Source organism: Pseudopodoces humilis, chromosome 15, assembly GCF_049639895.1.
Source record: "Pseudopodoces humilis isolate 2021_Gansu_Grassland_sample_001 chromosome 15, ASM4963989v1, whole genome shotgun sequence".
Lineage (NCBI taxonomy): Eukaryota > Metazoa > Chordata > Aves > Passeriformes > Paridae > Pseudopodoces > Pseudopodoces humilis.
Window position 1 is genome coordinate 7658611 of NC_142214.1, and position 142173 is coordinate 7800783.

Here is a 142173-nt window from a genome sequence, read left to right on the forward strand (position 1 = left end):
AACCAGCTCTGCTGGGGCAACACTGGTTTGCAGATCTTGCAATAATGCAGGAGGAGAAAGAAGCGGGGAGGAAAGACATGAGATGGCACCCAGCACGGGGTGGGTCAGCTTGTGAAGGCTGCCTGCACTGCTGGGGCCGCCTGCCTCCTGCTCCCCACCTTGAACACCTCTGGCAGTGTGAGGGGAACAGGCTGTGCAGGGAATAGGGGAGGGAAAAGCATCTGGGGAACTGTTAGGTGAGCCTAGTTTAGTTAGTCAGCTGAGCTTAGTTTAGTAACTTGTAATCATAACATGTCGTGAGTGACACAGGGCATCGCCTCATGAACAGCTTGGCTTATGCTCCCACCCCAGACTGGACAGGGTTTGGTCTCCTAAATATGTGTATTTGATAAGGAAGAAAAGCTCACTTCCTGCTATCCCTTCACAGAGGCCTGAAAATGAGGATCCTATTTGCTTTTGGGGTATGAAAGGTTTTCCAGAGCGAGTCCCATGTGATGACTCCATCCCTAAGCATGGCTCCACATCCTGAGCATGCATCCTTGGTCGGAGTGGTGTTATCACATGCTTCCTATCACACCACGTGGACATTTCCAGGCAAACTCTACCTGACTTGAAAAGTTCCTGCCTGCCTGGAGGTTATTATCACATCCAGAGAGCTGGATGTGAAAGGCAATGCCCCAGGGATCATCCTTCCTCCAGACAGCTTTCTGCTCTGGCCTACCGACAGCATCACTGCATCTACACTCTGAGGGAACAACCTATGGAGATGTCTGGTGATCCCTGCATAGAAATGCCCTGTTCCTCCTGCTTTTAGGTGCCTGAATGCAGCAGCCAGAGCTGCTTTGGGGCTCACACAGACACACAGCTCACATAGTGACAGCATTCTGGGGCAGTTCTGATTCCCTTCCATATATGCCTGCATCACTCTGCTCCCAGTTTAGCAGGTCATCTACAGCCTGCTGCCTGGAGAACAGTCTGCCTCTCAGCTTATCCCTCGTTTGTCCAGCAAAGAACAAGAAAAATTTTGGTTTTTTGCAGTTTAAACAGACAAAATTCCTGAGAATTGCAGGATTAGGGAAATATTTTGATGTCTGGGAAAATGAGAATGGCTGTGTTCAAGCAAATCTGAAGATTTAGAGAAAATAGACTGACATTTTTAACATCCTTTGCAATTTCACTTCTGATTTCGAAAAATGCTGACCATTTTAATCAAATTTTAAAAAGAAAGAATAATTATGTATGAAAGAATAACTTTCCTGGAATATTTCAAGACGCTGTGGAAGATGACGTTTTAGTTTCAAGGGCTTTGAAAGAGACAAATTCCTTTGCCCTTCACAGCAGCAAGGGAGTCTGACTCATGGCTGGGGAGCTGTAGCCAGAGCAGGAAGCAGGATTTATCCTTTAGGACAGGGAGCAGCACAGCTCAACTCCACAGCCAGGGGTGCATGGAGCTTCTTGGCTCAATAGCAGATCCATAACCAATGAATAATTATTTCTGCATTATATGTATATGTATATGATGGCTATTAAAATATTTTCATTGTACATGTCTCTTTTACAGTCAGCAAGGCTGACATTAAATGAAAACTTCTCTTCTGTTGGAGAAAGGATGGTGGTGTCCAGTGTCTGTGCAGGTTTATCTGCCCTTGCCCCTTCCCCAGCTTCTTTCATGTCGTTATTTCTGTGAGTTATCTTCTTGGGCCATTTGTCAGCAGGGAAGGTCACAGGGTTTCCCTGCTGGGTGGGACCAAGTGTGGGCTCCTGCAAACCCCTTCCCCGGTGTCCTTGTGGCACATATCTTATGAAGTAGTACAAAAATAGTCAGCAGACAACTCTTAAAACACACTGGTCTCTTTTCTGAAAAACTCAAGACACGTCTGACAGGAAAAGATCTTCCTGTGAACCTCCTCCCTTCACAAAAACTGCTCCTTTGAATGACTTCTTGAAACATCCACGTGGCTCCAGGGAAAGGTCCATAATTCTGATTTAGAGAGGCTTTGCTCTGCAATCAGGACGTCAAACATTGTCATTTAGCAGCCTTCTGAAACAGAGAATTTCAGTGTCTTTTGCTCTTCTCACAATAGCAGTAATGTGAGGAAATCTCACCAGCACAGCCGGTCTAAATAGTGACGTGTATGAAATAAAACAGACTTCTTGGGCCTGGTACATACATCCTGCTGCTCTAGATGATTTCTAAACACAGGACACAATGAGCATGAATTGACAACTCATAAACTATTGAAAAGGGATGCTGGGATATTTCTGTATCCTGGAAGTGTGCACTGTCTGAAGAAAATGAGAAGGAGTAGTTTTAGTTTTGAGCTTAAATCTAGCAGAAGGATTTAGACTGTTAAATACATTTAAAAATACTTTCAAGGTATTTTCTTTTCTCTTTTCTGGAATACCTGCTAAGTAACATCTTGACCCTGTGTTAATGTAAACATATAAACAGCCCAAGCACAGAAAGGCTCAGTGAATTCTCTAAGTGGGAGAAAAAGGAGACAATCTATGGCTTCATAGATTGTCAAACTCATAGAGAGTTCACTCTCTGCTCTTTTTTCGCCCTTCATGGACCCCCTTTCCTGTGCAATGGCTGTAGGTGGCTGCAGAGTCTGCAGAGACAGACTGTGTGCTCCAGGCCCTGGACTTCTGCATGACCCATATGCATAACCCCTAGAAATTAGAACATTATACCCAGGGGATCAGCCCTGAGCCATTTTTGACAGGAGTTAATAAATGGCACAAGATCTGTTAAGGGACAGAGGGTAACAGGCTCATTTGTCAGCCTGTCCGAAGCAGTTGTCTTCTTTGTCTTCAGGATATATTTCAGCATCTCAAATATTTTGCAAGCTGCTAACCCAGGCAACTGTATTAAATTCTTGCAGACACCACTGTGGTGGCTTCACTCTGGGTCAAGAAGCCCCATTATGCTGCCACACTGTAAACCTGGCACTGGGGAACACGCTGAAGGGTGCTGTCCACATAAGCAAGAACAACATTAGATATTCATTGATCTACTGAAATCAACAGATCTGCTGATACATTGGACACTATAGGTGGGAAATCAGCTATTTTTTTTGAAACATAGAATCTATCAAGAAATAGAAGACTCTGTGGAAGCCTCTGATAAGGGAGAAACCCTTGTTACAGTGGCAAAGTCCTGGCTAGAAGATCATCTGCATCCAGATACCAGGATCAGCAAAACCAAAGAGAATATTGGAACAGCATTTAATGATACTTTTCTGTGTAAGGATTCAAAAAGACAGCACAGTGGAAAAATATGCATTTCCTTGAGATGTGCCAAGAAAACACTGTGCATATTCCTGATGTGTCTGTGCACTGTGCCAAGCATGTGGTGTGGGTACCTGCCTCAGGCACAGAGAGTCTTGAGGCACAAGCCAGGGCACTTTCAATGATCAAACTGTCAGGAAGAGATTTCGCCATTCAGAGGGAGAGTTCACTGACTTTTTTCAACATTTTGTCTCTCACCAGAATATTCCTGGCAGCAAACTTGTTTATTTGGATATTTGTGTAAGGTGAATCATAACAAAGGAATCACAGACACAGCTGAAAGGGGCTGCTGCTGCTCAGTCCTTGTTCTGCAGTTAATTTTCAGAGAATGCCACTGATTTACTGTGATTGACATCCAAAATCCTACTGATTAATCAGGCCTTTGCTTCTAGGGTACATGAGTTTATTTTTCTGGCTATGCTGAGTAACAGGAAGGTTATTATTTAAATGGAAACAGTAAGTACGAAGTAAAGAAAGAAAAAAGGGAGAGAGCATCATGACTGCTGTGAGACCTTCAGCATTGGCAGCACAAAAGTTGAGTGGCCTTTCTGCAAAGTATGAGGCCAAGCAGTGCTGCTGGACCTCCAGCTTTCCCTGTAGTGCTGTGAGAGACCTTTGCAGGGCTAGAGGGGAAAAGGCAGCACTCACCAGCTCTCACCCCCAGCCCATGGTGGTCCCTGTTGTGCTGCAGGACTGATGCTGGCTGCTGGTGATACTCTGAGTAGGGACTGTGCAGGTTCTAGGTACTGTGGCCCACATCCAAAGAACACAACAGCATCTGGCTAAAATTTCCTTGAACATGGCATCAACAGCCACTGTCTGGCAGCATCAGGAGCGTGACATGGCAAAGACTGCAAAGAGCTCACCTGTTTTGGTGCTGGTGCTATGAAGGGTGATGCTCTCCTGTATTTCTAGTCTGAAACCCAACGTGCATTATCAGGAAGATCCACCTTAAACAGCACAGGGTGCACCCTTATTTAAGTGCAGATGCATATTATCTGGGGATCAGATGCTTTGTTTACAATAAAAGCCATGGTCATCACAGGGTGCCTTCCACAGAGTGAAGGAGGGACATGGCAGGAAAAGCTTCTGAGACTGCACTGGGGGAAACTGGGTGGCAGTGCTTGGGTTGTGCCACAGGTTTGTGCATGTATTGGATTTTGGGGGCCAGCTGTCCAGCAGCAGTACAGGGGTGTGGGAGCTCTCCTCTGCACTGGAGATGGCCCGTGGGCTGTGCTCCCAGGATTGCTGTGTCAGATGGAGGAGAGACAGAAGTGATTTCTCCTCTCTGTCACCTCACTACCATGTGCAGGAGTTTGCCCTCCCATGGAATGGTATTGTTGAAACTGAAAGATAATGGTTCAAGGAACTTCTGGCATTTAGCCTATGGTAACTTATAATCTTATCAGGATCAAAACGCCTCTGATACAAAAAACCATTACAAAGTTGTTTTTAAAGTTTGACTTCCTTTGCCCTGCAGTGGATACAGTCCAAGGTAAAGTCCAAATTGGGACTAGCTGAGGGACACTTTTTCCTAATGCTGACACTGTTTTTCTAACACATCTGAAGCTTTGCTGTGGGGGTAGATGCTATCTCTGAAAGCTGACAGTTCAGGGTGGGACACCTTTCCTCCCCACCAGGCACCATGATCCTTAGGATGCATGGTTATCAGGGTGATGCCCCTGGGAAGGGAAAGAGAAAAAGCCTGTTTGTACCAGGATCTGCTGTGTTTGAGCCCTGTACACACTCATGCTTGCTCTTCTCATCCACACCCTACCTAATCAACTCATGAATCTAAAACTGCTCTCCAAAACTCTTAATAACCAAAGATCCCTCTTAATTCAGTTGTTTGTTTCATGCTTTAGCTCTTGAGAAAGCTTTATCTTTTTTTCAGAACGGGGGGCAAAGTACTATACAATGAGTTCCAAATGCCCCCACAAAAGGGACCTGAAAAACAGTGTTACAAAATCTACAGGCTGGGACAAGTCCTGGCAGGGAGGAGGGAAGGAAAGGTGCCACATGTCACACCCTTTGTCCCTCGATGCACCACTGCCCTGGGGCTGAGCTGCCCCTCACCTTGCAAGTGCTAAAGGACAAGACCCACATAAACAAAGGGAGATTAGGCCCTGGCACCATCCTACCCTAAAAACATAGAAGCCAAAAACCCCCCTGGCTCCCTTGCTTGGCACATCCTTGGCTCCTCCTGGTACCAACAGCCTCTGAGCTGCTGAGTCTGTCTTGCTCCATGGCAAAGAGGTTCTGCTTTCTCAGTGCTGGAGACAGCACTGGAGAGTCCAAAAACTAATCCAGAGGGCTTTATTGGGTATGAGCCCTTGCCAGATGCAAAGGTTAATGAACTCTGGCACCACTGCTATTTGCAGGTGAGTGATTATATGTTCATAACAAATATGCCATCAGTTCAGGGCGGTCAGGAACCTGTTCCATCACGTGTACACTAGGGCATGGGTACAGGCTTGAGCTGCCTCCTTCTTAAAATCTTTAATGATTTTTCTCCTGGATAGTCTTGGAGTTGCTGCTCATGAATAGTTTTCACATTTCCCCTTCACAAAATCAGTACACAGAGGCATTTGGGAAGAACAAAAAGTACTCAAGATTTTGACATCTACAGCTGAAAAATGTATTTGATTCAACACCTTCTGTTTTTCCCTTTGTTTCACCTGAGAACCTCTGTAACTATTTGAATTTCCAATGAAAGATTTTTAAATGCATTTTTTCCATTACAAGTAACCTTAAGTATAAAGGGAGTTAAATATAGAGTTAGGAAACACGAGAATGTTCAGGTTCAACGAAATACTTCTGATTGCTCAAGACTAAATATTTTTCTCCTCCCTGTCTTGCTAACCCAGACATGTTCTCTTTCTGGTTTGTTTTGACCTCTGAGCTGACAAATGCTCCCTCCTCTGTGCCCGCTCGAGGGTACAGTAGGCGCACCTTTACTAAGATTCTTGTTTTTCCCCCGGCATTCTCATTTGCCTTGAGCTCTTTGAATTTTAAACCTTTATCTTTGCTTTCCAGCACATTTTCTCCCCTGCCAGCTGAGAAAAGGCATGTTCAGCACTGTGATGGTGGAGACAGCCATGCTGAGCCCTGTGGGCAAGCTGGGCTGTGGCAGAGCAGGCTGATGGAGCTGCAGTAACCTGCAGTCTCCCTGAATGCCAGCACTGAGGTTTCTTTTAGGAGAAAAGAAGGACACTTATACTTTCCTTCATGGATTTTTTTCTTCCTCTTAAAAGAGGCAATTTCACCTTAGCAGGTCTTCTTGCACATCTCATCTTGGGCAGAGCCAAGGCCACAGACCTGCATTACCCTTTATGACTTTCTTGAAAGTACTTGCATGGCAGATGGGGTCACAGTCCTCCCTTATCATGAGTTTTATGTCACATACTAATTTGCTAGGTCAGAGAATCTATTTTGTCAGCCTGACTGGGTGGGCAGCAGAGGAAGAAACCCCATCCCCATCCTCCCACATGGAGGGTGAGCATGGGAACAGCTCCAGCTCTCACCCTCAGTGAGTGGGTGGCTGTTTGCATGGGCATCCCTTGTCATACTGCAGATCAACTCCAACTCCTGAAAGCATCCTCACTTTGCAAAACATCAGGATTCAGTGGATTTTGAGCTCAGCAAAGCATTTTGGAGATACATTGTGACACAACAAGGTTCCTTGCTTCCTGGTTTGCTTTCTGCCCTTGGATAGATTCCTGCCACTGTTTACTTTAGGAGGAGTGGTTATCACACTCTTAAAGCCTCTCTCCAGATCATCAGGGACAGCCCAAAGTGGCAACATAAAGATACAAGCCAGCAGACTGGTGTGTGGAAGTTTCAACATCTACATTGGTGGCTTGTCTAAATCCTCTCATTCCCTCACCATGGAGTATTGCCATCTCCCATCCTCCTGCCAATGCCTCCTTATAGTGCAGAAACATCATGGAAGAGTCCTCATTGTCAGAACCATAAACACAGCAGTTTTACAGAGAAGCTGGTGTATTATACATACAGCAGATAATTGTGCTGCTGGGAGAGAGATAGCACAGGCAATAGAAAGTAATCAGAGAGTGTTTGCTCTGCAGCTCGTGGACTCAGCAGGCTGCAGGGAGCAGCTCAGATCAACTACTTCATGGCCAAGGCCAGAGAAGCAGAAAAGGAGATCCTGGGGAGGATCTGCTGACAACTGGGACCCTGTTGGGTAGATCTGTGTTTGTGCTCCTTTACAGACAGCAGCAGCCTCTGGTCTCAACCATCCTGCTAAAACAGGCCGTGGACTGACCACGTGGGACTTCTCCCACTCCCTGTTTTCTTCCACACTGAGACTGTGTGAGGAAAAGGGAAGACCAATGCAGGTACAAGCAGTAGTATGGACTGTCCCCAGCTGAATCATGACTTTCATACAGCAAATGAATTCACCCTTGCATGAATAGATTACGCTTTTAATAATAGCAATGAAAAATCAGTTTTGCACACATGTGGGTGTGCAAGAGGGCTGAGAGGAGCAACAGGTGATTCCATAAACCACCCTGGCTGGCCACACCACAGGCAGCTGCCTGTTCCAGAGCCTAGCCAGCTGTTCCAACAGTTGTGTCATCCTAATCCCCTACCACGTGTTAGCATTCCCTTGGCATGCCCAGAACTGCCAGCGATGGCTGCAGCTCCGCTTGGCCAGAGCAGCTGGGGAAGGGTGGCCTCCAAAATGTCTTTATTTTCATGCTAATAAAGACCAAAGATTTTCTCTCCAGGGTTTCACAGCAGTTCCCACTGTGGAGGAGGGGTCACTTGGGAACTGAGTGATCTGTCCTGGGGTGAAGGCAGTGGCCACACCGATAAAGCAGAGCTGCAGGTGATGCCAAGGGCAAATCACAAAGGGCAGTTTGGGACAGAGGCGCTGCCAGACCCTGGCAAATCCGTGGCCAGAAGGAAAAGCTGTCATTAAAGGCCACCCAGATCACAGCATACGTGTCTCCCAGGGGCTTGTCTGCAGAAAACACGGATTTGCATTGCCATGACCTTTCACCACCCATCACCCTCCTGTGCCCCTCGGTGATGTCTCCATGATCATGGTTCTGAGAATCCACATGTGTGCATCAGCACCCACTGTGTTAGATGGCACATGGCCAGGGGACATGATCATCATTATCCCAAATTATCTAAATACTCTGAATAAAGAGTGAAAAGTGGTGGGTAGACACACAGTGGTGGATTCAAGGAGGTGGCACTGTTCAAGAGAAGTCAATGTTTAAAAATCATGCAAAATATTGCAAGTAAACAAAAAATGTTGGGCCCTGCCAAGAAGAATATCCGATCCAGAGGTTGTGAGGATGAAGAAGCTGGGTGGGACTTGTTAAGGGAAGAATTAATAATTCTGTTTTGCTCACTTGGAGATTACTATCATGATGAGAAGAGGCCGGGGTTTCAAGCTGACATTTAAACCTGAGGAGCTGTGTATGCAGCAGAAAGCTGCATGGATGAGGAAAAACCTTCCTCCCAGGTGGGGATGTAAAACCAAATAGGCTTGTTTGAATTGCAGGGCAAAGGTTTTATTTAGTGTGTGCTGCACAGCACATCTTCCAGCTCCCAGGTCTGTGAGGCTGGTCCCCAGTGGGGAAGTTAGTTTCATTTTCCCAGTTACTGGATGGGGAAATCACAGTTTGGCTGGCAAAACAAAACCAGAAAAGGATGAGTTGTAGTTAGAGTGAAAATAAATAACTCGTTTTGCATCAGCTTGAAGATTTTCAACACCTTCAGCCTCCTTTAAGTGTTTAATCTCACATTCAAAAAGAAGTGTCAAGTGACTGTGCTTTGAAATATTGCACTTGAATCTGTGGTTAGAAATTGTATTCCCCAGGATTTGGGATGATTTGCTGAGTTTGACCTGACTCCACACTCTCCGTCATTCACCTGGATCAGCCTCTTCCTGAAGGACTGACCCCATGGAAGGAACCCAAAAATGCTGGAGCAGTTTTTGATGAACTGCAGTCCATCAGGACCTCTCATAATGTGTGATTTCCAACTCTTAGTAAAACTGCTCTTTCAAGATAATCCTTAAGCAGTTGAATTAATCAACTAATCTAAATTGAATTAAATCCACAGGGAACACAGACCTTTACAATCACTTGTAAACAAGGTCAGGTCTTACAAGCTGTCTTCATGGCTAGCTGGCCTGACAAACCCATCAGACAGTATTGATGTCATCACCAACAAAAATGGTGTGTTTCAAAGGATAAAGCAAATATGAGCCACTTAGTAGCTATGTGGCAGAGAAAGGTACCCTAGATTTTCTTCCCGTACCAATGTGATGGACCATAAGCATATAATGATTGGGAAAAAACTCCACAGATCAGGAGGGAATATTTAGTGGCTGAAAAATGTTTTTGTGTGTTAATGCCTTTGGCAGTGCTTCATTCTCAAATTTGTTATGAGATACATGTGTGAACACAAAACCAAAGTCAATTGTAAAAGTGTTTGGGACAAAATCAAAACTAAAGCCAAATGTTGCTTGCCCTACTTCTAGAAGAAAGCCTTTTATTCATAGCTGTCACAGCAGTTGACGTTGGTCTGGATGGAACATCAAAAATACGAAAAGTGAGGACAGATAATGCTAAAACAACAACAGCAACAAAAAGCAGGAAGAGATCAAAGCTCTTCCCTCTGCAAAGTCAAAAATGAGATGAGATCTCTGTGGGATATATGTTACAGATATAAGTTACTTTGTCCATCAGAGGAGTGCCCTGCTCTCTCAGGGTACTTGGTGCTGACAGCTCTTAACCCTGTTTTGTCTCCATGTGGAGCACAGGAGGTGCTGAGGTTGGGAGAGCTGAAACTGCAGACACCACCCTCCAAAGCAGCTCCTGGGGACTGGAGCTGGGCTGCACATGGCCACCTCCCCTGCAAGCATGGCCCTTGGAGGAGTCTTGGACCATACAGCCCTTGTCAAAAAGCTGCATTTCTAAAGAAATAGAGCTTTGGGCTCTTCTGCTGGAGTGGCTGCTGAAGCAGGGACCCAAAAGAAATCCCCTCAAACATGGAGGTGATAAAGTGTCTGGGGCAGATGGTTTGGGAAATATACTTGGCTTGGCATGCTGAGAGCAGGGGCCACAGTGCCCTTCCAAGAACCAATTTGTCCTTTCTCTACAGGTCAGTATGGCCAGGGCCTGGTCATTTCAGGTATCCACACACAGGAGTCGAGGGCCTCACTGCTCTCATCTGCCACTCTTAAAAAGACTGTCAGTGCCTGCTGCAGAAGCAGGAGGACATGGAATGCCCTTGCTTGAGGACAACACAGCCTGTTTTCTAATTCTGCCTGTGCCCAGCCCACTAGAGAACCCTTTTTTTTCCCACAAGAGTATTATTTTCTTCTGTTTTTAAGCTGTGTCACAGCTATGAATTCCCTTTGATGCAGCACGTCCCTATCAGCTCCGACAAAGGGAACAAGAGGGGCTCCTGGGAGGAATTCCTGTCTGCAGCTGATGCTGAGAGACACTTTTTATGAGCTGCTTACTGTCCTTTTCAAGTAAATTACTTTTTTTATAGAGCACGTTGGTCAGAACCTGCAGACTGTTGTAGAGCTGGAATGTGAAATGCCAGGACGGTGTCCAGTTAAAAGTCCTGTGATGCAAACCATGTGAATGCAGAAGATGAAGGTTGTGCTCACCCATCTTATTTGGCACAAATGTCCTTCAATGCTGTGAAAGCAAATATCCATGCAAAACACGTTTTGTTATGAATTAAAAAAAAAATTATGTCCAAATGAATTTTTAACTTTTTATGCATCTTCTTCATTGCTGAGCCCTCTCCCCTCAGCCAGGATGAGGTACAATGCTGCTCTGGCCAAAGAGGATTTTTTGGGACACAGAGAAGCTTTCTGTGAGCTCCTTTTACAGACTGTTCCAAGGCTGCACACTCCTCAGAGGGGTTGAAGCACTCCTTGCAGGACTGGGCTTGCTTTCAGAGACAGGGACTGCTTTTGGAGAAAGGTTTTATGTTTTCTACAGTCGTTGTCATCACAGTAGAGCTGTTGGTTTGTCCTCATCTCCTCCTGCCTAGGAGACATCAAACACAAGCTACAGACTACTGGCTGAAGTGGAGGCATATGGAAAAGACTTTCTGCCCTACTGGAAATAAGTGTGGTAATGATTCCAGAATGCAGAGCAGAGGGAAATTGAGCTGAGCTCTTGACACATGAAGGCAAATAATTTTACAACATGGAAGTGCATTTTCTTGTTCTCTTTGAATAAAATACTCCTTGTTTTTAAAATGAAGCTTGCAGGAGTTTTGATGCTGGTTAGTCATCAAAAGTGGGTATTTCTACTTTTGTGGGTTACCAGCCCACAGCCCAATGCAAATGATTTCAGCAGCTGACAGTCACAGACTGCAGTGACCCAGCTATCTAATAACCTTGCCTAGAGTCAGGCACCAAGAGAAGAATTAATTTTAACATGTCTAGATCAGCAAAACTGGAACAGCAAGAGCTAAGCACAGGGAGTACAGTGGTGAGGTCAGGAAGGCGAAAGCATTGCTTCCAGCTGGATGCAACCCTCTGCATGCTGCTGCCTGGAGAACTGATCCATGCTCCTGTGCCAGGGGGATGGAGCTAAACAGCACTTACGGGGCTGGAAATGAGGTTAACTCCATTGCACACACAGCTGATCCATGCACTGTGGCTGCACCCTCTCTGCTGCTTGGGATCCTGCACAGATGGATGAGAAAGGAGAGAAATCCCATTGACCATCACTGAAATTTGCTTTCCTGCAACAAACAGGAATGACAATAGCAGGACATAAGGCTGGAAGTGACTTGGAGAGGGCAATTAGCCATATCCTATAGCAGTAGACATGAACCTGAACCACCTCGACTGATTTTTGTTTGCCCTGTCCCTGTAACTCCTGCCCCATCCCACACACAATTACCACAAAAGTCACATTACTTTCAAGCAGTTCTCTTTTTCCTGCTGTGTCCTTGGCAATAAAGTTTAGGAAATGCAAAGCCTGGATATGTAAATGTGGGCTAATGCACCATTCCATGCACCCACATATCCTGAGGAGGCTGGTACACCACCAGAGCCTCGTGGTTTGGACCAGCAGGATCAGCCCTGCCCCAGCAGCACTCAGCTACCTGGAGATGCAACTCAGGGCAAAGCAGCTTCCTTGGATCTGCTCAGATCAAGGCACCTGGCCTGATCTCTGCTCTGCAGAGCACAAGAGAAGCAAACAAATCCTTGCTGTTGCTGGATCTGTTAAAGAAACTTCTCCTCTGTGTTTGTCCCAGCCACTGCATTGGGTTTCATGTGTCCTGGGCCCAAGTGGAGCTACACAGCATGTTTGGTTTGGCAGGTGTGGTGCAGCCTGGCCTCAGAGCTGGGAACAGCCACATCCTGGGCTGTGAGACTGCAAAGCAACTGCTGTGCTAGGCAGGGTGCGAGGGAGCGAGTGTGCCACAGCTACAGCCCCACACAGGCTCCTGCTCCTGGCACACACGGCACAGCTCCTGCACAGACACACACACAGCTGGAGAGACAACATTGCTTTTAAGGATAACTTCTTTTTTTTTTTCCATGGGTAAATATCCTTATCCAAAATCAGCGTAAGAGAATTCTGTGAGTCTTATCTTGTTCTGCAATTTTCCTGCCTTACACAGTCACTAATAGCTCCCTATTTATTAGCACTGGCACACATCCACACCATCTCCCAAGCCCTGGGCTTGCAGGAATGTAGACAGCCCTGCTTCACTTCCACTCACCATAGATTTTGGAAGTTGTGGGATGACTGAGTTTTGTAGGAGCTGAAGGAACTTTGTGCCAGCATGAGTAAAAGGAAGGAGGAGGCAAAAGTTAGAGTGGCAAAACTGTAAGAAAAATCAAGGAGAAAGTCCAGAGAAAATGAGAAAATGAGAACAAAATATTCACAATTATGTTACAGACTAAAAGGGCTAAAAAGTCCAAATTAGTTAGAATCACATAATAATTTAGGTTGCAAAAGACTTTTAAGATCATCAGGTCCAACTGTTAACCCAATGCTGCCAAGCCCACAACTAAACCATGTCCCTCAGTGCCACATCTACAGACTTTTAAATCTCTCCAGAGATAGTGACTCAACCAATCTCCTGGGCAGCCTGTTCGAGTGCTTGACAACTCTTTTGGTGAGGACATAAACAAATCAGTAAGTATTAGGAACATAAGAAAAACTGTCCTTGAGCAGCAAGAACACTTCCTCAGTTATCAAGCACAGCCCACAGCTCTCAGCCTGCAGCAGGTGAATATAATTCATTAGCTGCCATGCAGTCTCTGTGTACCTCATTTTGACTTAAGCCAAAGAAAGGCAGAGTGGAGAGACAAATGAAAGCAAGGCCATTGCTGCAAGCCTGACCAGCACAAAGGTCAGCACTAAGACTCCTCCTTGGAGGTCCTGTACATGTCCCTGTTCATCCATCCCAAGCTCTCTATACCATACAGAATTGCCTGCATTAGCAGCTGCTGTTCTTCCTGCTTCCAGTCTTGCCCAAACGCAAAACCAATTGCAAAAAATATTGACCCATGCCTATCTTGCCAAACCACCAGGCATTTCTCCCTTCAAACTCCTCCTAAAAACTTCATTCCAGGGTAACGTTGTCCAGCTCTGAGCACACTGCCAGGATTTAATAATAAGAAGCTGCATGCAGAACACCAGGCCCTGTTAATAACCAGGTTACTGCACACCAGAGTGTCACTCCAGATAAAAAATGACCAGCTGTCAGCTACATGGCACAGACTGCATTTTCCACAATTTGCAGCTAACTCTGCTTGGTTCTTCTGCCCAAAAGTACCTATGTCTGACCTTATCTCATGTTCTCTGGAAACGTGATTTTCTTTGTAAGCAGTTGCTTGTACCTTAGCTAGGAGAAAGGAAACATGGATTCAGTAACTTTTTGGGATCTGGTCTTGATGGGATGAAAAATCAAGTAAAGAGAAGAGAAAAAACCGCTTTTTCATTGTCATGCTTTTTTTGGTGTTTGGTCCACAATGGTGAAGGAGGGGCGTTCACCCTGTTGATATGAACTCCAAATAAAAACTTAAGTCAGTCATTCTCCCGTGTGCTTCCAAGGTCAGTGAGTCCTCTATAAGCTCAACCCATAAAAAAAATGTAGTTGAGGGCTGTAGAAAGGCATCACATGTCTGACTCTGGCTTGCCACTGATGAGTTGGAACTGAAGAGCTCTTGTAATGCTGCATGAGCAATCCCTGAAAAACTCTCCTTGACAAGAAAGAACACAATTTTAAACAAATGAAACATACACTGCAGGACTGAGACAACATGAGACCCTGGGCAGCTCCTTTGCCAAGGCAAGAGCAGATTAAATAGGAGGCACTGGTGGTTTCACAACACAGTCTAGAATGCCATGAGGTGATGTGCTATCTGGCAGCCAGGACAGTGAGAGGGAAGGCAGCCTGCCCACAGCCTGGCCCACTGTTAACTTTGGTGTCTAATCTGCACTCACCTGGGGGGTCTCAGAGACTTCTTTAGACCTTGAATAGGGATTCCCTGCGCTGGAGAAACTTGATTGATAAACTTACTGATACTTATCTCCCAAAAGTTGTTTTTAAGTAAAGAAGTGCACAGAATTATTTGAGTAAATGTTTCTAGTGGGAGGTAAATTCAATTTTCTGTAGTTCAAAGTATTATTCAGATTCCCATCTGCTTTCTTGCAATGGGAAAAAATAGTTCCAGATTATTAATCTATTCACAGCACCACTCAGTTGTTCTCTTTGATTGATGACAAGTGTTTTTGACATTAATGTCCTAGTTCTTATATTCTGTTAATGTTGTGGGTAAGTGTTTGTAGAAAACAAAACAAAAGTCTAGTTGAGAACAGATGGCCTAATTCTAATGGAAGAATTTCACACCAACTCCTTAAAGGCCTCTTCTGAACCCCTATGAACTCCTAGAGTGTGTTTTGCAGTTTCTCCCTCTCCCTGGCATACTGTCCATCAGAGACACAAGTTTTTAATTGCCCTGTCAGGCTTCCTTTCCTTCTTCCTGATTGTCACCACTCTTCACTTAGGTCCGTGATGATCTTTATCTCAGGGCAAATATCTTAGCCATGGGATATCAGCATTGTTCAATAACCCAGCCAAAAGCAATGATTTAACTTTTACACAATGGAAAAGCAATACAGGAGAAGCATCGCTAAAGTGCCAGATAAGAAGCTTACATTTCAACAGAGATAGTAAAAATTTATTTCAGTTCTCTAGGCATGGAGTCACACTAACATTAACCTGGCAGTGGCAAAGTCTCTTAAGGGCCCATCCAGCTTCCACTGGAATCAGTAACAGTCATACTGGACTGGGGCAACCCTCCTGTCTGCCTGGTGATTATTATGACAATAAAATGCATTTATAGAACTCTATAGCCTTACAAATTAAAAAAATCCAACAGGCAGTCTCCTTCCATTGTGGCTCTGTAGTCAGTGCATTTTCTAACACCTGTTAAATTCACTGCACTGTGCTGAAGAAGCGAATTAAGAAGCACTGTTTAAACAAGTCTTCAAAAAGTATTTTCTAAATAGCAACCTTTTTGAAAGGGCTGTAAAAGTGTCCCAAATACAATTTCAGGAATTGGCCTGACCTGTTGGAGACGAACACCAATATTCCAGATCCACTTTGTGCTCCAGTCTCTGTTTGAAATCTCCATGGGACATTTCTTAAGGGGATCGGTTTCCCCCATGACCTTTGCCAAATTTCACCTTTCACCAGTTACATCACCCGTGGATGCAGTGAAATAAGAATCCAACTGCCTGCTGTCAGGTGATCTTGAAAAAGTCTGTCCACTCTTTCACAAACCCATGGGAAAGGGAAACCAATATCAGAGTGTTTTTAACCATAAATAATCACCCAAGAACATGCAGTTGTGTGTTTTTGCAAACAAGGTGTTCACTATATGTTATGTGTAAATGAAACTCCAGGTTTTGACATCTTACTCAGAATATGGTAATTACAATGAGTACAAAATAAAAATATTAAACTGAGCTTGATTACTGTATCAGGGTACTAAGCAGTGGTTGTAGCTGAATTAATGGATGTGTCTACTATAGCTCAGCTTTCTTTGTGCAAGAAGACACAGGGAAATCCTAATAAAGAGGCAACTGGTAAATGTTCAATATGTTTAATACTTTACTCCCTCATTTAGAGAACAAAGAGTTGCCTGTTTCACACTACTGGTTTAGACAAAAGCAGGGCATGGAAATGTGTAATCTGCATTTTCTGAATAGTCAAGATTCACAAAGATGATTTCATGTCTCCTGTTGTTTTATGTTGGCATGCTAGCACAAGGGGACAAGAAGAAATCCAACATACAGGTTTTTTTGCTAAAATCCAGAATCAAAATCAGAAATATTCCCAGCTCTGTTGTGTTTGTAATGCAGTGTGAAGTACTGGTCTAATCTAAACACAGGACTACCACCACAGAGCATAAAATTGACCTAATCTTTTAAATCAGGCTAAAATTACCACTCCTAACTCCAAGACCCAGCTTAATAAACTGATGAATATGTAAGAGTTTCTGATATCCAATGAGAAATCCAACTGTATAAAAAGAATAAAAGGATGATGAGAAGAGAGTCTGATTCTTCTCAGGAAGCTGCTCCTGCTAATGTGATGAGGAAACTCCCACTGTGAGCCATGTCGCTTCCATCATGTGGGACAACTTTATGAGACCGTGTCATTTTTTAGCTTTGGAAAAACACTGCAAAATGAATTTTCCTGGCAGTTTTGACAACAAAATGTGTTTTACCTTATGTTATAATGAACAGACTGACAGCCTTTCTGTAAATAATTAATATAAAAATTCATAACATACGACTATGCAATTCAGATCCAGAAATGTGCACCTGTAACATTGCCAACATAGAGAACTAAGTACTCATTGCAATCAATTTCACTGGGCAGTTCTAGTTAAATATGCCCTACATTTATTTAAGTTTGAAAGAGAAGAGAAAGAATGATCTAATGCTGGTGTGTGCCTTATCTATTAATAGTCTGTTAGGTAACTGTCACCTTTTGGCAAGTTTCTGACACTGATGGAAAATAGTTAAACAGCAAAATATGAAATGTGCTTTACATTATACAAGAGCTAGCACCTTCCATTAGTGTTCCTGGTTGTTATATGAATTTATTACCTTGTGCTGTTCTCACCTTCAGGCATGGGAATTTGTCATCCTTCTGGCCTGGAGTTTTTGGGCCTGAATGCCTATTTGCTTTTCTCCTAAAACCAGAAGAAGATATTAATATCTGAACCCATGTTTTCTCCTGGTCCTGGTGGATGTGCCATCGTCGGCCAAGAGTGTAAAGTTTCCCATGTGGGGAAACAACTTCTCCTTTTTCTGGCCCAGGTCTGAAGTACAGCTCTGGCCCCATCTCCTTCTCTCTGTTCACCTCCTTCTTCCCACAGCAGGTGTTTGCTTTTTCTTTCTCTGTTCAAGGCCTATTTGGATCAACTTCTGTTCTCCACCACTTTTACGCAAAAGCGTCCCTAAGGCCCTTGATTTCCTGAACCCTTCTAGCAATTTTCAGAGTGAACGTCTGTGTAGCAAATGTAGAAATTAGGACAGTTATGAGGTCACCTGTCCCAAATTGGACAGCTGGAAGCTGTGTGGGGAAAGGCCATGGCAACGCTCTCTGTCCAGAAGCACAGAATAACAGGGTGCAAGGGACAGGTACCTGCACTCCTCTTACTCCTTGTAGGAGCCAGGCCGAGTCTGCCCCAGCTCTGCTCTCCGGGGAGCTCCTCGCCCAATGCGCCCACCAGCACCAGCTTTCCCTGGACATCTCGGCATCAGCCCGCAGGGCTGCTCTTGAGGAGACAAGGGGAATTTGCAAGGCAAGCCCAGAGCTCCTCTGTCTGCGTGGCAGGGCTGAGGCACTCAGGGCTGCCCGTGCATGGGAGAAAGGACACAGTCTTGCAGGGGAGGAGGGACGCGAGCACAGACGGAAGGGATGCCCGTAGAGAAGAAAGGATGCCTGCTTTGGAGGAGAGTGGCACACAGCAGAAGAATGAGGGATGCTTGCCGGGCAGGAGCGAGGCACGCGCGGGACTGGGGATACACGCAGGGCATGAGGATGAACACATTCGGCACCAGAGCGATGAAGGCAGGGAAGAGCGGGGGGAAACCGCGGCAGAGCAGCCCGACGGCGGCAGGGACACGGACGGGGCGTGCCCTGGCTGGAGCTCAGCTCTGCCCTGCCCTGAGTGACTCGGCGGCCGCCCACTCGCAGCTCGGGGCACGGTGATGTGCGGGCGGGCGGCCCAATGGGGCCGGGGCGGCGGGGCCGGGGCGCGCCGAGCGCGGGCAGCGGGCGGGGCCGGAGCGGCGGGACGGCTCGGAGCGGCACGGACGGTGAGTGCTCCCGGGGCTCCTCCGGCGCGGCTCCAACTCGCCCAAAGTTGCGGGCGCACGCCCCGCCGCCGGACGGGCCCCAGCTCGCCCGGAGCATCCCGGCGGCGCTGCCAGCGGCGGGGATCCGAGCGGCCCCGGCGGCTCCTTCGGGCCCGGCCCGGCCCTCGCTGCCCCCGGCGCCGCCGCCGGCCGGGCGTGTCCCCGGGGGGTCCCGGGCAGGGGGGCGGCGCGGCGGGCGCGGAGCCGGGGCGGGCGCGGAGCCCGGAGCGCGTCGGTGCCGGCGGGACGCGGGGGACGTGTCCGCCGGGCGCGCTCCTGCTGCCGCTCCCAGCGGCGATGAAAAGGCACTTGTCTGATTCATCCTCCCGGAAAACTTCACCCCCGGGCCGAGCCGGGCCGGGCGCGGGATGGAGCCCCGGCAGACTCGGGGCTTTGTGCGAGTTGGTAGGAGCAGAGCCCGGCCGAGGGGCGGGGAGGTGCCGCTTCCCGCTGTGGGTTCCCGCGGAGCGGCTCTGAAAAGGGGTTCGGTTTGTATTTCGCTTTTATCTTTTGTGCAGGGTAGTATTCCCCAAGCAGAGAGCGTGAGGAAATGGGAACGACTTCTCATCTAATTGAAGCGGGGTGAAATAAAGTGAAGTCGTGGGACAGCTGTGTGGGTTTATTTTTATACATCTCTAATTTGGACTAGGAGAGGAAGTGTCACCCTACTCCCCCTAACAATGGCTTCTTGTTGGGAGCCTGGGAAGGGACAGAGAGGAACAGGGAATTTTTCAGGACTTAAAAGTTTCAAACTTTCCTTTGCTGGGGCACCCTGGTGCTGTCTCCAAGTATTGTAATGGATAACATCCAGTCCCAGTGCTCACAGAGGTAACAACTCTGCAGGCATGACTGTGCTCCAGTTGTAAGTTTTTCTAGGTAGAAATAGTGGTGAAACGTGTGGATGGGAACAGACCTCCAATTATTCTTCCTTGGGTCAGGCTGCACGTGCCTGCTCTGTAAGAGCACCCATGCCTTCAAGCAGGGCAGCGCTTGGACTCACTGATTTCTTTTCAGGAGAGCTGCTGGTATAGATCTGAGCAAATGCCATTGAATCAGCCTTTGAGGTTGTTATTGCTGTTACACAATTCCAGTGGAATGTGAGAGCTGGGCTTCCTGTTTTTGGTCAATCTGTAGAAGCGACTATAAAAGATAATAGATATCTCAAGTAAATTGCTTTTGCATGACAACTTGGAGCCATTGTCCAGCCAGTAACACTTGTGACTTCTCCAGTGAGCCTGGTAACCTGAGAAGCAAAACTCCTTAATACCGGGAGACTTGCTCAGAGTAACTTTAAAGACAACAGCTGGAACCTGGATATAAAGAGGGAATAGTTACCGAGATCAGCATGTGCTAGTGCTGTGCATAATGATGTATAGAAATTCAGTCTGTTTTGAAAAGAAATCTTGTGCTGCTGGTAGTTTGTGAGTGGAGAGCAGTGATTCAGGGGGATTAGTGGACACAAGGCAGGTCCCCTGGGTGCAATATTCTGCAGTTGATTCTGCCCCGGGGGTGTTTGATGGCCTTATGTGGGGTGTGTGCACACAGAGACTTAAAATTCCAGATCTGTTTCTTTGCATCTAAATAACTCTTGAAAAAAAAAAAGTAATAAAATAATTTGTTAAATGAAACATTTTCCAAACGGTGTTGTTGTCACAGCCTGTTAATCTTGCCAACGATTTAACAATTTGAGGATGTTGCTTGGTTGTCACCAAGCTCCTTTAAAGGAATTTTTTGCTTGTGAAAGATGAATTACTCATTCTTTGTCTGAGTTAAGAGATCATAATGTGATTATTAAACTCAGTTATTCACTGCTAGATATAAAGAATTGTGTTTATTCAGGGTCTTTGTTCTCTTATCAGAATTAATCTGACGAAGTTTCCTCTCCTGTAAAATACTCAAACATCTCCCCAGATTAAGAATGCCCCAAACTCCAGAAACCTATTTACCAGTTTTGGCTAGATGAGCTTCACAGTGGACTGATGACTTCATTAGGTATTTGGATAAATGCAGAGGAAGCTCTTCCCCTGGGGCTCCCTTACTGACTTCTCTGCTCCGGGTTTCAGTTGTCGAGAGATTAGGATTGTGAGTGAAGGAATTGCAGCCTCGTTAAATGAGTTTGCACTGAATCCACTCATGCGGGATCTTCTAGTAACTCTTTCCTGTGTTTACTTGGCTTTCTAGTGCAGTGACTTAAATGGCTTTGGAGAGGCGGAAATACAACAGTTCTGACTCTAGGGAAGCAAAGGAGAGAGCTGCTCAATGACTGGAAGGGATGTTAGGGACAGTTAATTCAGTAGTTGTGCTTAAGCAGCTGCTGGTGATGTAAGTGATCTGTGTGCCTTGTGAACCACTTTATCTTTGTGTAGTAAAACTGCAAGTGCTCCACTTGGAGCTTCAGATTGGGAGAAGATACATACTTTTACATGATTGGCAGTGGGCTTAGGGAGGGTGTGCCCATCATAGATACTGTTATGCACTTCCTTATCTAAGTAGATGATGTGATCAGTAGCTCATTTCACACCTGAGGTTGTCTTGGTGGTGATACTTTAAGTGGTGGTAATTTATTTGGTGACGTGTCCCAATACACAGATAATGTTCTTGGTAATCTGTTTTACACAGCATGAAATAATAGGTGGTGAGGCACAAAGGGGCTGTGTTTTCAGCAGAGCCAAAGACCAAGTAAGTTCTGCTTTATATCAGTATAAGGTATTGTTTGTGGTTGGGGTTGGTTTGTTTTTTTAAGTTACGATATTTTGCATCTATTTGTTTCATAAAATTGAGAGATGAGAGATGTGGATTGGAATTCTCTGGGGACATTTGTCCCTCTTTAGATACAGGCCTGTTAGCTTGATTTTCTTGCACATGAATTGCCTGTGGCAGAGGAGGCGGTGCAAAAGCAGCATCAAGCCTGCTTGTATTATTCCTGCACAGGTTTTGTACTGATCCATCAGTGCCCTGCAAAGCACAGTCCCGGCTCTCTAATGGTGCTCACAAGGGCAGCTCTTGACCTGCCACGTTGGGAGGCAGTTTAACCCCGTGCAGGGATGTGGTGGTGCTTCTGATCACAAAGAGAGTGCAAAGTAAAGGTGGGAAAGGAAGGAGGGAGGTGCCAGCTGCTCCAGTGTTCCTGTGCCGTTTGCAGAGGGTTGGACAGGTGAAATTTATGCAGCTGCTATTTGGTTTTTATCTGTGTACCACCAACCAAGAAGAAACATGGTTTAAGTTGATGTTTTATTTAGGCTTTGAATATTATTCTGCCTTCACATATATTAGAGCAGCAATTCAGCATAAAAAAAGCCAGATTCTCATCTCTCCAGGCCAGCTGTTTAAACATGTGACTGACAAGCTATCATTCTGCCTGCTGCAATAACAGATATTAATTTTTAACTTTCTTTTAAGTTTCCTGTGAAATTTGGAATAGCCACAACATGATATGTTAATATTTATCAACCAATGACTGGTCTTTGCATGGTCAGCACTTTTCGGACTAAGTACTAGTGTGCATTTAGTAATCTGTGTATCTTTTTGGACACTGAGCTCATGAAGTAATTAGAGTTGCTAATTACATCAAAAAAGCCAAACATGGATCCAGAAACCCCTACCAGCAGATGTGTAAAAGGTGGATACTGAATTTTAAAGGTTTACCAAACAGCAAAAGGAAAAAAAAAAAGAAAAAGTTTACCAAATGCAAAACATTTCTGAATATCTTTTTCTTTTCACCCATGTTGCAAAACTGAGATCAGCTCTTGTAATGAGGGTGATGCAAGGTTGAATTAAACCAGTATTTGTTGGGCTACTGTAACAAATGTCACAACATCACCTATCCCTGGCCTCCAAGCCCCTTGATAGGCATTTGTCAACATCTTTGCACATGGATTCCTGTTGACACTTTGGGAATTGGATTATTGCACAAGCAGCAGTGGTTGTGTTTGTGGTGGGTAATATCTTGGCAGAGCTCTGCCTGCAGCACTGCTGGTAGGGGAGGGCATGAAAGGACTACTTCCCCTGTGACCATCCCAGAGAGTTGCTCAGACTCTTGTGCAGAATCAGCTGTCCCTGCTTGCACCATTAAAGCTCTCTCCTAACCCAGAGGTGCCTGCTGCTCTTGCTGCTGGTGGGTAAGTAGGTGGGAAGTGTGATAGCTGAAGACAGTTGGGTGATGGTCCAACATCTGGGTCCTGGGTGCTGTGGCTGGGAGAGATGATGCTCAGGGGGCATCCTGGAGGTCCTCTGAGCAGCAGCAGCTCAGCTGACAGTGACTGGGCTGCTCTAATTGCATTCAGCTGTGTGACTGCTGGTCATGAATGAACTACTGTTGTGTCCCCTGCTCCATACACAGGGGTTTGGGTGTTCCTGTGGGTGTACTGTCTCTCTTGGATTTATAGAATTAAAATAGGTGTCTCTGGTGTGGTCTGCACAGGGAGTAAGTATGAGGTGGGTGGTGTTTAGACACAGCAGCATTAGTTCAGCGTCAGTCTTAGCTGCTGCCTGCTTTGTGCTCTTCAGTGCTGAAAGTTGTAGGTGATGGGTCAAGCCTGTCCTAGTGTTTCCTGCACTGGATATCCTTCCTGCTTCTAGGTCAAGTTTCTCTGAAGTGGAGACTTGGATAGCACCTTTCCATGTGTTGTGAGATCCACTAGGAGTGCTGCAGAATGATCTGTGAAAAGTCTTCTGGTTTGTGCAAATACTTCCCAAATGAAGAGGTGTAGATTTCCTCTGTTTTACATGGCTGGTGTTGCCACGCTGTGCCATCAAGCATGGGGACAGGGATCCTGGCTGTCAGAAATCCTCCTTCCTCGTCTCACTGTGCTGCAGCTGCCAGTCCACCCCATCTCCACTGGCAAATGGCACTGGCACACCTGGGGTGGGCGTGCTGTGACACTGGAGACAGTACCTGGGGAGTGTGATGGAGACCCACTCTTGTAACTGTTGCTGGAAGAGATGATTTGATTATAGCCAAAAGATGGGACTAATGTGCTTGTGGCTGCAGAGCCCAGTTAGGGCATCAGGTGCTGTGTTTGAGATTTCAGGTGTTCGGTGTGTTCCTGTGTCATCTTGCCAGCCACATAAAGAGCAACCTGTACCAGCTAAACAAGAAAATGTGGTTAATTGATGGAGCTGAAGACAGAGGTCTCCACCTAATAGGGCTGGAGAGTGGGGTGGGAGAAGGTGGCATACACATCTGTGCTCGTGCTGTTTGATCTGGAGGTGATAGAGCTCTTCCATGTGGTGGGCACATCTGACATCAGTGCTGACCACGACTGACATCAGTGCTGACCAGCAGCTGCCCTTCATCACCCTGTTTGCTTGTCTGCTCTGCCTTCTCCCAGCAGTTCTGTTCCCGTCAGGGGTGTGGACTTCCCTGGGCAGGGTGCTGAGCTGTGGTGGCCAGCCATTCCACTCAGTTACTGTGGCATCCACTGGTCTCCTGGGAATCTATAATCCATTGGCTTTTTTTGGTAATGGATTAAAAATGCCAAGGATGATAAGCAAGTCCTGTCTGGCCTGCTTGGAAGAATTATATCACATGTTCTCCTCTAACAGCTAGGGTTTCCTGTCTGGGTTTGTGGGTTCATGCCTGGGCTACTTAAGCTAGTTTTACACTGTGTTTGTGAGTGGCATGATGATGAAAAGGGGGCTTCCATGCTGCCAGGAGAGCTGCAATCAGCAGAGATGGAGCTATCCACAGTTGTTCTTTACCTTTTGTTTGTTTTGCCAGCTGATTCCTGTTAGTTTGTCTCTACCTTTCAGCAGGTGACCCATGAGGGTGACCACTGCCCATGAAATGCAGCATCCTTGGCAGGTGGGCTGCTTGCCTTAGGTCCCCTTCCTTGTGTCCCCCTGTGCTGGCTGGTCTGAACTCCAACACCTGTGCTGCTGGGCATTGTGCACATTCCTGGGGGCAAATCGACTCCTCCTGCGACATCCAGGCTGTCCTTATGGGCTGTGGTGGCCTGTGCACTACTGACATTTGGGAGTTAGTATGGAAGAAATAAAATAATGATTGGTTTGACGTGTGTCTGAGGATGTGGGGAGCAGGATAACTGTCTGAAATGGGAAGCTCTGGTTAGGACTGCTGCCGTTTGCTCATGCCAATCCGTATGGGCCATATGCTTCTAACCAGTCTCCTTGTCTCATTTCCTTCTCTGAAATGCTTACAGCTGTTTTTCCTGCCGCTTCAGTAGGTTTTTTGTTCCTGTAAAAAGAGTGACAGCTCACAGATGCTGCTGGGAGTCCCCACTGAATAGCTGGGAAGAGAGACTATTACTGTGATCTTCAAGAGAAGATAAAGTGTAGTGTCTCTGTGGGCGGCCTAATTACTGATGTTTTAAGTAAGCTTTTTTTCTTTTTAAAGCTGACAATAGACTTAACTGCCTCATTCACTGTTTCCTCATCATATACTGCCCTTAGTGATGTACATGAGAGAGGAGGTAGTTGATGAGGTCACTTAGGTGTAGAATGAGGAAGGATGGAGTGAAGTTGTCCATAATCATGTGTTGAGGTGTTCAACATTCAGTTTTTCTGCTCTGCTTATAATGTTTGGGTTAAACTTCACAATGTTGCTTAGATGTTGGTTTTTTTCCTAAAGAGGTCTGTGACCAAAGTGATAGCAGTGCTTGAGGTTCATCATTGTTGGTCCTCCACTTACTCCAGTGTACCATCTCTTTGTCCTGCCCTTTCTGCATTCGGCCAAGAGAGGTAATTGCAGACTTCGGTAGCTGGGTTAATGATCCAGCCCTGGCCATGTGAAGAAGGAGCTGTAGAGATGCTGATGCCTATGCAAGTGTTTCACAGTTTATGGCTGGGTGGTAAAAGGGCACCTGAAGACAGTGAGAGAGGCTATCTGTATCTGCTTTTAGACAAATGACCTGTGCAAGGAATGTGGGGCTAATGTGGCAAAGGAAGTGGCTGTGTTGAGTTGGCTTGAATGCCAAGGTAAGACAGGGTCTGTAACAAATAAAACCCAGTGTTATGTTATTTCTGAAGTCAGTGTGATCTTGGATTAGTTTAGGTGCTGAGAGTCCAAAAAATCTCTGCTTTTAGTGGGTTGATTGCCTGTTGGCCATAAGCCCTAAATAAGCAAAACTTGCCTTCTTTTCCAATCCTCTGCTTTGCCTTTTTTGCAGTCCCAACTGCACAAAACAGTGAGATGTCCCAACAGCTGTTGTACTGGTGTCTGAGATAGGAAACCTTGTATGGGACCCTGGTGGAGAGTCTATGGCTGGTGTCTGTTTTTCTGCCTCGTCCTCCCAAGGATCTCACTGCTGTGCAAGGAGATGTGGATTGGCTTTTCCTCCTGTAAAAAATATATTGGGGCTGTAGTCTCCTCACCCCATGTTATAAATTATAAACTGCCGTGGGAAATACAAAATAGAGTAATTCTGATTTGTGTTCTTTTAGAGCCCTGTTCTTTAGACCAAAATACACAGGATAAGTCTGGCCCTTCCCTCTATTCATTTTCATAGCCTCCTTTGTTTTTAATTTATGTATCTTTTTATTCTAAATTCCTCTCATCCCCAAAATAGAACAGACATCAGCCTGCAAACAAAGATTGCCAGGCATTGGTCTTGTGGATTATAGTGGCTTTTTTGGCCTGCTTGGAGACTGAGCCCCACCCTACGTAGGCTAGGATTAAAAATAGTCTTTCTTTCCATCAGGCTGAAAACTGTACACAACACATCTATGTCTTGGTTTCTGGGGCATTGGCAGCCACAGGAAGCCCTTCAGCTATAAAATACCTCAGAAAATCTGTTTGCTGCTAATTAATCCAAAAGTGCTAAGGTGGCCACTGTTGGAAAGGTGTAGAGCCAGATGTCTGACTGCCAACCACGTAGCTACCTTAGATGTTGATTAAAGTTTAGCTGTGCTTCTTGAAGGGCCTGAAGAAATGGAGAGCTCTACCCACAGCTATGCATTGGGCTGCCGCTTCAGGAATGTCTCAGCTCAGGTGCTGCAGGACGTCCAGTGGCCAGAGACTGCCCCACAGCCTCCAGCTCCGTCCTGTCTGTCCAGACCTGAGCTGCACTCCTCCCTCTTTGTATAAAACAGGAAAAGCACTGAGGGCAAGAGGCTGAGCGGTATCTGGTGTGGTGTTCTCATTCCCCCATTGCCTCTTGGAAAAGCCAGGCCTCAAACCCAAGCATCTTAGGCAAGTCTGAGTGGTTGGCTATGGGGCAGCAGAGGGAAGATCTGAGTGTCTCCTTGCTCTGGGCATCTGTTCTCTGCCTCATGAACCTCAAGTGTTGACATCTTGTGTTGTTTCATTTGTTTTCCACTGTCCTTGGCCGTGCTTGGTGGGGCAGGCAGTTCTTTTACAGGCTGGTAGGAAGTGCTGCTGGCTGGCCCCAGCCCTCTCTGTGGGCAAAGGCAGGATGCAGCTGACCCAGGATCTGGAAGCAGGCAGCGCTGCCTGGCAATTCCTCCAGCTTAGCCACAGCCTTTATGGCTGTTTATGGCAGGGGTGGGAGTAAATGAGCAGGGGAGTGTGATGGGAGGAGGGCAGGGAGACTCTGCCCAGTGCCTGTTCCATGGCTGGTAATGACTAGCATGCTCTGTGCGCCTTGTTTGTGTGACCTTGGTGATCAAAGGTCTCTCTGTAATCAGAGAAAATGCTGCCTTCTCTTCAGTTTCTGTAGACTCTGCCTCGGCCTGTTCTGTTTCTGTTAATTCTATTCTAGAGTAGACTGAAAAAAAACCTTAAAAATGTGAAATATTGTATTGTCTCATAAAACCTTTGTAAATAGTCATGAAACCATAGAAGGATGCTAGAAGGATTTTATTTCCCCCAAAGCCTAGGGATGAGCTTTCAGCCTTTTCTCACTCAGCTGCGTGTTTTTTACTTTGAGAGTCAAGGGGCTATTTATTCATATCTCAAATTCTTAAGGTGGAAAAACTGACTCCTACAGGTAGGTCTTTACTACAGACTTTTCTTGGTGCTAGAGGAAACCAAATTTTTTTTTTTTTTTTTTATATGCTAGCCAGGCTGCTTTAAAAATTTGTATAAATACTGGAACTTACACAAGGCAAAGTGAGTTGCTGCCCACTGCAGAGTCAGGTCAAGACAAGGAAAAACCTGCAAAACACCAACTTGGGTAAAAACATAAAAGAAGATCTGATAATCTGGTAGATGAGACAGGCTGAGTGACATCAGAAATGCTGCTGGCTTATATCAGTGTTTCCCAGCTCCAGAATTGGGCTGTGGCTCAGAGAGATGCTGTAGGTAATCCTGCCCCTGGCCTATGCAGCTTCTGCTGGAGTTTTGTGTGCTAGAACTGCTTCTCCTGCCTTGTGTCCAAATGATGGGGAGACTGTCTTGCTAGGGGGAGAATATAAAGAATTGATTGCAGAATTCTGAGGACGTCCTCTTCGATTGCTACTGAAATTGTTGTCTCTTTGAGGTGGTGGAAAAGGAAGTTTTAGAAAAATCCCCTTTGTTTTCCCTTGCTTTTTTTTTCCTGAAGGTCAACATATGAAAAGTATTTCTATACTAGAAAGCAAATATGAAGGCATGTGATTCTGCATTGTGTGGCTTATTTTTACTGCTATATTAATGACTAAATTAGGTGCTCTCCAGAGCTGAACACACAAGACGTTTGAAATTCAGTTTAATGACCCTGGATAGCAGAAGCTTGTATCCTGTCTGGATTAGATGGAAGGTGATGTGCAGTGGGTTGTTCCTGAAACAAGTTTGCACAGTCACCTGTGTGCCATTTCAATATTCTTCCTTGCCTGTTGTGTTAACTTTAGTTACAGTTTTCAGATCTTTTTTCCTATGTGCTCATTCTCTCAAAGTACCTTTTTTGATCAGATTTGGGTTTTTTTGATGTTTGTGTTGATCTTTGCCTCAGTGATGTTGCTGGTGCATGTGGTACAGTCCCAGCTCTGGTAGCAGAAGCCCACATACCAGGACTTCTGCTCCATGGATTCTGCTCAAAATAACAGGGAAGGAGGGGTTTCTGATCTGCCTCTTCCACTGTCTCCTGTGTACTATGAGGTAGAAGAGTGTCTTGCTCTACTTTCACAAACAGTAGGACTGAACATGTTGCCTTTGACCTGCTGGGAACGTCAGGAACTGGAGGAGGTCCCATGGATTTTCACAGTCTCTGATCCTCTTTTCATGGAAGATCTTGGTGCAGCCCCTCTCGGCAGATGAAACTGCTGGGCAAGCACCAGAGTTCTCAGTCTGTCCAGTGCAGCACTAACCAAGCGGAAATTTGAATTCAACCTATCCACCCCTGTAATTGGCGTTCATGCTTTGCGAAGCGGTGCTTCAGCTGGGTCTGAAAGATCATAAATTTTGGGTCCTTGTTTATGCTGCCATTGCAGTCTTGTGCTCCTTCCTGCTAATCAGCCAGGAAGGGTTCGTGGAGTGTTGTTTGGGTTTGGAACAGGGCTGTGGTTTTGAGATTCCAGGATGCTGAGTCTTGTCCCAGGGACCGGCTTGGATGCTCTCCTGCCTTGGAGCCTCTGCAGCAAGATGTTAGTGAGCAGGCTGATATTCCAGCCCATCCCTGTTTTCCTTGGGCTAATCCAGTGTTTGCCTGGTGCTATAACTGCTGAGCAGCTGTAGTACTGTGGTGATATATACACGTATATATTCTGCTATAAATCCTGTAGTTAAACATTTCCTTGACCCAGCATAAAACAAGGTGCTTGTCTCCAGCTGGTCACAGAAATAAAGGAAGTGTGTTCCAAAACAATATTGCAATTAAGCTGTTTTTTCCTGAATTTTGCACAAAAGGTTTTTTCCTCCAAGAATGGATTGTAAGGACTTTATTTCAGGGAATACATAGGGTGTTGTGGGTGTATATAAAGTTACCCTGTTGTGATTGGTATTGGGCAGGCATTCAGGGAGAAAGTTGACCCTTGTTTTTAAGAACTGTTTCTGAGATAGCAACATTCTGAAGGTCAGTAGAGAGCAAATGGAAATACGTTTACAAGAGCATTCATGTTTCTCAGTGTTCCTGGTAATAATAAGCAAGTATCTGAATCCTCACTTAGATAGAATTCACCTCTCCCTAAGGAGAGAGGGGAAACTGGGCCTTCTGAAGACTGAAAATATTTTGAATAAGCAGCCTTAATGTCTGACCTAAACTCTAGCCTGTTCCTTTCTGCACTGTTTGGATGAGGCTGGGACTAAGCTTTCCTTGGGGACATGGATGGGAGGTTCCTATGCAATCCTGCTCCTGCCCTTCTTTTGCCCACCCTTCTGTAATGTTCTGGTTGATCTGATTTCCAGCTGGGCTCTTGCCACTGGATTATATAAACCAAATGCTCAAGCAAAGGCAGCATAGTCAGACTTCTTGCTGAAAACTTGAAAAACTGATATTGCTTCTGCCCAGCTAAGAAACTCCTGGAAGTTACTGTAGCTGTGCTGGATGGATGGTAATGGCAGTGCCCTGCCTACATTAGTTAGATCCATCACTAATGACAACAACTTTTATTCCTCCTTCCCCTTCCCCCTCTTTCTGTAAGTAGTATATACACTTTTTCTGGGTTATATAGGGTTGGTTTAGTTGGTCCCTTTGCTCCCTGTGTTCTGAAGGTCTTTATAAAAAGAGTTTTGAAAGTCATGAAATGGAGTAAGGTTCTGTCCCATACAGTCCTTGAAATCTGCTGTTATGCAAGAGCCTTTACAGCCAGTAGTCAATGATTCACTTTAGCAATTAAAGCTCTGTGCATTAGTTTGATATCAACTTGGCATATAGCAAGGCATTGCAGTTTCTTCAGTGCATTGCCCTTTCACACAGCTGATATTCTTGCTCAGCTTTTGGACCTCTTTGGTGTAATCCATGTTGAACCTTCAGTGTCATTGCTCCCAGCAATGCCTCTTCTGCCTGAGATCCAAAGTTGCTTCATGCCTTCTATAAAATACTATGCCTTGTTTGGCTTTATGTAGGATCTGTAGATGTTTGGTTTTTTTGCTTTTGTTTTGTTAGCTTCTATGATGGTTTCTTTAATACTAATTAATCAACTAATTAATAAATATTAATTTCTTTAATACTAATTTCTTTAATAGTAATTCGTAAAGCATTAAACTCAACAGCAACAACAAACTAAAGAACATAAGAAATCTTCTGTCAAAGCAAAGGCTGGCTTCATAGCACAGAGATCAGTCTGCTACTAGTAGCTGTTTTTTATTGTCTGGAGAATGTGAGATGGCTTACTAATCAACAGTGCAATGAGCCATGTAGTGAAGCTTGCACTCAAGGGACCTGAAGGCTTTGGGTGACAACTTAGTGTGTGTGTGAGTGGTAATCCAACTCCAGCCCACCTTTCTACATATTTGAAAAGAATGCAGTAGTTGTGGGAGACCCTGGAGTTACCCTGTCCAACAGGACTGTCCTACAGGAGACTTTCTGTTGGAGTCTGAGAAAAAGAGCAGTTGGAGGGAAGCCAACAAGTGCATGAGCTAAATACCAGAAAAAGCTTCAGTGTCCCTTGAGATGGGATTTTGGACTAGTTCAATACAGATGAACTTATAGGCCCCCTTGCACAATATGATGAGCCACGTGCCTCTGGCATCATGAGATACCAGTCCCTTCCTGAAGATCCTCCCTGGATGGGCTGGGTATGTGTGCTGCTGCCCAGGCTGGTCAGTACCTGAAACCTTTCTGATAGTGGGAGCTCACCTGCAGATGTAGGTGGGTTCTGTGGGACTGAGGAGCCACCCAGTGGCACTCTCCCACAGCCTCCCACTGGCCAGGAGTGGGTGCAGCAAACTGGTTTGCACAGTGGTCAACATTTGGCCAAATGTCCATTTGGTGGCTGGAGCAGGCTGTGATTACAGAGGTGTAACCTCTTCTTGCATGTAGGTGGAAGGTATTAAGCAGTTTCCGACCTCTGGTTCTGCATAATTGCCAGTCTTGCTATAGTCCATGAATCTGTTTTTCAAACCACATCTTTTATACTGCTATAATTTTATTTTGAAGATTACACCTATTTTATTAGTAATCTAATAGGGTGCTCCTGTAGGCAAGTCCCTGGTGGTATTTGGCATTAGAGAGAGCTCTTGTTTTCAGTTGACTTTTTTTAAGTCAAAATGAGGTGCAGTGTTTGGCTTTGGTAGCAGTATTTATGTTTTAGTACTTAGGAAGCGAATCTTCTCAGGGGAGAAATCTGGCTCAAGTAGCTGAAAACTTTGTAAAAGTGTTGCTGCTGCTCAGGCTGCAGAGTATCACTGATAGAAAGTTAAAAGGCTTGTGACAGACTTGTATGAAAATATGGACCTCTTGTAAACAAATCTGTACTCTTGTCATTTGCATTGTGCAACCATTTGCATTATGATTGTTTTTTTGGTGCTTCTTAAAACTTTCTTTAGTGTATGTCAAAAGACCTTAGTTCAAAGAACTACATTCCTATTAAATGGCAGCTTTTCCATATTAATACATTCCGTGAGGATGCAGTCTACATGAATGCTGTATGCTTCTCAATTGTAGATATGTCTAAACTGCGTGCTGCCAAAAATGGATCAGAACAGTCTCCTTGTTCAGAAATATTGTGTGAACAGTCACTTGTGTTCTGCAATAGTGCAGTTCTAGTTTAAAATACTATTTCCTTGAGTAGAGACTGAAGGTGGATAGTCACCTGGAGCATGTTCTCCAAGAGGGCAGAAGATTGCCTGAGTCATGGCAAGGACAGACTTTGGTGATGGACAGAGCTGGCAGCTGAGATGAAAGATAAAAAAGTATGTTTGTGCTTCCAAGACCCTCCTACCAGACCTGGTGCCACTCTTTGTCCACTGGCCTGGTCTGTGGAGTGGCTGAGCTGGTTCTAACTGGGATGCTGTGCTAACAGTGGGCCCTCTGCCCACTGCCTCATCTTCCTCGTGCTGATGTCCATTTGACCCCTCAGCCAGCCAGGATGGGAGGACTGAAATGCTGAGGAGAAGGAAAGGGACAGGATGGCCTTTAGATGATGTCAGCCCTGCCTGGGTACAGTTCTACTGTGTCAGGGCAGTTCCTCTTCCCAAGCTCCAGTCATTAGGCTTCATCTGATGCTGTTGTAATCACCCAAAGTGTTTTCTTTGGGGTATGATTGTTGCAAGGGTTAGATGGAGCTGCAAGACTGGCTTAAAAATATTCCCTACTCCGAGTTCCTTCCACTGGCTTCTCCTTTGGCTCAAATATGTAGCAGAAAGGATGGGAGAGTGCCTCAGAGCTGGTGATGCCCTGCTCAGGCCTGCAAGACTGGCCGGACAGATCCCAAAGGCACTGCAGACTCCTGTGCTGTTTTCAGTGCTGGCTTCTCCCCTGGGAAATGCAGCTCATCGGGCAACTGCTTTTCCAGTGGATGTGCAGAAAGGGTTTCCAGGTAATCTCTTACTTTCTTTCACCCTTTACAAAAAACCCTCATCCAACCCTAGACTCCCTATGGCCCATGGTCTCCAGAGAATAACTTGTTCGCTTTTTTTTCCACTTATACCCTCTCCACACCCACCTTTTTTTAGTCTTTTGAATTTAATAAAGTGGTGACTCAGTACTAAATATAAAGCCTCCTGCTTCCAGCATCATCTGCCTGTGGCTCATTTCCTGGAGCTGACATGGTTGAAGCCTCCCGATTTCCTTATGAAAGAGCAAGACATGAAACATCCTTTGCGTGGTGATTTGGGCATACTTGTGGAGTTCTTTGGTGACTGCTTGGCTCCCTGATCTAAGCTGTGAATAATTAGCTGGTTAATTGCTAAGCTGAGCACTGGTGGAGCATAGGGTAAATCGGGAAAGTCCTCAGATCTGTTTTGCACTGCAAAATCATAGTCAAGTTTGCAGGCGTTTTTTAAATAAAGACCAACTTTCAGTCCCTCCTGCATATGGAAGGTTTTTATTAAATAAGCATGAGCCTGACTAATGTCTTGCTTTCTTCCAGATGACAGGCTCGCTGACAGAGCAGCTCAGGAAGCTTTTAAGGGGGAAATCTAGCTAAGATGGACCTGTTTTTTCTTTAAAAAGACTGATAAACTGAGGAGTTAAGGTCAAATGCTTGCTCCTCGCATGTCATATGTTCCCATAGCTGTTTACATTGATGGGATTTACTCTGCCATTGGTTGGCACTGAGGGAGAAAGCAAAAAGTGCATAAACCCTCAATTTATATCAAAAAGCACAGGTGAGAGTCTTCCTATCTGTTAATAATTTTGTTAAAATCCTTAGATTTAAAAGAGAATGTGGACAGAACTGAAGGGGGGGAATATCTTCCACATGGTAAATGGTCACAGTCCAAAATGGGGTGGTGGCTTTGCTTTCTAAAGCCCTGGCTCAAAGAGCATGGTGTTTTTTCTCTGTAGTGAAGTAGACTATTTAAGTTACCTGTTTTTCAGTTAGGTATTCTTCTGAACTTCTCCCTCTATTCTCTTTCCTTTTTTGATTTTTTTGGTTTGTAAGGAGAGGGGATGTTCCTGAAAACACTTGATTTGCAGCACCAGAGCAGGCAGAGGCAGGAGACTGAGCTGCTTTTGCTGCTCCTGAAGGCTCGCCAAGGTCTGCTAAGGCTCTCTTGGCTGTGGGATCTCCCCAGGCTGCTGTGGCCCTGCCCTCTGGCTGTGGAGGTTTCTCTAGTATGGGGATGCTGAAGTGGGCCAACATGTCCTATACCCCTGTATTGATTGACACTGGAGCTGGCTGTATCCCAGCAAACAGATATTTTAGGCAGGAGCTAGAAGTGCCAGCAGTTAAAACACATCCCAAAAATCACTGGGACAGATGTAGCATGGGACTTGTTCATCACCATGGATGTCATCAGTTATCTCAAACAGCTTCCAACATTAGCGTGGTATCTCTTGGCATTAGTGAGGATAAGACTACTTTTGGAGCGGGTAGGAAAACTTGGTGTCCAGAAGCAGATGGTTGTCTTCTTCTGGACTCACTGGGGAGAGCAGTGGGGCTGCACAGCCCACTGTAGCCAAAGGCCAGCAGCTCCTTTCCTCCCCCAGAACTTTGCCAGAGGGTCAGTTCTTGAGGGTCTGTGGTGAAAGGTGACGCCTGAATTTACCCTTTCTGCTCCCTTGTCACCTGGAAGGCAGCAGCTGCCGCTTTCACAGCCATCGTTGAGTACCTTCTGGAGGGCAAATATGTATTAGTGGCCTCCCAGTGAAACTTGGCAGCTGGAGCTGGGGAGGAGATGTGTCCCCTTGCGCAATGATGTGCTGGAGGAATCCTGCCAGTGCTGGAAGTTCTCTTTGTGCATAAACCTGCATCACAATGTTCCATTCAGGGGAGTGGTTGTGTCACCTGAGCACCTCAGGCACCTTCTTCCCTAAAAGGCTTTTTCTAAAGCGGGGAAGAAGAGGAAAATACTCTGGCATACTGGCTCTACAAAAAAAAAAAAAATTCCTATTTTGGAAGAGTGTCGGGAGTGGTGTGAGAGCAGGCGTGTCGAGGAAGTATGTTGGGAGTGCCCGGGGAGCTGTGGGTTTGCTGCCTGCCATCGCCACACCCCGGTGTGCTGAGTCTCAGGACATGACGTAGAGATGAGTGGTGCTGGCACCGCCGAGGTGCTATTTTAGCTTTGGCTGTAATTGCAGGTTGGACCGCCAGGACTGGATTTTGAGTGTTCACAGAGCAGAGTGCACTCAAAGCTCTGGAAAAAGTGGCTATCTCTGATCCTTTGCAAATGTAGAAGATGGGTATTTTACGTGCACTGTGCGTGAATTGAACTCCTTGTGGTGGAGCCACTGAGGACTTGTGCTGCCTGGTGACGGGGCAGGGATGTCCTTTCTCTCTCAGTCAGAGGGAATGATTATACCTGATAGCCCTGTAGGATGCTTTACACTTACCTGAAAGGAGAAAAGCGAGTAAGCAGCAGTGCCAGATGATGGAGACAAGGAGAGGAGGCTTTTCTTTCCCCCCAAAAAAGTAGGCATTGCTTGTGCAATGGCTCTGCCACTGATAGAAAGTCACAACCTGAATTAGGAGCTCTGGCATGCTCTCCCCAGGACCTGTCAAGCCCCAAAGCCTTGCTAACCCTTACAGGATGAAATTTATGCTGTGCAATAAGTGGAGGATGGAAAGTGGAGGATGTAGGATGAGAAACATGAGATGAATTTCTTCATTTTTGTTGCATGTTTGCCCCTAGACTTCACAGGCTGGATGCAGTCCCTGGTTTTGGTCAGAGCAGCCAGTTGGGCTCCCTGCACCCAGAGGCTGATGTGATGCTGAAGCCAGTTGCTGGTGCAAATCAGAGCAGAGTTGCTCTTCCCTAAACCCTGTCTGATGTGCACTCAGCCTGGGCTCCACGGGCTGCAGAAGTATTTTTTCAGTCTAACATCTTTCAAGTTGCAGCTGCAGTTCTGAGCATAAAACCCTCTATTTTGGTTTCCATGATGTTTACCATCCTGAGGAAGCTGGCAGGCTGTGGCTTCAGGGTTAGGTTTTTTGTTTTGTTTTTTTGGGGTGTGTTTTATACCTCTTTTTAAACTTTACAGGTGGAAGCTAAATTTTCAGGTGATACCCAAGAAATGGTACCAGGCAGTGACTCACTTTCCTGGCTGATGTAATTTCTAAAGAGAAATAAAAAAATCACCTAGTGACCATAACTTTTAGAACAGTCATGAGTTCTTCAAATTTTTTACTAATTCAAAAATTGTGTTTATTAGTAAATAACATAGCTTCCTTTTAGCTATAGGAATGCTCAAACATTATGGACTTAACAGGAACAGAAATCTCTGAAATATATGACTATAGTTTGGAAAGCCAAATTAACCTTTCTGGTGATTGATTCTGCTCCTGTGCATTGCATCAGCAACACACAGTACATGATGTTTCTGTTGCTTGTGTTTTCCTGGCTAGCAGCAGATGTCTGTTCCTGTTCTGTCTAGAGCAGACAAGGATTAATTGCTGAGGTAATGCAATATATTACAGTATGGGCCAACTTTGAACTCTGTATTTAATTTAATCTATTCAGAAATATTTTATTTTCATTTCTGAGAAAATAAGAGGTGAAATATCAGGCAGCATCCTCCTTCAGTGCAGACTAAGGCCAGATAGGTCTGGATCCTTAGTATTCTGTGAGCTTCTGGTTGTTTCAAAGACATCCATAAAATAAGTACATAAAACCAAATACAAGCTTGTGTTTGTGTTTGACTGGACACGCTAAGAACTAGCAAATCAAAATCTATTAATTTTAGAGAGTAAAGAGCAGTAGAGGGTTTTTTTTTTGTTTTGTGTTTTCTTTTTTAATAATTAAAAAACCACAGAATTTTAGGTAAGCAAACTATCTTACCGCTTGCTGGTCCCACGTGCCGAGCAGTCAAAGACCAAGAGCTGTTGGGGAGGATCCCCTCGGGATGCTCGCGGGATGCTCGCGGGATGCTCGCGGGATGCTCGCGGGATGCTCGCGGGATGCTCGCGCCCTGGAGCGCATCTCTTGGCAGCGTGACCGCATCCCTGGGAAGCGACCTCCCATCGCTGGGCGGGGAGGCAGGGAGGAAGGAAGGAATGCTGGCTGCCCAGCTCCGGGCTGGGGGTGTGGGAGACGCTTCAGTGCTCAGGCTGGGCAAGGGATTCGCTTTCCCTGGGAGGAGAGGTAAGGAGGGCTGAGGAAGGGTGTCCCGGGGCGGGCTGGTGTGCGGATGCCAGAGATTGTCCTGCAACTACTTGTTTTGCTTTTCTTTTCTCCAAAAAAGTCTTGTAATTCCTGCTGCTGTAGTAGATAGAGAACAGCTGGGGGCAGAGTGAATTTCATGTTTTGATGTGTGTAAGTTGGAATTTATCGGTGCACCTGATGCATGTGAACAACAGCGGCGAGGGCTGCCACAACTGCATTACTGAGGGTTTAATGTTTTGAGTGAGGGCTGAGGGTGTGTCTTCTCAGAACTCAGGGACACAGTCTTGTTCCATCTCAGTCTGCAGCAGGCTTTTACAAAGCAGAACTGCTTAAACTTGCATGCTAAAGTGTTAAATATTTAAACTTCTGCCTTGCAGAAAGTGCGAGGAGCTCTGAGTGCTTTCGGGAAATGGCTGTAGGCTGCTGGCTGTGGTGGCTGCTGAACTTTTTGGGGTGTTTCATGTGGAGAGGTTGGGCTCTGAATGCTGTGGAGGCATTACAGGCTGGTAGGATTTAGTTTCCTAACTGAGGAGTTTATCTTGCTTGCTATACCTGTTGCTGGAAGCCAATGTAGACACTCTCTAAACACTTGCAAAACAGTGCTTTTAAGTATTGAACTGAAATGCTGAAATTTTTGTGCTAAAAACTTCACTAATTTAAAAAACCTGTAAAACACTTCTAGTATAGCTTCTTCATGTCCAAATTTTGTTTGTAATGAATGTATTGCTCTGAGGTTTTTGCTAAGTTATGTTTTATTAAACTGATAATATACTTGCTCTTAGCCAGAAGGCTGAGAAGAGACATTTTACCCTGCATTTATTCTGCAAAGCATCTGTCTCTAAAGAATGATTTCCACAGCTGGAGGACTCTCACACCCTCCTGAAATTCAAAGTAATGATGAGGTTGCATGCTGTTTGCAGTGCATACGTCTCTTTAACCACAACATCTGTCCTAGGGGTATTGGGCATTGGCTGAGCTGCAAAACACAGGGAGGAGGAGGAAGAGGAGGCAGAGCAGCTTGAAGGAACCTAATGAGATGTTAGTGCTCAGCTCCAGGAGTGCCTGATGCATTTTCCTAACCTTGATGTTGGATCCATTGACCTAACCTTGAAACCTGCTAGTTAGAACATTTTGTGGAGGTTATTAATGCTTCTCCAAAATCCAAGAGTCACGAAGAAGAGCTTGCCTGATCCTGAACTGGCGACTGCTGTCTTTGGCTCCCTATCACTCCTCCCCACATTAAGTTCAATTATAGAGGAGTGTGGGGAACACCCTGCAGTCAGACTAAATGTGATTTCACTGTCATTGCAACCTCATGGGAGGCAAAGCTAGCAGCTTTCCTTCACTTCTGGCCATTTCACATTAATTTTTGGGATTCATGTTTTGGATTTTGAGTAGAGTAGATGGGATCTACACCATCTATTCTAAAGTAAATAAGTAGTGAATTTACAGAGATTTTTCCTACTTCATAAGCCACTAGGACAGCTATGCAGTGACACTGATTTATTGCAGTCTAATGTTGCTTTCTTGCTCTGAAAAAAAATTAATTTGACTTCTTTCCCTTTTTCCCAAGTGCTTTCTAAACAAGATTGCAGACAACAGGGGAAGGATGTTTTTTCTTTTATCAGAAGCTTTTTCTAGTTAGAGATCTGTTACTGAAAATCCTGGAGTTTAAGACACTTTTGAAACACAGTCACAACACTTAGGGCACGGTTTGTAGTTTCTAGTGTTTAGTTTCTTATTTAAGAAAACATTAATTGACACTTTTCTCTGAATATTTATCATCTGGGCAGCCAGAATTTCAGCCTTGGCTGTGCTCTTTCCAGACAGTTCTGTTTACCTTCAACTGATAAAGCAGTTTGCAAACTGCTTAACCACAGCTGTACCTTCTAAAAGGTTGCACAGAACCCACCCTCCCAAAATGAATACTGAAACTCCCTATTGTCCAGCTTGCCAGGGATCAGCACCGTCATGCCAGGTGTTTGGCTTGCAGGAGCTTGTTTGCTGGTGTTGAATAAGCAGTGACTTTACTGTGATTTAATTTAGGGATCTGGTTGATTCCCCCACCTGGGCGGGGGGAAGTTTAACAGACTGAGTAATGCTTCTTGCTTTATCGTGGCACACTGGATATCAGCCCCTTCACCTGCCAAAGGTGCTACCTGCGAGCAGAGCTGGAGGTCCTGGGGGGATGGAGTGTGTTCTGGGCTGCGTGGGCTTGGCAGGGCTTTATCCAGCTTCTCCTGAACCAGGATGCAGACTCAGCTCTGCAGCCCACCTTGTAAGGGACTGAGCTCTTTTGGAGATGAATATTGGGAAATCAGGAGACATGCTTAAAGCATATGAGGGTAACATGCAGGTCTCAGCAAGCAGATCCCAGTCACTTCTGGGGAAGAAAATTCGCACTGATTCAGCCTTGTGAACCTCATTCCTCCTTGCTTATGCTGGCAAGGAACCCACTGTCTTTCACATTATTGCTCTGAGAGTCCCCTCATAGAATGAGGGATGCTGAGTTTTTGCAATGGGTGGTAAGAGATGGGTCCTTGCTTGAAGACATTTATGGTTAAGGTACAAAATAAGCAGAAGGAAATGTTAATGCTGCTCTTTTTTTTTTAGGGAACTACTCAAGAATAAGAATTACTTTCAACATAAGAATTTCCTGAGAGGCTTGCATGACTTTTCTGTGCCTTAGCCAGGAATTTAAATGAAGCCTTCTGAGTTTCAGTCCATTAGCTGACACCTGACCTCAGTCCCCCTCTCTTTTACCTTCTTGCACTTAAGTTTAAATAACCTCTGAATGTTACTTTCTTTTGCAAGTTCCAGGTAGACGAGTGTTCAGCTCTTCCTTTCCCGAGACATCTTGAAAGGATCACCTGTTCCATGTTGTACTGGCTAGGTGATAAGACTATTGCTGTTCTGTTTCCACTGACATTAACAAACTATTTCAAAAGTTAGTTAAACCAATTCAGTGGGTTATGATTTCAAATGCTCTCTAACCCTGGAGTAGCTGCTCTACTGAAACTGGAGGTGTGTCAAAATGCAACACTTAGTAGGAGTATTTGCCAAAGAGGCTTTTAAGGATTGATTCATTGGTGCCTTGAGAAGTATTTTATCTGTTTTCTACTGTGCCCTGTGGTTTATGAGTATTCTTTAGATATGTGTAATAGATTTTGGGCAAGGTCTGTTGCTGTAGCTCTGAGCCTGCAGCATGATAGAGGTGTGTGAGTGCAGTTGGTCACTTCTATGGCCATCCATCCAATCCACTTGGCCCTGGTCTTTCATGACAGGAGCCTTCAAAGAGTATAAGGTCTGCAGAAAGCTTTTAGTGTTTCTTTGCATTTGAGTCCCAAAGCAGTTTTATGGTTCTGTTCAGCCTTCTTCTTGGTAGATGAGAATAACCAAGCATCCATCCACTCTGCTCCAGGATTGCATTTTACCCATTAATGTGCATGAGAGGCAGCTCTGGCTCAGAGGACAGGGATGTGTTGGGGGAAATTTCTTTGAGGGCTGAGGGCTTATTTTTTCCTTTCCATGGGCAATTAGAGTGGAAGTATTTGTGTCCTTCTGACTTGTGCTTCCCTCCAGCCTCTGGGCAATTTGGTGTCACAGTGGCCAAGCATCCTCAGCTGCTTGCTCCCTGTATTCTCTATTTGTAAGATAGAGGGGTTAGTGCACTTGAATCCCTGTGAATTTCTGTTCATAACCCCAGCTTTCAGTTTTCTGGATGCTGCCGTGGAGGACATGGCTCTCCTGAGCTTTTATCTAGGGGCTGATTCCTATTTGATGCTGTGAGCAAGTTGGATGCTGATTTTGGGTTTTCTCTGGTTGCTGGCTACAGTTTTGTGTAGGGTTCTGATAATGCTGATCATTATCCAGGCCTGACCACACCCCAAAGAGCTTCCTTGGCTGTGCAGGGCTGTCAAAGGCATGTAAATTGCCTGATGGCTCAGCAGTTGCTTTTACTAAGGATTTAAGGTGATTGAAGCTAGTGAATCTGGTTCTGTCATGAAGGGAGAGAAAACACTTTGACCAGCATGCAAAAGGTGAAGGATCAGGTTGTCCAGGCTGTCAGTGGATGTTGGGGTAGTGGTGAAAGTGTGAGCAGAAGACACAGGAATAGTGATTTTCTGCATTCCCGTGCTGTTGGAGTGGCTCTGCCTCTCTGCAGCCCAGATCTCTGCTGGGCATCTACCCAAGTGCTGCTCAGAAGATTACCTGACATCACTTTATGCAGGTTTAGCCAGGAGAAACTGAGCTTCTAACCTGGATTTATTTGAGGAATAGACTTGTCCAGAGGTGGATACCCCATCAAAACATGCCTCCAAATCCAGAGAGAACCTCTGGCAAGCTAAGAGCAGTGACTAACCCCAACATGTGTGTCTGCTCCTGATGGATTTGGCAGATTTTTCCCCTGCAGCAGTGTGAGTTGTGCAACAACTGGAGCAAAGTTTCACAGTCCACTCCCAGGTGAGCATAAGCATAGCAGGGAACTTGCCTCTCCCAGTATGACAGTTTCAGGAGTCTGAAAGAATGTAAAGCAAAACCTGCTGAAGGGACTTCTGGTTTAGAGGTGCTTCAGAAACAGCAGCTGGAGGTAATATCAATGGGGAATTGGGATGGAGTGACTTGAAGGGTGTCTGGGCAGTGGGAATCCCTATTTGCAGTCCTGTGTCCTTTCCCTGTGATGTGTCTGGTGGGCTACATAGCCAGCATGGGGCAGTCAAAAGGTGTACTGTGTGTAAAGGCAGTAGCCAGAGCTGGCAGTAGCCAGAGCTGGAGAACTGGGTAGTGTAAGGTGGTCAATTCAAATAGCCAGGCAAGCTTAAAGTAATTCAGAACTAAAACTGAATTTATGTGGTTGGTCTTGGCCTGTTGAGGTGAGTTTTTTGGTGCTTTGCGTGGCCAAGAAAAGATGAATTAAGAGTGAAATAAAGCTAGATTTGGGTAACAGCTTTCCAGGTGTTAGAGTACAGTGGTGGTTAAAGCACTGCAGACCTGACAGCAGAGCTGTAGATTCACTGCTGTTGAGCCTGATGTGTATGGGGCTGGGAAAACTTTACTGAAGGGGAGATCCATAGATGAGAGATGCAGCTACTCAGCCAAATCTAGCCCCAGAAGGCAACACCTGCTGAGAGCATTGTGTGGCCTTTTCTTCCCAAGGCAGGGGAAACAGCTCCCTGAGTGGATAGGAACACCACAGTGTTGTAAGCACAAGAACCACGATTGTGCAAAGAGCACCAAATTAATTTCAGAATCTGCAATCATCATGCTGACGGTAAGGGGTTAGACACCACCATGGTGGGGCCTCTCTGGATGGGGTAGCATCTCCTAATCACCACTCTTACCAGGATGACATCTATCACCAAAGAGTGGTGAAGGTCTGGTTTCAGCCAGTGCCTTTGACCAGTGGCTGTCTGGAAGGTAATTGCCAATTAAAAGTTTATGGGCTTCCATCAGCTTGGTGTTTGCTAATAATTACATGTGAAGTGTGGGTGCTGTCTTGTAGGAATTTGATGAACAAAACACTGGGGTGAGCATTTGTTGAGCACACAAACTGATTATGAACAGGAGAGGATTGATTTTATGATAGGTTTTCATTTACAGGCTGTCAATCCCTCAGCTTTCCTGTTTCCCTCCAGAGCATTGGAAACTATTTACCTCAGAGGACTCATCAGACCAAGTCTGTGCACCATAATGTCCTCCTCTCACTGTCAGGTTTGGGACTGTTGTCTGTAAAACCCCAAAGGCTTTGCTTGGATTGGACCTGTAAAAGCAGCCATCAAGGCTGATGATGGAGATGGGAGTGGGTGTATCTGTGATCTCTCCTGCCTGCAAACATTTCCAAAACCAGCATGAGCCCAGGCCTGTGCCTGTGCCTGTGGAGGAGGGTTCCTGCAGAGATCACTGCAGCATCCTCTGCAGCTTCCCATCACCTGGGAAGGGATGCAAAGAAAACTTGGGCTTGTATCCCTTGCCAGTGACTCTTCCCTCACTGTCCTGAGGGTGGCTGCTCTGGACTGTCTTGGCACTCTGGAGCTTGCAGAGCCCTTTTGGGATGATCACAATGCTGTTGGCTGCTTTCAGAAGGGGCTGGGGAGAGGGAAGAGGGGAGTGCTCACAGCCACCCCACTCTGCAGTGCAGCTCTTGGCAGGGACCAGCCCTACTTGCAGAACAGGGAGGAAAAGGAGAATTAGGTGAGCCACAGGAAGCCTGGGGGCTGGATCCTACGTCAGCTGAATCACTGGGGTTCCTCCAAATTGGCCAGGCAGCTTTGTCAGTGCCCCAGCCCGAGGGCTCTGACACTTGCTGTGGGTTGTGGGGGCACCAAGTGCCTGGCTGTCCCTTTGCTTGTTCCGAAGGATATGTGCTGAGTTAGTGGTCACAGGAATGTGGGGTTTGAGTATTTTTAATTAGCTAATGCCAGCTGACTTGCCTTCTGATGTCAGGAGCTTTTGTCATGAAAAGGGAGAAAAACCACAGGTTCCTCAGAGATGGGGGTGAGTCACTGCTCCAGACTAGGTCTAGCTCGCTTGTATTGGATTCTTGTTTTTTTTTAATTGGGTGGAAATACAACATACTAATACTTTTTTGTTGACACTTTAATGTGTCTCTACATTGGCCTGTTTAAGTAAACAAGTTGATATTGTTAATCAGTCATTGTAGAGATACTAAAGTAAGGCAGGCCTGGAAGAGATGAAGCACTCAATTTTCAGAGTAACATAGAGCTGCTAAGAAAGTAAATTCTTCCATTTGGATCAGCAGCAAATTCCAGCTCTGTTTCTGTTGGAAGTGTTCAAGTGGCTGTCAGGAAATATTTGGTTGTCATGTGCTTTCAAATTTGAATTAATCTGCCAACTTTCAAGATGTACAAATGTCTGAATATCCCCCCTTGATCGGTTTTCTACCAATCCTCTGTGTAGGATACAGCTTCCAGGGCTTGCCCTCTTGGGGAAGAGTCTTGAGAACATTTTTCTCTGCTCTTGAGTGTTTTTAAGTTGCTGTCTGAGCAGTTAATCCACCCAAATATCCTGGTTAGCTTCTGGCTCTTGTGCTGGAAGTGCTGAGTGCCTCGGCAGAGGCGTTCCTCCAGTGCCAGCCCCTGCAGTGGGCTGTCCCCAGGTGGCTCACAGCTGTCAAAACACACGCTGGGACAGCTTTCCTGACCTGCCCCTGTTGCAGTTCTGCAAATAAACCAACCTCAATTCAGTGACTGCGGTGTGTTTAGAACCTGTACTTGTTTGCACAGAACTTTATAGAGCCCATCTCAGGGAAGGAGTTGATATTCCAAAGCCTGACGTGTGCTTACAGCAGCTCTGATCTGTATCACAGGTTCCGAGGGCAGGAACAGGCTGCACTGTCTGCCAGCCACGCTCCTCTAGGTAGGTGCCTTTGTGCATCCATGTGTTACAGAGCTGGCCCTGCTTTTCTTCTGTGGGGTGAGGGATGAAGGCAGGATGAGGGATCTGGAGCAGTGATTGCTTCCTTGTACACTTTATCTGTGCATTGACTGATGGGCTGTCAGCCACCAGATTAAAACTCTCCTCTTGTTCTCTCTTCGTCCCTCTAAAATGGGTGTTTAAATGTGAGCTCGTCTCTGCCTGTCATACCCTGGTGGAGGCTTTCTTGCAGCAGGAGTGAGTGTGACATGTTCAGGCGTGAGCAGCATGGTGTGTCCCCACAGGGCTTCGAGTGAGGCAGCTGATGTGTGATCCCTGTGCTAGTGTGATAAAAGGGCCTTTTATGTCCCACAAGACAAAGCCTCTTGTTTAAAAATGCAACTGAATGAAAAACATGGTTCTGAATGCCCTAGACTCAGCTATTAAAAACAAACAAACATAAAAACCCCCACACAAAAAGAAAAGCTCCCCTGCCCCCCAGCCCAGTGTCCCAGTGATGGTGTAATACCTCTTCATTGCAGAAAAGCTCTGTACAATTGCTTTGGGAGCTTGTAACTTTGTGGCCCACTAACCTTTCCATAGACTTTGTTATGATACCCTTTCCCCTTCACAGACAGCCGTGACAATGTCAGGTGTCTGTTTTTTCTTGGTTGGTTTGAATTCTCCCTCCCTCATCTCAAGCAGAGAAACAGAAGGAAGAGGTGATATTATAAAAACTGAGAGGGAAACCCGTTTTATGGACTGAGCTACTAAGCTGAACACTCTAGGGACTGGAAAGACCTATACAAACAACAGTGGGACATATCCAGTTATTCCCTGATAATATAATATATTTCCTGATAATATTTCCCTGATAAAGTCAAACAGAGCAGCATTTTTAAAAGCTCTTGTCTTATGGTGGTGTTTGCTGCTTCTTTTGGTGTTAAAGATATTAGAGATTGTCAGCAGCAAATTAAATTCCAGTTAAGTGGTTGGGTAATGAAGCTTTGGGCAATCCCTTTTTAAGGGAAATCCTCATGGTTTGAAAATGAATTGGTGCAAATAAGAATTAGGAAGAAGGCAGAACTTGTGAAGGAGCTTTGGCTGAATTTTCAGTCTGTAGCTCAGCCTCTCCTGCCTTGCAGCTCGTGCCACCTGCCTGCATAGCCAAATCTGGCTCTGTTCTTGCTAGCATTCCCCAAGTGTTTTTGCCAGCTGTGAAATCCATCTCCTGTATCATGCAAGAAGCTTGCTCAGAGCTGATTTTCTTGTTAGGCAACTCCTTTATCCCCTGGAAGTAGCCATGTTCTGGTGGCACTGAGGCTTGTCTGAGGCACCCATGGAAGTCCTACAGGGAAGGAAAGGGTTGCTCCAGGAATGGAGATATATCCCAGACTGGACATCAAGCAGTACAGTCAGTGCTGCACACAGCATTCCTACATTTTGCAGGGACCTGCATGGTAATCTGTGAAACAGTAAAAAAAATTATAAAAAATTATTTTTTACCTCTGTCAGTCTGATTCACCTTTGCTGTGATTCCTCCCCCTGCCCCATTTTTTCAGCTTGAGCCCAATGAAGTTTGTTGTCTTGCTGTTGGTGGCTTTTACTGACTGTTCAACATCTTGTTGTGCCTGCTGATGCTGGGAGGTGGGGTCTGAAGTGCTTTCCTTCATGTCTCTGCAATGATGCAACTTCTTGTTGGCTTTCTCTGCTGCGAGCACCTGTCTGAGCTGCTTTCTCAGGCTGCCACACCTGCCCATCGCTCTCATCTCTAACAACTTCATTCTTTCCAGACTGAGTGAAGTGTTACAGAAAATGAATATTTACAGCTACAGGCAAACTTGTGTTCTTAAGTTAGCTAGTGCTTGTGAAGGCAGCTGGGAGTCTCAGACAAAAGAGGGTTGCTAATCAGAGCACAGGCATTTGTGAGTCTCTTGTTGCTTGAGCCTTGAGCCAGAGCCAGCCTGTTCAGGATCCTGCCTTCTAACATTGTCAACCTCATTCCACCCCTCATCCTTTTGCTTACAAAGGAGGAGGCAGCTGTGTCTGTTCCCATAGGCAGAGGAGGAATCTTTCATTTCTCAACTTCAGGATTGTAGTGAACAATGTGGGAACTGGAAAATCTTGGGATGCAAATCTCATTTGAAGTTGCACCAAGCCTGCCTAAATTCCCATTACAGACCCTGAGCTAGAGCTAGCAGTGGTGTTAGGATGTGCTTATCAGTGCCTGTGTTTCTGTTCCTTGTTGGATCAATCACTGCTATCTCATGGTCGTGTCAGCCAGAGTGCCACATGGCATCTGATGCCCTGTCACGAATGTCTGGGATGGGGATGTGTGTAGGTGTCTGACTTCTCCCGTCCCTGTGGTGATACCTTCTGTCCAGGCTGGCTGGGTGGCACCTAATCAGCACTTGGAAAGGGGGATGACAGCAGATGGGTGGAGGAACTCTGTGCTTCACCCTCTCTGTTTCTTAAACACCAAACAGATTTGATCCAAGTGGAGTTTCTGTGAACTCAGGGTTTCACTGTTTCTTATGCCTGCTGTTCTGTGCTTGCTTGTGGTGCTTCTGCCTTTCAGGGAAACAGTGGCCATGCAAGCAGCTTGTTCCTTGCAGTTTTTTGGGAGTCTGACTCTGGGGAAACAAGCAGGTGTTGATTCAAACAGCTTATTTGCGGAAGAGCAAACTTTCCCTTTTGCAAACAGTACCAGATATACTGCTTTGTGCCAAAAGACCCTCTTCCACATACTGTTCAGAATCTTCTATTTGGGTTTGGTAGCTGTGTGCTCTCCATTAATAGTTTAACTCTGGATTCTGATTTTGTTCAAAATTGTGGAAAATCGCTGGAGATATGAGTTCTGACCTACAGAATACACTGACAGCAGGTACCTTGATATGTGCAGAGCAGCATACTCATAAAATAATATACAAAGCTAAATATTAACAAGGCTAATGGGCTTTTTGATTTGTTAAAGAGTGTATTTCCTATCTCTGAGTTTGACACATCTGTTTTCTTAGTGGAAAGATAAACGAGGTTCCAGGAACTGTGGTGACACTGGTACTGATTGTTGCTATGCTGCTGATTGAAACTGGGTGTTGTTGAATGCAGCCCGGTTTCACACAGTGCTCTTTTTCTCTCTTTAGGTACTCCCTAAATTCATGAGATGGCCAACACCATGCAAATCTCCAAAGATGAGCTGGAGGAACTCAAGGAGGCTTTTGCTAAAGTTGGTAAGTCACACCGAGGAGGGCACCTTGCTCCTGTTAGCTGCACTTTCAAATTGGATTCATCCCACCCCTGTGATGATATGATGTGGGCATTCTCCTGCTCTCGTGATTGTCTCTGTGCCAAGGTGTCCCTTGGCAGCTTTGGTGCTTCTGGCTTGTCACTTTGGCCAAGGAGCACAAAGACAGGGACATGGGCAGTCTGGCACATGTGCTTCAGGGTGCACTGGCAGACAGCCTTGCACTCGTGCTCCAGGGTGGGCTCTGTTGCTTACTGATGGCAGAAGAAATATCCAAACAGGTATTGCATTGCTTTGGCCTTGGCAGCACTTCAGGGCTTGCACAGTTCTTAGTTCTGGTGGTGTTGGTTTGGCAGATTGGCTGAGCCATGTGCATGATCAGTGTGGGTGCTGTGTTTCTGGTTTGTGCAGGTGCAGTTTGGGGCTTGTAAGCAAAACTGAATTTGTTTACATGGCCATCATGGAGTGACTTGTGGTGATGATCAATGCCTTGTGCTGAGCACACCTCCATTGCCCTCTGGTGGCTCTGTCTCTGCTGACCCCCCTCAGCCTGCTCTGCTCCAGGGGCTGCACAGTCTCCTCCAGGGGCTGCTTCACCTGCCTCCCAGCTTCCCCCCTGCATGGGCACCACAAAAGCCTCTGGCAGGCTGCTTCAGGAAGCTAAAATGGGAAAAGAAACCTGACATAATGGAAAAAATTGTTTTCTGTTGGTTTAGTTTCTTGATATGGCTTACTGAAGGATCAGAGAACCAGCAGGGAGGGGTGGGATGGGCCCTGGGGACTGAGGTCAGTGTGTGCAGCTGGGGAACCACACCCGGGACTGGCACTGGCCAGGATCAAGTTGCACAAGTGGTGAGAGCCAGCATTTTGTTTTCCTAACTGGACATGGGCATCCTTGAGCACTGGTTATATGTACAAAATCATAGTTGCCTCTTATCTGTATTGGGTGTTACCACCCTCTGGGGCAGGGTGGCTGTGAAAACTCTAACTTGCTCAGAATTTCCAGTCTGCAGAGGGAAATGTGAATTTCAGAGGCAGCTGATTCTCATGGAGCAGTATCCCCTGTCAGAACTTGAAGTAAGTTGTATTTTACGGAGTTTCCTTTCCTCTCTTGCTCTTCTCAAGACTTTTGCAGCAGGTAGAAGTGAGCTGCCACAGAAGGAGATGTTCCTTGGGAGGAAGCAAAGTGTTTCTCTCTGTCTAATGTGCCTCTTAGTGCAGATGTCAATAAGGCTGGGATGTAGGCAGCCTGTTCTGTCCTTGGATGCATTTAAAATTATTAACCTCTCTGGAATGTGGTGGCTTTTTGTCATTAGTGTGGAGGAAATTATCAAGATTAGGTTGGAAATGTGGAGAAATGCAAGTCAAATGTTAGTTTGTTGTAGGAAACCAGCTCACCCTGCTCAGGAGGTGGGTCCCTGTTTGGTTTTAAATTATAAAGGCAGTGTCAGATCTTAAATATTAATGAGAAATATGCTAATTATCCTGGACATAGCCACAAATGAGATAGGATCTGCTAGTTCTTTTCAACTGCCTTGTTTTGTGTGCTTTAGGCATGGTAGAGCCTACAAGCATGTGGGACACACCTGCCAGGAGTGTCTTCAATGCTCTCATTCCCTTTATTCTTGCCTAAAGGAGCCATGTTTGCCCTGGGATATAGAACTGGTCACTGGCTTTCACTGTGAACTTCTAATAGCATCTTTAGTGAATGTGAACAGAAGCTGGACTAAGGCTGCTGTGTAAAATGAAGCCTGTTTGTCATCTCCCAGCTATCTGGAGGATTTGGAACGCAGCTGAGAAGCTTGGTTATAGTAAAACTCATCAACTTGGCTTCTAGGAAGTCATGAAGGAGATGTGGGGAGGAAGAAATGTGTCATAGGGTGATTTCTGCTCACCAAGATGTGCCCTGCTCCAATGCATGGCTGGTTGGGCTTCCTGGAGACCTGCTGTAACTCCAGCATGGGGCAAGTTGCTGCTCTGGATGGGGTTGATGGTTGATGGGGCTTTAAAGGTGTGTGTTTGCCAGCTTATCTGTCTGCAGCTGGACTGGATCGAGGCATCTGGGGATGCTGGAAGGCAGTGTGGTGTGTTACTCTGTGCTCTGTCACCACTTGCCTTCCATGCCACTTGAAGGTATTTCTTCTCTCCCATGCGGCTGATGTGCTGTCCTCTGACAGCCAGCAAAAGGCATAAGTCCCATAGACATCCTACTGCTCACTAAAACAATCCACATGTGAGAAACTGTTTAAGGTTATCACTAAAGTCAGCTATAGCAGCTCCCACCATCCTACAGGCAGTTATTTGTCTTGGAACTGATCCAAGAGGTAAAGAGCAGTGGGGGGAAAAATGCTTTGTAATGTTTGAAAACAGTAATTAGTGGGGCATTAGTGGAGGCTTTGAGTGACCCACAGGTTAGTGGGAGAGGAGCAGGTTGCTCCAGATCTTGTTGGGTCTCTAAATTTGCTCTGTGGAACAGGTGCCTGTTTTGTGTACTTGGCCAAACAGGGGCACTTCAGAGGGGAGGTGTGGCAGAGCAAAATCCACAAACTTGGTCTGTTTATTTGTCTTCATTCTCCCTCCTTCTGAGATAAGCAGAGATAAGCATCTTTTCTGGAAACATGAAGTACTCAAAAATCATAACTCGGCTGAACACTGTGTTCAGCACTGCAAGGTGGTAAAACAATGCTCCGAAATGTTGGCTTAGGGCAAATAGGGTTCTGTGATCCTGCTAGTGTGTCCTGCTGAGCATATGTCCTTAAAAGGAAACGTGTGGGTTACTTTCCCCTCTTGCATCCTGTTATTTAAGCTATTTTAAGTACTTGTCCTCGGGAGGAAGCTGAGCCAGAGCTTGAAGCAGCTTTTGGGATTCACTGCGGCTTTGCTGCACCACCTGCATGTGGCAGAGGCCGGTGCCGTGTGTTGCTGCCGTGACCTTTCCCAGGTTTAGCATGCTGGCGTGCATGCATCTTTCAGTAGAAATAGGAAACTTCAGATGTGCTGTAGTTTCCTTTCCATCAGGCAGACTATAGTGAATCCAGGCTGCAGCTCGTCTGTTAAAACAATTTTGCTTTCTTCCATTAGTAATTCTGGGCAGGCCGCCGAACGATTTCATTTGGGATAGCTTCTATTTTGACAGCCTCTTCAGCTGTTGAATACCATCTCAGATTTTGTTAGAGAGTTCTGTCTGAAGTCAGGGCCTGTTGCAGGACATCCAGCAAGGCACCATATGGTGGGCCTGCAGCGATGCTGGAAATAGTTTTGGAACTGGCTGGTACTGCAGAGTTGGAGTTCATTTTATTATTTTTTTTTTAAAATACTGCTTCTTTGTACATTTGATGCCAGAAGGGGAACAGAGACAGTAGGAAGGGAAGCAGCTGCCCTGTGGAATAGGGGTCTCAGGCTCATTTGTCATGTCAGGCTTGTTGACATGTTAAGAACCAGGTCCATTTTCCATCTCATAGGCAATCACTACTTGACTCTGCTACCAAGCCAGAACCACAGGCCAGCACCACTTTATGGTAAAACCAGCAGGCTTTAACACTCAAATCTGCTCTTCTGTGGCTGAGAAGCTAAAACTTGCAATGAGAGCATCTTTAGTGCAAAACCAGTTACTTGGTGTGTGGTCTTACAGTTAAACTGACAGACCTGATTTGCTTGTAATTCCCACTCCCAAGTGTCTGGCACATAGATGCCCTTTTACTCTGTGAAGTAAATTGGTGATTAATTTTTTTCCCCAGAATATTAAGGAAGAATAATTCTTACAAGTTGGGATATTGTTAAGATACTGCAAGAGCTTAGATCCTGAGTCCTGAGAATCAAAGGTTTTGTGTGAGTTAAGTTGTGCCCTTTGCACTTGATTTTGTGTTGTTTGTCTGAGCCCAGGGCAGCCTCTCCTGATGGGCAAAATCTTTCTTTGTGCCATGCTCCTGACTTAGGTGAGCTCCCATGTAAGTGTGCATTTCAGATGGCTCTTTGTGTGGCAGAGCTCCTACTTGTTATTTATTTTTATTTTTTTAGTGAGCAAAGTTAAATCTTTGAACTAAGGACACCTGGAGTAATGGGAAGATACTGATTGCAGGAGTGAATGAAACCATCAAATTGGGCAGATTTTGACCCAGCTTGGAGTAAATTCCTCATACCTGCCCTGCAAGGCTCCATATGTAGAACCAAGCTCTAAATAGGTTTCAGCATCCTTTTACCCATGTGTCCCTTACTGGAGTTGCAGACTTTGGAGCTCAGTTTCCTGATGTCTCACCTAAGAGTCTTCTGTCTCATGAAATACCTTGTAAGGTTTTATCCCTTTCAAATCTGAATAGGCTCAGACATGGCTCTTGCAAGCCTGAATCAGAAACACTTCTGAATGCTTAACCCAGACACGTCAAGAGGAAAACCTTTACCAAATCTGAATCAGAACTGGATCTCATCAAGGATACAATATATATTTTGAAGTCTTGTTTCTCTCTGTCCTTTGCCTACTGCTTACATCTACTCGAACATTTGGGTAGGTGTAAAACTTAGGTGGTGGATTGATTGGAAGAAGTTATGAACAGATGTTTTTGTATTTACCTGCTTAATTTGGCAGCATGCTGAGGGATCATGGTTGGTTCAGTCAGGCAAAAGCCAGGGAGTTGGCTACAAGCTGAGGGTGAAAGCAAAGTTTTGTTTTAGGGTTACAGGCCCTGGAGCTTCGGAAATCCCTTCTTGACTTATTTTCCTCACTGGCTGTAAGGAGGGGAAAAGATGCATATTGTAAAGTTAGATTCAGTAATAAAAATTCTGTAATAGAAGAAGTTGTGATTTATCTAGAGGGGAAATAGTTTGCTCATGACATCTCAGGCTGGACTGTTAATAAATCTTGCCTTTGTAAGCTTGTATTATTTCAGAATAAAATTCTAAAATTGAGGGCCAGACAGCAGCCTATTGGTGTCATTAATCATTGCCCCAAACCACTTTATTTCCTCAGCACTATTGTAAACACTGACTTCTCATGAAATAGTTTAATGTATTAATTCACTGGAAGTGGTGCTCTTCCTTAGTCTGAGACACAGAGATTGGGGTGTAGGAGGGAGTACAGGTTTGCTCTGGTTACTTTGGATATTTGCCACTGAGCAAAGTTTCACTTTCTTGCTAACTGATAAAAACAATTTTAAAATCCCATATTCCCATATGGATCTGGAAAATGAGGACTGGTGGTGAAAACATGCTGCTTGCTGGAACACTGCTGTGAAACAAAATCTAAAAAACACAGAATCCTCATTAAAAGCAAACTGACCTCCACAATTTGGTTAAAAGAAAAATAACCCTGGACTATAGAACTATCCTGATTGTTTTCTTTCTTCTTGAAAGTATCGCCCTTTAAGAATAAATACTGACCTTAGTGACTGAGGTGAGATTCCCTCTTGAAGAAAACCAAATTCTGGGGCTGGGGCAGCTCTTCAGGCACTAAATTAACTTCCCTGGGCTGTCCGTAGCACTTGCCTACAGCAAAGGGATTTTAGTATCCTATTACTGAGCCAGTAACAGCACAGTATGCCCTGAATCCCTGCTCTCCAAAGATGGGGCTGTAGGGTCATGCTTATGTCTTGAGTTGTCAATCTGGGCTGTACAACTACTTCAAATGCTCTGTCTCCTTGTGGACCCAACTCTGCTGAAATCTGTGTGCCAGCTCTGCTGTGAGCAACGCTCTGCTCATCCTGGTTAGCTTGGGGAAGGAGGCTCCCAAGCCCTGCCTGTCCACGGTGGCAGGAAAATCTCACTTGTCTGAAGAAAGTCTGGGGCTGCTGGATTTGCCATGTGGTCAGTAGATGTGATGATGTCCCCAAAGAGGTTGGGATCTGTTGTGTGCAGAGCTCCAGTGTCCCTCTAGATTCTTGTTTTCTCCCTCAGTCTAGTAGGTGACCCTATCTCACTAAACACATGGTGCTGCTGTGGCTTGGTGACAGACTGTGAAAGCAAATGTCCTTGCAGAGCATTCTTGGGCAGCAATAAAATACCTGGTTGTAATTTGCTGCCAGTGTTAAATGGAGAGCATCATTGACAACATGATAAAAACACAACTGCAGAGCTGACCTAGTGTTTTTAGTTCAGAAAGTAAGAGGTGCTGTGTTTCATTACCATCTATTTTTAACATGCGAGGGCTGTGGTATTTAGATGTAAAAAGAGACATTCTGGAGATTGTTTATGAAAATACAGATGTTCTGTTGTGAAACTTTAACACCAGACTTGTCACATGTGCCCAGAGTCATCGTGGTCAGTCCTGCTTCAAAGCTGCTGTTGCCCGGAGCTGGAGGGTTCCCGTGACTTGTGCTGGGACACTCTCTGAGGATGTGCTGTGTGTATTTATTGTGTGTCTTTGGTTCCTATGGGTGTCCTTTGAACAATGTACTCCTTGATATTTTTGGTGTGATAAAGTACTGGGATGGTCTGCCTGGGGAGGTTGTGGAGTCACCACCCCTGGATGTGTTTAAGACTGGATGTGGCACTCGGTGCTGTGGTTCAGTTGAGATGTTAGGGCATGGGTTGGACTTCATGATCTTGAAGGTCTCTTCCAACCTTGTGATTCTGTGTGGGTATCCTGCTGTGTTCCCATGTCCTGCCTGGATTCAGCAGGTCCCCAGTGCAGGTTGCTCTCCTTAAAGCTCTTGGACATGGTGGGGGGGTCATGGTTTTGCCCCTCTGTTGTGGGTCAGTTCTATCAGGTACAGGCACATTTCTAAAACCTTCTGCTGCCTTTTCTCTTCCTCAGACCTCAACAGCAATGGGTTCATCTGTGACTATGAGTTGCATGAGCTGTTCAAGGAGGCCAGCCTGCCTCTCCCTGGGTACAAAGTGAGAGAGATCATCCAGAAGCTCATGATCGATGGCGACAAGAATAAAGATGGGAAGATTAGTTTTGAAGAGTTCGTCTATGTAAGTAATATTTCTGAATTGCCAGTGGCCTGGGGGGGCCCTTTTAGACAAAGCTAAGGAAGACTGTGGAAGAGGCTGAACCTGACTTCTCAGCCACTTACCCTAAACCTAATTTTCTTTTGACAAACTGGTCAATTCTGAGGACTAGCCATGTAAAAATCAGTTCTTTGTACAGGTATCTGTATATGATCAGTCTTTTGTGCTGTTATTGACAGCCTTTAGATTTGGACAGACGAGAACTATTGGTTGGTTTTTGAACAAAAACCAACCAACTAAAAATAATCCATGTGGTTTTCCTATAGGATAGCTTCATTGGAGGCCAAAATACTGTTTCCACATGAGGTGACAACTGGAAAAAAAGAATTGCAATGATCCAAGCTTACAGTATTTACTGGAAGCTATTCAGTTTTTCCAGGCACACAGATGAATGCTTGTTTTCCCTGTGTATCAGTATAAATTTCTTCCTCCTTTTAATGGGACTACAAGTACTTGCTAAAGAGTTGAAAGGGCATTTCAAGACACACTTGGATTTGTGTTAGGTGCTGATCTAGGAAAATTCAAATCTCTTGCCTTGAAAGGGAAGAACAGGAGTAAGGTGATAGGATCAGCCTTTTTTTGTAGAAATAGGCCAGAATTAAAAAAATTATTTATTTTTACAAAAGCGCAAGGCTTCTGAGATAATAAAATTCTTCATCCTTTTGATGCTCTGATGACTGAATGCTGAAGGAGTAATTAAAGTATGTGCAGTAGATTGAGGGAGATGTTTTCATGTCAGTTTTCTTGATATTTCTTCATTTATCTTCACTTTCTGTTCCTTAATTGTTTTCAGACCCTCTGAACTTTTTGAGTTCGGAGTCAACTAGTAAGTTGGAGTTTGCAGTTTGTAAGCACTTGCATGCTGGGTGCATGTTTCAGCTGTTGGTTTGAGCTGGTCCATAACTCTTAACTTTGCACTAGGAAGTAAAAATTACTAGAAATAAATTTCTTCTGTTGCATTTGAAAGGTACCAGTGATTGAGTAAAGACAAAATGTCTTAGGGGCAGCTGAGGTGTACATTAGCAGCAATGCTTAGCTGCATGATTTTTACCAACTGAGCTCTTGCTCTGAGCATTTTTGCTGGAATTATGGTACAAAGAATGACATGAACTGACTTTACATTGGGACCAAGTGACTTAGTGGTACCTCAGCATTAGAGTACATATTCTCAAGAAGATATGCAATACCAGTAGTTAACCCAGGAAATTTTAAAATAAATAGATCTAAAACAAAGCCCCTTTGGTTAAAGCCAACCAACCAGAAATCCCCCAACTTTTGGGCTCTCAGATATTCCATCAGCTTTACTTGATCAACCTCTGCATGCCATCAGGAGATGATTTAACCACACTGTATCATCATCTTGACTTGCCACCCTCCCTGTGTTTAAGGAACAGGCAAGATGAGGAGTGACAGCTAGCAGCCTGGTGCTGTAGTGACACCTGTGCAGCCTGGTGTCCTCTCCTTTCAGCAGAAATATGTTGTTATCCTGCTTTACAGTGCTGTTTCACTGTCTTTTTCTGGGTGGTGCTTAGAGAACCTGTGCACATTTCATTTGTGTTTTCAGCTTGGTTGAAAATAATTTAGTTCAGTTTTGAGGCAGTTACAGTAGGTTTTCCAGCCACTGAATGTGTTTTTTACTAATAGCTGCTCAGTTCTGTAGAGCCTTGGGGCCACTAATAGTAGCATCCAACCTGTGCAAATGGCACATGCAGTCTTCCTGTGCTAAAGCATCTCTTCTGCCCTCCAACAAGAGGGTGTTTTTCCAGTTAGCCAAAGCCTGCTGTTGAGGAATGGGGAATCTCTACTTGCAGCACTCGTTGTTTCACTTTACTGCAGATTTGACTGTTACATGCTTAAAGAGAATTGTTTCTTGGGTTGTGGACAAAAGTCTTTTGTGTGAACTAAAGTCACAATCTCACAAGCATCTGGCTTATGCAGAAAGGTTAAAATTGCACCGCAGCTTTCTCAAGTTTGGCCCTGCAGGACCTGCTGCATGTGTTACCTGTGCTCAGACTGCAAAGGTTTCATGGTTTTTTCTTGTGGTCTCCCGAAATCTACTTGTAAAGGTAAATATATGCAAGCTACTTTAAGCCTAATGCTTCTGTTTCAATAGGCACTTGCAGTGTGTGTTTGAGAAAGTGAGGTGACTCTCTGCCCACTGTCCATGTCAGATTTAATACCACTACACCCTTGCTGGGCCTTTCACATTTGCTGATTTTACTGTGAATTTTGCTTTAAAGCTGAGAAGAAATAGCTCCTGCTGTGGTCCTTTTTGTTTTATGAAGATGATTTTTTCTTGTCTAACAGAGCACTTTAAATTGTAGATTTTCCAAGAGGTGAAAAGCAGTGATATCGCTAAAACATTCCGAAGAGCCATTAACAGGAAGGAAGGAATCTGTGCCATTGGGGGCACCTCAGAGCTCTCCAGCGAGGGGACCCAGCACTCCTACTCAGGTACCACTCTGCTTCCCACTCTTCTCTTGGGTTTTGGAGGTCCTGTACCAAAACCAGCCCATTCCTACCACCATGCCATGTGCTGTGCTCTAGCTCTCTGAGAACTGAGTGATCTCACATCAGGGTGAAAGCAGGACAGAATTAATGTGCTGCAAATTTAATGTTGTATAAGTTAAATGTGTTCTTACTTGCTAACTGTGCTTGCTGATGAAGTCCTTGTGTCACACACAGTATGATAAAGTTGTTAAATAACAAGTAAATAACAGGAATAATTCTGCTAGTTGTAAGTGAGAGTCTTCTTTCTTTAAATTTTGTGTGACTAATGAAATGTGTGGTAATGATAGTGGGATTGTTATTTCCCTGGGCTATTGTACTCTGCTTCTTTTGAGAAAATCTTTGTTATGAAAAAACTTGTATTAAATTTATGATTGGTTATCTTAGAGGAAGAGAAATATGCCTTTGTAAACTGGATAAACAAAGCCCTGGAAAATGATCCCGACTGTAGGCATGTTATTCCAATGAACCCAAATACAGATGACCTGTTCAAAGCTGTGGGAGATGGGATTGTGCTATGGTAAGTCATGATGGCTCCTGAATAAAAATAAAAAAATAAAAAAAAGTTAAAAATCAGCAAAATAAGTTTCCAAAACTGTAGTTAGGGGAATTTTCATCCTATTCTAGGCTGGTTCTCAGGCTTTCATTGCCATTGTGTGATGCCTCAGCTTTGGTGCCAGCTGATATTTTCATCCAGTGCTTTTGTTTGGGTTTGTGACTGAGTTTGCTGAGGGGGCAGAAGGTGCTTTGTGGGAGCAGGAGCTGTCCTGGTGCAAGCTCAGCCTGGTGCTGGGTAGCTTGAGGAGGGGCACATGTGATAAATAGCCCATTCTCTTGGATGTTCAGGCAGACAGTGTCCTCTGTGGGAATGTTAGAGACCTTATTATGCATTAACTCAAAAATGGATTTTCTGGGCATCTTCTTGTCCTTTTTAATAAATGCACTAAGTAAGTTAGGTGACTTAATCTGTTACATGCCAAGAACAGAAGACATCCAGGGCTGCTAAATACCAGCAACCTTCTGTGTATGAGGCTTTTGTTGGTTTTACGGGTTAGGTTCATTTGTTTTACTGTAAGTGAATTAATGTAGTGGAGAACTGGATCAACCTGGAATTTCAGTAACTCTGTATCAATACACAAAGTTAGTTTAAGTGAGTTACCTGCTCTCTTTAATTTCTTTTATTTTTTAACTTTAGCTCATGATGCATATTTTTAGTTTATTTCCCATTTCAAGTAATTCATGGCTTTAGGCAAAGACTGAACTGAGTAGGAAGTAGTTCATAATATAAAGTTTAAATTTGCCATATTTGGTGTTGATTAAAAATTCATTGAGCTCACAAGCTCCCCACTGAGCTCTCCAAGTGTTTGTTCTTTTTTGGGGCAGGTTTTCTTGCCAGCAGTAGTAAACCTTTACAATAGGAGGAAGTTTGTTGTCTTAGTAGAATGTGCAGTGGATGTCAGCAGAGCAATGAGTCTTCAGTAGTTCGGGGACTGCACTGTAAATAATTCATGTGCTCTTTTTGCTCCAGCAGCTGAGATCAGTAGTGGCTGGGAACATGTTTAAAGTTTCAGGCTTAGCTATTAGTTACAAATACATTCTTGACAATGTAAATATTAACTTCTGATTTATGCAATCTTGATTTTTATGAAAAATAATTACACAAAAACAAGCAGGCTAAAGGAAATGTGCTGTGGTGAGTATTGTCATGGTGCATTGAGTTTTGTTCGGATTAAATACTAAGTATTGTTCAAATATCATTGGTTTTCCTCCTAACAGCAAAATGATCAATCTTTCTGTTCCTGACACAATTGATGAAAGAGCAATTAATAAGAAGAAACTGACACCATTCATAATTCAGGTATAAAGCATTTCTGAATTTTATTTTCTGAAGTTCATATTAAGATAGAATTAATGAATGTAGCATGGTGGCTCAAGGCATTATTGTAGAATGTTGGAAAGGAGCAAGTTTTATAGCTTCTGTTTAATTATTAAATGCAGTTTTGTACTGTGCATATTTTACAGTTCTGTGGGCATGGTTCAGAAATGCTGAATTAATGACAAAATGGGTAAAGTGGATGAAATGTTTCCCACACGTGATATTGCTGTGGTGATTATGTACAGCACTGTCTTTTTTAAACAATGTGGTTATTGGTGTTGGTCATGTATCATTTCATGCTGGGGCAGGTTGTTTTTGTGAGGAAGCCTCTGTGTGTAGGTATGTGTGTAAATTAGCACTTCTCTAGCCTTATTCTTTTTGATGCTACTAGAAGCAGCTAACTTGGAGGCTGAAACTAAATACCAGAGGCTGAAATTAAACCCTGGTGCCTAGTTCAGTTCTTATTGATTCAGCCTGCTGCCACCACAGCCCTCTTAAGACTTCAGCTGGAGAGTGGCTGGGAGTGTTTCCCCTGAGCTGCTGCTGCTGGAGCAAGGACAAAGGGAAAACCTCCGTTCTGCTGGTGCTGGATGAAAGGGGAAGCAGCATCTCCCTGGACTGTGTCTGACTGGGCTTTGCTGTTTGCAGGAGAACCTGAACCTGGCCTTGAATTCTGCATCTGCCATCGGCTGTCATGTTGTCAATATTGGTGCAGAGGACTTGAGGGAAGGGAAGCCCCACCTGGTCCTTGGGCTCCTCTGGCAGATCATAAAGATCGGCTTGTTCGCTGACATCGAGCTCAGCAGAAATGAAGGTAAATTCAATTCCAAGTGATTACTTCTAAAGCATGAGCACAGCATTGCTTGTGCTGTCAGCCCCAGCCCTGCCACTTCCTCTCTTCCCTCCCTCCTCTCTCCTGGAAGAAGGATCATCAGGGCATGTGCCAAGCTGAGCGTTCTCCGGCCTGTCTGTAGCTGTGCAGCAGGTTCATGCAGGTGGGTTGTGCCATCCTGGTGATGTATCAGCCTTGGAGAAGTGGCTGAACACCAGCCTGTAAGTCAGGATGAAGCTTGGCTTGAGCCTGGCAGTGAATGAGCACATTGCTTGGTGGTGCCCTAGGCTGCTCCTGCTGCAGGTTCCTAACCGTGTTGGGATGTGGCAAAAGCTGCTTGGATCCTTTTAGGATTATAGACAACTACATATCTTTCTCAAAAAAATTTTAAAAAGGGGGGGAACTTCAGCTCTGTGGTAGTTATTTGGTTCTAAAATCCTCCTTGCTGCTGTCACTGATGCAGCTCTTGCCTTGCTTTTTCCTTGGTGGCGAGAGACTGATGCTGCAGATCTCTCCCTGTGCTCACTTGGTCCTGCATGACAGCCTCTAAAACTTAAACTTTTCAAATCATCTGAAGAGCTCTGAGATTCCTGCATGTGCTATCAGAGCATCCAGATGAAGGGGCTTCAGTGTCTTTTATTTAAGCTTCCCCATCATGAAGTGTTGACATTGTTTGGCTTAGATTGAAAATTCATGGCAAATGAAGCATTGGGCAGCTGAAAGGGTGCTTATCTTGGCTCCTCTGGGTTTTTATAATGATGCTTGTGAAACTGCTTGGAAGCATTTTTCATTGAGATAGAAGTGCATTTGCATTTAGCTTCCTGTCATCAGCTTAAAAGACTGCACATACATAAAGTCCAGAGAATCTTACTATACAAGAAAAAGGAAAATACTTTCTTACACAAATATGTCTAGATAATTATACTCCTCTCTGTGTAAAAACCAACTCAGGAAAACTCTGCTTATACCCAGGATATTTTGACATATTCAGTAGTTGGTATTGTACCTCCCTGAAATCTTGGTGCAGCTTGAATTCTGGCATGCAGGTTTGACTCTTCCCTCACAATCATTTTTCTTGTAGCTCTGGCTGCCTTACTTCGTGATGGTGAAAATCTGGAGGACCTTATGAAACTATCCCCAGAGGAGCTGCTCCTAAGATGGGCCAACTTCCACCTGGAAAACGCAGGCTGGCACAAAATCAGTAACTTCAGCTCAGATATCAAGGTACCAAAGCTCTCCTGATTTGCAATGCCTGGGAAAAAGCTGGGAGCTGGACAGGGATGTGTTTGCCTGTGTAAATGAGGCCTTTCATCTTCAGACAGGCCCTTTCATAACCCTCATTTATTGAGTGGTCTTACCAGGGGACGTTCTGGATATTCTGTTTGAGGTTCTTTCTTACCATGAGGATGAGCCCAGTATTGAACTATGTTTCCTCCAGTGCTGCTTTTGTTTTAATCAGCTCTGAAACTGGTATTTCTTATGTTTTCAAATGTCCTTAATCCATATTTTGGTGGAGATAATGGGGGAAAACACTTCACTGAGAGTGAGACTTCCACATACTCTTGGCGGGCGATGGCATTTCATCTAAAATGTCGTGGGCTGGAGAGAGGAGGGGAAACAAGACCTCTTATTCTTCACACTGGGTTTAGTAGGAATGGGAGTAGGGACTCTTAAAGCTGCTTTTCACATGTGAGTGGGGGCACTGGTGAGAAATGGAGGATGGTGACTCAGGGTCAGTGTGGGGCATCTGGACACTGGTCTCAGCAGTTTTCTGGAGCTTATTCACATGGCCAGCAGTTTCAAGTAGGAGAAAGAAGATTGAGATAGGGAAAAAAAAAATTATTGTTGAGGTGTATGGGGAGCACAGATCTGACCTGTTGTGTGTGCATGGTCACTCTTATTCCAATTTCAAAATTACTTACACTTTTGCTGATAGCTGTTGGCTCTTCTTTGGTGCATCCCCTAGGCTGCCATGATATGCTGAGGACTAAAAGGACATGCAGTTGATAAATAATCACTACAGCTGTTGTCTCCTCCTGGTTTGTCACCATCCCTGGCCTGTCTCCTCTAAGCTGTTCTAGCTAATGTGCAGGCACAGAAGAGAACACTCAGACAGCTTGTAATCAGCTTTTTGCTTGGAATTTGTCTTCACTGAGCCATTTTCGTCATTGCTGTGGCAGTAGGAATGGCTGCCTTGTTTAGAGGTTAGGGCTGCCTTGGGGCATCTGGGGGCCATGAGTGTGAGCAGCATGGGGTCATTGTCTCCTCCAGCCACTGCAGAGGTGGCTGTGACACCAGAGCTTGTAGCAAAGGCAGCTTTCAAACAGTCAGACTGCATAATTGTCATCTTAAATATTTCTAACATTTTCCCTTTGTTTCCTTTCCTGCTGCCTGGATTTCTACTATTGTGCTCTCTTTTAAGCTTACAGATTTTGGCAATTCAGTAAAGGTACATAAGCCAATTATGCACGGTGACTTGTTAAAAACGAGCTTGAAATGAGTTGTTATGGTCTATTCACTGCTGTGCAGGAGAGCTGAATTTTCTTTTTCATTCACTTCAGGATTCCAGAGCCTATTTCCACCTCCTCAATCAAATTGCACCCAAAGGTCAGAAAGAAGGAGAGCCTCAGATTGATATTAACATGTCAGGTTTCAATGTAAGTATTCAGGCTGTCACGTCCTCATCCTGTAGAATCACGAACTGTCTGTACCCTACCACTGCCCCATGACATCTGGATAACCCAGTATCTTAATTTCTAGAGCGTGTACAGTGTCAATGGCCCTGTGCACACCTCAGGTGTGTGCTCAGTGACTGCTCGCTGCCAGCCTAGTCACTACCCTCCAGTTAACAGAGGTGATTGAGAAATCCTTTGTGGGTTTGCCCCATTCGGGAGCACGTTGACTTCTTTTGACTCACCAAGTTCCAAAAGCATTAAAATTTGACAGCATGTGAGCTTGGAAAGCACCATGCTAAGAAAAATAGCAAGACAAGCCATGACAATGGCACAGCAGCAGGGGTTGGTGTGTGTGCCTCATCCCTTCGCTCAGTTAGTGACTGATGCCAAGCATGGACTTGTGACATTGCTCCAGATAGTGGTCAGAGGCTTCCCACCTGCTTTGTAGCCCAGTCTGTTCCACGACAGCTCTTGTCCATTGCATCCCTGGCAGGAAAAGGATGACTTGCGGAGGGCAGAGTACATGCTGCAGCAGGCAGATCGGCTCGGCTGCCGGCAGTTCGTCACACCCGCTGATGTGGTCAGTGGCAACCCCAAACTCAACCTGGCCTTCGTTGCCAACCTGTTCAACAAGTACCCAGCACTTACCAAGCCTGAAAACCAGGACATCGACTGGACCCTTTTGGAAGGTGATGGCCGTATCAGGGACAAGATTAGCAGGAGGGGACTATCTAAAGTAAACAGTTGTGTCACTGGAGGCTGTGCCCTGCAGAGGTATCGCCATTCAAGTAACACCTATGATTTGAGGCTTCAGTGCTGCAGTGGTTGTTTACTCATTTGGGACAGATGAGAAGGGCACTTGGCAGCCTGTTCAGCTGCTCTGACCCTATTGTGGAGCCTGAACCTATAGGCACAGTGCCAGCAGCTGTCACTCACCATGCCGGGGAATTTGGTTTTGCCATTTCCTGTGATGGGCAAGAAAACCTCAGAAATGCAGTGACATGTTCATGGGAACGCTAATTGTTGGCACAACTGGGACTGGGCTGTGACAGCAGTTAGCTAACACCTATGTGAAAGACCTTTCTGCTCCTTTTTCTTGAAGAAAGTGCAAAAAAAAGTGCAAAAGTGCAAAGCCCTGAGGCTTGAGAAAATCAAAATTATATCCAAGACTAGATAGCAGGGTCACCCTCTTCCTTTGAAAAAAATTGTAATAGAAAAAAAAATACTCTTGCTCTGCTTAAAACCTCCTGGTGAGCTCTGCTGCTCAGAGCTCCCTGCCTTGCAAGGTGTAAATCCCTGCTCAGCTTTGAACCTGCAGAATTTGCAGTGAACCTGTTTTCTGCCATGTAGGAGAGACGCGTGAGGAACGGACCTTCCGCAACTGGATGAACTCCCTTGGTGTCAACCCCCACGTAAATCACCTCTATGGGTAAGCTTCAGGCTCTTGGGAGACCCAGCTTAGTTTTTTCTTTTTAGGGTTGTTGAAATTGCAACAACCTGTGAAGAACAGTAATTACTCACAAATTAATTTGTGAATAATCAGTTTCAAAATTTGATTCAGTTCAAATTGAACTTTGCTCAAATCTCGAAACGTTAGACTTAATCCATGTTTTCCACTTCAGAGATCTCCAGGATGCACTGGTAATACTACAATTATATGAAAAGATCAAAGTTCCTGTTGACTGGAATAAGGTTAACAAGCCTCCGTACCCTAAACTTGGAGCAAATATGAAGAAGGTAAATATGTCAAAAGACTTCAAAGGAAGCCATGGACACTAAAAATTCCTGTTTGAGGCTTCTACTAAAGTGAGTGTGTTTGTGAGTGATTTTTCTGTTTAAACTCTTGTCCTGTGTAGCTGGAAAACTGTAACTACGCTGTAGACCTGGGAAAGCATCCAGCTAAATTCTCCCTGGTTGGCATCGGAGGGCAAGATCTGAATGATGGAAACCCAACGCTGACACTGGCCTTGGTCTGGCAGTTGATGAGAAGGTAGGACCCCTCTCAAATATGTGAAACTTGTCAATGGAGTACAGAATTTGGGAATTTTCTTCTGTGAGAGCATTGCAGCACCTGGAACTGGTCACCCAAAATGATTGTAAAACCTCTGTCCTGTGGGGAGTGTCTGAGACACACCTGGACAGAACTGTGATGGAGCTGCACGTGAGAGGCTGGAGCAGACATCTCTGGACAGCCTGTTGGTGGACCTGTGATTATCCTGTGACCACCTCCCTCTCACCTGCTCAAGTCTGCTCCACAAGCAGACACCCTGAGTAGGAACATTACACAACTTTTATGTTATGATTTTTAATTGGAAATTGAGAGGGAACCATTGTGGGGCTGCTTTATTGCCCTCTTTTTTTTTTTGAATGGGGGAAGGAAGAAACTTAATAACAGATAAAGCTGATCTTCCTGTTACCTAGTTCTGAAGAATTGTAAGATTATGCAAATGTAGCTCTGGAAAAAAGGTGTGTGGTAGCTCCTAATTTGACATTAGAGGTCTGAATGCCAACTCCTGAGGTAATCCACACCTTTTAGGTAATGTATTACCCCTATGGAGTCAGTGATCAAACAGTTTACCAAGTGTCCTGAGCTCAGGTAATTTTGTGAGCTCCTATTAAATGACATGAAATGCTAGAAAGACTAAATGCTTTAACAGAACTCACACTTCAGGTAAGATACATGGTTCTTTCTTTTTGCTAAAGGAGTTTAATAAAAAGCTCAAGCCCAGAGCTGAGACTATGTAAAGACTTTCCAAGCTGCTGTGACTCATGTTGCATCCTGGCTGCATGGCTTTGTCCTGGCTCTGTGCCTAATCTTGTTCTCTCTGCTGGTTCTCAGGTACACACTGAATGTCCTCGAGGACCTGGGTGATGGTCAGAAAGCCAATGATGATATTATAGTCAGCTGGGTAAACCAGACCCTGAAAGAAGCTGGCAAGTCCACCTCCATCCAGAACTTCAAGGTGCAGATTCCCTTCTTGCCTACAAGAGGAGACAAGTACCCCAAAAAATTTTTCATCAGCTGCAGGAGAACAGCAGGGGCATCTTAGAAAGGAGTTCAAACAGGGCAGGATTCAGTCTGTGCTGGGAACAGGGTGGCTTCAAGCTACAAGACAAGAGACTGTTTAGGACTGCCCATGGCGAGGAATAGTGGCAGAGGAGGGGGGTAGTCAGGACCTGGGGGTAGAGATGGGAGTTGAGATGCTGGCAAGCAAAGGGGCTGGAGCTGATGTGCATTTGGAGGTGAGCATTGTGCCCTGGGCTGTGCTCAGCAGGGCAGAGCTGCTGCCTGCACGAGTACTTCTTTGGATTTTCAGAGCACTTGCAGTAAATTGGAGTAATAGTATTGTGTATTGTCACCAAAGGAGAGGCAGTGGTTTGGTTTTCCCTCTGGTTTCACCTGGAAATAGTCACTAGCAGTGATGCTTTGAAGAAGCTCATTTAAAACTTCTTTGGCTGCATGTTGCAGAGCAACTGAATTGAGGTGAGAATTGTGCTTTAACGATTGGACACTCATATTTACTTCTCTGTCCCTGTATTCTCTAGGACAAGACTATCAGCACGAGCTTGGCAGTTGTGGATTTAATTGATGCCATTCAGCCTGGTTGTATCAACTATGACCTAGTAAAGACTGGACACCTATCAGAAGATGACAAGCAAAATAACGCTAAGTAAGTTTGCTCTCTCAAAAGCTGTTGTGCACATTCAATGTGCTGGCCTCAAGAGCTGCAGGTGTTTTGACCACAGTTAATTGCTGTGGTTTTCAGTCTCTTCTAGCACAGTACTTTTTAAAAACACAGGCAGCACTTACTGAAATTGGGTTGCTGTCCTTGCTTGTGACGCTGGAGGGAGCAGTTGGCTGCACTCTGGCTTGCTGAGAGAAATGCAGAGCTGCTGTGGCAGTTCTTACCAGTAATACTCTATTTCTCACCTGTTTGTTAAGGCATTTGAAATATTCAGCTGGTGGCTCAGAGTTTTGAAATGGAACCCTTGTATGTCTTACATCTTGTTGAATCATCACAAATTGTCAAGTTTAAAGTATGCCTATTAAAACATGCCTTTGAAATGTGTGTTCTGTGACTGTTCTGCAGTGGAAGAATGACAGCAAAATTTCTGGCAGATAATAATCTCACTTGGTTATTCATAAGGAGCAATGAGAAGATGAAATGTTACATGATTAATCCTTCATTATATATGCTATTAGCCCTAACAAATATTAATTAAGATTCTTTTTTAACTGTTGGTAAAGTGGACTTGACATTCAAAGGTCAGTTTGCACATTAAAAACACTTTACTGTGGAAAAGGAAAACAGCAAAAGATGGGAAAAACTTGTAAAACAAAAGGATGTGGTGTGATTAAACTGTTCCACATCTTGAATCTTAATAAAGAATAGGTGAAATTATGTTGGATGGGGCAGGATTTGCCTTGTCATTTACTGGTTGCTGACCACCTCATCTTTCCATGGTGAATAGGTATGCTGTGTCCATGGCAAGAAGAATTGGTGCCAGAGTTTATGCTCTTCCAGAAGATCTTGTGGAGGTGAAGCCAAAGATGGTCATGACCGTGTTTGCCTGCTTGATGGGGAGAGGAATGAAGCGAGTATAAAAGGGATAATCCATGTAAAGGAAAAAAAACCAAAATGCAACAAAAACCCAACCTGCCACCCTGGGTGCATGAGTAGCAGATGGGCTGTGACCACGTTGAAATGCTGTTGGCCTTGGAACTGTTGAAGTTCAAAGGACTTTGTTTTGCTTTGCAAGACAAATTTATCAAAATTCTCAGGGGGAGGAGTTTTAACCAACAAACATGCTCTTTTCCCAAAGGAAAGTTTAACTTATCAAGAGCTCACAGAAATGCATTCATAGCAGACCTGCATCTTGCAATATTGCTCTGGAGCTGTTTTCACTCCATTATTTCTCAGATACTTGATGTGTGGTTTTTTACCCTTGAGGGCTATAAGGTGGTTGGTATGAGTTGTAATGGAAACAAATCTAATTTCTATCTGCAGTCCACTTTAATTTCTATCATACAGTCCAAGCATATTTTAGGTTTGACCACATCCTTAATTTTGCAAATAAAGCTACAGTACAAGTTGGGACCTGCAGGCCAGCTCGCAATGCTAAATGAGAAATGTGTAATTAGGAAGATGTACTTCCTCTGGTATTCTTTGTACATGGTGCTTTTTTGTACATCTAACTATTTTGATTACTTTACAAATAAAGCATGGCAGTTTTTTCTCTTGCTGCTTATAAAAAGGGTTTTTTTTTTGGTTTGTTTGTTTTTTAAGGTTTTACTATATATAATAATACCACCATCCTTGGACCTCTTGCAGTAACGTATGATCATGTTGCTGGTGACGTGGTTACACCTGAGAATGGAAGTGAATGCATTTTTGTATGCATCTTGGTTCGGTTCTGTGCATCTAGAAAATAATTTTTACAAAAATCTGCATGAAAACTATAACTTTTTTATTTAAAATGCTGTTAGATACAAAACCATACTACATTGTGGAGAGGTTTTGTGCAGGGAAGAGGCAAATGGTATAAACAGCAGGGTTCAATAAAGCGAACAGCAAATGTGCTGGAATATAAAATTATTTTTACAGATAAATGGAAGGAAGCATTGTCACCAAAGAAGGAAGATGCTGTATCCATAGGATTTAATATTCTCTTGCTTTGGCAAGCTGTTTGCTATATTTTGAGATCATATTGCTATTCCAAGCTATTCAAAGTGATGTAATATGGTGGCAAAGCATTAGTTGAAATAAAAACATTTAAATACACGCTTCTCTCCTTATTTGCACTGACCCAGCATGGCAGCCTGTCTTCAGCTGCAGCTGGAGCTTCTGGGCTGCAGTGCCACACACAATCTTTCTTCATCTTTAATGGCCTGAGGTAAATCTGATACTCTGTACTGGTCCTTCAGAGCATGTTGAGGGGTTGGTGCTGCTGGCAGCACAGCAGGGAAAGGTCCCTTAAAAGCAGAAGTTGTTTGAAGCAGCAGCTTCTGTATTGTTGTGCCTTGGGGGCTTCAGAGATGAACATTTGTATGGGGGCTAATTGAGTGAAAGGGACTGCGTTTTTCTGTGTGTAGGAGAAAAGGACAGGTGAAAAGGAGGAATTTGACAGGGAGCTGAAGGCAGGCTGGGGCACCTGGGAGCAGATGAGCAGGAGCCCTGCCTGCTGCAGGGGTGAGAGCATGGGCTGTGGTGGCACGGCTGGCAGTGCTCCTTGCTCTGTGTGTGGAGTGTCAGCAGAGCACCCCAGTGATCCCCTGCACGAAGCCTTGTGCAGAGCTGCCTGGAAACTTTCCACTGGTACACTTTTTTCACAAGAAAAGTATGTTAACAAAGCTTCCCACAGGAAATTGCATGTTTTCACTCAAGATGGAGCGATATACCGTAAGTAGAGTTGCAGCCATCCCACTGAAACCGTGTTCTGGTGATTTATGGCACTGGCAGTTGTGGTGTAATTAAGGTCAAAATTCTTGGACTTTGGAAGTGGCCACGTGCATTTCTCCTGTCTTGCCTCTTTTGCCTCCTTGGTACCAGGTTGAAGGGGGAGAAATGGGTACTTTGACAATTACAGAATGGGAAAGCATCTCCTTGTGCTGGATGTATTTAAGAAAGAAAAGTTTAGGGTACAAGCAAAGTGGATCTCACACAGAAGGTCCAGTGCAGGGCAATCAGGACAAACCCAGTGCTTTTTCTCCAGTAAACACTTTGAACAAGCAGGTTTTCAAATGGTTTGTTTTGTCAAACACACTTAAAATTTCCAACAGGAGATGTAAACTTTTAGCACATTTCCTTCTTCCTGCAACTCTTTTTGCTCTTTAATATTAAATTATTTGTTAGTATTTATACTTTGTTCTGCTTCTTCAATGACATGCTTTTTGTTTCCAAGGTTTTTTAGCAGTGTCAGCTTTGTTCATATTTGTTATTGATTTTTTTTTTTAAACAGTTGGACTTGGTGCTTCTGTTGTGGGTGCATGTTGTCCTTATCCTTAATCTTAAGGTTCTTCTTCAGATGTCTTTGCAAGCCCAGACTGCCTCCTCAGGGAGGCACTTTTTCTCGTACACCTTGCAAGTTAAATTTTTTGTGGATTAAAAATGTAGCCACATGTTCTCCCTGAGCATACTGTGTATAACTTGTTAAATATTTCTATGACTTTTTATCACAGCACAGAGGAAGCAATTTACTTGTGCTCCTGTTACTGTTTAATGAGGTGGTGGTGTAAAAGTGGAAGGAATATTTTCTCAAAGCATTCAGAGAAGGCAAGGCTCTTGTCCATATAAATTTTTTGCCAATTTATATTATTGAATGGGAAAAAAATCAAATCTTTTAGGGACTTAAGAAATTGCTGAGGTGGACTTTGCTTGCTTTTTTGCTTCTGCCTTTTTCTATTGCAGCTTGATAGAGAGGAATGCAAAAGCAAGAAACCAGCTGGAGTGTTTTTCCACTACTTCTCAAAGTATGTGAAGCTGGTGAAACAGCATAAACAATGTAAGCAAAAATTTATTGTATTGATCGTTAAATACTTTGCACAAACCTAATCACAAATATAACAGGGATGCAGCATGTGTGGTTTTGTTGTGAAGCCCTACTTCGTCCCTTCCCTGGTGTAACAGCAAAGGTTGGCCCTGCTCTGCACTCCATGGCAGGTTTCCCATGTCAAATTATGCTGGTTTGTGTGTTTTCAGCCCTAAGAAAGGGTTTATTTCACTCTTAGCTCTTATCAGCTTGGGATAATTCCTCTAAGGACAGGGACAAATGTGGTGTGTCTGGAACACATTCCGTTGCTTCCTTCTGCGAGCACCCAGTAAACATTGGATGAGGGTTTTTAATGTACCTGCACAAATGGAAAATTCCATTTGGGAGGATGGAGAAGGCTGATCTGTGATCCCAGCAGCTGAAGGGAGGCAGATTGGGGGTATGGCACTAGAATTGTGCTGTGACAGATCTCCTTGAAGGCATGCAGGGAGGCACAACTTGTACAGACCATCCCTGAGACACTTGACCTCTGCAGGGGTAAATGCAGGGCCATGTTAGCTGAGGTTCAGTGCTGTGAGGAGCAGCTCAGTGATAAAATGTTTTACATTTTACACCTCCAGCACTGTTTTAGATCCTAACAGCAGAGATCCCCATGTTCCCGCTGTGGGGAGGTACCACATGCTCACAGCAGTGCTGATGGACTGGGCCTTTTCTAAGGATTCCAGACGTCCTAGAGCACATGCAATTTATTCCTATTTCAGCAGTACTCACAATATGCCCAGTGTGGGCTGGGCAGAGGAAGGCAGCCCCTCCCAGGGAGGTCACACCTGGCTATGGTCAGTTGGGAAATGGGGAGGACAGAGGGGAACATGCTTCCCAGCCCCACATCACCAGCACAAGCCCCAGCCCTGAACTTGCCAAGGTGAGCATTTGCATTGAATTTTTACGTTAGCATTTCAGAACTAAATAATTTATTCCTATATAATAAAATCCTTTTATTTCCATATAAAACCCACCCGTCGTGCCAACCATTGTCCACAAACAAATTTCAAGAGAATAAATACGTAGCCTCCGCTTTATAATTGAAACACCATTAAAACGTGGCCACCACGGTGCCCCAGCCCCTCTCATTGTACCACGTGTGGCAGGCAAGCGCCAGCAGGATGAGCTGGCCGGGCAGAGCGGGGGGCCTGGGAGCCACGCTGGTCCCAGCCACCCCACACTTGTCCTCCCTGGGCAGCTCCAGTGGCACCGTGCAGTCCCCCAGCTCCCCAGGGCGGGGTTCCTCGGGTGCTGTTGTGTTGGGGGGGCCGGGGAAGGCGCAGTCCAGCCCCTGGATGACAGCCCGGCGTGTGGCTGTCCAGTGCCAGAACCAGAGCATGCTGCAGTCACACCTCCAGGGGTTGTGGGACAGGAACACGTACTTGAGCTTGGTCAGCTCAGCGAACGAGCGCGTGGGCAGGGAGCTGAGGTTGTTTCTGCTCAGGTGAAGGAAGTGCAGCTTGTTTAGGTATAAAAAAGCAGAGTCTGAGATGGAGGAGATCTGGTTGTTGTTCAGGTACAGGCTTCTCAAGTTGAGCAGGTGTCTGAAGGTGCAATCGACAGCCGTGATTCTGTTGGCTTCGAGGTGCATGGTCTTGAGCTGGATCAAGCCTTCAAAAAGCTGATTAGGCAAATCAGTGATGAAGTTGTGTCCTAAATTTAACATGCCCAATCTGAGAAGCTTTGCAAAAGCTCCATTTTGGATGATCCATATCCGATTCCTCCTGAGATTCAGATCGTACAGGGTTTCCAGGTCCTTCAGGGAATCTCTGCCGATGGCTTCTATGTGATTGCCCTCCAGGGACAGCCTCGTGAGGCTGGAGAGGTTCCTGAAGGCTTGCGGGACATACCGCATGTTATTGGAGGCTAAATCAAGCCTTTCTAAGGAAGGCAAGTGTGAAAAAAGAAGTGGGTGGATTTCAAAGATATTGCAGTGGGACAAGTCCAGGCTGATGAGGTTTAATAGTCCTCTGAAAGTGTTTGCATGCAGGTAGGTGAGGCGTGAGTTCCTGCTGAGGTGCAACTCCTGCAGCCTGCTGAGAGCATGGAAAGTTCCTGGGGTCAGGAAAGTCAGATTGTTCCCATCTAGCCAGAGGCTGTGAAGGAAAGTCAGGTTTCTGAAGGTGTTGGTGTTGAGAATCCGCAAATAATTGTTGGAGAGGTTTAGAGAGATGGTGGATGCTGCTATTTCTCCAGGTAGGGTTTTCAGTCCAGCTCTGTTGCAGAGGATGGTCTCTTCAGGTGTACATTTGCACATGCTTGGGCATGAATTGGAGACATTCAGACTCAGCCCAGCCTTTGCTGCACAAGTAAATATAAATATAACAAGAAAGAACATGACCAGCCACACATCAGCCACAGCATCTAATACCTGATGGACAGCAGAGAAGGAGGCAAGAAAAAGAGCGTGTACCTTTTGGGCAGGTGAGCTGCAGGCATGGCAGGGTTGGTTGGACTGTGCACAGTGAAAATAAATCAGCTGGTTCTTCCTGCTGCAGCCCTGTGGGGATTAAGTGTTCAGGCACGTCAGAGCTGATTAAGCACTGCCCTGAGAGGCAGGGAGGTTTCTCAGCCCAGCATCATGCTCTGATAGTGGTTTTTCTCACCTCCTGCCCTCTGCAAACAGCAGCAGGTAACAGACTTCCTCTGGCAGCTGTCTGGGAGAGGTTCCTGCTCATGGGCTATCACCTTTCTCAGGGTCTGCTTGGCAGTTGGCTCACAAAATACTTCTGGAGGAATTCTTGTCATTTTCTCCTGCTAGAGCTTCAGCAAAGGCAGTGGAAGGTGGCAGTACCATCCAAGTGAGGGTACTTGCCCCAGTGTGGCTGCACACAGTGACAAGTGCCCTGGGCTCAGGCTCAGGGAAACGCAGCTGTGACCGAGCCTTGAGCACAGCCTGGGACTCCCCTGCAGTGAAATGGGAGACTGCCAGGAGCTGTGCAAGCCTCTCGTCCTCTGGCAGCTGGGAAAGCACAGGGGAGTGCTGTGTCCTGGCTGTGCCTCTTCTTGGGATAAGCCCTGAGCCATTTATGAGTGGTGAAGGGTGAACCCTGAGCTGAAACATGGAGCACCCCAAGGGCTCACTGTCCTTCCCAGGGCACTGCCTGTCTCCAGCAGGTCTGAAATGCCCCTGAGCAACTGGAGCTGAACTTTAGGGCCCTTAAAAATCTGTGTCCTTGCCCCTGCCCTGTTTTTTAACCTATATCCACAGTGCAAAGAGAAAGCACTTTTGGGGGCCTCATTGATGAACTCAACAGCCCGGGATCAGCAATCTCTAGACTGATCATTCTGCAGGAGGACCAGATGCAGGGCTTGCAGCTGATGTGTCATTAGGGCAGCCAGTGACACAATTGCTGCTCTTGTTTTTTGTCACTCTTAATTTTTCTTTTCCACTTCTCTCTGTTGGATTTCTCATGTGTTCTGATGTGCTTGAAGCATCTTTTGTCAGCCCCCTGCCTTCCAGTGCATTTCCTCATTCTTAATTTTTTGGTCTGTCTCAACTTTGTTCTTTTTCATGTTTTACAGATTGGCCTTTCTTTCTCTCCCCTGTTCTGCCAGCTCTCTCCAGACAGTGGCTAAACCCCCAAGTATGCCCAACAGTAGGTGTGACCTGGATAAGTTTGCAGCTCAGTTGTGTTCTCAGCAGAAGCAGATTATATTTCCTGTGCTGTTAAATTGCTATGTTTGCTCCAGCTAGTTCTGTTTTCTTCTTCATTTGTTCAAGCAATAAACCCCTGAAGAACAGCTTCGCCCTGGAAGCTTGGCCAGGATGATCATGTTGTGTAATGGAGACCATATTCCAGCTGTAAACAACATCATTTATTTAGTTAGACAGGCTTTGGTGCAGTGTTATTGAGGGCCAAAATCTGGTTTCCACCATGAGCAGCAGTGCTGGCACTGTGCCCAGGGGCTGGTCCTGGGAGGCCAGGAAAGTGGAAATACGCACTGCTCACCCCATCCAGCTGATCGTGTCTGGGGTCACGCCAAAGGTTGTGGTGGGTGAATTTTTTTCCGTATTCCTGGCTCAGCTGGGACTGCTCCTTTGAGGACATCACCTTCTGGGGGTGTCCTGCTGCTGGGATCAACACGGCTTCTCTTGCCTCCTGATGCAGCGCAGCTAGGAATGTCCATCACTCTGTGACTTTGTCAGTGCTACCCTGTGAAGGAAACAAGTTTCTGCTGATCTCTGTGCAGGACAAGTGAGCTGCACTGTGTGCTTGGGAATGCTCTTGCCTTTAGCTGAACTGTGTAGCTCAGGCTGAAAAAGATGGATCTCTTGCTCTGGTGTCCCTTTTATTCTACACAGGCTTTATTTCTGGTTATAATTCTGGTTGTAATTCCAGCAGTGTTACCATGTTCTAGCTCTTAGTTAAGCCCAGTGCTCTCTGTAGCTCTCCTTGGTTTCATACTGGAAGTTTTCAGACCAAAGGCATGCAGCTCTTGGAGCTCATTGCTGCCAAATGTTGCAACTGGACTAAAACACTGTGGTGGAACAGGACCACACAGCTGCAGAGTGTTTCCTTGCTTTAAAGCCTATAGGGCCAAGGAAACCCATAAGTATCAAAGTGACCAGATTTTTACACTTTGTCAGAGGTTTGGCAATTCCAGTTTCTCCCTGTAAAGATTCCACAAAGCACAGAGGTGGGGTGGCAGCTGCCGTGGCAGGTTCTTGGCTGTGGCTGCCTGAACTTACTGATGGCAGCCCTGGTTTCAGCTGCCCTTGGGGTGGGAGCAATGCAGGTATGCCAACAGCAGCATCATGGAGAGCTAAACCTTTGCTGGGGGCCAAGTGCTGGTCCAAGAGAGTGGCCACAGGAAAGTCCTGTGTGTGCTGCAGTGCCCAGTGCTCCTGTGCAAGAAGTGCTGAGCATTGCTTGTCCAGCTCCTGAGCATCTCTACTGCAGTCATTGCCACGCCAGGTGCTGCAGAGACAAGGTGAGGACATGCTCCTTGAGAACTGACACAGGAGCTTTTTCTCTTTTTAACAAACTTTCCCTTTATGATCTGTTCCAATGTTAGCATCCTGCTCTTGGGTTCTCTTCTCCAGGCTCAGCTCCTTGTGCTCCACGTGCAGGGATTTTGATTGCCTCGCTCCATCTGCTTGGAGGGTTTCTGGAGTGCATCCTGTGTTTTGGCTGAGGTGGCTCATCCACCCAGCTTTAATGGAAAAGCTGAACCACTGCAAGTCTTCTGTTAAAATGTGTTCCACCCACCACATGACCACAGTTGTGTTTTTGTCTTTTTTTCAGTCACTGATTTATCTGACATCTGGGATTTATAGCCCAGCACATCCCCTTCAGAAATGGTTTGTAGCTGATGTCAAGAGCCTTGCCTAATACTGTAGATTTTAAGGAGATGAATTCTCTTTAGAAGATTGAGGCAGCATCTATTTTGGGATGGTCCTGCTGGTCTAATAAGTTAAAAGAGCAAGGTTTGCTTTCTTTAAACTTTTTGTTGGGAAAAGATGGAATGAGTAGAATCACTTAATAGCTTCGTTGGTTAAAAGATTGATTAAATAAGGTGGAGTGTGCAAATGTCAGGAATAATCTGACACACACAAAGCTTTATCTAGCTGGTGAACTCTCATGTGTATCAGTATTCTAAGAGAAATTTCAAGTAAAAACACTTAAAAAGTGGGAAAGCTGTTTATAGTGGTTATAGTTCAAAATAGCAAAGGGAGGAGGATTTTTATTTTTAAAAGATCTCTGGAAAGAGACCCTTTGGGTGCTCTGTAACTCTATAAAACTTTCCAGAGTCCTAACTCTTCCTAAATATCACCTTGAGACCCTAAAAAGAAATGTGAAGCATTCTCCCACATCCTTTAAATGCCAGGCTATATACAACTGTATTAGTACAAATAAAGCAGAAGTTAGACAGGAGGGAACTCTCTCCCACAAGCAAAGGGCATCAGTGACTTGACTTCTGCTACTCATCACAGCAACTGGTTTGAGAGCAGAGAGCAGGAGAAAATTACCTGTGATGATAAATTATGAAAGCTGACTGTGGGTTCCTGTTGTGATCTCAGCTGCTGAGATGCTGTGCTTTGCCATGGACGCTGCTATGGCCATTAAGGGTCAGTGCCTGTTTTTGGCAAGGCCTGGAGTCTGGTGGTTTATCTGTGTTGGGGGCATGGCTGGGAGCTGTGCAGCACTCAGGAATGGAGCTTTGACCAAGTCCTGCTGCCTTCAGGGAGAGCAGGCATGCCCCAAGAACAGGCAGCAGGGCAAAGGTGTGTGTGCCCTCCCTGCCTTTAACAGCAACGGGTGCAGCTTGTTTTCCAAATCATCAATGTGCTTGTTTTCTTTACTATTTTTGGTAGCTTGTAAAACGCTTACAGCCAATAATTTGAACAAACAATGTCATGGAGGATAACCTCAATCTTGGCAGCGCTATTGGCTGGACACAAACATCTCTCATAAAATAAGTGCTTTGGATAAGTTTTCTGCATGCTGGGGGTGGAAGGGGCATCCCTTTTCCCTCCCAAATGCCTCTATCACAGTTACTTAACTGCTCCAAAACTGACCTCTTCTGGCACAGAAGGTCTGTTCAGTGGGACAAGATACTCTCAGAGTGTCTGATGGGCCCTGTCTGGGTGGTCCTTGTGTTCACTGCTGTGCTGCTGTGAAGTGAAAAAGCAGCACTTTCCCCAGGCCTGCTCAGTTCTTGCAGGTGAAATCATGGCTCCAGCAGGGAGAGTGAAACACTGACCAAGGTCTTGCCTTTGAGAATGCTGGCAATTCTCCCTCTTGGCTGAAACACTGGGTTTGCAGATACCCACTGCCAGAACTGATCATGCTTCAGAGGTTCATGAGACAGTGCTAAGACCCAGAACTGACCCAGCAAGAACCATGGATGCTGGATGGGAATAGGACTCACTGCCTTGGCCTTCAGCCTTCAAGGTCACTGCTCACAACTGCTCCCTTGCCTGAGTGCCCAGAAAGGAAGCAATAATCAGGTTTCTCTGAAGGAGTGCTCTGAGGCTGGGGAAGGGTGAAGTAGGTTTTCCAATCTTACTTGCAGGACTGAGCAATGAATCCCTGAAGAAACCCTTAAACAAACAAATGCAGGAAGGAGGAATGCTTAGAAAAGTTTATGGAATGCTGGGGGAACCCAGCTGCAGGCAGCATGGTTTTGGAAAGTGTGTGCAGAAAGCCTGTTTGCCACAGCACACCCCAGCATCACAGAATATTCTGAGTTGGAAGGGACCCACAAGGATCATCAAGCCCAGCTCTTCCAGCCCATTCAGGGATCAAACCTGCAATCTTGGCATTATTAGCACCGTGCTCCATCCAACCGAGCTAGTCCCAGGGTCTGGCATGATGAAAATCATCATTGCCCTGGCATAACGTGCTGGATCCCCAGCTCCTGCTGCCAACCCTGGGACCAGGGAGTCAGGGATCCTGCTGTAAATCAACACCAAACACAGCCACGGTGATCTATGTTGCATTATGCATCCTGGTGAGCACATTTATAAAAGATATTTTTCCCCTCTTGCTTTCTCCAAAAGGAACAAATCCAGCTCATGAATACAGTTTGCATCTGGATCTCACATTACTTTGAGCCTTTGGCAGGCTGGCGAGGTTGAGCCTCAAGAGGTGGCTCTGCTGGCACAGTCAGACAGGCTGCTTGTTTGGAATATTCCACCCCTGACAGCAGCAGCACTTCCCTGCAAAATCCAAGACCTAGGACTTGGAGTGCATGGATCCTTTGAATTTGTACAGTTGGTCAGAAGTTTCTATTTGAATTGTGTGTAGTGGTGGTTTGGGGTTTTTTGGGTTTGGTTTTGGATTTTTTTAAACACTTCTGGTGACTTTTTGACCTCTTTAGGTGCACAGGCTTGAAGATAGAAAGACAAACCTAAGGGCTGTATGTGAGCCTGCAGCAAATTTCTTGCTCCTCTTGTACTGTAGTTATTTTTCAGTTGGTGTAAAAGACAAACTTAAAATCCCTCCCAAAATCCAACCCCCAGAAACCTCAAGCTTCTACTCATTTAAAATCAAACAGGTCTTGCGTTGAAAACTTGCAGCTTTTGTAACTTTGCAGCCAGATGAGCAGTGAAAAAGCTCTGCCCTGTGCTGAGCTGGATTCTGGGCTGCTGGGCTCTGCTGCAGCAGATCCATGTGCTGGATTGTCCTAGTTTAGGGCAAATTTGGGAGAAAAACTCCAAATGGGGGTTCCCCTGGGAAAAACAAAATTCAAATGACCCCTCTCCACAACTGGTCCAGGGAAAAAAAAAAAGAAATTTCTTTGGAGAGAAGTGGTAAAAGCTGAGTATTTAACAGAAATTGAATAATATTAAACAATAAAACCTTTCACTGTTCAATGGGATGGCAAATCTGGGAAGAAAAGTCCTTCTCATGTGGTGTAGCTCGGCTCGCTCAGGTTCTTATCAGTCCTTTCGGTGCCGGAAAGTGCCGAGGCCCAGGCCCCGGTGGGTCACAGGTGTGAGCTCCCGGGGTTTGGCTGGATGTTTTTCAGTCCAAAGCAGGCTTGCACAGATCCAGGAAAAAAAGGAAAAAAAGGTCCAGGGAACTCCTCTGCCTCAGCTAGATAAAACTAACTAAAAGCCAGAGAGAAGCTCTGTCCCGCTGTCTGTCCGTGCTGCAGACACAGTCCAGGAGTGGGATGTGTGGGAGCGATGTTTTCCTTTCAACACAAACTGCAGCTTCTTCTTCCCCCCATTTCGCTCTCAGAGACAGTTTTAAAGGTGCAGAACTTAATATGTAACATAAACCAGGCAATTGGGGATACCAGTATCATAAAATCACCCCAGGACATGGATTCACCAGCCTGGCTGTGGAAAACACTTCCCACAAGCTCAGGGGACATTAGCTCAACTGCAGCACTACATGGCACAGGGTTGTTTTGTGCATGGACCACTTGGGCATCTGTTTCACAGCCATACAAGATGCTCAGAAATAGAGGAAGAAAGAAATGGTGGGGAAATGGAAGAGAGAGGGATTTCTACATTAGTGAGAGGAAGCTTTGCAGTGAGAACTTGGGATCAGGTAAGGAATCAGATGATGCACTGGGCACTGGCAGAGGAAAGATTGGGAGCAGGATTTGCCAAAGGGCAGCCTATGACCCCCATTGCACTGGGTGCATTTCTTGTCTGCTCAAGCTCAGCTTCGTAGGCAAAACAGAATAAACACAGTTAGAATATGTAAGGAGCAAGTGTTGTGTGGAAAGGGAAACTTTATATTTAAGTGTAAACAACTAGTGTTTGTTATTTTTGAGAAATAATCATTCTTGTGCATTTTTTTCCTTCCCTGGGTATCTGCTGAGGAATGGAGGAAAACCTTTTACTGGTTGTTTGTGTGTGACTAGCAGCAAGGACTCCTGGCTGAGGGTGTCCTGCACATCTTGTTCCCAAAAACATTAATAAATCTGGTTCAGAGTGAGTGCTGACATCTCAGGTCACTCACCAGTGGGCCAGCAGTCCTGCAGACCCCAGGCAGGGTGTGTACGGGGGAAATTGGTGGCAAAAGGTGCAGCTCTTCTCCTTTGCAGGAGGAATAATGACTTTCTCTCCCAGTATTTGATCCAAGCATAGGCACTGTGTGCTTGCAACCTGACGGTTCTGACCATCAACTGCTTTGTCATCATGTCCTTGAAGCAGTAAATCGCTGCACTGTGGTAAATAGAAATGCTGTGTGGAAATCCCTTTCTTTAAATAACTCAGTCTCCTTTTAGCACAGAAAATGCTAAGAATTGGACGTTGAATTGTGAGGCAGATAAAGGCAAAAACTGCCAAGGACTCTTCTCTCTGCCTTAAATGTAGCACTCACCTCCAGGGGATGGATGTATGAGTTTGCTGATAAGATTTTCAACACTCTCTGAAGCTTTTTCTGGTAAAAGACATAGCTGGGCCATGGTGAAACCAGTGGGACTGTTCTCCACAGCCTGCTCAGTCCTTGGCTCCCCTGCAGATGCTGTTAAAAGGCTGTTTTCCCTGTTCTGTCTCTCCTCTGGGTCACTCTGGTGCTGTCTCTGGTGCTCTGCACAGTCCTGGAGCGAGCGCAGGCACTGGGCATTCCCCAAGCCCCCACAGGTGGATACACCTCGCTCCAAGGCTGTGCTGGTGTTCAAAGGATGGGATGTGCTTGGGTCCAGGGCTGGCTAGTGACTGAGAGCCAGCAGCAGCAGCTGCCTGGGGCACAGGGACACGTCACTGGCAGGGACTCCAGTGTTTGTCTGGCACACCAAGCTGGGGAGTGCAGCACAGGTGCCCACAGCAGATGGGCAGTTGTTGCAGAGGAGATCACACTCAGGCATCAGGACAAAATGTTTAAGCCTATGGGTGCTTCCTTTGCCCCGTCCTTATCCTCCAGGAGCCCCTTGGAGCTCCTTCCAGGGAGAGGAGGCCGGGGCCAGGCCCAGCATGTGATGCAAGGAAGGAGCAGATGTAAAAACTCTGTGTTGTGTGAATGGGAGTTGGCACAAGCTTGTTTTGGTCATGTCCTACCCCAGTGCAGCCTCAGAACCAAGCCTGCTCTCAGCCACGTGGATTTGTCCTGCTGCCCTCCTCAGTCCCAGCAGTGTGCATGTCTTTGCAAGGAATAGGGCAGTGGCTTTCCCATTTGAACTGGGAGGTGGGATCAGCCCCCTTACACAGGCAATGCTGTTGTGAGTGCAGTGATGTTCCTCCACTTTCTGCTCACATTATAGTCAGTTCTGCCAGAACTAATAGCCTATTTTATTCTCAAATGTATTAGCCAGTGCTAGGGCTCCACAGACTGCATGGGAATCCCTCAGGATGCACAGATCCTTTCATGGAGGCTCCCACATGTTGTGTGTGCACGTGGAGGGCAGAAAGGGGCTGTGTGTGGGTGTATTCTCCTGGCCCAAGAGCTGCAGCAGAAAACCACAGGGATATTTTTGTGAATTTCCTTTTTCTTGCTTGCTTCATTTCAGTTGGTTTTTTTCTTCTTTTTTTTTTTTTTTTTCTGGCTGTCTTGTTGCTCTCTCCTGATTTACTGCATGTGCTCACGTGGCCTTGGAAAGGGGGGTTCTCAAAGTGTTTTGCTTCCAAAAGGAAAATAAGCTGGCAGGCATTCATATTTCAGTTCTTGAGTTATGTAGGTTAAAGTCTCCCAGCGGGAAAAGGGAAGATATGAGAGAGCAGATTGCTGGTGGCGATACTCACCAGATGGAAAACGGAAAAAAGGAGCACGGAATTCTAGAGCCACATCCAGACGAATGTGAGGTTTGAGAGGTAGGTTTTCTATCTGCTGTTGGAATATAATTTCCATTGATTGGATTCAATTTGTGCTGGAATGTCTTGTGCCTGCAGTAAGAGGAGGAACGAGTAGCTCAGAGCAGATCCTGAGGCAGCAGTCGTTCATGACCAGAGGGGGGGAGTGCGTTTGTCAATGGAACCTTGTTCTCTGTAATGCAGTACAGGTAATTATGGGGTGCTCCCTCTGCTAGGAGTCAGTGAGGTATGTAATGCTTCGTGACTAGTTCTGAGATTTCAGCTTCTGTATGTTAAAATGAAGGGCTCAGGACATAAGAGTTAAAGGTAAAATGGGACTCCAGATCCTCTCTGAACATTTGTGTTCCCAAACAAGAAAGTTTTCATTGGGTTTAGGACCTGGTTGAATACAGAACATGAGCATATGATCAACTATTTGTGACTTTAAATACCAGCACTCTGCAGAAATTCTTTTGCTGAATTTTCATTGTTGAGACAATGTATTTAAAATTAATTTTTTGTCAATATATCCAAAGTAGTATATTGCATATTTTGCATTGAGCAAATTATAAGCTACTGTACATTAAACTGTTGATACAGAAAAATATGTTTGAAATTATCAGTTGCCTTCTGTTAAATGAGAGACCATTACCCAAATCTGTTGGCTTGCTGAAAATTTCTGTAATTTTTAGGGCTCCTTGAAAATTCTTAAATGCCTGACTGGATCCACAAAAACTTAATTAAAAATTAATTGCCTCTTTCTAGTATGTAAAATAAAATACTTGGGTATAGTATCTTCTTTATTAACTTAGAAAGTCTTAAAGTTTGCAAAATGTCCTGCTCAGAGTGCAGACACGAGCTGTTGAAATGCAACAAAGACAGACCTTTCAATTAACTCTCTTATTTTAGGTGTTTCATAGCTACATTTTCACCTACTGAAGTCTAGTCCTGATATTTCTAAATGAATGGCACATTGTGCTGTTAAATCCAGTGCCTGCAAGGACTGAGTTTATTGCTTGTGTCTATATTGAAATTCTCTCTTTTAATGTTCTGATTAAAGCTGTCATGAGGCAAGGAGATGCAGATATGTTTCAGAAGGACACTGACAGTGAATGACATTTTGCAAAGACCCTTCAGCGTTTTTGTGTCCAGCCCTGTGAATTAAAAAAAAAAAAAAAAAAATTCACAGCTTGCTTTCCTAATAGTCCTGTTAAAAGGCTGCTTTCATGCCTGTGGAGTCCCAGGAGACCCTCAGTTGTGACCTATCTGATCTCCACTCTTGACTGCTGCCTTTTTATATTATTTTAACTGCTCAGAGTGCTGGAAATAGCATGAGAAAACTGAGAAAAGGATCATGAGGAGCTTCAGCATGGCCTTTGGGTCACAGAAGTTCCCAAAGCATCTCCAGCTCCTGAGTCCATAATCCTTCTGCTCTGCTGGCCACAGAAAGCACCATCTGTAATCACAGATAAACCCCAGCTGCTCTCTTCTCTGCCAGGCTAATTAAAAAGTGCTGTGACCTCCCTAGGGCTAATTGTGTCCTGTCAGTGGGATGGAGGTAAGGAGTTCAGCAGGGCTGCCTGGTATTTCAGCACTCAGCTTACTGATATAACTTCAAGTGGTTTTTATTTTATTGTGTCTGTGTGATTTCAGAGCTGAGACAGCTGCAGAGTGCATGTCTAACACATGGTTTCTGATCTGCAGGTGAGCGACGTGATAGGAAAGTGCTGCCAGCCCATGAATTTCCTGAAGAAACTCCCTTTCCACCAGCACCATCATGCAGAACAACTACTCCCTGGTTGTCACCACCAGGGAAAGTCTCCAAGTCCTATCTACAGCCCTGACAAACTCATCAGCTGCGTCGGACTCATCCCCTCTCTGCCCTCTTACCTCTTCAGATTATCAGTTTTCACTAATTCCAGCCCTCTTCTCTGCGGTTTTTGTTCTTGGCTTGGTTGGCAACAGTGTGGTGGTGGTGGTGCTCTGTCGTCACACTGGCCCCAAGACAGTTGCTAATATCTACATTTTCAACCTGGCCATGGCTGACCTGCTGTGTCTGGCCACCCTCCCCTTCTGGGCCACCTACTACGCACAGGGATACAACTGGCTCTTCGGGCCTCTCATGTGCAAGATCTCCAGTTCTGTCCTCTGTCTCAATATGTTTGCAAGTATTTTTTTCATCACGTGCATGAGCGTGGACCGGTACCACGCCATTGTCCATCCTATTCACTCCCAGAGGAGAACTCCACAACAAGCTTATTTTGTGGCATTGGTTGTGTGGGGCCTCGCCTGTTTGTCCTCCCTCCCAACTTTTTATTTCCGAGACACTTACTATGTTGAAAGCTTGGAGGTCAATGCTTGCATTATGGCCTTTCCTTATGAGAACTATGCAAAATGGTCCGTGGCAACTGCCTTCCTGAAAAACACCCTGGGCTTCTTCATCCCCTTGGCAGTGATCACCACCTGCTACATCTGGATCAGGAGGCACTTGCTTAAAGCGCAGGAGTTTGGGAAAAGCAGGCAGAAGAGGGACAAAGTCCTCAAGCTGGTGGCTGCTGTTGTCATGGCCTTCCTGCTTTCCTGGCTGCCATTCCACGTTTTGACGTTTTTGAACGCTCTGTCTCACATGGACATCATTAACAGCTGTGAGGTGATGGGGGTCATCGACACGGCGCTGCCCTTCGGCATCTGCATGGCCTTTGCCAACAGCTGCATCAACCCCCTGCTGTACTGCTTCATTGGCAACCAGTTCCAGGAGAAGCTCCACCGCCTGTTCAAGAGAAGAGTTTATCAGTTCAACAGCCATCGGGAAAGCTCCTCTGCAAGGAAGGGCAGCTGCTTCAGAGATGCTGAAACCCCCATGGGCAAAGAAGGGGAACCTGAGTCTTTCCTGTAGGCACTGGGCATGACGTGGGGTGATGCCAGTGCAGCTGGATGTCCCTGCAGTGGTGACATTCCTCTCTCCTCCTCCCTTTGTTTTGTGCCCATCATTCACCAGCTGTTTGAAGAAGAATCTGTTTTTGTCATACATGGGGATTTATTCCTCCTTCCTTTTCACAACAAGAGCTCAATTTTTACACAGAGGGATGGTTCTGACAAATAACTATATTGATGGCATCTTAAATATCAGTTTTTTGTGTGGCTGAGATCAGGCGAGTGTTAAGCGTAACACAAGAAGTCTAAATATACTGAGGGACCATTACACCATAGCTATTTAATATAATTACATAGGTGCTGAGTATTACACCCTAAACTGATTTTCTAAAATATATTCTCACTAGAGAATGTGTAAGTAAAGCAGTGCAGATACTTCTGTACCTACCTGTAAGAAAATATTTTGACATTAATTTTGTATATTTTAATTTTTTTAAATAAATGGCTAGAGATGTATGCAAAATGCATCAAATATACTTCCAGCTTGCTTCAGCCTGGGATCCTGAGAATGTGTGGAGACATGGTTCTGCAGACTGCTGAAGGTGGGAGGGTATTTGTGTGGGAAAGTAAAACCACAAAGTGCACGTTTTTATACCTTTCCCATAGCAGGTAACATGTCCCTAGGCCCGATGGCCCTTTCTTTGATTCTGTGTGGTCACTTGTGACAAAAATGCTGCAGGAAGTGAACGTGCAGTGTCCCACTGCTACATGGCCATGCTGAGCCCCACACACTGTCCAGCAGCCTTCGTGGCAAGGACTTGCTCGTTCTGTGGACCTTTTCCATTTTAAATGTCAATTACTAATGCAAATTTGGAGTACTGCATACAGAAAATCCTGAGTGACTCTGTCTTGTCAGCCAGAAGCAAAACTATGGTGTGAGTTTACTCATTTTAACTAAGAGAATGAATGAGAAAAAAGGCATTTGGGAAATACTGATTCTATTTTGAGGTTACTCTTGATGTTTATTTGAAATTTTATTTTGCTGGAGAGATACTGGTCCTCTTGGACCCTTTGATAGGCTCAGTCTAAAAGAGGGGTCTCTTAGCACCTTTTACCATTCCCTACAGGTTTTCCCCAGTTTGAGTGACCAGAAGATCACTGTTTTCAGGGAATTGTCTCCGATGAGTTACTCCTGAGGCTTGCATTCACAGTTTTGATCCAGGGGTCAAGCCAGCCTCCCTGGAAGGAAGCCCTGGGAACCTGGTGCAGGTTCACTTCTCTGGTAGGGCAGGGGTAAAGTTTCTTCACTGGATTATACAAGAAATGTGCCAGTCTCAGAGGGATGGGAGATGGAAAGTTTAAGCAGAACTTGGCAGAACAGGGCCTGACCATAAGTAACCCCCTCTCCCTGTCCTACTCTGGTGTTCTGTAGTGAGGCATGTGCCTGGAGAGATGCTTATCCCTGAAAGTGGCAGAGCTACTAATGCAGCTCCCCTGGAATGTTTTTGTTGAAAATGTTCCGAGGAGCTAATAGTGTCTGGGGCGTTGGATATTTCTGGAAGGACAAACTGTTAATTGCTTAGCAATGAGGACAGCAACACAGTTGTGCTACAGGAAAACAAACCAGCACACTTAGAAAATCACCAGGTGTTCAAGGCAGCAAACTCAGAGCGGTAATAAGAGGTTGTGGAAGCTTTGTACCTTTGCTGCAATACAGGTCAGTAATGAACACAAAGTGGGGCACTAATTGACGTCTTTGGAGACTCAAAACAAAAGCTAACCTGCACATTCTGACCTCCATGGTACCCGTGCTGCAGCTGTACCTGTCCTGAGAGGAGGCACAGGCTGCACATTCTCTCCATGGCAGGTTGGACCTGCAAAAAAAACCAACAGCGTTTAACAGGGATCGTGTCTTTTGCCTGGTGTGCAGATTTAGGCTGATATCCAGTTGGAATCTGAAATCCAGTTGCATTTACAGCTGTGAGAGCCTGGAGAAAACGAGAATAAAGCTTTCCCAATGCAGCATCTCCTGCTGCTGTGGGACAAACTCATGTTTGGCTGCTGGAGGGCAGGGATTGATAACCACCTACAGGGGCTGAGGCAGCTGCACTCAGTATTGCTTTCCTAGAAACAGGGAAACAAAAAAAGGGTATTAAATGTGAGGTGAACTGAGAGGGGGAGGAAAATTCTTTCTTTCAAAATGCAGTTTCAAAAGAGGTCTACCCTGAAGGTCATATTCTGCAAGAGTGACAAACTGAGTGACCCCAGTGTGACATTTTTGTTTGCTAGATCTGCCTTGTACCTCTAATAGGTCATGAATTTGAGCAGTGTGGTTAAACAAACATCCCAAAAACTCTGTCTCAAGAGGGAGGAAACAGGGGAGGTGCTTTATCAAGGATTTTGCTTTATTTTTAGAGCAAACTGATTAATGTTGAGGTCTAAGAATTTCTTCCATCATACTCAAGTTCTCATGAGATTTTTGAGGGACTTTTAACAGTAAATGTGTGTGTGGGAGGGGTTTCACAGTCTCTGCATATTGTTTTTATTTTTTCGTGATTTTCAGCAAAAAGAATGTGGATGGAAATTTAATCAGGTTTCTTTTTCTTGCAATTTAGAAGCTTCTTCCTTTCAAGAGAAAATTTTGCTGATATTTGGAAATTATTCTGATAGTTGAACAGGGCTGCAACTTCTGCCAGTCTGACCCCAATGTGTCTCCCACCCTGGTCCTTTGCACGCCCTGTGTTGCCTTAAGGTCTCCTAAAAAATGCAGACCCCTGTGCAAGGCAGGAGTCCTGCAGCTTTTTTGTGGGGTGTGCAAGCCTGGGACCTGCTCAGGTCAGCCTGGCCATCCCACAGCACCCACCTGGACTTTGGGACACTACAGCCATTGGCACAGCTTTGGCAGGACTTTGGGAGTCCTTTTGGGAGAGTGCGTGGTCACTTCAGGTCACCACTCTGCAAGTGCAGAAAGATGAATTTATGAGCAACCACTGGGTTTTTGCTCTTCTGTGGTGCAGCAACGTCTTTGGAGAGGAAAGCCTGCTGTGGAAGAGGTGTTTTGTGATGTACCATAGGAAATTCTGATGTGTTTGGAGAGGGGAATGTCATGGAGCACTTCTGGACCTGTCAGACGGTCTTTCCCCAAAGAGAGATGGAAGGGATGGTTTCCTACATGGGTCAGTCTGTCTCTGATGTATTTGCTCAGCAAAACCTGTTTGTGGCTTCCTTTTTTAGCTCTAGTTGATTGCTCTCAGCTTAAATGATTGCTCAGACTCAGACTTTGAGCATCCTGTGTGTATCCCTGAGCTGACTTGACTACACAACTTCAATGTCCACAGCAGAGAAAGCCACTGGCTTTTTTTATTATGAGCTAGTGCTGGGTGGTGAGCTGAATGTTTTGTTTATGTAAGATATACAATAAGAAATGTTTGGTACAGCATGTTCTCCCTGAGAAGTCAACACAGCCTGGATCTTGTGCTGGCACCCACTCAGCACACTTGTCCCTGTTCCTGCCAGATTCTGAGCAGGAATATCATCTTGCCACTCTGCAGCTGACAGCTACAGCGTGGCTTCCCTTCACAACAGCTCTCCTTGTGCTGGCTGAGGGGTGAGGAGGTGCCACGGAGCAACTGAACTGCTCGTGTTTCCCTATGAAAATGAGGCCTTTGGGATATTCTGCATGGTCCTGGCAGGAATGCAGGAAACCTGAAGTGTGGGGATTGAGGTGGTCTGGAAGCCTTTGCTCCAAGGCTGGCAGCCTTGCTGATCTCACCTGAAATCTCCTTCCCATGGAGGAAAATCACTGCTGTTGTTGGGAAGGGCTGCTCCGTTCCCCAAGGTCCTGGGATGTGCTTTCCTCACATCTGCCTGCTGTAGGATCCAGCCAGGTGCAACAGAGAGGGGCTTGTTTCTGTGGCCCACAGGCTCTGCCAGGAAGGGTTTTCAGTGTCCCATGGCTTTGTCTTACCAGATATCTGTCTACAGAAGGAGCCCAAGCTGCTGTCTTCAACATCCTCTGGTTTGGTGCCGTGGTCAGCTCATTGCTGTGGTTGTGGCAGAGCATCCAGTGAGGTACCTGTGAGAGAGGATGTTCCCTCCTGTTTGCCAGGTTTCATTAGAACCAAAATGGGGAAGAAAAAATAATAATAAAAAGGGGTCAAAATTGAGATTTGTTTATTGAAAACAGTGGGGTGCTGGAGTGGAGTGTCCCAGGATAGGGAGCAACCTCTCATTGCCTCTTTCAAATGTTTACTTTCCACTTCCTCTTCAGCTGAGGCAGAGCCTGGATTTGACAGTGTAAGCTCCAGATAGAGCTCAGTTAATCCTCAAAGCACTTCACAGGGACAAAGCAGAGGGATATGGAAGTGGATGAGCGCAATGACATTAATTTCCCTGCCATGAGGTACATCTGAACTTGCCCCCTATCCCCATCTGACAACCAGCAGCTCTTCTGAGAAAGCAAACATAAAATCACAAATCTGCTTCATCCCTGTAAGACAAGCAGTTATGGGAAGCCAGGATCCAGTCTGAATTTTGGCTTCTAGTATTGTAAATTTAAGAAAATCAACAACTGCAATAGCACAAATGTGACTTACCCAACATAGCTCAACTCTACATGACAGACAGCTAAAATGGAAGAGACAAAGCTGTCTCTAGAAATCACACTTACCTTGCAACCACTGTAGGAAACATTTCTAACAGGAAGGGAAATGGTATAATCATTAAATGCATTAAGACAGAGATGTGTTGGATATATGAGATACAATTACTCTTGAACGATGTGTGGGAGAGCTTGTATGCAATGGAATAAAAAGATGTTATGTTCATATAATATATCCATGAGGAGACAGAACCAGCATTTAATTATTACTGTTAATCTTGGGTTTTACTGTGTCTTCTGCATTCCCTGGTGATGCCTCTGAGGTTGTGCTCTGAATCTGTCTGCCCACACACATTGCAGCTCATTCATTGTGGAGGAAGTACATGCATGTAGAGGTGTTTGCTGTGCTGGAGGCATGGGACTGAACTCTGAAGTAACTTGTCTTGCCCTAAACTTGGCCCTTTGTGCTGTCAGCCAGCCCAGCCCCAGGCACTTTGGGATGCCCCCCAAGCCAGGGTGCAGTGCCATGCCCAAAGCACAGCTTCCCTCAGCAAGCACAGCAAAACATCTGCAGGAGCAGCCAGGACAGCATCCAAACATGAGCTCTTTTGCAATGACAGGAAAGTGAAAATGATGAATACAGCATGTGCTAGGCATGCAGCTGTGTCATGGCAGGGTGGAAATACGTAGCAAGTACCCAGTCTCTGGAGAAAATGGAGCACTCCAAGAGGTGATGTTTATGTGACATACAGCTATTTAGGGCCTTCACTTGCAGGGGAGCATAGTAAGTTTTCTCAGTAGATGCTGAGCAGCATTATTTTGTGGTTTTTGACTTGCTCTGGTGAGTGCTTTGAGGAGTTTTACATATAGTGAAATAGATCTTATGACACTGATGTGCTCCATCTCACCCTGCAAACACCTCCACTAATCACAGCCAGGTTTCTTCCAAGAGAAGGACTCTGCAATTTGTCTTTCTCTACATATCTCTACTGTAGTGATTATGAACCCCTTCTTATCATAAACTGCTGAGTGTCCTTGTTTTGCTGTATTAGCTGTCTGCTGTTAGTAATGCTGCTCAGCATTTCAGTGGTTGGGAAATTCTGAAAGGCTGTTAGGTAAGTACAGTGAATTTGTTCTTCAGAGTGATTGTTTCTTTGCAGGAGGATTCCTCTGTGTGCATTCAGTGTGCAGTAAAAATGTTTGAGAAAGGTCTGCATAAGAATGTACTTCTAGACCAAGACAGACTTTGTAATGTAATTGACATGTTTAGTAGTGAAAAGATCCCTTTTTCTTTTAAATCTGTGCTAATAGACTGCTGTAGTTCAGTATATATGGGCTTTTACTAGGGAAATTATGCAACCCAAGGGAGTTGTTTTCAAGGACAAGTCTAAGTAAAAAAGACTTTATAGTATGACACTGAATATGCTGTATTAACTGGGTAAAGCCCTGTGGACATCACTGGCACTCAGCCTGGGATCTGACAGTCTTTCATCTGATTTTATGTTGATCTTCCTCCCCTGCAGGAATGCAAAGAGATTTTTCTTTCACCCACTGGAACACCCGAAAAAGAAATTACCAATAGGAGTCAGGAATGTTTATTCCTTCAGCTCTGAGTCAAACATGAATCTCAACTATGACACAACAAGCTGCTTTTCTAGCTGTTTTCATTCTGAGGTTTGATACTTTGCAGGTAACTTTAGGATGAGTGAGGAACACAAAGAGGTAATGGAAACAAGAAGTTTTTAATGTTGGGCTACCCTGTAGCTAATTGAGCTGCAGTAGTACCCAGAGCAGTCTTCATGCTGAAGGCAGGAGCAGATTTTATCCATACCCAAGCTGGGTGGGAAATTATGTACTTGTTGATTGCAAAGACAGCACTTGGATTAAGCAAGACTCTTGTGAGGCATGCCATCAAAAAACAAAACCCACCTTTTAAAAAATGCCAGAGATTCATGTGGAATGAACAGGGTGGATTCAGCACTGAGGGTCTGTTGAAAGCCTCTGAATAATTACAGAGGAATGTTCACAGGTTTTCCTTGGGTGGCAGTGCTGAGGACTTGTTTTGACACTGGTACCATGAGGCCCAGTGACCCGAGTTAGATGTGGTTGGAGACACATGAAGAATTGAGAGGTTGATCCCAGAGCTCCCTCCTGCTGTAGATCCTGTCATAAACCTTTGATGTCTTCATGATGCCACCTGTGCCTGTCCTATAATCTTTGTTGTAACATTACTGCAAAAGTGTTCAGACCAGCTGAACTCAAACTAGGGCAATGCTGGCCATTGACACCAAAAGCTGTCATACAGAGCATTTCCTTTGGCCTTGCTGCCTTTCTGTCTCAGACCAAATAATTAATGAAAATACACAGAGGAAATCTCTCTTCAACTTCACTGGGGTTTTAAACCTTTCCTGTTACTTGTTTGAGAAGAAAAATACTCCAAAGGAGCAGAGGCATTAAGTCAGAGGCAGAGCAGCACAGCAGGGACAGCCAGCCACATGTTCCCCTTCATGTGGTGACCGAAAGAAGTCACTACTTTCCTTTTCATGGGGATGTCCATAGAACACCCCAGAGAAGCAATCTTTCATAAATCACCCTTTTGCTGGCTCACATTTACTAGCTCTACAGGCTCCAGTCTTCATTCTTTGCCTACAAGAAGCATTTACCTGCTCTGTAAACAAATTATCCCATTTCAACTGGTGGAGGAAGTTGCTGTTCTGCCACACCATGGCAAAACATATTTTATTTCCTCGTATGATCTCACCTAATCACACATACTGCTACAAGCATTTGTTTAGCACAAGGCTTATCCTGCAGAAGCACAGTGATTTTGCAAAGAAGTGATTGTGCTTTTGGTGGTTGGGAAATTCTGAAAGGCAAATTAAGAGCCCCTTTCCTGAGGCCATTTTGCCAGAGTGCTCTCTTGCTGTAGGCAATGCTCATTTCCTTGTTAGCCTCTTCAAGAAAGCTTGAAATGTTCCAGTTAAACAGTTATGCTGTCTCTACATTAGAAACCTCAGTCCCATTAGATTTTTTTACCTTCCATGAGTCTCTTAAAAGTTCCATGGTTCATCAGAGTTTTCTGCTTTTGCAGACCACTTGGCAGAAACAGCACAGCTCTTGGAGTGCCTGATCTTTGTTCCAAGAAGGGGAGGTGAAGCTCTGACTGCTATTTTGGATCTCACCTGGCAAAACCTAAGCAGAGTAGAAAAGTGTAATTATTTTATCTTCACATCCTCTTCCCCTCTGTATGCTCTCACATCTATGAGTTGGATGAAAGCACATGGTGTTTTGGGGCTTTTTTTTCAGGAACAAAATACTATGTGTACCTCCTAGGAAGTTGTGTGGGTAAAACATTGCTCAAGGCTCAGGCTGCAAGCCAAGTTACAGATAATCAGTTCTGTATTCCGAGCTACAGTGAATGCATTCCAGTTAGGAAACAATGAGCATTTTTGCAATATTTGTCTTAAAATCCTACTGAACAAAGTTCTCTAGATTTGCCTAATGTTTTTTACTTTTGGTTAAGTCGTTAGGTGATATAATGATGTACCAGACCTTCTCTGAAAGAAGAAAGAGGCCACCTAGTGCCGAATTATGGATTGCTGTAGAAGACTATCTGCTTGGAAGGTATGAAAACAACTTCAACGCAATAATAATGCAATTTGTGGAAAGCTTTTTTTTTAAATAGCAAGACTGTTAGACTTTAAAAATCAGATCTCAATTAGCCATACTTTAAAAATTCAGTATGTCTGTTTTACAGGTGGATCTACTGCTTGTCATAAAAACTGAGTCTTTAAGCTCCTGAGAGCTCAGTGTAGCACTCAGAAAACAGTCCCGCTCTGGAAATGAAACCAACACATTTGTGAACACCCCACTGCCCACAGAACTCTGTCACAGCTGAGCCAGGGGTGCAGGGCAGTGAGACAGATGTTCATGAACTTTAACTGCTGGTGCCAGACCAGCTGCTGGGCCACCACAGAAAATCCCTCTGAGCTGCAGAAATACCCCTGGCACTTCAGGATCTCTGTCTTGCTTTATATTCAGTGTTGGAAAAGGCACCCCTGCAGTTTGTTATAAATCTGAATTACTTGCTGGCATTGCTCCTCTTTCTGCACTGACTTTTATGAGATCATGAGGGTGCTGGTGTGTTGGGAGGAGGGTCTAAACTGATGGGGTTTTGACCTAAGGTCTCTTGGGTGTCTTCTGGAGATACCTGGCTTTTCATGCATTGTCTGCACAAGGAAATGTTCTCCTAGGAGACTGTGCTTATCATACCTGGATAACTAAGGCAGATGGCATGAATAATCCCCCAAGGCATGTATCAGGCATCTCTGTTAAATACTGGTATTGCATGCTTTAGTTCAATCAGAGTTTCAGTGACACCCTTTGCTTTCAAAGGTGAATCTGCTGGATAGAGTTCAGGGTAACAGGTAAATCCCTGTTTTTTTCTGAAATGACTCATCTACACAACATGAAATAATTTCCTTGGGAGGAGAGAAAGCTCTTTTTCATGTCTCCTTCTGAGCCACAGTGTTGTTCCAAAAAGGTGGCTGAAACAAAGTTCTTAAATTTTAGATTTGTCATATTTTGGTGCTTATTTTCACTCATCAGTTACTGATGGCTGGAACCTTCTGTAAGTTTAGTACTTTCCAGATGAGGTCCTAAGTATCTTCTTTGAAACATCCAGGAATGGAGGTGCCCAAAATCAATGTCTTTGTGCACTTGAGCCCATATCAGTTTATGCAAACAGCATCATGAGAATACCTCTTCCCTACAAATATTCACTATGCACATCAAAGCTTTAATAATTTCTGAGAGCACAGGGAATGCCATGATGGGACTGCACATGTCATCAGTGCATGCCCTGGTGACATGGAATTCCAGTAGATCAGTTTAATTTGTAGCTATAATAAGATTGGGGTTATGTTGTACAAGGCTTCTCAAAAAAAAACCCAATTACATAGAAGTAAAGGGTAAGTCAGAAGATAAGATTACATGTAAGATTACATAATGATGAAATCAGCCTTGTTCTGTGCTTGAGGCATTTTGCTGCAGGCATAAATTGCTGTGTACCAGATTAGATGGTAATAAATACCAATAGCAATAAAATAGCAAAAATAATAATACTTTTTTTACCTTGCGTAACTTCAGAGAAGAAGTTATATTTAGAGAACTCAATGTGACAAAACCCACAAATATGAATATGATTTTATTCCTAAGTGAATTATTTATTATGTTTGGAAAGTGAGGCAGTTTCATGTGGCAGTTCCAGCTCTTTTACATATTTTGACAGAAGCTCTAACTCAGTCTGGCATCTATGTGGGTAATAAATAAATTCCAGAGCAAAACAGTTAGATTACAACAAATAAAAACCAAAATGAATCAAAAGTTGGATCTGGGATTTAATGTCTCCCACTTATCTGGCCCATGATATCAAGTCTATCCCAGGTCTGCTCTTGGATACGTGTTTTATTCTTGAAGAGGACAGCTCACATAGGCTAGTGGGAGCTTCAGGGTTTCACTATGTCTGTCTAATATCTGAAATTCCGAGATTTTAAGATAAGAGGGATGTTTATAATGTTTATAATTAACTAGTCTTATCTCCTGCACAGTCCTACCTTAGCCAGGTTGCGTTTTTCGAACTGTTTGGATATAGGAATCCTAAAAAAATAAATCCTATGAAAGTGCAAGACTGAGAGATTACTACAAGGCTATTTTTTTATAGTTCTTCTTTGTAGTAGTCCACCAGTCTGCAGGGATCATGGGCAAGAGACGCCAAACCACAGAGCTGTGTTTTCCATCAGACTGGAAAACCACGACGTGTGTGATAGAACGTGATTTGAGTGTGCTGAAAACAAAAGTGCATGTGACAAGATCTGCACACGCAAACTCACACACTCAAAAGGTGTCAAAAGGTCTCACAGGCACCACTGCTGATCCTTCTATGTCTACACAGCACTGCCTCCACCCATGAGCCACTGATACCAGTATTATTTACAAACCAGTTGGGTTGATCATGGAGAAGAAAAATATTCGCTACATTGAGGTCAATATACTTCAGGTCAACAAATTGTTTGTTGATGATCTTTATCTGTTAGGAAATCTTGTTGGAGGTTTGTCGGCTTTGAAGGGAGCAGCAGACTTAATCTTTGTGTCCCCTTCCGAAACACAGTCCAGGAATAATGCACTATAATCAGAGTTTACAAATGGTGTGTTTGACTCTGCAGTGAGCAGTCCCTCCTCTGGGGACCTTTGGGGCTGCAGCTGAGCAGTGGTGTTCTCTTTCCTACATGTATGGTCACAAGAACAAAATTTGCCATATCTCTCTCTCTGGTACCTTTACAAAAGCTGTTCTCTTTCCTATCTGAAGCAAAGTAATTACCTGAGTAAATAAATACCATGTGGTAGATTTATCAGCAGCTCTAATTTCTGCCTGCAGAATCCTCCAGTGTTTTCTGTCTTGTGCAACTGAGGAAATGTTCTTAAACCCCTAAGATACAAGAACTGAAGGAATGCTCTAGAGCTTTTCTGATAAGCTTCAAAATTCCCTGGTACTAATGTCTTAACTTTCCAAAAGTGAAGAAATAATACAGATAAAAATTGCACGTAGAAGGAACACACACAGACAAAAATGGGTTATTTCAGCCAAGAGGGAACATTCTTCTGTAAGATTCTGTTTAACACCATAGTATCAGATATTTTTTTTGACATTTGCAACACAAAGTAAAGCTAATATTGAGAAATCTGATGCTGCCCATTAGTATCATACACCACAATAACTCCTGATGGAAGACAGAAGCAGCCAAATCTTCTTTGCATTCCCTTTTCTCCCTTTTGTTTTTGTGCAGCCTAACAAAGTTGTCAGGTCAGACCTGAACCTGTTTGCCCTTGTTGGTTCTACTCCTGTTTCTTAAGCTTACCTTTTCTGTTTTGCAAATCTCTGCCTATCTCTACTCATGCAACCTCCTACTTGGTTCACAGCAATTACAGAGCTTTAGTACTGCATTTCTCAGACCTGGAGTTAGATTTTCTGTCTGATTTTACTTGTCTTTTGTCTCCTGTGTCATGGTAACTTTCTTTTTCCTGGCTTTGCTTGGTTTCAGTAGAACCAGTCAGCTTTACTTTTGTTTTCCTTCTGATAAAAAAAACATGTTTTGTGGAGTGATTTTAACTTTCAGTGCAGCAAGTTGCACATGGTCAGACCTGAGAGTTGGTTGTTTACAGTGAGTTTCTTCCAAATTTGTTAACCTCGTCCTCTTCCTTCCCTCAAGCCCCACCACACAGATGATGAGAACAGAGCTGGGATGGCACATGTAACTTTTACAGAGTATAATACAGAAGTCCTGCCTTGTACTCCTTTAAATAAACAACCATATCACTTCCTTCAGTTGCTGGAGTTTGCTGCTTGATTTACAAAGTGGGGAGATATGGCTTCTTTCTTTCCTTCAGCTTCTTCTTTCATTTCAGCTTCAGAAAATGAAGTTTCTTGCAGTTGAAATGCTTGGTAATACCAGTAAAGCCCGTAAATCTTCTTTGAGAAGAAAGGGTGTGGTGGGCTGTCAAGGTACCTCTGACCTCCAGCATCAAACCCTCTTTCTCCAACTTTCAACATGTATATAAGACAAAGTGCTTGCAGTTAGAACTTTCTTACTTTTTAGCAAATACATTTCTTTACTGCACTGAGAAAAATCCAAGGAAAACACTAAATCAACCATTGAGTAGCTGTGCCTGTTTCTAAATTTGTCTCAGACTCTGTACTGGAGAAGAAGACACCTCCCCAGAGGATCTTTCTTTAGTTCATCCTAATTGTCTTTCTGTGTTTTGGTTTCTTTCTTGATCCTGATGTAGGAAACATAGTGGTGTTTGTCCAAGATTTTTGATCTAATAGCTTTCTGTGGGTCAGCTCTTTTCTTTTCTTTTCTTTTCTTTTCTTTTCTTTTCTTTTCTTTTCTTTTCTTTTCTTTTCTTTTCTTTTCTTTTCTTTTCTTTTCTTTTCTTTTCTTTTCTTTTCTTTTCTTTTCTTTTCTTTTCTTTTCTTTTCTTTTCTTTTCTTTTCTTTTCTTTTCTTTTCTTTTCTTTTCTTTTTTTTTTTTTTTATTTAAATAGCCTGCTAAACTTCTTCTGTAAGTCATAAAAAGCGACTATTTGTATAGGTGTAACTGTGCAGGTTCCTCTGGGTCTCTGCCATGACCACACAGAAAGCTACCCTCAAAAATTATGACACAAAAATCTGTGTAGTACTTCCTGAAGAACTGGTCAGGTATTATTGCAGTGTAAGCCTCTAACCTTTTTGCTGCAGGTATTAATCCTCCAAACAGGTATTTCTCTAATTCTCAGTCATGTGCCTTTGGACACCATTCAACAAAGTCAGTGACATTGCTTCCTCTTCTTTCTCCCACCAGGCAGAGGTCAGAGGTTTTACTGTTACTTGTTTGGATGGGACAGAAACTTTCTGGGAGCACATGGGATGTGTGTGGAGGGGAAAGGCTGCTGTTTTATTTACCTTTGAATGGAGGGAGGTAGAGGGACGGCTCAGTGTTTGTTTTTAATCTGGCAACCAAAGCATTCCTGGTTTCCTTCCAATCCCTTGGAAGCTTTGTCTCACACACAAACCTCTCCCTATTGAGCAACAGTTTTGCTCCTTCTCTGGAGCAGGACTACCTTGGGAAGGTCCAGCTGGAGCACAGAGTAACCACAAGGCAAGGAATTACAAATCCAAGATCTGCCAGGGGCTGTTCCGTGCTGGAGAGGGTGGCCCTGTGCAGCTGGTGCCAGGCTGTGGCAGGGTGCTGAGCAGGCACCACGTGAGAACTGAACTGGTGTTGGGAAATCAGGCACCATTCTGGTCAGGTTCCAGACCAGCCCCACATGAGTGGGAACATTTTTCCCAGCTACATCCATGAACGAGTCAAGGAAGCTCCCAGGGGTTTCTCAGTTGATCAGTTTGAGGGGAGAAGCCTTTGAGGGAAGGACTTTCTTGCACAGGAGGAAAGTTGTCTGTGCTCTTCTCACTGTAGTGGGGAGGTGCCCCTGCCTTGGCACTGGGAACTCACTCAGAACTGTACCACAGGCACAAGACTTCAAATGATGCCAGTGTGGGTGGGCTCCAGCTGGAGACAGGCTTGGGGTTTTAACTTTCCTGAAATGCAGGGCCAGAGGAGAATCCTAACAGAGGGGGAATATGGTGGGATAGGGGCCTGGAAGAAGGAAGAAGTCTCAGCCTTGCCCTTACTCTTTCTCTACTGCAGGAACACCTCTATCTTTTGGTGAAGACTTTTCACTTTTTCACTTTTCTCCACCCTTTCAGTGAGGTCAGTGGAGCTGAGGAATGTGTACATGAATTTTGGAAGGGAGAAAATCACCCCTTTCCCCTACACAAATATAGCCCTACACTGTCCTAAGACTTAATTGCACCCTGTGGTAGAATGATAATTTAATGAAAGATTAAGCAGTTTCTTGTGTTGCTGGTACTACTCCCCAGTCTCTCTGTCTGATGTCAGCCTCTGATAGGCTGCCTGCAGTTCAGATTTCTTGTCTTCAAGGGCTGTAGAGCTATTCCCCTAGGTTGTGATCCTGGTATTTTTACCACCGAGCAATCCTCAAGCAGCCATCAGGAACAAGCTGGCAGCTGGTCAAGCTTTGCTTTCAGAGAGAGTTCTGCCAACACAGGCCAACACCTCACAGATGATTTGGTGTCTGCCCCCAGATTCCAGGGCAGATTGGCTGGTGGGTGAGGGAAGAAGAAAGGTTAAGGGGTTGTAGATTTTGATCATATGATGAACCTCTGCCTCTTTCTTCACTGCACTCAGCTTCTGGCAGGGATGTAGTGGCAAAGGCTCTGGGCTGTGCCTCTGTTGAGGCACATCAGCTGTCAGGACTGAGGAACACACACCCTTACACAGCTTTTTTGTATAATCACTCATAATCTCTAATCCTGTAGCAGTCCTATTGATAAATCAAACAGGTGCAAGGTCTTGAGTTGCTCTGCACTACAAAATGCTGTGCAAGGATAATCTTAGGTTAGATTTGTAGCTTAGTAGCTCTCCCAGTTCTCATATAGCAGGAAAAAGAAAGATGAAATTGCCCTCTTGAGCCATGTGTCTGCATTCCAGGCATATCCCAGCCTCCCACAGGCTCCCTGAGAGCTGTGGGTGAGCAAGAAGATGGGAGCTGAGCAGCAGTGAGTCTGTGTCAGACTCAGGATGGATGTTTGCAGTTTCCAGTTCCCTGTTGTGTCTGGCAAGCTACATGGTTTCTGATTTAAAATTTGTAAGAATGTACTATGGCTATGAGAAAGTGAAATGATGCCAGTAATTCCATCAATCTCACCTGCTTTTACAGTGCACTGAAAAAATGAAACTTTTTCTGACTAGAAGTTCTAAGAATTCTTTCCTTCGGAAACATGAAAAGTTGGTTGGGTTTTTTGGGGTTTTTTTGGGTTTTTTTTTGTTTGGTTGTTGTTTGTTTTTTTGTTTACTGCAATTAATTTTTTCTGATACATTTTACTTCTAAATGAAGGTAAATGTTTGGGTTTTTTTTACTAGATCAATGCATTTCATTACTTCTTTAGCAGTGCTAAACCCAAGATTTTTAATTCTATTGGACTAAAAGAAAGATTAACATTGAATTCTTTGAAGTCAAAACAAAATACTTATGTTGAGAACAGATACGAAATAAATGTTGCTGAAGACCCTTACACTACACTACCAAGTTACTGCTCTTTTGGAGAATTGTTCTGTGGGTGAATTTCCAGCTAGACCTAACAGCAATTAAAAGAATGAGACTGGTGGACTTTTCCCATCATTCCTAAGACTCTGTGGCAAATAATTTTTACAGGAACTTAGAATTAGAGGTATCTAATGAGAAGTGCCACAGCTTTTCATAGCAACATGGTAGAAATAAACAAAGTTATGAAACAAATAGAACATTCAGAGTACTTAGTTTGGCAACTGCCAATTATTTTTAGAGTAGTTTCTGAGCTCATCCTTGAAACCTGCTGTGGGCATGGCATTACTGTGAGCTTCCTTGCTGGAAGGGCAGATGATTGGTTTCTCCTCTGCAAGTGCCTTGGATCCAGCCATGTGCCTGTAGGGCAAGGGAGATTGTTTTGGTATTCCCTGTGGGAAATGCTCAGACTGTCTTTTCCTAGCGGTGATGAAATCCTGAGACTGCAGTGCCAATTCTGTTTGCAGCTTTCTGATGTGTGCTTTTGTTTGCCTTTCCCTGGCCTTGAAGTAATTTCCACTGAATCAGGTCAGGTTATTACTACAGTGGGGCAATCCAGTTCTCAAGGGAATAGTAAGTGGCTCTGACCTGACAGTTATTTCCAGTCTTTTCCTTCTTCCTTTCCCAGAATCCCTCCCCTTGCTCACTCCCTTAACTTCACAATCTGTGATAGTCTGTGATAACCTTTAGAAGTATTTCCTTGCCAAAAGCCAAACCAAATGCTCCCTGCCAGTTAATATCAATGCAGAACTGCAAATAGTGAGTAGTGACCTTCAGTTTTGTGTAAACTGCTTTCTGCTTAAGACTGTGTACATGGCTTCATACAAAATTCTCCATCAAATATGATTCCCTACCAGATTTCTAATCTAATTAACCAGTTATTTGGAAGGACATGGCATTTTACACAAGGCAGATTGAAATAAGATCTGAGTTCAGAGCTCTGGCTCTGAATTTGTCTGGTGGCTCCACTTCTGAGCTTGACCTTGTTTCCTAGTTGTTGTTCAGTTAAATCAGCCTTTCTATAACATTTCATCTCTTTAAATAAAGAGGAAGCTTATGTTTCCTCTATGTGCAGTCCCAAGAAGAGTTTTGAAGTTCTGACAGCCATCCTAATGAATCTAGGTATTTGCTGGAGCTCTCAAGTTGAAATGGGAACATTGTACACAAGCAATGGTCTTTCAGATGATGTTCAAAGTATGGAAATACTTTGTATTAATAATGAGTACAAAATGTCTTCCCAACATACAAATCATTACACCATCTTTGCATGAGGAGCAAGCACTCAGTGCCAAAGTACACTTCAGTCTGAGAGCTGAAGTATGGACAGAGATTGCTGTAATCAGCAGCCAAAAGATCTCTATACATGTAAGACCTAGGCAGAAGCGTGGATATTGCATCACACAATTAAGGGTTTTTAACTTGTGTTTTGCACAATATGAAAGAGTTTTCACAAATTGTAAATCCTTGCTTGAACAAATTGTTCATTGTCTAGTGTCAATGTCCACTCCCATTTCCTACTTTAGATTCCTGTGACTTCAGCCAAAGTGAAATATCATTCTGAAGTTTTACTAAATCTTTAGAATTTTCATCTGTCTTACATTTAATACATTTTACAAATAATATGAAGCAGTGACTTATATTAGAACAAAATATTAAAATATTTATTATAATATATATAAAATATATATTCGTATTAGAACAAAATATTGAAATTGAAGTTACTAGGAGCAGATGGAGCCTTTACCCATTAAGCTGGTCAAAATGCACAGGGAGTTTTACCTGGCTTATTGGGCTGACCTTTTGTTATAGACAGGCACTTCTGTCTCAGAGGTTTCTATATTGTGGTGTTGGCTTCAAAGATTATCCCAGCCAGAAAGCCTAGACCTTAAGAATCATATGGAATAAAATTTGGGAGGGTTATAATTAACAATGAAGGTAATGACTAAAATTGACAGCAATGAAAGCTTCCTGATTAAGAATGCTGTAGCAGCTTATAGAAGACATTTCTTTTTGTTTACACATTCTCTCAACAGTGTCTGTGTGTGATCTCATAAAGCTTTCATACTGCTTCAAACAAACTTTCTTTGTATTGCCGTTGCCATTTGAATTCATGTACTGTTATCTCTCTTATAGGCTCATACAGCACCAACAAAATCAATACCAGAAGCAGAAATGGAACTTGAAAAACCCAAACTCCTGCAGCTGATATTGCTACATGTAGTGAGAGAAGATTGAGGTGCTAACCTTGACCTGAATGCCAAGGTGATGGTGATGAAAGATGGTACAAGAATGGGTGCCCCTCCCAGAGGAGCTGGCTGAGCTCTGCTGACAGCCCCACTGTGCTCCTGCTGCCCACACTTCTGCAGCAGTACAAGCACAGAGGGACTGAGGTGAGCTGCAGTAGCACACCTGAAGAGTAGGATGGGGCAGCTGCTGTAGGAGAGGACCCTGTGTGTACTTTTTGCCAGGAGATATGTGTTGGTTGCTTATGAAAGAATAATAACTGAACTTTGTGCTGCTCTGGCAAGGGAAGTGCAGTTTGTCTGTCTCAGTGTGTGTATCTGTAACCTAACATTCTTTTGATTTTGATACTTTGGGAGATGATGGTTCACATTCAATTCTTGATTCTCTGTTAGTCATGGCCTTGTGGTCACTTTCCTTCCAGGGATGGCTGCCATGGCCATGAGCTCTGCCTGGTGTGAGCAGTGTTTTGATGCACGCTCACACGCTCTGTTTGCCTCCAGGTTTCCAGGTCAGTGTTTAGGACAATGCAGAAACACATGCATGGAAAGTTTTTATCTATGCAAATAAAGGGAGAGGGGTGACTGCTTCATGGGCAGGATAACAGTGTTTAATGCTGAATTTCCTCCAACAGGTGCCAATTCCTCAGCACTCACAGGCAGCAGCTGCTGGGCACTCACTGCCAAAGCAGCCAAATCCAGGCACCTGTAAATGAAAAATAGTACCCCTGTGGTGTGTTTGTTCCAAACCATGTGACCTCCAAAATCCTTTATGTTCAGTATGATTTTAGGCATGTTATTTTTAATACAAAGCCTCTTTCTAGCATCAGTATTTAAGCTAATATTGTAGGCCAGTCACTTACAAAAACAAATGTTTTAATTGTGGTAAATCCTAGGGACAGATCGGGTCATGGCAAGGACAGTAAGTGAAGGAGAGACCAAAACAAAGTGAAAAATTGTTGAACCCCACTGCTGGCACTTGTGGAAGAACATTGCATGTCTTTAAGGCCGTGCTCATTGGGAAGAGGAGGCTGCTGGAGGCAACACAAGCTGTAGAACACAAATACTTGTATTAAGCAATACAGGAGCTTCCTCTTATTTGAAGAGAAGGAAATTGCAAGAAATATATACCCAAGCAACAGGTGAAGTCCCATGTTGCCTAAGTCAACAGAATCCTACCCTGCATGTGTGTGGTTTCCATAAATGCACAGTGCTTTCTAGGCTAAAGGAAAGTTAGGGAGTTTGATACTTATTTCTCTTCAATCTTCAGAAAATACCAATCAGATGCTGTTTGAGAAAATGAAGTTGCTATTTCTTGCAGCTCTTTCAGCATGTTCCTGTTGACTCTGGACATTTAACTTCAGGCAGTTGGCAGAGAGACAGCTGCAGAAAAATAATCAAGTTGTTAATGATGCTCATAATGTCAAAATTTTATTTATTTGTGGGATTGTCTGAGCAGAATCCAAAATGAAAACTGCCTGATTTTGAGTCTTTCAGACCTGGAATGCTGATACAAGCTTCCAGTTACATAAGCAAAGTCGAATCTAAATCTCAGCCCTGTAATCTCTTTTGACCCAAATTTAACCATGAGCCTTTTGCCCATTTTTGAAGAAAAGTTCAGCAAAGAGTGAATACAACTGAGCTACAGAGAGCTAACAGCAAGTTTGTACTGGAGTGCTAAATACACACAAAATGAGCTGTGAGGGACATATACACTTCCACATTTATTCCTACTTTATCCTTGCCCTGGTGAGGTTATGTCTCTGAACAGATGAAATAATGGCCTCCTGCAGTAATTGTAGTTGTTGTTATGACACTGTTCTTTGTTGCAGAAAGATGCCCCATGGCATCATGCTTAGTATATAAAGCAGAGGAAAGCAAGGAAGAGGAAGGAGAGGACATTTGGAGTGATGGAGTTCGTCTTTCCAGGTCACTGTTACGTGTGATGGGGCCCTGCTCTCCTGGATGTGGCTGAACTCTTGCCTGTCCATGGGAAACAGTGAATTAATTCCTTGCTTTGCTTTGCTTGTGTGCATGGCTTTTGCTTTCCCTGTTAAACTGTCTTTTTCTCAACCCCTGAGTTTTCTACCTTTTACCCTTCCAGCTCTCTCCCGATCCTGCTGGTGAGGAGTGACTTGAGTGGTCTGTGGTACTTGGCTGCTGGCTGGGGTTAAACCACAACACAACCAGAGCTACAGGAGAGGCTTAAGCAGACAAAACAAGAGCCAAGAGCTGCCTCTTGTGCCAGGGATGGGGAGAGAGCCAGCCTGATCCCCACCTGTGATTTTACTGGAAGTGGGAATTGCAGTAAATCCCTGCAGTTCACAACACAACACATTCCTCCTGACAGAGCTCCAGGCTTCCCCTCCTTGTGGTGTCAGACTAAATCTTGTTTTCAGCTTTTTGTTTCAAAGGCTGGGCCAGCTCCATGCTGTGAGTGTGTTTCACAACTGACCTGGTCTCCAGACCTTTGTGAGGTGACAATGTTACCTACTTTCTTGAACTTTTCAATGTTTGGCCTTTACTCTTCGACTGCTGCAGGTGGAACATGCACTAATCCATTTATGCCTCTTCCTGCTCTCAAGTTGGTGGGAGGAGAGGGTTTGATAAAGGCTTTCAGTAAATTCCTTTTGGGTAAAACAGAGAAGGGAAGGTTATCTTGGGTCATCTATCTGTCTAAACTCCAACTCCTTCTATGTAAATAAATTACCTTCCTCAATGCCAGACCAAGTAACTTTAAGGAAAGTTTAAAAAAATAAACCTCACACCTTTGAAACAAACCAGCCAGAAAACAGAAACAGAGCCAGACAATTCAGAGTATCTGGGAGTTGCCTCTTTACACATTCAAAGCTGTTAAAACCTCCCTACATTTACCCCTAGCAGGGCTTCACAGTGTGTGTTTTTGGGACTCTGTTAGCGAAGTGGGGCTGCTGCATTTAGGACCACACCTGCCTGTTTGTGGTCCCTCTTGTTACATGGAATGGTGAGCAAGACAAAACAGACCTTGTGGCACCTTGAAATGGCCAATCCTAACCAGGCATCCCTGCTCCTCAGGCCTTTCTGAGTATTTCAGCTTGTGAGAACTGCACTGGGGGTTTGGGTTGATGGCAAGCTGAATATGCCAGCCACGTCCTGTGGTGCATCAACCCCAGCATCAGCAGCTGTTTGAGGGAGGGGATTGTCCTGCTCTGCTCTGTGCTGGTGCAGCCCCACCTTGAGTCCCATGTGCAGTTTTGATGATTCTTTGTCAGAGGAACATCAAATTATAGAGCATGTCCAAAGGAGGGAACCAAGATGGTGAAAAGTCTCAAGGGCAGGAGGAGTGTCTGAGGTCACCTGGTTTGTTCAGCTCGGAGAAGAGAAGGCTGAGGGACTCACCAGAGTCTACAGGTTCTTCCGGGAGAGCAGTGGAGGGGGAGCTGCTGATCTCCTCTCTCTGGTGACCAGCAAAGTATGAGGAAATGGGATGAAGCTGTGTCAGGGGAAGTTCAGATTAGATATTAGGAGAGGGAACCTTCACTGGAAGAGTGGTTGGTCACTAGAACAGGCTCCACAGTGGGATGTGGTCATGGCACAAGCCTGTCAGAGTTCAAGGAGTGTCTGGAGAACATTCTTGGTCATATGGGATAACTTTAGATAGTCCTGTGAGGAGCAGGGAGTTGGACTTGATCTTTACAGGTCCCTTCCAATTTGAGATACCCTATAATTCCACGATTCCTTTAGCTCAGCAGAGACTTGCAGCAAGGAGGCTTTTACATTTTCCTCTGTTCAGGACTTGCTGACAGAGAGTTTAAAAGAACAAGGCTGCAATTACAAAAAATTGCAACCTAAAAGATTTGGCTTAGCTTGGCAGGAGACAACTGCAATATTCAAAGCAATTAATGTATCTTCATAGGGTCCATTTAGCAGGCTTTGTGAAAATAGATACAATGAAATGGAACCAAAGCTGACCTGGCAACTTCCATGGGGACCTACTGTGTCCCATTTGGGAAATGAAAGGAATTTTATGTAGCCTTTTGGAATCTGATTTTCTACCTGGTCTATGATTAACTCTCTTTGCTCATACAGAATCCTGTGACCTGAATATACTGCAAATGAAAAAGAAAATGACTGCTACATCTGTTAGGCACCTACCTGACAGATGATGGTATAGTTTAAGAAAGAATCAGAACAAGCCTGACATTTCTTTTGTGGTCTAATAGTCTAATCCAGAGAAAATGTAGTAGGCACAGAAACATTAAACTAATTTTTTCAAAACAGAATCTAAGGAATAGAATTCAGTGGAAGAAAATAAAATGCTAATAGAAGGAAATTGGTGATAATTTCTCATTTTGAATAAATACAAGTATAAAATAATCACATTCTTTTATAAAATGTGTAAACACCCTTTGACTACTAGCTTAAGCAAACTATGAATCCATTGCTATCCAACTTACCTCTAAAAACAAGAGGGAGAGTTTATCTAAAAAGGACATTTTCTACACTGAGTGAGGCTCTACCTCTGATGGTATCCAAGTGTTTTGTCATAAAAAGAGTGGAAGTGGGACAAGAAGAATAAAATATATAGAAAGATGTTTTGCTGTGGATTGCTCCACATGATTTTTAGGCATTTTATCTAGATGCTGACTTTGTCCAACTGATACAACTAAACTGGTGTACCTGGGAGCTTGTTCCAGTACTCAAACTTTGCCATTGAACAAATAATAATAAATTCTCAATTCTTGGCTCTGCATTTGCCCCTCAGCCAAGAGCCATCACTCCCAGCACCGTGTGCAGGTGCTGCGGAGAGCACGTTCATCAGGCTCCACTGCAAGGTGTTTCAAACTGCCTCTCCAAGAAAGTCCCAGATCATTGCTGGGGTTTGAAAACTTGGCCAAGGAGAAGGAGGAAGAGACTGCTCCTGTCATCAGCAAAACCAGCCCTGTGGGTTTCAGTCCTCTTAACACATCTTGGTTTCTTCAGCAACTGCAAACACGAGTGAGCCTCCTATAGAAAACAGTTGTCATGGAGCTTCTGGAAGAGGAAGAAGTAGGTATTTTTAGAAAGAGCTTGGAGGTCACCTGAGTGTCTTTGACCAACGTGGCCAACACAGACTCCAAGGCTCATCTCAACTTTGCTTGTACACAGACTAAGCTCTGCATCTCATCCAGAGGGGTGAGGAATGGAGATAATAATCAACAAATTGTGCTTGCTATCCCTCTTCCACAATCAAGCTTGAACTTTGTCTCTTTCTCACCATCCTGATGTGAAATTGGAATTTCAGTTGTGATTGCATGTGGCTTAGGTTTTGTGTATGTTGGTTAAAGTGTGTCTGGGTTACATATCATGTTGGTCCAAAGTGGAAAAAACAAGAGCAGATGCAAAGGCATTTCTTGAAGAGAAAAGGAAATAGCCAACACACACTTCCCCCACAGTTTATCTTCTTCATTTGCAAATTCTTCTTCATTCAGACACAAAATAAGTGTGGGCAAAAACATTAGACCTCAGTAACAGTGAGAAATCAGATACTGTGACCTGATAAACGAGACTTAGAAACTTATTTAAACCCAATGAGGATAGATACAGCCAATTGACTCAGAGAGTTGCAGAAAGACAACTGGAGGGTTTGCATGACATCACAGTGTTATTACCTCATTATTGTAAAGTTTCACAGCATCATCACAACACTTGTGTGTGTGATGAATCTACCATATTGTTTAAGCACAGGATACATGACAGTGACTCTGGAGCAATAGCAGCTGTGATTTCTTGTTCTACTGCCTCTCTCAAGTCTTCAGTTTCCCATGTCATCTCAAATGTCATCTCAGCAGAAGAGCTGAGGGGGGAAAATGGTCTTTACTGGGTTAGTTGGTTTGTTTTCCTCAGAAGAAAAGTGCCTTTTGTTTTCCTGGCATTAGTTGGGCAAGAATTTCTATTTCGTGGGACATGAGGAGATAACCTATGTACTGCCTTCTGCCTGCTGAGCCTGTGAAGTGCCATAATATATCCAAACTGTATCTCTGGGCTTCAGAAAGATGAATGACTTTTTTCTTCCTTTTCCTGTTAAATTGCTTCTTTATGACTGCCAAAGCCCTGTTTTAATTTTTTTCTATAACTTTAAATGTTAGGGTGTTAGGAGCTTTTTTGTTCTATTTCACTATTTTTTCTTTCCCCTATCTCAAGCAGGCTTTTGCTTTGGTATTGGTTTTTTAAGTATGAAAGTTTTCTCTCAATTTCTCTCTTTCAGGAATCTCATCTGCAGTACTACAGGTTCAGTAAAATAGATCTCAGGTTTTTCAGCAGAAATGTTTGTTGTGACAATATTAAAACAGGCCACCTCTGATTGCCTCTGCTCACTCTGAGATGAGGATAAGCTGTTTCTTCTGGCTCTCTTCTGAAGGTAAAAATTGTTTCACTGTAAAACAAAACCTGACTGCTTGCTTCAGCCTAGATTTCCATCCTCTTTACTTAATTTCATATAAAAAAGGCAAAAACCTGTTTACCTGATAGGCAGGAGTCTGGACTAGAGGTACTTTCCTGCCTGAGCTGTTCTGCATCTGACCCTGTTGTAATATAAATGGTCATGTTTAGTTGAAAGAAAAAAAAAAATAAAGGTAATTACAACTAAATTTAAAAGATATTTTGCAAATAAAAGTTAGAAGATTTTGTTACAGTATTTTTCCCTTTTACATTTTCTTTCAATGCCTGAGTTTTTTGTTGAATTTGAGATGAGTTAGTTCTTTGGAAAGTCAGTTCTATTGAGCTTGCCATTTATAAAAAGACATCTCACCTCCAGTGACTTCCTCCTAGGTACTTTTCTCATTATAAAACAGACTACTATGATCTAATCCTTTGCAAATATAGTTGTTTGTTTTGTTTCCAGTGGGAAACTACCTTCAAACAGTAAGCAAAGAAACACCTTAATAAATAAATGTATTAAGTTGATAAAGACTTTAGATTTACTGGTTCTAGTTTATCACCCTTCTAGGATCAACAGCTTTTCAAATAGCTTGAGAATGTGCCTCTTCTGTTTGGATTCTCATGTAAACAGGATGCTTAGGTTGTCTTCAAAGCCTGAATCCTTGCCCTCCCTGCTCTTTGTCCCTGCCTGTGGTTACCCGTGTTCAAAGGAGCTTAATCCAGACTGGAAGATGTGCAGAGAAGGGATATCAGAATGACCAGAGGAACTGAGATGTGACTAGAGGAATTTGGTGTATTTACCTTAGAAAATCCAGAGTGAGAAGAGATATGACAGGTCGCAATAGAAAAGGGCAAAAAGGGAAGACGGGAGGTAAGGGGAGAAGAGGGGAAAAACAGAGGAGGAAAAGAAAGTTAAATAAGGACAAGTACAATTGTTAAAGGTACCTTTTGTCTTCAGAGGTGTCAGATTGTGGAATTGCTCTATATGGAGTAGCAGGTGGAAAACCTTAACAGGTTAAATTGAGGTTTGATCATTATGAGAGGAGTGGAATGACTCTACTGTCCACAGAATATTGGCTTGTACAACCTAGATCTGCCTGTCTCTTAACTCCTGCTTTGTGCCTTCTGACACCACAGTGACCCTTCCTACTAAAGAAGCTGACTAGGAAAAACCCTTGCAGATCATCCACTCTAACAATTTTTTATAGAAACATTTGCTTCTTTTTTCCTGACCCTGAAATAGGAAAGCTTGATACTTTCTTTTGGTAAAGAAGATCCAGGTGCCAAGTTGGCAAATATCCTTTCTATTTTGGAGCAAAGCTCTCAAATTAGCCATTTGCAGTCTGTTTTATCATTTGTGACCTCAGTGTGCCTGTGAATCTCCTGACCTTGCTCAGAGTGCCATGTGGTGATTGCGTTCTTGTGTTTGCAATCATTACCTTTCTAAACGAAAGGCCTAAAACAAGTGTCCATGTCCTTAAATATTGTGCTTGAAATATTCAAACTAGTAGAGATGTTATCTGGCCTTGATTTAGGCAAATAAGGAAGGACCTGACCTCAATCTTTATATAAGCAGCCAGCAGCATAGCAGTAAATCTATTTGCAAGCGTGGCAGATGGAAATCTTCTCTAGGTTTCAGTTTCTTCTCCACCGTACACATCCACTTCATCAGCCAATGTGTGCCCATGGAGAAAATATTAATCATCAAGTGAACCCTGGAAAACCTTAGGAAACAGTCAAGATAAAAGTACCAGGATTTCTGATTGAACTCATATCACTAGTAGTCTTTCAGTCTTTGATGGGAAAATATTTCTTTTACAGCACCATCAACCTCCTTGTAATCTTGTTGAGGTTAACAAATAAAAATATCTATTTAGCATTTCAGGGATATATACCCAGAGTAAGTGCCAAGTGCATGAAATTTGAATACAAAGGAAAAAAACGTGATGTCTTCTTGATTAAGCAGGGGAGTAAACACAGCTCTCTTGTCTGGCTTTACTTTCTACCACGATGTTTCCTCCCCTGCTTCAACACTCACTTCACTAAGAAGGACACTAAAAGGAAGGACAGAAAGCTGTGTAATTTAGCCTGTAAAGCCACACTGCATATGGACAAAAGCCAAGACATGGGAAGAATTGAAACATCAGAAAAAGAAAGCAGGCAGCATTAAGCCCTTGCTGGAAGGATTCATGTCCATGTGTTGCCCTTTTTATTTCCAGTGCCAAGGTTAGTACCAGTGTCATCTTAACGCTGCAGAAATACCTGGGGCCATTCCTCAGTGCCCCTGTAAAGAAGGCAACTATGATTTATACCCTAGGAAAATTCAGATTCAGGCAAATTTTGTTCTGTTTCCATGCACGTGTATCAGAATAGAGGTGACCAAGTTCAGTGTTGAACAATTCCTTCTAAATGGAACTATGTTCCAACATCAACATTCACTTTTCAGGGAGCAAATAAAAAAATAACAACAGCAAAGGAACCCCTCATTTCAAAGTGAAAGCAAATTTTCATGTAACTAACAAAGCCCTGTCTCACAGTAGAGTTTTGTAACCACAGAATCTTGTATAAGCAAGGTTGGCATTTCTTCCACAAGCTGGACACTTGATGGTACCAAAAGCAGCACGGGAAACAATTCTGCAAATTTACCTTTTGGTTAATATCTACCACCAGAAAGTCCTAAATTAAATGCTACCTTGAAATATGTGTACAAGGAAGTGATATGTGCTTATTTAATGAAATTCTGCAAAGTGATGATCAATAAACATAGAATCTTATGGTTTGGACATCAACCATCAATTTTTAAATGAAAATGAACACCCAAAAATTATTGCTTCAAATTTTCTCCATACTGCAACAGCTCTGGAATGATTGTACTAAGCCTTGAATTATCAACTTAGAAATGCATGGGATTGGGTGGAATAATGGAGGGAAGTTTCCTGGGACTTTTTCCAGGTGCTCCACTGTGCAACTGGGAAAATTATCATGTTATGTGATGTCAGTAGGACAGGATCTGCTTTGACTAAATCATCTAATCACATTACTTGATTAAATTCTTTTATCAAGGCGGGTCCTTTCTATTCAGTAGCCTGAAAATATAATGTGTTTTAACTTCCTACCTCAGGCTGCTAAAACAGGGCAAATACTCCTATGTGTACTGGTGTGGGAGGTATAGCTGCAAAGTGTGTATCTGGATATGCAAACAAATACAATCTCTGTGCAATTTTCTTGGGTTTGAAGTAGCCGTTCTGCGTAAACTCTTGCTACTATTTTTAATTTCTTACTTGGTACCACGACTCAGCAATAAATCTTTAGGGCATTTTTATATAGTCCTGAAAGCAGTTGCATATGCTCTGTGCTGTGTGGAACAGTCCTGGAGAGTTCCCATCATAGACAGAAAATCTGGTTCTCTCCTTCAGCTTTTGCAACTCTTCACAAAAAACCAAAACCAAACAGAGAGAAGGTCAGCCTTTGAGGAAAAGAAACAGGACATTGTACTGCCATCACACCCAGAGTGTCATCATAAACCAGAGCATTTCTCACAGCTAGTTTCCTCCATGACAGTTTATAGGTAACTTTCCAGGGACTGCTCAATCCACTGTTTTCAGTAGTCTCTCTGACTTGTCCTGGTGTTCCCTGCCAAGTGCATAAACACAAGTTCTTGTGTCTTGCTTCATCTCATGGGAAGGACGTCAGTGCACTTCTTTACTTTGCCTTCCTGCACTCCTGTTCAAACTTTACTCCCTTGTTTACCAGTCAAGGAGAAGTTTGTAATGAGAACTGCAGGAGATTATAGGATCGCCAGACCAAGATTATGCAAAGAAACTCATGACTGTATAAATGTGTGCAAAGCTTCACAATCCAAAGGTGTCCAGATGAGTGCCAAATGTTGATATGCCAGATATCAGCCTTTATATAATTGCCCCAGCTTTAAGGAAAAAACACATGTTTTAATAATGCTTTTTTCATTGGAACATTAAAAACAGCCACAGAAAATGCAGGTCCTTCAAGAATAATAAAAATAAGTGTAAAACTTCATACACTACTCTTCAGTTTTCAGGAAAGTGGAGTGTAGTTTTTTTACCCTCTGGAATAATATGTTTGTAGGAGTGGGCACCCTTTCACTACAGAGCAGCTGTAACCTAGTGGAAGCAGGTTGTTGCCATTGGGTAAACTAATGATTTTAGCAATTCACCTTTCAGGGGTACAGCTGCACTGAGACCTCACATCAGGTCAGCACTCAGCCACTTACCTTTCTATACTGAGACTCCTTGAAGTCTGATAGAGACTTCAGCCCTTCCCCCAAATAAATTACCAGTCCAAAGGGGCAATTAGGTGGAACACTAATCCAAAACTGTAATCCTAGACGATTCACGCTGAGATGCTGCCTGACACGTTTAATATCTGTGGGCCCTGACTTAGGCACAGGAAATCAGACAAAGTCCGGAAAATCCTCAGCGTTGGGAGTTCTGAGAGGCTTGGTTAAATCAGTGTTTCATTAGAAAATGGCATCTCTTTGGCTGCTGGGTCAGGTGAGAGTGTGCTGAGAGGATCCACCCCAGAGCAGGTGTTGCCACTGCTGCCTCGCTAATGGCAGGGCCATGGGAAACAGGGAGTTGCCTTCCCATCCCTTCCACCCAGCCTTTCTCTGGGCTTTTGGGGCCAGATATGGCTGTTCCTGATACTGCAGGGGAAAAGGATGGTCTGGGCTGTGAGGATGGGCTGCTCAGGAGAGCCTGAGCCACAGGGAGAGAGCCTGAGGGCCTGGAATGGAATGCCAGGGGAGTGACCAGATTTGTGGCAACCAGGGTGAGTGTTGTGGATAGCAAAATAACATATGGTGTTTTTTGTTAAAACTTTTTTTCCCCCAGGCAGTTATGGAGCATTTTGGGGTGGTCAGCTTTCTAACCTGTTTAAGGGGAATGCAAATGGACTCCCTGATTTTAGAGGGGAGGAGGTCCTGTGGTGGAGCTAAAGAAATTATGGTGTCTGGTGCTTGTGACCACTGCAGTCCCCATGCCCTCTGCTAAACTTGTGCTATGTTAAATACTTGAGCCTATTAAATTCTGACTATATTAAATACTATATTGACTATATTAAATACTTGGTACCTCTGCTACCATCCTTGAAAAAAGGTAAAAGGACTAGTTTCTTTTAGAAAGGATTTCTAAGTCTAATGATGAAAAGAATTGTAGGAGATCTCGACAGCAGAAGGAATAATATTAATACCTCTAGTATTTAAATAAATATTACTTAAATGCCTTTTTTCCCCCCAGATTGTGAAATTTTACAAATTTCTAAATTTTACAAATTGTGAAAATGCTCAGCTAAGTAATTGTTCTAGTGTCCCTGCAAATCTTGCTTTTTCGTTTTGGACTCAGAATCGCGTTATTGCAACAGGTGACTTTATGGGATTGCTACTTGATGTGAAATTGTTTTTCTTTACGTGAGAAGCCCCACTGACTTGGATGAGCTCCTTCTAAGAGTAATTGTTAACCTGCAGGAACAGGTATCACACCGAGGAAAGTGTTGATGGAGGTATTTCCATTCCAAAGATATCGGGCAGGACTAACAACCTGGCTTTTGTCCTTTTGTGAAGGAGGACAATCACAAAGATAATTCTCTTGGCTATCACATGGCAAGACTGCATGTCAATATGTAAAATTACCTCAAGGAAAGGACTGAGCTGAAAGGTCTTCTTTTTGCTGTGTGATAGCCAATACCTGTATTTCAAAGCCTTTCTTTTAGTCAAAAGCTTCTCAAGAATATGCATTTATGTTATCTTCTGTGAAAAGCTTTTGTTTTTGTTTTTCTTTTTAGCAAGTAGCAAGAAAGTATAGAACTGGGGGGCTGGGAAAGAAAAACTACCTACCAGCATCTCTTGGCTGTGCTGAATGCCAGAAATATTGGTACTTAGTGCTGGGGAAGAATTTAAAAATGAAACTGCTAATAAGATTGATGAACTCAGTACAGCATATTTGAAAATTACTACTGTACTCACTCCTAGGCTTTATTTTACTCAATTAAAAATGACTCTTTAGTTTCTACTGGCCCCACCTCTGAAATATTTCCTAATAGGAAAGTCATTATATTCTGACACCTATGTGCTCCCTGATCATTAAGTTTTGATAATTGCATGCTCCCAGTTTTTCATTTTCCCATACTTTATCTCTTCCCTTTTCCTCGTTGTATCTGTTGTTACGTCTTCCATCATGCGATACCCGAGGTTTTGTGTTTACAACGCGTTTCAGTTGCTCAAAGACAAGTTGAACGTGTTTGGAACCTGCCTCTAGGATGGTCAGGGAGGGGGCAGGTAGAGTGACACCTGCCTGATGCATCTTGGAAAGGCCTGGGTGTTTGTTTGGCACGAGGCTGCAGTGATCCCCGGGGAACTGAGATGCTCTGTACCAAAAAGGGAAGCAAAACTGGGGGAATTAGGAGCACTGGGCCACAAATGCTGTTGTTCACTGTGCCTTGATAACTCTATTGCAGGTCTGGATTTCAGCAGAGATTTTCAGATGGTTGTGTGATTTGAACATCTTTGACCTTTATCACCATTTAGTCCTCTCTTTGTTGCTTTTCTCCTTTTTCTATATGGAGCTCAGTGTTTGAGAACAACCATTTCTTCCTGTATGGCAACTTCAGTAATCTCTGGCAGATTGATGAGCTCTCAGGGACTGGAGAGAGACAGTGATACAAGAAAGACCATGTTATCCTAGAGTTTTAGTCAGAGGGTGAAGAGATTGAGGAGCAATTCCAACTCTTGAATAAAATCAACTAAAGTGGAGATTAGTGTACCATGGATGCAGAACTGTCATCTTGCTAAGAGTCATGAAAACACCTTTATTAATTTTGTGGATGGAGACCTGTGGCTTCCTCTTGAGTGGCTGGGACAGCAAAATCTTCCAGGCAAAGTGCAGAACCTTTCAGCTCTTATTCATATATTTTATTTCTGCCTTGTAAATTTTCCTACATGCATATGTAAAACTTCCCCATCACTAACTTGATTACTGCATATAATAATAATTTGCAGGCTTCAACCTGCTGAAAAGGCCTGAAGGCAAATTTGCTTTCCATATAGTTTCAAGTCTCCACCCATACTATGAGCATTACTTCGAAGGCCTTAAGCATTTTGCATTTGTAGCTTTTGCAACTGTCCCATTGTGAGGAGATAAATGAGTGAGGTTTCAGCTGCTTTTGGGTTCTGATAGCAGACATAGAGGCAAGTAGGAGTGACCTTGCTGCATTTCTCACCTCTGAGATGGCCTTAGAGATGAATCCAAAAGTCCTGAAGTTGGAGGAAAATCAGATTAAACACCTCATTGAGATATTGCCTATACAGGTCTTTAATATGATTACATAATGCATAACAGAATGTATTACTTACTGTTATGTTAGTGAACCAAACTCATCACACATTACTGAAAACTTTCAATGTTCCCTTTCTTTAGAAATTCTGAATCAAGTTTTTTCAGGATTTCTATTTAATGAGAAGAAATTCATGGGTAGAGATCCATATTGAGTAGATGTGTGTGTCCTGGCAGCTGTTGAGCAGCAGCAATGAACATCCCAGTTATGCAGAAAAGCAAAAACTGATAAAGGAAAATAGATCCAGAAAGGATATATAATATGTCAGCTCCTTTTCCCATGAGCAAAACCTCATCACCCTGAAGGGATTGGCAGAGTTGGGAGAAAAATTTGCTTCATACCTGGGTTGCACAAACTCTTGGATGGGGACCATTAGAACCAGGCAAGCCAGGATTGGCGTGAGGCCTCTTCAGTCAGTAATTCCCACACTGTGTTTTGCTCTAAACCCTGTCTGCTTCCACAAGGACCTCTCTGAAGTCACAAATGACTGTTTCAGAAACCATTCCCTTTGTAATTTGCCTGTGTCCTGATAACACCATCATCACCTCTCCATTCTGCCTTCTAAGCAGAGGGGCCACTTCCTGATGTGCCCTCCTTGTAGATATACTTCCACCTTGCTTACAGCAGGCTCACAGTGAAATAAGACATTTCTCACCAGACAGACAATGCTGCCTTGCTTTCATGGGCTACCACACCAATGATTGATACTTTTTTTGGAGTTAGTGGTAGAGGTTTGGTCTAAGTTGCCTGTAGATCAGTTCAACACCAAGGAAATTGTCTTTTTTAATCACTTTGTCTTTAAATCAGGGTTGATGTTTTCTTAGGCAAAAAACATTGATTTAAATGTGAACTGTAGGGCTTGATTCTGTTCAGCTGCAGAGGAGAGGATAATTCCTGCAGCTGCAGGAGCCAACATTCTAAGTTTACTGCCTTGCTTCACCTGTCAGTTTACAGCAGTCTTGTCTGATCCCCTCCTCTAAAGAATGTAACATTGCTGTTGAGTTCTGGATGAGAGTAATTACATGCTGGTTTTAGACAGGTAAATGATTTAGGTCATCTTCCTAAGATCCTGAAGTCCAGTATGGGGTTTTTTGTTGTTGGATGGTTGGTCTGTGTGTGTTGGCCTGCCAGGATTTAGTGCATTCTAAATTGATTTGCAAAGTGGGTTTTCTGGTCTTTGGCTCATGCCAGTTGGGAAGGGGAGAGGTAAATGAGCCCCAGCCTTGTCTGCTGAATCAGTTTTGGATGTGTGTGCCAGGTGCCAATATTAGTAAGCACTGCTATCGCAGAAGATATAGGTTAAGAATAGAATTTACTCATCATATTCTTAAATAAGCACATCAAACACAATCTGCTGTATCACCAGTGCAGTTTGTGTTAGCTAAGGGCAATACCCAACATCTGATAATAGCACTGGTGCAACCAAATGGAAAACACGGGTATCTCACTGCTCCTAGGAAATGTCAGAATTGTTTGCTGTATTCTCAACATGTTAAGATTATAATTAATTTATTTTTAAATTAATTTTTCTCCCCATTGGATTAACAGAAGATTCAGTAAGTGGAATTGATAGTAATCCAGGGTGCTATCCAAATTAGAAAGATGACTTCAGTTAGGCTGCTGGTCAGGAGATGGGATATCTCATCCATGGTGGAGCCAAACTGGCTCTGGTTGGCTCTAATTCTGTGTTCCTAGCTGAGACATTCCAGGGCTGACTGGCTGGTGGGTGGCTGTGAGGAACCAGCCTTCAGGGATAACCTGATGGACTCAGCCCCTAGCGAATGCAAGTGGAGCTGCTGTGCTGCTCAGCTGCATAGCTACCAGGGGAAACACAGCCCTGCTTCAGGCACAATCTTCTCTGCAGATACTCATCTCTCCACTGCTCACCCCTGCATTTATCCCTGTGCTGTGCTATTTACTTTTCTCCTTTAGATACAGAAAATGCATTTCAAACGAAACTTTCACATGGTCAGAAGCAAAACACATCTGAGAAGTGTTCCCTCCAGTATAGTTTTACTTTTAGTCATCTTCAGTTACAGAGAGGGAATGACACTGGCAGTGACTCTGCAGCACATTTGCTTAATCCTAGTATGGAAGGAGAGGCTCTGGCTAACAGGTTGTTTTTAATGTAATTTCATTTCTAAACAAGCTGCTAATCAGTTCTGAATCATGAGTTTGGAAGAGAACTTGGAGCTTTTGTTAGGCCCAGAATTGTTCATTGGCAAGTTTCTGTTTCCTGGTGAGATAGTGATCCACACATACTGAGGTTACCCAGAACCCAAAGTCAAATCACATTCTGTCATTCTATTTCAAATTCTTATCTCAGATCAGGATTGTCAAAAAGTCTCCTTTAGTTTACATACAGTTCAGAAAGACAGAAGAATAAGGACTAATTTCTCAGTGTATCCTTTATCTGATAGAGTTTTGTATTGCTCCAAAGAAAACCAACTTCACTTTGGTGTTGTAGCTTGGCCACTTTAATTCCAAATTTGCAGGCAGCCTGTAAAGGAGTGTTTTCTTTAATTTTTATTTATTATTTTCTCACAAAGCCTTTGTTCTTTCAGAACACTACACCTGTACTTGCTTTTTCTTCCAAAGATAATAGTATTCTGGCATCTTTCCAGTATCTAAAATAGAAGTCTCCCTGAGAACCTGCTGCACAGGCTGATAAAATACAATCTTATTTTACCTTCCCACCTTTCAGATGCTGTCCCACACACTGTGTGCCTCTTAGTTATGGCTAGATTGAGACACGCTGGGTAGCACTTTGATAATTGATAAGTCCAGCTAATTTGGACAGAAAAGGGTATTTGTCAAGGTGTGGATCTGAAAGAGCCATGGAAAAGACCATTTATAAATAGAGGAGAGCAATTTAACAACCAGTCAGCCTGTGTCTCCTTATGTCTACACAGAGTGTGCTTTGACCAGTGTCGTCCTGTGTGACCTTATGGAATGCCTGGGGAAGGTCACTGTGACATCCCTTCCCCTAAAGGGTGAAACGTCACAGCTGCCTTGGTGGTTGAAGCCAGGAAGTGCTTTAGAAGATTCCTTAGTTCTTTTGCTCAAATTCCTCCTCTGGAGATGACTTTGCTTTTATGACCTGCCCTTTCTGTGCCTCTACCTGAAAGGTGTGCTCAGAAGCTGAAATTTCCATAGCGTTTAAGCCCCTTGTGCCCTTTGCTTTCCTGCGTCTCTCCCGGCCTCCAGCGTGGAGCAGGTAGGGCTGGAGCGGGGTGTCCGAGGCAGGGAGAGGAGGTGAGGCAGCAGCGGCTCCCTGGGGAGCCACGGGGACCAGCGGGGCCAGCTGCTCAGGTGAGGGCCAGCTTGATGGGGAGCTGGCAGCCTGGAGGTAGAAGGCAAGGAGGAGAACGTGTGGGTAGGCACTGGAAGAGGAGGGAAAGGGGAAGGAGCGGGGGGGACACGCTAGAAATGAAGGTGGGTGACAGAGAGGGGTGCAATGAGAGCCGAAGAGCCCTGACTGGGGGAGCGAGCCCAGGCAGGTCGGTGGCAGGGGAAGTGGGTCGGGGCAAGGCGGGGATGGAGGTGTGTGGAGAGCAGGCGGTGTTTAGGAGGGGAAGTGGGCAGGTGGCCGGGCAGGGTTAGGCAGGTGTGTGTTCCCCAGGAAGTGGGCGCGGGGCCGGAGGAGGGTCAGCGGGCGGGGAAGCGGGCACGGGCTGCGAGGGGCTGCCCCGGGGGCGGGAGGCGGCCCCAGCCGGGCCGTGGGGCAGCCCAGGGGCCGCGGTTCCCGGCAGGGCAGCGAGGGGCGGGCGGCAGCGGGGACGATAAAGGGCCGGGCGGCGGCCGGCGCGGGCAGAGCGGAGCGGCTGCGGCGGCGGCAGAAATGGGGATGCTCAGCCTGCCCGGCTTTCTGTCCTGCGGCAAGAAGAAGGTGAGGCGGCGGGGTGAGGCTGGCCGGACGCACCCGGGCAGGTGCGAGAGGGTGTAACAAGTGTGGGTGCACCTGAGCAGGTGGGTTGTGGACGTGCCCAGGTAGAGGGCACTCGGCAAGCAGGGTGCAGGTAGGTTGGCAGCTGAGGGCAGGTATGAAGTTGTTTGGGTAGGTGAGATCCAAACAGGTAGTAGGATGAGCACCTGGGCATGTGTGAAAGGCACTAGGACAGGTGTTTGTTAAAGTAGGAATACAGGTCTGTGCTGATGTGAACATCTGAACAGGATGGGGGCATCTGGGCACGTGCAGGGGCAGAATAGGGCAGTCTCCTGGAGCTGCCCCCAGGAGCTGACAGCACAAAGGACTACAGCAGGAGTAAGGCAAAACTGTCTGTGGAGGTGTTTGGACTCTCTGGTGGGACCCTCTCTCACAGGTCTGTGCTGTCCTGCCAGCGAGCAGCTGGATTGGCAGCCCAGCTGGCTATGCCCACCCTTTGCGGCTGCCCAGCCATGTCAAGGTGCGTATCTGGACAGAGAATGTGATGGATGACTATGAGGATATGATTGTCTTTCTTGCCTTGTGGGTGACCACAAGCCTTCCCTCTTCTCTTCCAAGGACTTCAATTTGACAAATGAAAAAGATGCCCCTGACAACGATGAGAACTCGGAGCGTGGCAACTGGTCCAGCAAAAGCGATTACCTGCTGTCCATGGTGGGCTATGCCGTGGGCCTGGGCAACGTCTGGCGCTTTCCCTACCTCACCTACCAGAATGGAGGAGGTACCTGTACTGAATGGCAGGGTCGGGTGGGCACACCTTGCTATCCCCAGGAGAGAGGAAGGCAAGCTGCAAGGGCCAGCTCTGAGGCTGGGCATGTTCTGTCAAAGCTGGATGTGAGCATCACCTTGGGAACTGGGATAGACCCCACTCATGGGAGAGTAAGAGGCTTTTTGGGTACCAGCTGAGAAGGGAAACAATATTTAGTTTGAGTTGCAAATTTTCTACCTGAGAATTACATCTTCTTCTGAATTACTTATAAGCAATGTGTACCTTTTTGTTGTGTGCCAAAATCCTCTACTTGTGTAAACAGCTATTCTCCATCCCCAGTGCTTACCTCCTGGTAAGTTTGTTATATACCATACCTGGTATGTTTATAGAGAACAGCTGAATCCCCTCTGCACCTTGGTTTTTCCATGCAAACAATCTAAGCTGGAATAATTATCACAGCTCAATAATTACCCAGATCAGACACTTGGGAAGTGTGAGACAGAGAGAGCGTCTCTACCTGCTTACACAATGAACTAGTGGCAAAGCCAAGCAGAGGCACTGGCTTCATTGGCTTGTAGTCCAGAGTTTTATCTACTTGCCAGGCTACCACTGGTAGTTAAAGAGTGTGTAAATAGTAACTGCAGAGAACTTACTTATATGTTCCTATTTGCCCTAACAGTCTTTGAAGTCAAATTCTGGACTGTAAAGGCAGCACAGCCCACACAGCTGCACATGGAACATAAGGAGGCATTTTCAGTACAGAATTTTTATTGGCTTGAGATTGGCTGGTTTGCATTACTTACAGTTTTGTTGAAGAAAATTGCGAAAACAAAATAAGTTGTGATGTTGGCCCTTGGACTAGATCTTTTCCTTTATCTGCTGCAGCAGAGACTTTGCATTTAAAGCACATTCGTGCTGCTGCTTGCATCCTTTTCTGTGCCCCTTGCCCATGATTGATAAAGACAACTGTTACGTCCTTGTTTCGAAACACAGGAGTAATCCAGTTAATTCTCTGGGACAATTTGCTTCGTGAAATTACATCAGGTATTTGCAGCTCCTTGCAGAACTGGGTCCTTGATTGCTTTAAATTCACTGAGAGTGATCAGGACAGATTCCTGCAGGGATATCGTGTTGTGTTTATGAAACCTGTGCTCTCGCTTTCCCTGTCTTCTGTGCACAAACAAAGAAGTGCCAGTCCCTTTCACAGAACAGGGTGCTCACTGATATCAGGTTAGCATGCACTATTAAATGGGCTTGAACAAGAGCCATCCTGAGATGTTTGACACAGGACTCAGCCAACCATAGAAAATAATCTTCATGCTTTGATGTCCAGTAGCTGCTTAACAGGGCAGTTGCAAAACACAGCTAAGTACACACAGGAATGGTTCTGTTCCTCTTTAAGTTAAAAGCTGTAAGATTAAATAGAAAGTGGAGAAGGCTGGTGGTGCCCACAGCTGAGCGCTGTTCCTGCTTGTATTAGAGCACATCTTCAATAAGTTTTTCATCAAGTTTTTGGAAAATTAATTTACTTTCTATAAGAAGCCATTCTTTTTAAATCAGCAGTTCTGACAGTCTGTGTCTCTTCATTGCAGGTACTATTTAGTCTTATAGAAAATAGGACTTAGAAACGAATCTCTCTATTTTGAAAAAAAGCCCCTGCAGTGGGGTATTTGAGCAGGGGGGAAAGGGGAGTATAAAATGTGATTAAATCGTGGTAAATGCTGAAAGATGCCTTGCTTTCTCTGTGTGATTGTGCTTTTCACCTTCTTATCTCAGGTGCTTTTCTAATACCCTACACTCTAATGTTGGCATTAGCCGGCTTGCCCTTATTTTTCATGGAATGTTCCCTGGGACAGTTTGCCAGTCTAGGGCCAGTTTCCATCTGGAGAATACTACCATTGTTTCAAGGTAGGTTTTATTATGTTTCCTGAAATCTTTTTTATTCCAGTAATAAACTGTTGTGAATTAATGATTTCTTCATGAAGTTACTGATTCTGAGACACCAACATCCGTGTAGCAGCTATTCCCAGTGTTACAGGGTCAGTGTTATGTTTCCAGGTATATACTTCCTCATTGTTCAGTTAATAAACAGACGTTGAGTAAAGATTTCCCCAAAAAGGTTATTGGTTATGAAAGGTTTTATCAATGATTCTTCCAGTGTTAAGCAGCGCATCAGCCTCACTCCAGCTGCCCAGGCAGAATGAAATATCCCTGTTCTGCTGTGTGAGGGAAAACCTCAGTAAAACAACCAGTGTACCTTGTGCAACAGATTGAAAATAAATTTTACAAGCTGACTTTATTGCTGTTTCTTTATGCTTCACATCCAGTGTAGCTTGCAAGGCAATTGTGTTAGATGGATTAATTCTGTATTTGGCTGCCAGTGCGGGCACAGGCACACAGGTCTGGGTGCTCTGTGCTGTAGTGTGCACAATCATCCAGCAGCTGCCTTGGGAGTCATCTGCTGGTGTGATAAAATAGCCTAGACTCTGGCTTTGTAAAGTGAGGTGCCTCTCGAGATAAGAGAAATTGTTGCATGCTGTAGTGGTAGCTTGTGTCCGGGAGGGTTTGTATTTCAGGGAGATTTGTTTGGAAACAATCAACCATGTGTTTTACTCACACCTGTCCATCCCAGTCCTGGGGTGTTAAGGACTATGCAATGGTTTTGTTTGCCTTAATCTACCAGAGGAGTTAACGTAGGAACAAGGAAGTTTCTTTCTGATGCAACAAGAATTTTGCTTGTCACCTACAGAAACTGGTTGCCCCAACGTTCTCTCTTTTTGCCAGTCTCTGTTCTGCAGCACAAGACACTTTCATGAAAGCAGTGTGTTTATCTTTAAAGTTTTTAAACTGTGTATTTTTTATGTGTCTGTGAAGACAGAAACTTAAATATCGTTTCTAAGATGATTGGTACAGTTTGTCAGACTTTCCCTAACTCACAGAACAAAACTAATTTTAACAAGGGGGAGAACAGTAATACTGGCAAGATTTACTGTAGTTTAAAGCATTCATTACCGTGGAATCTTTAAAAAGGCTTGGGCAGTCCTAGTACAGTTTGTTTTATTTTACTGAGTTTCCCTCTGAACGGGGAGAGAACAAAATACTGAATTTCTCCTTTAGACTTTGCAAATAGTCCAATTTTTCTACGACCCTGATTCAAACTCTTATTTCAAAATCATGTTTGAGAGGGTCAGTTTGGATCATATCCATCATTTCATTGGTTGAAAATTTCACTGTTTGTTTGCTGTTAAAAAATATTTTAACTGAACAAAAACCAACTTCAACTTCTTGCCAAGTAGCCTTCTTTTAAAAGTCAAGTGAAGGCTGTTTGTTTTGGTGGGGGGTTTTTTGCAACCAGAGTTTGGGGTGGTTAAGACATTGTGTTTTAGTACAGTAATGTCAATAACAATGTCTCAACAATGTTAATAACAATGTCTTAACAATGTTAATGTCTTAACATCTTCTTTCCTAGGAGTGGGCATCACAATGGTCATGATCTCAACATTTGTGACTATCTACTACAACGTTATCATTGCTTATTCACTCTACTACTTATTTGCCTCATTTCAAAAAGTGCTGCCATGGTCAGACTGCTTTTCCTGGGCAGATGAATTCTGCAGCAAGACACGAATAGGTACCTTACTTACCGGATTTTAATATTATAGTTTTTGGCAATTGGACTGTTTTCTGGGTGAAAGGATAGGAGCAAGACAACTACGGGTGGCTTCAAAAGTCCTTCCTGGAGTTTTGCATCTGAACACAGAGGAGTGATGCTTATCCACTTCCCTGCCACCAGTTCTGGGTGCTTGGGAAATCCACAGAGTAGTGGCTGAAATCACCTTGTTGGATCCTTTTTTTCTCCTTTAAAATGCCAACTTTTTTCCTAGTACATACAATCCCTGGAAATACTGCATTCCCATTCCATCGGGCTTCACGGCAAAAAAAATACCTTCCTTCCATGAGACAAACCACTGCAGTAATTTTAACGAGTTTTTTTTCATTGCCCCTTGCCTTCCCTGTGGCTATGGTAATCCTGAGCACCGCTGAGGCACTGGTTTCACACTTCATTAACTCTTTAGAACGGATCTCCACACTATTGTTCTTGTGTTTGGCAGCAGTTGTAGAGACAAACACTTGTTACCTCACCAGTATCAGACCAGTTTAAGGCAAAAGGTGAATTCGGTGAGATAATTAGCAGTTAGCAGCTGGAAATGTCCTACCTGGTAACCAGTGATTATTAAAATAACAGGGACAAGATCAGGATGGATTACATTGTTTACAGTATTAATGTAAATATATCTCAATCATATATCTGAAAATCTCTTCTAAGATGTCTTATGTAACAAAAAGTTAATGATTATTTATTGGCAAAACAAAAAATATTTCAGCATGTGATTTGTAAGTTTTGGGGGAACACAAAACTGAACTGAAGAAGCTGTCTTGATATAGGTTTCAACAAGAATTTCCAGTAAATGCTGATAAAGTGCTTTTTATTGTATGTTCTGGCAAAAAATTCCCAACCCGTTTCCATTCCTTCAACCCTACTCCAAGGAAAATATTTAAAGCACTCTAATAAGCCCTCTGCCACAATAAGATTAATACCAGGTACCAGATGTGTCACCTTGGTTTAAAGTTTTCATAGAGTAACTAAGGCTACAATTTTAACTATGCTCAGTTCTGATTTTTGTAAGTATTCTTGAGAATAAGTAAAACGTAGTGAGCACACCAGATTCTTGGTGGTTTGATTTACAGTCAAGTAGAGAAGTCACAGCTGCAAGTGACATTTCAGGTTTGTTTCTAAATATTGTTAGCAGGCAAACTGAAGCTGTTATTGCTTAGGAAACACATTTGCTCTATTGGGCTGATTTTTTTTTTATGACAGTCATCCCAGTGTTATTGATTCCTTTTTCTTGATTTCAGTAAGTGACTGCAATGCAACCTTGCATGGGGAAATCATTCATGCAAACTACACATTCATCACAAGCAACAATCTCACATGTTTAAATGGCACCATAAACTACAAGCCAGTGCAATTTCCCAGTGAGCAATACTGGAAGTAAGTAAATACTTTAAAGAAATTACTAAAAATAATTCTTTATGCATTGTGGTTTTGGATGTTCCTTTTATTTTTGTCTTGCAGTCCAGAAAAATATCTAGTCAAGGGACACAGACATGCAAATCACTAGAGAGGGGACTTAAAATTTAATTGATAAGGTTGGCCTTTATAGAGAAATTATGTATAGAAAGAGAAGCAAGTGAGTCAACCTTCAACCAACTGAAAAAAAAACTCCAATTTAATGAAGTTCTCTTCTCTGGAGTCCTGGTAGGCACTACTTGGCATCTTTTATTGTAGTATAGAATATTTTTTTTTCCCTCAGGAGTTACTGTGTAAAATATATTCACCTTATTCTGAATGTGGGCCTGTCGTGAAATTGCTGTTTCTTTATAGCCCCATGGTCTCAATTGGCCTCATGTTCCCTGGGTTGCTGGAAACTGATTCTTATGGGCTCTTCTCTTCCTGCCAGAATTTCATGATTAACACAGAATATCTTAGGTGGGCCTTACTTGAGATGTATGGAGAGATGAGAGCTGGTAGTCTTCAAAAAGAGGTGAAAAATGCAGTTAAATATACAATTTCTCAATGCCAGTCACGCAATTCTAACTGCTCACTCTTGGAAGAGGCTGCAGAGCCTCATCATAGCTGCACACACCAGCTCACTTTGTCCTGAGAAGTAGCTGAAGAGGAGGGGGGTGTGTGCTGCTCACCCCTCCTCACGGGAGCGTCGTGTGCTTTCAGCAAAGTGACCCTGCAGCGCTCGAGTGGGCTGGACGAGACCGGCAGGATCGTGTGGTACCTGGCGCTCTGCCTCCTCCTCTCCTGGATTATTGTTGCAGCTGCCCTGTTTAAAGGAATAAAATCTTCTGGAAAGGTATGTTAGGAGGAGCAAGGAGATGACTTTTGGCCTGATTCTGCTCTTCCAATGTCAGTTGGACCCAGGGAGGTTTAGCACAAGGCAGGATGCAGTCCTAACACACCCCTCTGCTGGGCTCAGCATTTTGCTTCCTTCCTCCTCCTCGGCTTCATAACTTACATAAAATATGAGTAAGGGTGCTGATTACACAGCCATTATTTAACACCTGGGCCTCAACTCCACCAGGCTGCCCTGTATTTTGGGATCTTGCTGTCATGCCGGTGATTCCAGCTGAGTTTTAGCAGTTGCCTGGGCTGCGTGATGGAAGCGTGCATGTGATGGCACACATGGGCACACGCCCTGGGAACACCCGGTGATTATTTTGCACTTCCAGTCTGGTTGAGATGTTTGGACAATACAGGTCAGGTCTTGTGAGCAGATGTGTGTGCAGGTTCCTGCCAGATTGTGAAATGTTGTTCGTTCCTAAGAGCTGCAATGATTTTTAGGGACAGGTACATAGATGCTTGTTTTCAGAATCTGTCTCTGCTGAGCTCCCATTTCCACAAGTTGCAGCATGGTTGTCTGGAGTTTTTCTTGGGCTAGCTTGACTTCAGGCAGGCTGAATTTCATCCTTCCTCACCTGAGACCCTTTTCTTGGTTTTGTTCCTTCCTCCTTATACTCTTTTCTCACCTTCATATTGCATCTCCATCATTTACTTCTTCAGCCTCAGTTGCCTTTGTTCTTTTGTTCACCTTTTCTGCACAGACTTTTTCCCCCTCCTTTTCCTTCTGTCATTGTGCCTTTCTTTGGTTCCTTGCTGCCTGCTTTCCTCTGCTCAGTGTGATGTCTCCTGTTTTGCTTTCTATTTGGAGCTTTCTGCCCTTGTTTCAGTGCTTTGGGGTGGAGTATGTGTGCTTTCCCAGCCTCAGTTATTTGGTTGCATGGCTCCTCTTAATCTTGTGTTCTTTGGGTTCCTGGCAGTTGGCTCTTTCTGTTGTCACTTCTGGCACAAAGATAATCCTCTTTGGAGAGTAAGGTGGGACTAGGAAGGATCTAGCTGGGCAGGAACAAGGCAGATGAAAAGCAGAGAGAATTGTCCATTCTAGGCAAGCGTGAAGGAGGTCTTCAGAAATGTCAGACTCGCCACATGATGGTGCAATGCTCTGGCCTGGTGGAACCAGTAGTACTGGGTCAATTACCTGTCTTCATAACACTGAAACTAAGACTCAGGAAACCAGAGTATTGTTGAATATAGCCTGTGTGACAATAACTCTCCTGCTGGCCTTGGTCCCATTGTGCTACAACAACAACAGAATAGATCTGTGTCTGAGAGAATCTGAAAGTCCTTGTTCCTGTAAAGAAAGCTTCCAGAGCAGTGACTTTTGTTTTAGTTTTTGGGGTTTTTTTCTTTTTCTTTTTTTTTTTTTGGGAGTGGGAGAAGGGGTGTGGGGAATAGCAGGGAGCTCCTCAGGAGATAATTCCACCCCAGTCACCTTGTTTTTCCTGGCTTTCAGATTGCACTTGCTAGAAGCATTACCTAGCAAGAGATGTCTGGGGTAGTTGAGTCCAGACCTTGCTACAGCAGTAAATCATGTTAGAAAAATGCATTTCTGAAACTGGCCAAGTGCTATCTGAAATGTGGATATGTGGCTTGGGCCTTCTGCTTCTGCTGGAATGCAGCTCCAGAACCAGCTAAGCCAGATGGTTTGGTGGCTGGCATGTGTTCACTTCTCTGGTTGCCTGTTTTCCTTTTGTACCAGACCTTAGCCTAAAGCCTGTCCAGTCTTCCTGCATAGAGGTCTGTGGATCCCCTCAGGCCTAATGTGTGTCCCTGCCCATCCTTCTGCAGGTTGTCTACTTTACTGCACTCTTCCCATATGTCATCCTGCTCATCTTGTTGGTGCGAGGTGCCACCCTGGAAGGTGCTTTGGATGGCATTGAATACTACATTGGGAGCCAGTCCAACATCACCAAGCTGATGGAGGCAGAGGTGAGAGGTAGCATCAGCCCCAGAAGTGTGTCACACTTCCCTGGTTATGTGGGCTTGCTTCTTTTTTATCCAGTCATGTGCTTCAGCTCCTGCCCTGTATTTTGTATCAGCAGCTGGTTGTGTAAGAAGTCCCAGCTCCTATACCAGCTATTCTCAAACTGAAAGACAGTCACCTTCTTCTTCCCCACCCCGCCACACTGGTGATGACAACTGTGCTATTGCCTCTAAACAGTTCTTGGGGGTCATGCTGGAGCTTCATCTTAGCAAGACCTGCTGAGAAAGTTCTTGCTGATAATTTTAAGGGACTTTATCTTAAGGTTGAAGGGATCCCTGAGTTTGAAATTCAGACAACGCCTTGCCTGGGAAATTACCTTGGGTGATTAGGCAGACCAGGAAGGGCACCACGTGCAAAGAAAGCCGGGACTTTTTTGTTCTGGATTATTATTGCAGCTTTATCAAAAGCAAGTGTATCAAAGTGATATTTATTTGTGGTACTTATGTGAGTACTTGGCACTAGCTGAGGGTCTACATCAGAAGTGGTTTGTCTGGGTCATGGTGTGTCTGGGTCACACAAGTGGGAGGGTACAGGGAAGCTCTCACTCCTGCAGCCAGTCCTGGTTGTCCTTATTTGTTGGCTCTGTTCCAAGATTCATATCTCAACAACCCACCTATGTGAACAAATTGAATCTCTTCTTCAGGGTTAGTCCAATAAGATTTAAGTATTTGGCAGCATGCTTGGGACGTGACCTTTGGAGATCCTAGAGATAGTGTTTGTGATTGAGACTGCAAAATCACCAGTGTGCTATATTCTATCCTCCCTAAAATCCATATGAAATAGGATTAGATATACAGGCTGAATGAAAAAAAAAATACCCTTAAGCTTCAACAGAGGACATGTTTAAAATGTTTATGAATGAATGAATTAAAATGTTATGATATTACATGTTTAAATGTTTATGATAAGTACTGTAAGTAATACAATAATTCTCATGTTCTTTCTTTCTGTAGGTTTGGAAAGATGCAGCCACCCAGATATTTTACTCCCTGTCTGTAGCATGGGGTGGGCTTGTTGCTTTGTCTTCATACAACAGGTTCCACAACAACTGCTACTCAGATGCCATAATAGTTTGTGTGACCAACTGTGTCACCAGCATATTTGCTGGGTTTGCAATATTCTCCATCCTGGGACACATGGCATTTGTGTCCGAGAGACCCGTCTCAGAGGTCGTGGACTCAGGTAGGCTCATGGTCACACTGCTGGTATTGGGACTTGCTTTGGCCAAGGCATGACAATAACCTCCTTCTTTCCACTACTTTCCAGGGTTTGAGCTGGCCTTTGTAGCCTACCCAGAGGCTCTCTCCAAGTTACCAGTTTCTCCTCTGTGGTCCTTTTTATTTTTCTTCATGCTCCTGCTCTTGGGCCTTGACTCCCAGTTTGCCACCATAGGTGAGTGGGGTTTTAAGTGACACATGGCTTTTCAAATGACCATTATCTTTTTTTTAATTGTGCTGCTCAAACTCCCTACTTCTTCCTTTGCAGAAACACTTACAACCACCATTCAAGATATATGTCCCAGAGTGATGAGAAAATTAAGACTGCCTGTAACCCTAGGTCTGTGTGCACTGCTCTTTTTACTTGGGCTTATCTGTGTTACTCAGGTAAGAAATTAAGTTTTTTTTGGTAGTTGAGTTTAGTTATGCTGCAAGTGATGAACTCAAATCAAAATACCCTTTCCCATTGTTCCTGTCTTTATGGATCAGTCTAAGAGACCCTTGAATTTTGTCATTGTTTCTGGATGCAAGTAAGAAATTCTCAGGGAAAGCTTGAGGAACCTAAGGTTTTCTATGATTATTGAACAGAGACATGGTTTTAAATAGAAGGCCTTTAGAACTATTAGCCTGATTTATCTTCCCTCAGCTCAGGAATTTGTGTAATCACAAGTACATGCATACAACATGTCCGCGGCACACTGAGTACTGCTAATAAATGCTGATGGGATCTTTTTGTTCAGAACTCACTACCAAACACGACAGGAATTGAGGAATGGCCTATTCATGTAACAAAAACCCATTGACTCCTGAGCATCTGTAGATTGCATGGTTACTTCTCCTGTGTTTGTGTATATACATAAATAGACATACAGAAAAGGAATTTTAAGTATACTGTGTAAAGTTTCTTGAGGCAATTGCTTTTAAGACTATAAAGGTTCACTGCAATTACTCCATCTAGAAATGCAGATTTATGTGTGTAACTGGACTGAGAATGTGAAGGAGGTAATTGTGGTGAGTAGTGAGTTGTATGGTCAAGCAAAGTACATAAGTTATGAAATAGGGTGGTGGGGAAGCTTGCAAGGGACTTAGTACATGAGAGTGTGAAATGGCTCAGAAATTGATTCCTACTTTGTGATCCTGCTGTTGCAATCATGCTGGTGTTTAAAGCTGTGGTATGTGGGATGTTTAACCACATAAAGAAGCTGTGCATATAGGAGGATAGACTTCCCAGAACTGGTAACTGGTATAGCTATTGCTGTAGCTTAGTATAAAAACTTCAGCACCAGCTTTATTCCTGTAAGCTCCAAATTCAAATCTTGCCCTCAGCTGTTTGTGTATGCTCTGCATATACATAGATCTTGGTTTTAGCATCTGTAGTATTTTGTTACACATGTTTTTCAACTTTACACAGAGGGATTTAAAGAAAATAATATTCACAAATCTGTGAGACCTGGAGAACTGTGAACTTAAAAACCCAGAGTTGTGATTAGTTAAATTGTCTTCAACAAAGGCATCTTATTTTATTTGCATAAATATGTTACTACTCAATTTTTAACCTCTAATGTTTGTTTTGCAGGCAGGAATTTACTGGGTTAACCTAATAGATCACTTCTGTGCTGGATGGGGAATTCTTATTTCAGCCGTCCTGGAGATAATAGGCATCGTCTACATTTATGGTAAATTATTTGCATTGAAAATATATAATTAAACTAAGCAATCCCTGGAACAGTGTATATCATGGAGTCACAGCATGGTTTTGGCATAGAAAGGACTTGAAAGATCACCCAGTTCCTACTCCCTGCCATGGGCAGGGACACCTTCCACTAGACCAGGTTTCTCAAAGCCCCATCCAGCCTGGCCTTAAGCAGTGCCAGGGATATTAAATACTAAAAACTGCAGTAGAGAATTTAGAAGTTAACCATCTGAATAGTAGTACAATTAAAAAAACCCCTGTAATAATTAATGCAGAACTGGATAAACTGTCCTTGATCATTGCCTTTTTTTGATCACTTTTGAGTAACCCCAGCTGCAAGAGAGGTACCTGCTTTACAGTAAGTCCCATGATTGTGTTCCAACAGGAGGAAACAGGTTCATCGAAGACATTGAAATGATGATTGGAAAGAAGAGCCGTTTCTTCTGGCTGTGGTGGAGAATATGCTGGTTTTTCATCACTCCTATGCTGTTAATGGTGCGTGCACATGACTGGATGACAGAACTTAGTAACTCAATATTTCTGTGTGACAATTCAGGGCTGACTGCCCAGGCTCTGTGTATAAAGATGGGGCATAGCTGTGCCAGTGAAGTGAACTATGGGCTGTCTCTGCTTTTTGATACATTCCCTCCTCCTTTGATCCTCTCCAGGAGAGGCTGGAGCTTGAGATCAGTTACTGCTGAGCTGGGTCTACACTCCCAAGGACTAACACAGAGCAACTAGATTCTCTGCCTTGGCAGCTGGATTATCTTAATTTTAGACTGAGATTGGTTTGAAAGCCTTTTGAAGGAAATCCCATTTTTGGGTCAGGTGTTCGGCTGTCTGAGACCTTTTAATGTCCTGTTGCATGTCTGTTTTTTGTTACTCCTGTACTTCTGATTGTGAGTGTAGATTGCTGGATTATGTTACTATGACAGAATTTATTAACATCCTCAGTCCAGGAGCAGTGGCAAGTCACTCTGGACAGCACATTACCTGTAATCTGTCCAGACTATTGTTTAGAAAATGCTGCTTAAAATGATCCAATTTCTGAAGCGGTATTTGCCAATTTCTTATCTTAGATTCTTTCCTGTATTGCTGTAAATAATGGAACACAGGAATACATAAAACATATAGAGAAAGGTACCGGGTTCAGCCAGCAACATATGTATTATCTAACATAAGATTTTAAGAGACCCCAGAGATCAAGTTATGTTTAAACACAGATATACTCAGTGCACCTCAGTGTCATTTTTCAGTCCTGCCCCTCAGTCTTGCTGTTTGGTGATGACTGACATCAAAGCCTGCACAACTGTTCTCACACTCAGAAAGCAAGATGGAACTGTGCAGAACTTGTAGACAGCTCTTCTTTTTATTAAACCAACTTGGAAGCAGTGCAAATTCAATGTTGCTGGAAACTTGCTTTTCCCTCTTATTGTTTTTACCATTTTTTCTAGGCTATTTTGATCTGGTCTTTGGTCACATTTTCAAGTCCCACTTATGGCTCAGTGTTATACCCAACCTGGGGAACTGCTGTTGGCTGGTGCATGATCATCTTCTGTGTCATCTGGATTCCTATTGTTGCTATTGTAAAAATATATAAAGCTGAAGGAAACCTTGTTCAGGTAAGGGCAAAAGACCCTTATAACCCTGCTGTCATAGCCTCAAATCTTAATTTCTTTGGTATTATTAAGACCATCTGTGCTTTCTTCTCCAACACATAAACTACTTTGATGTGTTTTTCAACTGGAGTTTTGGACCAAAACATTATCTCTGGTAGTTGCTTCAAAGGTGCATCTACCCTATCATGTTTTGATAAGAAAATAGTCTAATTCTCTGGGAGTGCACACACACCACTCAGAGATTTTTCATCAGTTCTGTTGCTATTCCAGCTTTAAATTCTCTGAAGAATTTCTATTGCTTTCTACCCCCATATAATTTTCAGGAATTTTGCCTCCCATTCCTCACAGAAGCAAGTGACAGATCTGAGCTATTCTGCTCTTGGTGAGCTTTCCCAAACTGTTCTGTTAGTCACAGCTTTCCCTGTTCTTTGACTTCAGTGTCCAGAACCCACTGATTGCAAAGATATTTGGAATGATTTTAAACAACTTTGGTGATTAGTTGAGTTGCAGTGCATATCTAGAGCTGTAATTTTACTGAGTTTTAAAAGTAGCCTGGACTAAAGTACGACATGAAATGCCTCTTGGTTTTGCTTTCCAGCGCCTTGTCAGCTGCTGCCGGCCTGCAGCAAACTGGGGCCCCTACCTGGAACGTCACCGAGGGGAACGGTATAGCCACATTGTGGATCCCAAGAAGAAAAAAGAGCATGAGATTCCCACTGTGTCTGCCTTTGTATACAAGCAACAATGAGACGGCTGTTTGGATGACTGTTTTTTAGCATATATGTGGGTTTTGTCTTTTAATATTGGAAAGGGACTAGGCAAAAACAAAAGAAAAAAAAAAAGGCAAGTCAACACCCCTGCCCTTTAAAATCCAGCCCCCAAATGAAAGCGAGTCATATTTATTTTTAGTGCTTTAGTCTTTGGGGAGGAACACATCAATTAGGCACTGAGATCTCACCAGATATGTGAGAAGTTGAGAGGGCAGGATAATACATTGCAGGCTCCCCAGGTTGCTGGACTGGGCATGCTTAACCCCATCCAACTGGTATCCAGCTGGACTGCAGATACAGGTGTGGAGGAGAGTAAAGACATTCTTGTGCTCCCCAGCTGGAGCCCAAAGGTACTGTGTGTGCGTGTGTGTGTGTGTGTGTGTGTGCCCTGAGGTGCAGCTGCTGCCTTCTGCTGTGCTCTGCCACCCTGGGGGTGTGCAGTCAGCAGAGGGGAATGAGTGTGCTGCTGCCTGGCACTGGAACTCAGGGAACATGAGCAATTCTTCTCTGTCTACGGCTTGCTCAGTGTGGTGAGAGGCTGCTCAGGATTTGATGTTGAGTATGCTGTGTGTGTGTGTTGTCTAAACAAATATAAATATTGAGTGGCAAAAAATTGCCATCACAGGAAATAAGGCTTAAACATGGTGAAAAGCAGGCTGCTTTCTATTTCTCATTATTCCCCTTGGGATCCCTAAAGAGCTATCTTCTCTGTCATGCCCCATGCTCAGTGCTCATCTGTCTTTAATTCAAAAACCTCATGTTTGCATATTCTGTCATTAAGCTCTGCAGAATGAAAGAGCAACCAATGAATTCTGGTTTGTCTGCTCTCCTACTGTCATCAATGCTTTACCTATCAGGTTGTTTTCTGCTTCTTTTACTCAGATTTGGGTTTTCCCTTCCAAAGGAGACCCCAAGTGCTTTTTTTCAAAGATCCAAACAGTGTTACGGTACGGCCAAAAGAAGCAGAACTTTACTTAAGTAAAGTGAAGGTTACAGCTACCTTGTAGTGCTGTTTATTCCAAAATTTGCTGAAATCTTGAGATTAATGAAAAGTTATGAAGTTTGTAATGCAGCTGGGAACACGAACTTGAGCATCTACATAGGCAGGAGGAGGCTGGGTGAAGAGAAACTGACTTCACTTGTAATACAAGTGAATCCTGATAAAGGGGTGAAAAAAGACCAGGGAGAGAATGAATACATTTGGTGTGCTGAGGAACACCTCTCTCACTGTGATAGTGGTTCCTTGGGAACAATGAAGCAACGTGTTCAGCTGTCACTTCCTCTCAGGGCTTTTTTACTTTTTCTGGACATGAAGGAGTGTGGATAGTGGCTTTCTTGCCCAAGCTGCATACCTTGGTTTATGTTTTATACTGGTTTATTTTTTTTGGTGACAAATCAATACTTTATGGCAAACAAAATGTGATTTTTTTTCCCTGTTTTTAATGATTTTGGAGCTGGCAAATAAAATGTGATTTTCTGTTTTTAATGGGTTTGGACCTGGAAACTTTCAGTTTTGTGTGTGAAGTGAGTGACCACAAATGCTTCTACGATCCTAGGCCTTTGAGAGCCTGAACTGGAAAGATTCAACCTCCAGGAAGTCTTGTCTTAGAAAGTGCAATAGTCTTGTTTTGGAATGGGCTCAGAAAGTACAGAAAGTAATTAAATGGGAACTTATAAAAAGGACTGTGGGACTGGAGCCAGTACTAGAAGCTGGTGAAAAGGAACCTTTTCCTGCACTCCAGCTGCCCTAGGATCATGGTCTAGCCAGCAAAGAGTGCTGTCAGCACTGGAGAGGCTGGGAGCAGGAGGGTGCTCCATCCACTGGAGCTGACAGCAGTTCAGGAAGGGATAGACTCGGGGAAGGAGAGGCAAGGTGCAGCAAGCACCAATGATGGCAGATCCCCTGGAAGGATAATTGTTCTCTACCAGTGTTAATAGCAGTAAGGTAAAGGAAGATAATACCCTTTAAAAGATGAATTGTGGTGTTTTCAAGGAAGCAGAGAGCTCACGTTCACCACCACCACCACCACCTAAACTGGATGTCCCTGCAAAGCAGCTTGTTGCCACACATATATGTTATTAAAATACTAGCAGCATGAAGACAGAATTTCCCCAGGTGTTATTTGGCCAGAATGATTAAAATCAAGCAAATGGACACCAGGAATTTTTGTCCTTAGTTTTACTTTGATGAGTATTGTTGAAGTACTTCAAAAGCAGAAGAGGAAACTCCAGGTAAGACCCCAAAGAAGCAAACACGTCATATGCCCAGGACAGACTGGGAAGGCAGACAGCAATGGGGGAAGGAATAACAGAGTGGTGTAAGATACAGCTGTTGATCAGAGAAAGGAGAATGCTTAGGGGAAAATCTAGAAATACGTAGATTATGGTGAATTATAAATAGTTGTTTGACAAAGACTAAAATGATGAGAGGAATCTGCCATATTCCACCTGTTCAGATAGAGCTACAGGGCTGTGAAATGACAGATCAAAATAAGGCAAAAAGGCTGCAGTGAGAGACTGCTGAGACATTAATCAGACTCTGGAAACGGTGACCTGGGAGAAACTACTGTGAGGGTGAATCACTGGAGGGTCTGAGGCTGGGCAGCCCTGAGTGCACTGCTTCTTCTGTGGTCTTGGAAAAGACTATTTGGGCTTGAGGTTTCCATGAAAATCAGTTTGGAAGGACTGTTTTGAAAAATTTCATCCAAGAAACTGGATAGCAATCAGAACCAAAATTAAATTCAGGGCTGTTTTCTCAACAAAACCCTTAAAAATGTTCCCATGAGCATTTCTGTATAGATCAAAATGTTTCTGGCAAGCATTGGCCAGCCTGTTTCCCTTAGGTGGGGACACAAGAGCCTGGATGTTAGTGTGGAGCTATGGGGCAGGATGCATCCAGCCTTGTTTCCATCACCTGCCTTCTAGATGACCACACTGCTGAGGGAACCCTGAAATCCAGACTCTGTGGGTCATAGTAGACCCCTCTGCTCTGCTCTGAGCTGCCAGAAAGTCACTTTGTTGTCATCAAATGAGACCTGTCTGCTTCTGCTGGGATGATGCTCCAGCCATTAAGATGTTGTGAAACTGTACAGTCAGCTTTGGAGATGCAGATTTTGATTAAATTTGGGATTTACAAAATAAAATCAGAAGGAATGGGGGTTAAGGGGGATAAGGCACAAGCACGGAGGGGTGTCAGTTAACTGGGAACTAGCAGAGTTGGACTTTGCAGCTCCTATCCTGGAGTTTCAGCAGGGCTAACTTCAATAAAAGAACAAAAAGGCAGAGGAGAAGCACCTCCATCTGCTTAAAAAGCTGTGCTCTGGAGCTCTGAAATGCTGCCACATATGTGCTGGGATCTGCACTTTCACCAGCCACAGCGTTTGAGGATGTGGGCTGGCCAGTGGCATTCTCACTGAGGGAGTTTTAATAGAGGCTCCTACTGCACCCAAACCCTTACAGAACTGGCTAGTGCTATACTTTGTCTACTAGATGTACTTTTCTCAACTTCAAAGCTTATACTTTTATGAAATATGAATTAATGTGTGTTCATTTGCTCCTTCATTTCATCTTCCTGAGAGCTACTGATGGTGCTTAAAATGTGACTCCTCTGTATATGTGTGCTGGATTTTTACCACTGTGGATGAAAGAGGCAAACCAACCTTGTTCTCTGTGCTTTCTGTAACTGTATGGACTGCAGTCATCCTAAGCCCAAATCCCTGCCTGGTGCACGAGTGTGCAAAAGGCTGCAGGAGCAGGGGTTGCTCTGCTCTTGCTAAATCTCAGTGTTGCCTCACAGTACTCCTGTTCTCCTGGCATTAGGAATATTTTTAATTTGTTTGATTTTAGTTTTATAAAGAACCTACAAACTATTTTCTTCTTTTGGGTCTAGACACTGTCTTCAGCGTAGAGAATTGAGAAATTGCTACATTTAAACTCTGTTGCAGAAACATGGTCATATCGATTCCAGTTACCAATAGGAGCATTACTTAATAGCTTGAGTCCGGGCACAGACTTTGGAGCTGGTTGCAACAGCAGCCACCTTTTCATCCTGGAAGTGATGAATGGCTTAGGCATACTAGGCAGGAAAATAAAACCTGTCACTGGAAGACAGATGAGGGCAGTATTTCCCTGTAATGTCAGGACATGTGTGTTCCTCTCTGAATAGGTTTTCATCTTATGTGGGCTGTTAGCGTCTAAGCTCCTTCCAGAGAAGCCTTGCCAAATGTTCTGCTTCTTCATATAAAATTTGGGATCCACATTGCTGGTGACACATGCAGAAAGTATAGGAAAAGCAGAGATTGCCTTCACAATTCTGATAACTGGTTTATGTTAAGGAGGTTTGCTCCCCTTATCTGATATTTTCTTTAGCAGTGTTTTCTGTTTGAGTTTTGATTGGGTTTTTTGGGGGGTGGTGGGGTGGGTTTTTAAAAATAGTTATCTACAGAATGGTGCTTTTCCTGTTTCCTTGCTTTTTAGGAGGAGGAATAGCTGCAGTAGACAACAGGGAATTACTGTGTTAAAGAAATGGCAGCACTACAGAAGTGGACAAAGGTCCTGCGTTTTGTGTGTTGATGCTGTTGCCTCTGTAGTTATCTTGTGCCATGACTAGGCTGAAGATGATATTTAAGAGTTGGGATGGGGAAGGAACTGTCAGGACTGATACTATTGGTCCTGAAAGAACTTTTCCAAAGATCTGTCTCTGGTCTTTGCACATATTGCCAGTGCACACAGTGTCCTCTATTGTTCTTGGGATGTTTAGAGTTTGTTCCTCTGAGCCAGATGGTAGCCACAGCATTCCCACAGCCAAAGTGACTCTGTTAGATCAAGCCAGGCATGGTTAAAACCTCTCCCTCATCTCACTGCAGTGCTGCAGTGGATGAGTTCATATTTTACCTCTTGGGCTTTCAGCTGGTCCTGTTCTGTACACGGCAGCACTGAGACAGCAGCTCTAACTGCTCGTCCAAATGGAAGATTCATTAGCCTGCATTTATCAGCTCTTGCCAGGGAAATGGTGAATAATGAAGCCTGGTTCAGGTAATGAAATTATCTCCTTCTCACATCTGATTACATTGCTGCTTATTATTTCCTCAGTGTGTAATTTTGCTTCTCTGGAAACTTGTTTGGTAAACACTAATGACTGTGCAGTTGTGGCCCAAAGTTAAACCAGTGCTGCAGGAGCCTGGAGAGTTTTGTGGCCTGGCCGTTGCCTTTATTGCCTGTGCTTCATCAGCTAATGGGAGGGTGGGGACAACTAGAAGGTACAAGGAACCCCATCAGAAATGGTGCAGCTCTTGGTACCTACCAGGAACAGCTTATTCCCTTTGTTCAGGTATCAGTGTTGTGATTCAGCCTGACTGGCCTTCTTCTCCGGCACTGGATTTCTCAGAGAGACATCTAACATGATGCTTCTCCATTTATAATCTGTTAGGCAAGAAAAAAACATATTCCTCTCATTTCTTCCTTTATTCCTTTTCTTCTAGAGTAACTCTCTTAAACAAGCAGAATACTGCAGGCTGTTCCAGATGTTTTATATGAGGATCCTAAAACTGGTTTCTCTCTACTACAATGACTTTTCTTGTACATCTTAGAATTGCATCTGCTTGTTCCATGGCAGCATCCATTTGGCAGCTTGGTGTCATCTTGAGTTCACCAAATACAGTCAGAAATCCTCATCCTTAGACCCGAAGACTTGACTTTGCACCATGTGCTCTTTGCCCCATTTATTCTACATAAGGGGGTCTTCCAGTTTTCCTAGGCAGTCTTCTCACTGGCCTCTGTGTGAGCTTGGTGACACCACCCCCACTTTAGCTACGTCCTTCTCCAAATGGTTTTTGTTTGTGGAACCCCCAGTTCTCCAAGGATGGTATTTGTACCTGTGAGAGACTTTTTGAAGGTTAAACAAATGAGAGGTGCCCATCCAGTGTGGGTAGCACATTGGAAACATCTCATATATCTATGATAAACACTATCCTTGAGTAAATCCCTCCTTCAGCAAGACAGCTCTTTGCCATGGGTTGTGTTGTCTTTCTATGATGTGCATGGTCCAGAAAATGCAGAACAGTTTTGAGTTACTGTTGAAGAAGCGAAGTCCTATTTATGTAGGATGTAATTTATTTTTAAGCAGCTCTTGGTCCCCTTGCAGTCATTATTAATCTCCTCAAGATGAGTGTCTCATTTCCCTCCTCAAAATTGCTTTTCCAGACTACAGCAGGAGCTGCCTGGGACTCCTTTGTGGGAGGCACTGCACAAGCAAGCAGCAGAGGAGTCACCAGCACAAGTGAGGTCACCCCTGAGCGTGCAGACAGACACAGCCAGTGGTTTAACAAGGCAACACTCCTTCACCGAAGCCCCCAGGCCACTATGCAGAGAGTTGTGTGACAGGTTTTCACTGTCCTGCCCTCTCCATGCTCACTCAGGGGACCATGCATCTCTTAGGAGATGTGCTTCCCTGTGGTCCTTTTGGACACAGTTGCTGGAAGCAAATCTCATCCTACGTGTAGGTTGTGTTTCACCTAGGAGCATTTTATGATCTCTTTAGGAGGATTGTCAAGAAACAATTCATATATTTGAGGAGGCACTTGGCTCTGTTATGGCTGCTGTGTTGTTCATTGCTGGTGCAAATTATGCCCAGGGAAGTGCCTACTGTGTTACCTGAGATACATGTGCTCCTGTATTCATTACTTACCTTTTCAGCCAGTCACTGAAAGGAAAATTTAACCCCACAATGGAGGGGGTCCAATGAGATCAGCCTGTTTATTGCCCTGTCTGATGGTATATGACTTCTCTGCAGGAGCTGAAAAAAATTTAAGTCATCCTTTTATTAAAACAAGTGCAAGGAAAAGAAATTTCCACACAGAATGGTTCAATCGTATTAAATTAGAGGGTTTTTTTCCCCTAAACTATTGACTAATGGACTGAAATTTTTCTAAATGCATCTCTTTTTGAAGACAATGCCATTTTTCTTAGGAAAGAAAATAATGAAGTGACAAGGGAACAGCGAGTCTGTCCTTGTCAATGTGTTTCTGTGGTTCAGCTGGGGAAACAGGTGTGGAAAACATTTAGATTAAATGGTTCTCCAAACTCTGAGTCAAACTGTAAACTGTTAAGATTCTGATGGTTTTGTTTTCTTTGGGGTTTCACAAATTTTTGCTCTGCAGTCCAATTGTGCACTATTCCAGAAATCAGTGACTTGGTGCAAAGCTCATTAGTGCATTATTTTCCCTAGTAATAAAAGCTGTGATTGCATCACAGCACCCCAAACATTTTGGATGATTTTCCATGGGTCCTGTGATCTTTTCTGCTCCCATTTGGCTGTTCTCCCATGATGAAGCTGGACCTGGGGCTACCCCACCTTGCAGCCCAAGCATAGGCAGATGCTGCACATGCCAAGCTGCCCTGTGCTGGACCAGCACCTTTGTATGATCATCCCAGACCCTGGGAAAATCAAACTGGGGCTTTGCCAGAGCAATGACTAATTTTTGTTTTGATGCCATGAACTTCATCCTTCTGACATGAGCGGTTATAAACCCTGCACTTTGTAGCCAGGACACTTCAGACCCATTCCAGGTTCCTTTACAGTGTTTGCTTGCAGAGATTAGTGACTTCAGCTGCAACTCACAAGTTCCACTGAATCTGGCTCCTATCAAGACAATTCTTAACTGCATTCCTGTGTCTAACAAGTAATCTATTGCATCTTCTCTAAAAACACAAACTGATGGAAGGAAACATAGCAAGTGTGGCTTTTGGGTCCTCTTGTCTTACCTTTCTCTCTTAAGAGACTGATGTCAAAAGGCTCATATGGTGTGAATTAGGCAAGACTTGCCAAAGACAGTGGAGTTTGGGCTTGGGTTTGTTTGTTTGTTTATTGAAATAGTATGGTTTAGTATCTTATGGTTTCTAGGAAAGATTTTTCAAATGGTAGTGGCACCATAAAATTTGGAGGAATAGGGACAATATTGTCAGAAAATGCAGGATCTCTCAGTAACTGGATAGAGGAATTTTTTTTTTTTATAGCAAAGCTGTTGTTTAGCACACAAAAAGGGTAAGGACTCCATTGTTTTGTTTCACTGACAACACTCAAGATTATAGAAAATATGAATCCAAGTATTCTGAGTTGATTAAAGCCTCATGCTGGTGCTTGTGTAAAGAACTCTTTACAAATCCTCAAATTTTGGTTTTGTTGTAAGATGTTGTAACTATTCCTTGATTCCCTGGCCATAGTGAGGAACAGTTAAGGAGCTTTTGTTCTTGGGATCTGCATTTGAGTTTCCTCAGGTTAGACTAATCCCTGATATGGGGAAGAGGTGACTCATCTGGAGAGAACTGAAGCCCTGAGAGTGCTGCTCCCTGGGGAAGAGGGACAGCTCTTGGGTTGGGAGTCTGCAGGTGAATGAGACATTTCAAAGCAATTTGTTGCTCTTGCTGTGTTAAATTGTGCTGCTGGAGAGCATCCAGTTGTGTGGAAAAATATTTCCTGACTCAGAATTCCATAAGCCACAAGCCCATCCAGGATTGCTGTTTATCTTGTCTAGGAACCAAGACAGAGCTCTGCTGCATATTTAATTAGATGGGGGAAGGCAAAGAATTTTAAGATAAGATTATCTTCTGGTCCCCATGACAGCTCTCATGTAAGAAGTTTTCA

General features: G+C 44.1%; 4 protein-coding genes across 6 annotated transcripts; 3 read left to right on the forward strand and 1 right to left on the reverse strand.

Moving 5' to 3' along the window:
* Window positions 1-18605: 18605 nt before the first annotated feature.
* Window positions 18606-68479, forward strand: PLS3 (plastin 3). Of its 2 annotated transcripts, none has more exons than XM_005526186.3 (16): window positions 18606-18665; window positions 47760-47846; window positions 54606-54769; window positions 57130-57259; window positions 57701-57833; window positions 59090-59171; window positions 59838-60003; window positions 61103-61245; window positions 62583-62678; window positions 63190-63385; window positions 64047-64125; window positions 64319-64433; window positions 64553-64686; window positions 65536-65659; window positions 66243-66367; window positions 67170-68479. In XM_005526186.3, the coding sequence occupies exons 2-16, from the start codon at window positions 47780-47782 to the stop codon at window positions 67300-67302; spliced, it is 1887 nt and encodes a 628-aa protein (XP_005526243.1). In that variant the 5' UTR covers window positions 18606-18665; window positions 47760-47779; the 3' UTR covers window positions 67303-68479. The 2 variants fall into 2 exon arrangements, with proteins under 2 accessions (XP_005526243.1, XP_014110822.1); XM_014255347.2 differs by lacking the exon at window positions 18606-18665 and adding an exon at window positions 37109-37221.
* Window positions 68480-71280: 2801 nt separating this feature from the next.
* On the reverse strand, window positions 71281-72567 carry LOC102105018 (uncharacterized). The gene has a single exon (XM_005526253.3). The coding sequence runs from the start codon at window positions 72565-72567 to the stop codon at window positions 71281-71283; it is 1287 nt and encodes a 428-aa protein (XP_005526310.2).
* Window positions 72568-81254: 8687 nt separating this feature from the next.
* Window positions 81255-84829, forward strand: AGTR2 (angiotensin II receptor type 2). The gene is made up of 2 exons (XM_005526188.3): window positions 81255-81444; window positions 83128-84829. Exon 2 carries the CDS (start codon window positions 83201-83203, stop codon window positions 84317-84319), a length of 1119 nt encoding a protein of 372 aa, XP_005526245.1. The 5' UTR covers window positions 81255-81444; window positions 83128-83200; the 3' UTR covers window positions 84320-84829.
* A 27771-nt stretch (window positions 84830-112600) lies between these two features.
* Window positions 112601-135018, forward strand: SLC6A14 (solute carrier family 6 member 14). Of its 2 annotated transcripts, XM_088062681.1 has the most exons (15): window positions 112601-112787; window positions 119946-120029; window positions 120128-120290; window positions 122055-122186; window positions 123748-123909; window positions 125196-125331; window positions 126073-126205; window positions 128038-128178; window positions 129187-129415; window positions 129500-129625; window positions 129719-129837; window positions 131027-131126; window positions 131529-131638; window positions 132598-132765; window positions 133361-135018. In XM_088062681.1, exons 1-15 carry the CDS (start codon window positions 112761-112763, stop codon window positions 133508-133510), a joined length of 1980 nt encoding a protein of 659 aa, XP_087918807.1. In that variant the 5' UTR covers window positions 112601-112760; the 3' UTR covers window positions 133511-135018. The 2 variants fall into 2 exon arrangements, with proteins under 2 accessions (XP_087918807.1, XP_005526246.1); XM_005526189.2 differs by lacking the exons at window positions 112601-112787; window positions 119946-120029 and adding an exon at window positions 119437-119512.
* The last annotated feature ends 7155 nt before the right edge of the window (window positions 135019-142173 follow it).

What these genes read in the sequence shown, in the direction of transcription:
- PLS3 (XM_005526186.3), top strand. Translation starts at nt 47,780, where the DNA reads ATGGCCAACACCATGCAAATCTCCAAAGATGAGCTGGAGGAACTCAAG. An exon ending in GGAGGCTTTTGCTAAAGTTG is followed by an intron (nt 47,847 to 54,605) that starts GTAAGTCACACC and finishes TCTCTTCCTCAG; the next exon opens with ACCTCAACAGCAATGGGTTC. An exon ending in GACCCAGCACTCCTACTCAG is followed by an intron (nt 57,260 to 57,700) that starts GTACCACTCTGC and finishes TGGTTATCTTAG; the next exon opens with AGGAAGAGAAATATGCCTTT.
- LOC102105018 (XM_005526253.3), bottom strand. Translation starts at nt 72,567, where the DNA reads ATGTTCTTTCTTGTTATATTTATATTTACTTGTGCAGCAAAGGCTGGG.
- AGTR2 (XM_005526188.3), top strand. Translation starts at nt 83,201, where the DNA reads ATGCAGAACAACTACTCCCTGGTTGTCACCACCAGGGAAAGTCTCCAA.
- SLC6A14 (XM_088062681.1), top strand. Translation starts at nt 112,761, where the DNA reads ATGGCATCTCTTTGGCTGCTGGGTCAG. An exon ending in AATACTACCATTGTTTCAAG is followed by an intron (nt 122,187 to 123,747) that starts GTAGGTTTTATT and finishes CTTCTTTCCTAG; the next exon opens with GAGTGGGCATCACAATGGTC. An exon ending in GAATAAAATCTTCTGGAAAG is followed by an intron (nt 126,206 to 128,037) that starts GTATGTTAGGAG and finishes ATCCTTCTGCAG; the next exon opens with GTTGTCTACTTTACTGCACT.